This window comes from Carettochelys insculpta, chromosome 1, assembly GCF_033958435.1.
Source record: "Carettochelys insculpta isolate YL-2023 chromosome 1, ASM3395843v1, whole genome shotgun sequence".
Classification (NCBI taxonomy): domain Eukaryota; kingdom Metazoa; phylum Chordata; order Testudines; family Carettochelyidae; genus Carettochelys; species Carettochelys insculpta.
Window position 1 is genome coordinate 161,322,655 of NC_134137.1, and position 144,179 is coordinate 161,466,833.

Sequence of the window (144,179 nt, forward strand, 5' to 3'; positions counted from 1 at the left end):
ATCAGGCTAACACTGGCACCTTTTGAATATCCTGGGAAGAGAATTCCACTGCCTGGGAGCAAAGGCTGAGAAGGTCCTGCTCCGCATAGATGTTAATTTTATCTGTCTCACTGGGGGAACACTGAACAGAGCCTCCATAGCTGACCTCAATCTCTGAGCAGGTTCATATGGGAGAAGATGATCCTTCAGAAATCCTGCACCCAACCTGTTTAGTGCTTTTAAGATCATAACCAAGACTTCAGTCATGCCCGGAAACATACTGGAAGCCAGTGTCTTTTTCTTTCAGAAAACTAAATCTGAGTAGCAATAACATACAAAGTCTTCCTGACCTTGAAAATCCAGCACAGATATCAGTTTTAACATTCTGGTTGCACACCTGCCCACTATGCCTATGCAATGATATTTACACCAATTGCCATACTCACTAGCTACAATTAAATAACCTTGCCTCCACTCAGGTAATATGCTTACTTCAATAGGTCATAGCCAGCTTTAGGACTGGATGAGATTGGTATTCTCCATCAAATTCCAAGAGGCATCTTTACTTTACTTTGGAGGTAATCCTGTCAAGAGATAGCTGTAATCATATTTACCAGTATCTGGCTTTTTTCAGCTATATTCCATGGGCCGAATTCAGGCCTGGTGTTGCCCATCTGCCTGGGTTGAATTTGGCTCATTAGATAGAATAGGACATACCAGAGAGGTTCAAACAGTGAACAACGTTTTAAAGTATTATGTTGATTTCCAGGTAATTGTAAAGTTATGAATATATGCTAAAAGTTCCTTTGTTGGAAAAAGATTTCCAGAAACTAAGATAATGAAGGGAAATTCATATTTTAGATAATGCAGCATCCTTCTCTGCTCCATTAATGTGCTGCCATTTTTGGAGGCTTGGGAGAGAAGAGTCAAGCTTTTCCTGTATTCTAGAGAGCTCCCTATAGCTGGTAGCTCACTGAACATAAAAGTGGCAGAAAATGACTTTTTTGCTAATGCCAAAGCATCTGCATGAAGTGCTTAAGAGGGTCAGAAGATTTAAAACTAGATGCCCAGAGCCATCTATTGGCACCTGGATATCAGCGGCCTGATTTTCAAAAGGGACAAGCCCTTCTAAGTCAGTGGAAGCAGCAATTGTTCAGAGATATTGAAAATCTTGCTACTTTCATTCAGGTGCCTTAAGGGATTTGAAGATCTGACTTTAGGTATCCAGGCTTCAAAAAAATTGACTGGTGTTCACTAGCAAGCAGGAGACAAAAAACCATTTGTAAATTCCTGAAGAGCATTTTAGTGCTATAGGTTTTCACAGGACAAACAGAGCATTAAACACCTGGATATTTTGCAAGAGCTAGGATCAACATTTTTGATGAATAATCCTGGGTTTCCTAGTGCCCTTGTTCACCTTCATCTGAAGGGCTATCCTGAGGCAGGCACAATTATCACACAAATTGTTACCTTCTGATTTATACTCCGCTGTTTAACTCTGAATGTCAATTTGAAAGGTGAGTGAACTATAGGGACTCTAAGTTGGTGTAACACATCACTGCTTAGACCTTTCCTCCTGCATCTTGAGCTGGTATAATTTCCAGAACGAGAGCCTTGCGGGTTGTAATACTGCATTATAAACATGCAGGCTACGGTTACACTAGCGCTCTGTCAGAAGTTACTGTCAGAAGAGATTTCCAAACAAAGCTTCTGTTGGCAGAATGCAGCCACATGCTAAAAGGATCAAAAGAGTGTGCTGCTCTGTTAACTGAGTGAATTGACTCCCTGGCTGCTCTCTTGGCAAAACAGGCACCCAGAAGCACAGCAAACAGGGCTGCTCATTGTTCTGGACGCCCTGTCTGTCAAAGGAAGGCAGAGTACCCACAGAGACTTTTGTTGACAGAACCTGCTGACAGCAGCGTTATGCCTCATGACTGAGAAGCAGAATGCTGCTGGTAAAAGTGGCAAACCATTGACAACACACACGTGCACACTCCACAAGTTTTGCAGACAAAACGAGGGTTTTGTCAGCAAAACTCACTAGTGTAGCCATAGCCGAAGAGAAGGCTGGAGCTCCTTTACACAAACATCAGCACAGCAGACTTTACGGTTGAGAATCCATATCCAGAGAGGCTGAATATGGACAGGTGTTAACCCTGCCAAGACAGCTGCATTTCATAAGTGAGTGAAATGCTATTTGCCTTTGTAAAGTTTGTGAAGCGTTTTGAGTACCACTGAGAGGAAAGACACTATACGTTCCTGTTATGAACACAGTATTAAGGTAGGAAATATAGGTGTTGATTCTGTGGCTGTTCCAGGGCTGGAACACCCCTGGGGGAAAAACTGTGTTTTGAGCACCCCCCTGCAGTCTCTCTCTCAGCAGACACTGGGGTAAGAGGCGGCATCAGGGTGGGAAGAGAGGAGACAAGGGGGCGTGTAGCAGAACAGGAAGAGGTGAGCCAGTGAGGCTTTGGGGAGAGGTGGAGTGGGAGCAGGACTGGCAGCATAGCAGCCGTTGAGCACCCCCACAAAAGGGCAACGTTAGTGCATACGGGACAAAATAAATTCAGCCTGCTGATGTCCCTGGGTGGGAGTGTGTGCACATATATTCCAGCTATACAGAATGGAGGTGCATGCTGAAGTTTCTGCAGGCTGGCAGCCAAACCATTTTTAATTCTGTAACCACTTCCTGGTCATATATCATTAACTGAGGACTCTGGAACTGCAGAGGTTATAATTACATACCCCAGCTTTATGGTCTACTCTACTCATGATTTTATGCAGTATCACAAAGGGCTGCCATGAATCTTTTCCCTCTTAATAAATTAAGGCATTGAAACATTTGCCTGTCTTTTTTAAAATGTGGTACATTTTATGAATAATTCAAAGTGTGACCATGTTAGCAAAAAGTCAATATTTCAAGTTGTGTAATATCCCACTTTGCAGTCCAACACTACTTTTGCACATTGATAATTGCACACACGATTACTTAAATAAAACAATTTTTTCAGTGAAGGAATATTATTCTGGACAGTTCTTTTCTCCGCTTTCTTTGTAATTAATGGAAAGCAACTTAAGAGAGTCCTAAATAAAAGGGTCATTCAGTTAAGCATCTATTTACAGCTGATTCTTCTATTCCCATGCAAAAAGACTGCACCAGAGAAAACACAGGAGCAACTACCCCTTCATTACTGCTATGTGTGTTCCCATATTATGCATGCACATGTATCTCAGTAGCTGCTACCAGTGGGATTTTCCATTCCGAGGCCTCATTGAAAGCCCACTAAACTGAAAGAAAATACTCCCAGTGGCATTAAGCAGATTTTTGGATCAGACCATGGGCAGTAGGTATCAGAAGCAGAACCCTGTGCAGTCTACCCACACTCCACCCCCCCGCAGTGCCCTTCTGCTTCCAGCTCTGCAGGTGTCTGGCTCTTCAGTGGCTACCCAGTCTCCCTGCCCTCTGAAGCCGGGATAGCTGCAGCCATGCGGTCAACCTCACTGCCAAGAGCTCCAGGGTTGTGCTGCCTGTCAACCCAACACTCTGGGATTCAGGGGGGCTGGAACTGCAGTGTCCAGTCTCCCAGTCCTCCAAGACTGGAAGGCTGGGGTCATGCTGCCCAGCCTGTTGATGCTCCAGTGCTGGGGGGACACAGCCTGGAGCTCCAGGGCCAGGGGTGGGTCCAGGAGAGAGGAGGGTGCAGGACTGGATCTGGTAGTCAGAGTGGGGTCTGGGCTGCAGTGGGTAAAGAAGGGGTAGGGCCTCCAGTGGGAAGAGCAGGGCTGCGGCTAGCCAGTGGGTCACCCAGTGCACATGTATCAGACGCCAAGGAAATGAGAGTTCCCAACATACCTGATAACTGGATGCACCCTGTGTCATTCAACATTTACATGGCTGGGATGTGCACGATGGGTCAAGGAGTAAAAACCATGTACATAAAATTCAAACCTGCGCAGGTAGTTGACTATATATGTCCCAATTTTCACTGAAAATAAACTTTTGCAAGCACGACTACATGCATTAGAGAGCAGAGGAGGGGCACAGTATACATTCGCTAGATGAACAAAAGGATGTAGGAACCTAACTACCATGTCAGACACCTAAATCCCAGATTTGGGCCCCACTGGAATTTACAAAGCTCTTGCTCAGATGCTCTGAACACTGTACTCACCTAAAGTCACTGAGTACCTCAATTTCTGGAGCAAAGATTCCCAAGGCACCCTGTTCCTGCCCCTGGTCGCGCACACTGCATATCCACAGCAAGTGCGTACAGTAAGCCCTCGATTTTATGGGCTGATGAGGGGGAGGGGTGTCCTCTATTCCCAAGTCTGTTAACTGTGAGGGTTTACTGCCTATCTACCCCCGCCGGGCTCACCCAGCCCCCCAAAAACCTTCCAATCATCATTGCTGGACCCCAGGACACCTGGGCTGAGGTGTGGCCACCACATGCTCCTCCCACTAGGGGTGGGGTGCTTATGTGAGTGCCACTCTGCCCTCCTACATGGCCCACCCCCGTGGGAGGAGCACCTGGCAGCTCCAGCAGAGGGGGTGTTAGCTCCACCAGGCTGCAGCAGCAGGACTCAACTTTTTTTCTGAGGGACGGAGCGGGGGGTGATTTTATGGATCCCAGAGGACTTTGGGAACAATAGTGGGGACATCCGTTGTTCCTGAAGTCTGCAAAATTAGGGTCTGTAAAGCTGACTGTTTACTGTATGCTCAGAGCTACCAACCAGATCCAACTCCTGTAAGCAAGCTTGCACAGAGTGACCAGCAGGGGGAAAAGCAGCTCCCCAATAACTTTTATCCCAATAACTAGGGCAATCAGCAGGGATGCAGAAGATTCACTTTTAGTCCCCCACCCCACCCCAAACCCCTCCACCTGCGAAGGGATGGAAGTTGCTGCCCCTCAGGTCAGGCGCATACACCCAATTACTGAGCTACAGAGTATTCTGATGTGGGGCTCCTTCAGCCTCTAGATGAGGGGTCAGCAACCCCCAGCACAGGTGCCAAGAGTGGCCTGCAAGCCAATTTTCAACAGCACATGAGGCAGGAGCTCAGCCCCACTCCTCCCGCAAACCCCATGCAACCAGGAGTTTGCTCAAAGCCACCTGTGGATTAACAAAAGACCAGCTAAAGCTACCAACCACCACCTAAACTGTAAATCTTGGCATCTTTGTTCATTAATGAAGCTGTTGTAAGTAGGACTTTAAAAAGTATCACTGGCACTCAGACCCTACACAGAGGTCAAAAGGTCAAATTTAGGCACTCCTTCACAGAAAGGTTGCTGACCCCTGTTCTAGGTGAAGCTCTTTCCCCTTGAATAAATGGCACTTGCACCTAACCTCAAGACATTCCTAAGAAGGAGGAAAGCACTACTATGCAGCCTGACCAAGGCCCCGTCTACACTAGAAAATTAGTTGATTTAATTGTGTTGCTCAGGGATATGAAAAATCTGCATCCCAAGTTATGTATCTAATGGGACCTAACCCCCAGTGTAGCACACACTAGTCTCAATGAGACAAACTAGCTATGCCAATGGGCGCATCCTTCCCCTCAGCATGTGGCATTTCTATGCTGAAGCACTGCAGTGGTGTAGCTGTAGCTTATCAAGCGTAGGCACCCCTCACCACCACCAGTGCATATTTCTCTGCCACAGGGAAGGTCTTAAGACACATTCCTTAGCTTTGCATTGCCCACTGACTAACTTAAGTGAGTGGCCGCCTAGCGTGCTGGTTTTTGTGAATCCTTTTCTACATCTCTTCCCTGGGCATTTCATAGAGCACCAAGGTACCTCACTCAGGCTTTCTGACACCCAGTCATTTTCTAGCTGCCTCACAGGTAAGCAGCGGTCAGACCCAGCATCACCACATCTAACTTCCTTTGTGCAACCAGCTCTAGGTCTCCAGCTCGCAATTTGGGCTCGAGAGTAAGAGTGGATAGCTATAATTCACACCTGCCAGAGGACTATGCTTGGGCAAACAGGACACATTTTTCCCCTATTTTAATTCAAATCTCTCAAAAAAAGAAAAACCCAGACTAGCTTAGGTACACCAATGCATTCTGAGCTTTGGGGGCCATCTTAGCTCTCAATTTTTGCAGTGTGATGGAGCTCAGGTGCTTTGCTCAGGTGTGGGCTGCCCCTTTTTAATTATTCCATGAGTGATGCCAGTACTGACCCCATCAGAATAGAATCACCACATCCACAGTCCTCTGAAAAGGAGAGCTGGTGGGGACTTGAGGGCAATGGGTTGTCTCCAAACTGGAGTGGAGCCTTTGGTGTAGGTTAGTTCAGAATGTATTAGAGAGCTACTAACTTCCTGAGTTCATCCCCCTGTGCACTCAAGGGAAGAATGAATCTGCTTGTATTTTATCCGTTTGAAGTCCTCTTCCTTTAAGTACATAAACCATTCATTTGCTTATTCATCTACTAGGTTTGTTCACAGTTCCAAAGCATGGGCAGTGCATTCTTCCAACATTTACAGAGACTAGGCATGTGCCCCAGAAGCTCACTAGAAATGGGCAGGCCCTCTGCTGCCCAGACCATGGCCTTACCCCACTCTGAGGTCCACCCATGCTTGACCTTCTCCCCCAAAAGCAGCACCCATGCTCCACCCGAAGTCCAGCTTCTTCCCTCCCCCCGCAAGCCCTACCTCTCAGCCTTATTCACCCCCATCCTCAAGATCCCCTCACCCACAGCTTGCACCTTTCCTACCTGAACACCAAAACCCTCAATGGAAAAGGCAGAGTGAGGGCCAAACCTCAGGGTGAAGATGAGCAATGCAGACCAAGCCACAGGGAGAGAGTCTGAACTGGAAGATGGCCTCAGAGCACAGCACTGGGGGGCTACAGCTTGAATGTCCTTTTGCCAGTGACATTCCAAAGTGGCAGGCCAGTGTTCTGCCTGAGGGAGTTGCACCATATCCCTTTCAGGGAGTTTTAGCGTCCACTGGCCTCTCACACCTGCATCCCCTGTTCCAAAGTTTTAAAAGGAGGCAAAAAAAGAAAGGCCAGGCCAGGCCTTTGCCCTCAGAAACTTACAGGGGAAGTACCAGATCCTGCACACTTTCTCTGACAGCCTCCAGTGAAATTAATGGGAATTTTATTTGAACAAGGACTTGATGAAAAGACTTGGTTAGTTAAGCTATTCTGCATTATCTTCTCACTATTGATCAGCTCCTTCATCCAGTTACGTTCTTTCTTCTCCAACTCCTGCTATGCTAGCTTGTCCCCACATGTAACCTCCAACTGATGAAAGCCACACAAGTTGCAGTAAAGTGACCGCTTGGCATATTTACTGTTCCCCTAACTTATCTCTGTGGTCCCCATCACTAATATTTACCTCACATTTTGTAATGTTTTTAGTCTCCCACCTCCCTGCCCAGTAAAGATGGTCTATTATCCCAACCCTAGAGATAGGAAACTGAGCCCACCCACAGGCAAAGTGACTTGCACAAAGGCACAGAGGCAGCCTGTGGAAAACCAGGGACTTAAATGCAGGTGTGCAGCTAGTGCGCTACACACACAGTCATCCTTCGTATTTGGAAGCTATGTTGGTAGACTTGGATAAGTGGTCACATCTAATCATCCAAAGCCTTAGCAGCAGTCAGCAAGGGGCAAGAGTCTTGAAGAGGAGAATAAAAAAGGTCAAGACCAAGGGAAGGAGAGAAATGAAAGTCAACAAAGGGTTCAGACTGGTCACCTGCTGTAGGTGTGGAGGAAGGAAAACAAACAATTCTTCAGTTTCAAGAAAAAAGCCACAGCCCATTAACTCCGGTTTTGGAGTTGCTGCAGAAACACTTCTCTAACAATTCTGTGTACCTACTACTACAGCCCCCCACTGAGAAATATTGACAGAAGTTTGTATCCCTCCATTCCCCATCATGCTGTTCATTAACCTATTTTAATCCTTATTCCAGTGCATTACCTCACACACACACTTTCCCAGGTGCTAATGGAAGTGTATTTACTTAGTCAGACAACTGAGGGCTTCATTCTTCTGCAGGATTGCACAGTGCAGCTTTAGGCTCTTTAGTGTTGCTGGGGCTGGCCTCCTTCATGTTTTAATTATTGATTTGTTTGATTTCTGTGGGTCCCACACATATCCCTGCAACTACAGTTACTCTGTTAAAAAAATAGGAACAGGCAATCCGCTAAAATGTTTTGCTCCAACTTACTTCAATGTAATATAGCAGAGCTTTGGCTTTGCCTCTGGGGATTCTACTCTTCCAGGCCATTTAGCACCTGCTTCCAAGGCTCCCTATGGCCCTCAACATAGCCTCTTACTTTTTTCTGGAGACAAGAGTCAGTTTACAGAACAACCTTCATCATAAGACAGCCAGTAAGTTTGGCATGAAGCCACTCCTTAGTCCCAGTCCCTCCCTCTCAGGGGTTGTCATTGAGTGCTAGGGGGGAAGGATTTGGGAAACTCTAGATACTAGCCCATGAACCCTGATAGCAACAGCCATAGGTGATTCTTCTTCCCTTGACTATTTCCCCAAACAGTCCTATCCCTTACCTTCCTCCTGATACCTGAGCACACCCCACCAGCTCTTCCACCACACACTACCTCCTTCCCTTCAAGGAAAGGAGGATGCTAAGCAGTGGGAAGACAAACTACTTCCTGCAGGTCCTTAACAAGCTGCAGGTGTTCTGATTAGCCTCTCTCTCTCTCACCTCTGGCAAGCTCTTAATTGGCTCCAGGTGCCTGCCTGACTTAATTGGCTCTAGTACCTTCCTGATTGCTCTGAAGCAGCCCTGCCCTGGTCATGAGGGAATAGAGAACTATTCGTCCAGGTGCCAGGATGTTGATTTGCCACCAAGCTACTGCAGCTAGCTGATCTAGGTCTGTCACTGTAGGTATCGAATTCACAGTGCTCAGCGAGGCAACACATTTAGATGTCCTGTCCCTGCCTGTAAGTTACTCACTACTAGTTTTTAGCCCCAAATTTAACACACCCAGATACAGAGTGGGTATGTGTACAGAGTATTTTGGAGGAAGTCTTCCCTACTCTCAAAATACCTGTACAGACAGTACAGGAGGCCCTCATGATTCATGGAATTTTTACCTGCAATTGTGTGTTTGCGGATCTCTCCTGTCCCCAAGCCCCACCCCTTCCAGCCACTGCTTTGTCCCCTATCCCCCTCCCCCCGACATTGCACTCCATGATCTCAGGGGTCACTGGAAGGGCCTGTTAGAGGGTGGCAGCTGTGAGCTGTGGGGAACTCACCACAGTAGCCCACACCCTTTGTGCTTCGGGGGCGGGGGGGCGGGGGGGGGGGCCACGCACGGCAATTGGGAGCTACAAGGAAATGGAGCACTTGCTCCTCTTCCTTCCACCCCCTGTATTCGCAGATTTCACCATTTGCAGTGGGGTCAGGAATATATCCACTGTGAATGGCAAGGGTTTCCTGTACTGTAAAGTTACAGGTACTCAGGCTGCAACTCAGGCCCTAAAGCCTAGTGAAAGGAGCCACGTCAGACTCCAAGATACAGGCCAAATAGCAACTTCAAAGCAGTGAGTATGTAGCTATTTACAGAGTGCTAGCAGTTGCCCTGCTGACCTTCACCAAAGCCAGCTAATTGCCCACTTGGAAAAGAATGGTTTCTGTCCCAGCTGGGAGCAGCCAGGCAGTCCAGGGGCCTGCACCAGTTCTAGGAGCAGCCAGACAGCCTTAGGACCTGTCCCCATTGGAGCAGGCACAGAGATTCTGAGGGCATCCTGGGGTCCTACCCAACTGAAGACATGGGAGGGGAAGAAGGGCCAGTAGATGTCCCAGGGACCACTGGGACGTACTTGGTTAGCAGAGGATTGTCAAGGCCAGGCACCCTGTCACTGGGGTGGAGGCTAGAAGGGAGGAAAGCCCAGGACAAAGGAAAGCAGCTTTGAGGTCACTGACAATCATAGAGAAGCCCTTCCAGATGTGGCCATAGTGGGGACCTTCAGCAAGGTAACCTGGTCTGAGGAGAAATCTATTCTGGTGGAGATAGATTGAGTACTCTCCTGCTGAGAAAGTTAACTTCCACCCCCAACAGGAGGAGTTGTTTTGTCAGCAAAAGGGCCAACAGTGAATTTTAGCAATATGGCTGTAGCAGTACATCCATGTCATTAAAAGCTGTGGTGTGTAGACAAAGCCATAGAATGCAAGTCACAAACCAGCAGTGAGTGGGGAGCCAATTAAATGTTGTTGAGAGGGGCACAGGCAAAGCCCCACCCAAGTTTGGGAACTGCAACAGAAGAGATTGATGGGAGCCCACATTTTAGAGTCAAACAGTTTGAGCACACTTTTAAGAGGTGGCAGGACCAAGATCAAATCCCTTGCAGATGCGGGAGGGACTTGAGAGGGGGTTCTGACACAACCCAGATGAGTGCAATAGTGACTGGATTATGAGGGAGTGCCTTCTACTTAGCTACTTTGCATGAATTCTAATGTGGGGATCCAACTGGGTGGGCAGGCACTGTTAACACCTGCCTGACTGGGCCACACACAGCTTAGGCAGCTGAATGCTTATCTTCCCCGGTTTGTGAACTGTTGTGTGTGTCCATCTCCTGCCTCAGCCCCACAACAGCTAGGCAGCAGTGCACCAACTCAGAGGCAGAACTCTAGCTGGCTAGGGAGCTTTTATTGCAAAAAACTTAGGTACCTAAACTTACTCTGCACCTACAGGTTAGGCTGCAGATATGAGGAGTTTTGTGAGCACAGAGGGATTGAAGCTTCTAAGTAACTTGTGGGTCCCAAAAGTTGTCCCTAGCTATGAACCAGCTTATGTTTCACCTAACCCACTTACTACAAACAGCAACCTGTCATTTATCATCAGTGCCACCCATGGAACTGGGGTAATTGTCTCTTTATTGATAGTAGGGACCTGGAGTCATCCCAACCTCTACTCATTGGCATAACCCTTTGAAGGTTTGGGGAGCTCTATGGTATGCAAGGGACAAGATGATCACAGCACCACATAGAGAGAAAGCTGTCCTGGGGAATAACTGGTGTCAGAGAAGGGTGGGAAGGAACTCCAGTACTGTACCTGCAAGAGCCTAGGATGGGGGGTACTTGAAGTGCAGCATGAGAAAAGTCTTCCCTGTCTCCAGCCAATCAGGAGGAGCCCTGAGGTGGAAGGCAGTGCATATATATATATATATATGTGCTACCTCTTCCTTCATAACCAAGAGATGCTATCTGAATGAGGTGCTTGTGATTTTCCTCTTGATCTTTTCAAACCTGTGGTGAATTAACTGAGTAAGGAAAAGGGGGAGAAGCTGGGGAGAAGCTGGCTGAGGCCTACAGCTGGCCTGAATAACAGTTCCAGGGGAAGGGCTTGGAGCTGCTGATTTAAGGAATGAATAATTGTTTGAGTTACAGCCCAGCTCTTGGAGAAGGCTTGGGTACTTCTGGGTTGCAAAAGGAAGTCTATCTGAATCCTTCTACAAGCCCCAGCAGGGCTTGGATATGAAGGGCTAAAGAAGTGGTACTTTTCTTCTGTAAAAATAAATCAGCCATTCTCTTCCCTCTGAAAAAAAGAAAAAAAAAGTGTCTTATAAAGTACTGAGAAGAGTATAAGTGATTTAGAAAAAAAGAGGGAATTCAGAGCAATTCACTGGCAGGCCCACAAGATGGCATGCTTGAGGGCAAAGTCCTATCATAGTTTCATGTAACCTTATAGGTGTGCTGCCTGTTGCAATTTTTTTTATTATCCCTTTGTTTAGGTAGTTGTCCTGGAAAATCAGTGTTCTCTGGACATTAAACGCTCTAGCTCTTGTCACTCATGTCCTTGATGTCTCCCCCAGCCCACACTGGCTGAAGTGCGGGGAGATGTAGAGATTGGCACCTCAGTAGGGTGACCAGATGTCCCATTTTTCAAAGACTAGCCCAAATTTAAGCCCTCCTGTAGGAGTCTTGACTTTTTTCTTACAAACAGGCAAATTGTCCTGTATTTTCTTTCTTCACCCTATCCCTATGAGTACTGGTGGGTTCTGCTGCTGGTCAGATCTTTGCTTGCCAGTTGCTAGCCCACCAGGGGTGAGTGAGCAAGCCCGTGTCTGATGATGGCAGTGAGCATGCAAAGCTGGTGGCAGGGCAAAGATGCAGCATATGGGGTCAGCTGTTCCCACTGTGAGTAGCTGTGGCTGGTGAGTGTGAGCAAATGCCAGTCAGTGGCTGGAATCTTGTTACCTCTGCTGCTCACCCATCATTTTTATGTGCTCCCCTTCTTTCTGCCTCTCACTGCTATGTTCCTTTATGCCCCCCAGCCCCACTGCTCCTCTATAGCCCTCCCCAACCTGCCCCATAGAGTGAGTCTCTTTCCAGCGACCCTGCATCTCCCCCCACATGCTACAAAGGGAAGATGCAGCTCCATGTACCAGGAGAGGTGGGTGTCTCCTGGGGGCCCAGTCAGGCAAGTAAGGTAGAAAGTGCTGGCTCTCGAGGGCCAAGTTAATCGGTCATCCCATTGTGTGAGAGACGGGTATGGGAGTGTGCGTGTGTCCCTCTTGCCATGTGAACTCCAAGGCCTTAAAGATAAGAAGGTGAGTAAAAAGAATCCAGCTGTGCAATATTTATGGGTAGTAGGGGCTCAGACAACCTGATGTTAATCAGTACTGTACCGTTCTGTTTGTTTGCCAATTAACTCAACTGATTAAGGGTACTTTTACCAGGAGTCCCATATTCAACACAGAAAACTATGGTCACCCTACATCTCAAAAGCGGCATGCAGACATGGGGGTGCTCAGGTCAGATAGTGGCTGCTCACCACCACACAAATACTAAGTGCTGACTGTGGGGGTCTCTATCAGATCACAGAGGGATGCACCTGGCCAATGCCACACCTTCCTTGGTGAGGTTGGTGCCTGGGTTAGCCTGGTAGCAGGAGCCTGAGGGGATCTGATGTCCTCTTTTGGAGGTGGGAGGGGGAGATAGTACACTGAGAGGAAGTAGCAGTAATTTAGGAGCAGGGGAAATGTTGTAAGGTGAAGGGGCAGGCAGTCTCAGTTTTTTGTACCTGTTTTGGACTTCTGTGCTTCCAAGGTAGCAGGACTGCCTCCAACATAGGAAAGATACTTGTGATGCTACCTATTGAAGTGTCATTGAAAGGATACTTCAAGCTGGACAACTAAGAAGGTAAAGGCAAACAAGCTTCTGAGACTGTGATGGGGACATTCAGAACATGAGTGGGAAGCCTCCAGCCCTTGGACCACAACTAGTTTGTCCGGGTTAACCAGTGGCAAGCTGACAGATGCTTTGTTTACCTCAGCACCCGAAGGCACGGAGCCGCGCAGCTCCCAGTGGTCACAATTTGCAGTTTCCAGCCAACGGGAGCTACGGGAAGTTGCGCAAGGCTGGACCATCATTTCCCACAGCTCCCTTTGGCTGGGAATGGTGAACCATGGCCACTGAAAGCTGTGGGGCTACATGCCTGCAGACACTCACATCAACAAACGATCTGGCAACCTGCCAGTGCCCTCCCTGATGAACCACGTGCAGCTGGCACACCAGAAGTTCCCCATCGAAGTTTTAGAACTTGAACAGAAACCCTGTTCTAGTTATTTCTGTTCGATTTGATTCATTTTTGGCCGATCGGTTTAACTCAGACTGTCTTCTTTTTTGTTAACAATGTTCACTGTCCCCTTCCACATGCTCATTTCATTTTTTTTTTGGATGTGGGAGGTGGGGAATATTTTCAGCCGGACATGGCTTAACTGCAAGTATAAATGATGAGGAAGCATGTTCGATACCATTTCCCACTTCCACAATAACTCTGACTCTTTCCAGGCAATTCACTAGGACAAGGAAATGTTGGTGACTGTTCCTCTTCTCTGCATAGCCTGGGGTAATGTGGCATGCCTACCCACTTTGGACACAGGGCAGGGGTACTATATTGGATGCTTCACAAATATGGTGTACTAATGGCTCCAGTGCTGTTTCTGACAGTTTCCACGTTAAACAGCTCTAATACACATCAGCAAAGGAATCCTTACTGGGCCTATGATATGACAAACTGGAAGGAAGTTATTAAAGGGACGACATCTTGAAAACAGGTGAGGCTTTAATTTGTAGATTATTTCAGACATAGCAATTCTGAACTTGGAGGCTGCAGGACAGTGACCTGCATGCCTGAGTACATAAAGAGACAATGGTTGTGGACCTGCCTGTACTTCTTGGGGAGGGCAGGTAGAGAGAATTCCTTTCCTGAAGACACACATCTCCATGCAGCTCCATTAACCAGATGGTTGTTTTGGTTCCCTTGGCTAATCCATGATTTTCAAGCTAACTCTGAAAGTGAAACTACCTTAAAATACCCTGGAGCTTTCCGCTGACACTTTCCCTGAAAGTATAAAACAGCTGACTCCCTCCCCTGAGTTCCTGGAATAAGCAACACATTCTGACATGGAAGCTTTTACTCAGTCACATTGTGCAAAAGGAATCTTGCATCACACTTCTAATGTCCTTTTTGACTCACTGTGTGAGTTACTGCAGTTAAGATTTTCAGATTTTATGCAAAGGGCTTTTCAGTGCAAACGGGATTGTGAAATAGACCAGGGCATTCCCTCTTATTGTATCCTCAGTTCAGTGTAATGAAGTGTATACAACAAGGATTTTTAAAACAATGAGTGTTAAATACTAAAGCAGATTGGGACATATTCAGGCAGGACTGTTGTGCCATACCGGCTGGTTATTTCAGCTGTATTTAAAGATGTGTGCACTAGCTATTTGGAGCCATCTAGTGATACTTCAATAGCATGCAACTTAGCTGAAAAACTTGTTTTCCAAATATTGTAACTTACTGGGCTTTCTTTCTTTGTTTTATTCTTTTCTGCTTCTCTTTTCCCATCCCAGTGAAACCTATTTCTTTCAGCTGCCTAGAAAATAAACATTCAGACTGGGCCAAATTAATCCCAGGTGAAACTCCACTGAAATCAGTGTCTGAATTCAGGCAGTCTCTTTGGTCGGGTTACATTGGGGTGACTAAGGTCCATCATAAAGGAAATCTCAAAGCAGCAAGGTTAAGTGAGTAGAACTACTGAGCAATTAAAATGGGACAGGCAATGCTTTCCCCACACGGCCCCTGCAGCCCAGTTCAGTAGAAGCTGCTTACTAAAACTGATCTCCATGTTTCAATCTACAATGAAAAGGAAATAAACATTAGGAGGTGGGATAGCTGCAATGAAGAGGGTCAGTTCAAACTACAAGTACATGAACTAGGTAGATTACATTTAGGAGTGACATTCATAGATGCGACGGGGGAAGAGGTTATCATGGCCAAATTTCTGGAAGACTAGTGAAATACCAGTAAGGTGGAAAGTTCAGGAAGGAGTATTTGAAGAGACAGAATTTGAAGATTCAGACATCTAACTAAGCATGAAGATGTTGTTTCAGGTTGAAGGAATACCAAGGAAGAAGAAGGAGGAGAGAGAGGGATACAAGAAGTCAGAAAATTAGAATTTCTAGAGATAGGATAGAAAATAGGAGATAATACAGCCAAAGAGGGGTGAATCTCAAACAGACAAAGGGATGTAATATACACTAGGTCAGTGCTTAGCAACCTTTATTACCTCATGGCACACTTCAGCGCTCATTATAATTTCATGCCATGCCCAATATATATAACCCAACCCCCTCCCACTCCCCCAGAGCGAGGTACCCCCTCTCCCCTTGCTCTGACTCAACGTCCTCCTTCTCCCCTGAGCCAGGCATCCACAGTCCCCCACTCAAACGTTATGCCAGCAACTCACCAGCACTGCTGCTACTGCCACCACACACTTCTCCCACCAAGCACTGGGGCATGTGTGTGGAGCAGCTGATGGGACTCCCAGCACGCAGCTCTGAGGAGGAGCTGAATTCAATGGTTCAAAGAACCACGTGCAGCTCGAGAGCCGTGGATTGGCCACCCCTGATTTAATCAATTCATTTTAAATATTTTTTCTCGAAATCTGACAGCAGACTAAGCACCACCGTGGCACAATGGTTGGGAAGCACTGCACTAGATTCTGGAATGGACAGAGAGGCCTTGCAAATCTATACAGACAGAATATTGGTGCAGCTGGTTTTTGGTACTGCATGGGGGGAGGGGAGAGAAAGGGCGTCAAGCACTTAGTCTATATTCTCATGTGGCTGCTATGGAAGCTCCCACAAATGCCTGCAGAGAAATGAGATCGCAAGATTCAGAACATCAAGGCCCCAAAAGGTTAAAGGTGAAAAAGCATCATTGACCAGGAGTCGGGAATTTGGGTAGGACTATTGTTTTGGGTAACAGCTCGCCAGTCTGACCTAAGAACCTCTCGGTTTGCCCTCCACCCTGCATGGCAGCTTTAAGGAGCTATAAGAGCTCTTCTCTGGAGGCAAGTTGCAGGACCTGCAGCAATCACACAAACACTGCAAATGACATAATAGCATAGGATTTATTACACTTAATACTAGAGTTTACAATCACATATCTGCGGTGGTGATTACTTCCAGGTTAATACACATTGGTCAGTTACATAAAAAGACAGTATACAAATATAAGTAAAATAACATTATTCTCACATTCCCTCATGATGGACTCGAGGAGTTGAAGGACTAGCCTCACTCCATTGGGGCTGAGAGAGAAGATCATGTTAGAGAAGACGAAACTGTTAAGAGTTAGAGACAGACTTGTACTAGTAGAAAGGGCCAGGGGCTCAGCGGGAAAGAACTTCCAGAAATTTTAGAAGAACAGAACAAATCAGCCTCGAACCACTGTCAGACATGAGGTATTATAGGTCTTCTTATGTTATTTTAGCCTAACCTTTCATAGCCAAAACCAGACTTCCACACCCTAAGATTTTGAGGGTACGCCCACCTGATGGGGGAATGGAACTAAACCCCTCTTTTGAATATGCATAAGATATCATATTGCAGCCTCATTAACAACCTCCAAAAATGGGCATGTGGGGCAAGATGCCACCTAATAGCCCTTGGTGACCTTGGCCTTCACTTTGCAATAAACAAGATGGTTGTTCCAATGGGGCTATAACATCTTGGCATCAAATAAGATAAAAAATAGTGGCTAAGCTAAAGTCTGGTAATACAGATGCAACCCCTCTTATCTGTATCTGCCTGGAAACATCTATGTGCCCACACCTACCTAGCTCAAGTCATGTCTTACAGAGTATGATCTCTGTAGGCCTCTTGCATTACTGTTAAAATGGAATAAAACAGTAAAAGGTAGAAATAGCAAATAATATATATAATGAAGGTTTAGGCTACAAGAATTAGATATATAATATCGGCTAACACGCTCTTAAGGATCAGAGGGGTAGCCGTGTTAGTCTGGATCTGTAACAGCAACGAAGGGTCCTGTGGCACCTTATAGACTAACAGAAAAGTTTTAAGCATGAGCTTTCGTGAGCACAGACTCACTTCATCAGATGCTCTCTTAACATACACTCTTAAGGCTAGAGCATCTGGGAAAAGATCAGCATCATCATATTACCTATACACAAAGGAGAGAATTTTTTTTCTGTGAATATGTATTTCCAATACAGTGTAAGAAAAAGTTGCATAAGCACAATAATAAAATACGTATTAAATAGTATCAGTTTAGACAAAAGTCCTAAACAGATATAAGTAACAAGGCAGGGAAACAGCTGGCCAGGCAATAAAGAGACAGTTTCACCTTTAAAGCAGGGTCTGAAATAGATCCTCAGCTCTGTCTTAGGCTTCCTGTGAGACCTTGGATGAGTCATTTAACTACTACATGAATCAGCTCACCCTGCCATAAAAACTGTGTTTATAAATTGCTTGAAGGTCCATAGTTAAGTCACAGCAGAAGTCATTGCCTGTGCTCCAGATAGAACGTTCACGGGCAAAGTTCAGTAAGTGTACGTAGGTGCCTTCCATCGTGAGAAAAGTGTTCTTTGATGGGCCATTCAACTTGAATAGTTGCTTCACAAAGTACTGCCTCAATACCTTGTGGGTGCTACCCAAAATCAAACATTTGAAATCCAGATATTGAGCCAAAACCCATAATTCCAAATACAAAAATGATACATGTATATAAATAGCATAATCACATTGAGCACATCACAGCTTTTTATTGACATCTTACCTAACACTCTTTGTATAAAATTTGTTGTAATTATATAACAGTGGTAGCAACAATCATTTACATGGTCACATTTTAATCATATAACATCATGGTCATCAAGAATTCACAGCAGACAGATTCACATGGGCAAATGTAGTACACAGAGAAAAAGTGGGAAATGTAAATAGTCCAGGGGCCATGAAGAAGCACCGATCATGGTTCTTTTCAAGGAAGGGTAAAGAGAAACAAGACAGCTAAGTACAGAGTTGGCATAGGTGAGTCAGACCTTTTAGAAGTGAGTGAATTTAGCATTTTTCTGTAAATAAACCAGAAATGAAATGCAGAACAGCATAAGCAGTTGTTTTTGCTCCAGGTGGTTGTTTTCAGCCCTCAGACTTTTCTGCTTTAAATGCTGCTTAATTTTTTTTAAGGGATAGATGAGTCTTTAAATTCCAGAAATGGACAGCACCTTTGATGAGCTGGCAAATTGTTTGTTTGAGGAAGGAACCTTTGAAATCATGACAATTTAAAGGTGCAATTCTTTATATCTGCAGCAATTCAAACATTTTTGTTGCATAGTTTCATGCTTCAATGAAGTCTGGGTATGATTTACTAGGCTTAAGAATAGCGGAAATGTAGCACTTTAAAGATTAACAAAATGACTTACTGGTGATGAGCTTTCGTGAGACAGAGCCACTTCATCAGATCAGTCGCATTCCCAGTACAGAATGACATCTATAAATACAGAGGTCCAAAAAATTGCAATGGAAACTGAAAAATCAAGTACATAGGACTGAAGGAATGGGGTGAGGGGTATGGGATGTTAAGTGTCTTGCCTGAAATAATTACCAGCATCAAAGGAAGGGAAGCAGTCCTTGTAATGTGTGAGGTAATTGTTGTCTCTGTTCATACCAAGTGTTAGTGTGTCAAATTTGAATATGAACTCCAATTCACAACTGTCTCCACGTAATCTGTTTTTAACATCTCTTTGTTCTAAGACAAATTCTCAGGTCTTTAACAGAATGGCCCGCTCCACTGAAGTGTTCATTGACCGGCTTATGTGTATTGAGATCCCTGATGTCTGCTCTCTGTCCATTGATTCTTTGGTAAAGCATTTGCCCAGTCTTTCTGATGTACATTGTAGAAGGGAATTGTTTGCACATAATAGCATATAAAATATAGATTGAAGTACACCAGAATGTGTCCTCGATCTTGTAACTAACATGGTTAGGTCCCATTCTCTCGGGCAAGACACTTAACTTATCCCACCCCTTACCACCTTCCTTCAGTCCTATGTACTTGATTTGTCTGTTTTTATTGCCATTTTTTTGGACCTCTGTACTTACAGATGTCACTCTGTACTCAGAATATCAAGTATCGGAGAGGTAGCCATGTTAGTCTGGATCTGTAACAGCAACGAAGGGTCCTGTGGCACCTTATAGACTAACAGAAAAGTTTTGAGCATGAGCTTTCATGAGCACAGACTCACTTCATCTGAGTAAAGTGAGTCTGTGCTCACGAAAGCTCATGCTCAGAACTTTTCTGTTAGTCTATAAGGTGCCACAGGACCCTTCGTTGCTGTAGTCAGAATGTGATTCATCTGAAGAAGTGGGTCTGTCCCACGAAAGCTCATCACCAAATAAATCATTTTGTTAGTCTTTAAAGTGCTACATTTCTGCTGTTTAGTTTTGACCGAATATGAACTAACATGGCTACCTCTCTAAAGACTGACAATGTGAGCCAGTTTCAGCTCCAAAATGAGCAGCCATGTTGAGAAGACTTATTGAGCACTCAGGAACTCAAGACTTGTTGCCTCGACACTCTCTGAATGCTATTGTGCATCAAGGTAACAGTAATACGAAAATGTTTGGAACGTAATTGTTCACACCCAAATACCTTGGAAAGATAAGGAGTACGTGACATCAGGAGAGCGCTTAGCCTTCTGCTTTACATCTGCTGTTATAAGTATTGTTCAGACTCACCCACATGGGATGTATTGCACAATGCTCTATGCTATTTCATTAAGAGCAAAATGAAAGGCGCGTGTTGCAATGGTTTCAGCAATTTTTGTGAGTAATAATTCCCCTGTCTGTCTGAGGACACAGCAGACATGAAGTTAACTGTGTCTTTCCATGCAGGGTTCAGGATTCAGTACCTCCTCCAGGATACGCAGGGTTGCTTGCAGCCCGGACACAGGACACCTACCTAGCACCTACACTAAGTGTGGGGACTACTGAGTGGAGAAAGGGCTAATTTCTCATGTTGTTTTAGAGTAGTAACCATCCTGTGGCTCTAGAAGCCCAAAACCATGAGCAACAAGTGTCAAAGGCTCAGGAAGCCTGAGTCTCTCCAAACAGCCTTAAGTGGTCCTGCCCACGCTTCACTGCCAGGGCCCTTCCTGCTTCCCCTGCTTCTGTGGCTTTTCCCCATAGACTGGAGTCCTGCCATCCCAGAGTCCTGCCACGGTCCGCCAGCTGCCAGGGTTAATGGTTAACCTCTGGCTCATGAAAAGCCTAAAGTTTATCAGATAACTGTTTACTTCCCTCCATGGGAGCTCTGTCCTTTTGCTACGCCTCCTCCACTGCCCAGCCTCAGCACGTGTAGGTACTCTCCCTAGCCACCGGGCCAGAGCACAGAGAGGGATGGAACCGCCTCTCACATGGGCACCACTGGCAGCTCTGGGATGCTGCTTTGCACAGCACAGCAGCTGCCTGCAAGAGGGTCTGGCAGGGGTGGCGGCCCATCACCTCCCCTCTGCTTTCCCATCCGCAGCACCCAGCAAAGCTTCCGCACATCCGACCTCTACAAACCCCTCACCACAAAGAACTAGTTCAGAGCTTGCTTCCTGTATATCTCCTGCACAATTATGTAAGCCCCATATGTAATATTATAGGGTTCCTGCTTGGCTAGGTCTTCTAAAACCAGTAGTCTGTGCTACAAGCATTGCTTCTCTGGGGTAAGTATAAAAACACCTCCTTTGGTTGTCATACGTTCCTGAATGAGCATTTTGCATTAAGCCCGAGATCCAGCTTTCACTGTCCAGTCCTGAATACTATCGTGCTCTTCTGAAATCCTTCACTCCTGCCCCAGAGGGTGACTTGTGCAACACGACGCATGATCAGAGTTCACCGCTTATTGTACAGCCTACCTCATTATCAAATTGAGTGAAAGAAATACACATACATACACACAGAGAGAGCCTGACATAACCTGAAGCAGCAAAGGTCCTTTTTGATTACAGGAATCTTTCTGTTGTTATCAAAATTGACAAAGAAAAGACAACGAAACAGAAAAATAGAAGCAATTCATCCTGGAATGACTCTGAAAAGCATCCTCCTGTTTCAGTGCTATTCGTATCCCTCAGTTTAAGGAAAAGCATGGCTGCCTCACTACAATAAGGTTACCCTCTCCAAAAGCAGCTTTACAGGGATTTCACTGTTGCACCTTGATGGTGGATGTGAAGGTGCCCAAAGAGAATGAGATCAGAATTTCCAGAAACCATTCAAATGTTAGTCCCCAGACTGGAAACAAAGCTGAATATTTGCCTCTGTGCAAAGCCCTAATATGGATTTCATTAAATCTGTATCTAGAGTATTATAAAAGGAGAGCTGTCTTTCTGTCCATCCCACTGTAGTCACCCCCACTGTGGGAGTGTTAACCACCGCTCTGTGCACGTGCCCCACTGCTTGTTGGGAGAAGTGCGTGGTGGCTCTGGCCCCGGCAGCTCCAGCTGTGGCTCTGGCAACTCTGGTGACTCCACCAGGCCCAGTGACTCCAGCAGCGGTAGCACCAGAAACCCCGGCTGCTCCAGCAGCTCTGGGAGCCCCAGTGGCCTTAAGTGGCACTCGTGGCTTCGGCCACTCTGGTGGTTCTGGTGGTGGCAGCTCCAGCCACCCAGGGAGCCTAAGAGGCTCCGGCAGCCCCAGCCACTCTGGCAACCCTGGTGTTTCCAGCTTCAGTGACTCCAGCCACTCTGGTGGCCCTAGCGGCAGTGGCCCCAGTGGCTCTGGCTGCTCCAGCAGGCTCAGCGGCCCCAAGCGCCCCCAGCGGCTCCAGCGGTAATGGCTCTGATGAGTTGCTGGCATTGATTTAGGATGGGGTGGGGGCTGGAGGTGCCTGCGTCTGTGGGAGTGGGAGGGCTTTCATGTGGCAGGGGATGGGAGAGCCTGGGCCTGGGGGAGGGCATGGTACTTTAGCCGTAGCTGCCACAAAGGGGCGGGCCCTGCTCCTAAATATAATAGCATGTAATTCTGCTTGTTTCACAAACGTGGTCTATTGGGGTTTGTACTTTGGTCAGTTTATCTGGACCAGCTTCCAACCCACGTATGATTTTGTGTGCCATCTGACCAAGATTTCCTCTTCAATTTCAGCATTTGCATTGTGGTCTTCTAGCTTCTCTTCTCTTGGAGTTATATTATCCCATTGATCCAGGCATAGGTTTGAACTCGTACTAGCATTAAAAGCAGTTCCTCACATTTAGTTAAGTCAACCCAACATGCACTCCAATAACCTGGAGGATTCATGATCATTAGTTGTGTTTTTACCATTTACATGGTCTTCTTGTGCTACCCTAGTGCAAATACAAGCTTTTTTTAAATGCTGCTTAAGTTTTTATAAACATCAGTGTGGTTTTTGTTTGTTCTTTATGTAATCACTGTGATTGGGCATCTCTGCCAGAACGGTGCTCGGATGTCCAATCTGCTCCCTTTGGTATTACACTTTGGCTGCATGCATGTGCTGTCTTTGGACAACAGTGTAGACCCTGCAGTTAGCCGATATGGCAAACCTCCAAGAGCCCCCAAAAACCACAAATCAAGCAAGGTATGAAGGCACTGGAGCTAGGTTTATTGTCATTGAAGTATGGTCTCCAGCACTCTCATGAGTTTCCAACATGACTCAACAGTTTACATTGGTATATGCATACACCATGACTATGGACAAGACTCAGTTGATGGCAAGGGGGGGGTCTGCCATCCCCTAGGTCTCTCGACAGCCCGTTACACACACTTTTATACACAGGTGTAAAAAAGTTACATATCCAGGTACAACCCCCTCATTGTAATACTTTGACACCCCTTAATGTAAGTAGATCTACCCATTAACTTGGATGATAATGGTGGTACCACCAAAACAACACTATCCATCATGCTATCCTTCCGACCTGTTCCTGAACTTGAGCTGCAATGTACCTGGTGCTAAGCTGTTATCTGTGGGGAGGGTATGGGGAGTGCATGGTACTAAGTAGGATGTGTTTATGTGTATCACTAAATGCCTGGCTCTTGGTGCTTTTAGGTGTTTTTATGTGCTTTTAGGCCCTGTGACTCATCAGCTCTGTCTCTTGCTGCATGCCTGTGGGCAGAATCTACCTAGCACGGTTTTTGCTTTAACCCACCATTATTCAGGCTTGAGGCCTTTAGCTTTGCTGTATGTTAACAAAGAATTGACTGCTGTACTTGGCCTTTAGCCTTACACCAAGTCTCTCATTACAACAATCAGAAAGGATCAAATCCTGGAATATCCTCATTCATCTTTTTATTCATTCTTTCTTTATGCAAAAATCCCATAAACTTCATTATAACTCATGCATGAGAATGGATTAATGGCTTGTCTCTCTGATGGATTCCACATATTCTCGTTTTTCATTCACTTTGAGATTGTTCAACATCTTCTAAGACATGACCCTAAATAAGCACTGGGACCAAAGTGCTTTTCAAAGTAGGTAATGAAAACAAATAAGACTGAGCCCATGCAAACTGAATTATCATTGTATGCTATCTGGTTTGTGTATATAACATCTGAACTCTTTTGACTATGCTATGACAGAATTTCTGAGTAATTTTTGTACTTATTATTTAACAACATCCTCTATATAACCACAGACTGAACCTTCAAATATTGTTCTTAGTTTTCATCAAACAAAGCATTGTATCAAATAGATCACACTTCTGGGTCTGTTCTTGTTGACAATTCATGTATAGCAGTCTCCTGGTTCTCTGTCATCGCTCTGCTGAGGATTAGGTGGAGAGAAGTCCATAATGGATATTCTGTGTTTATGAATTTATTCACTACTGTATTAACAATAAATGCAACAAACATACAGAGATATGAATGAAGCTCTTTAAGCATTTGCTGTAGTAACTAGGCTGTAACTAAGCTAATTCTACAGTAAACATGGTAAAACAAAAGAGCACACAAATTTCAGTCAAACAGAAACACCAAACAGCACATAGGCTGGGCATAAATTAAAGCAGATGTCCCATTCTTGTTCTTTGTGAACTTAATGACAAAATTCCTATTAGCTTCCAGGGAAGCAAGGGCTGTCCTATAAATATTCCTGAAGTCAAGCAGTAGTGAACTTAGACTCAAGGCACCTGGTGGCTTGTGTTACTAGCTGGATAACAGCCCAGTTGCTATTGTGTAGAGCAGAAATAACAGAACTGCGTATATAGCACGTGAAACCAAACGTTGAGTACATGGTCCATGTTCAGTGTCAGCTGAAGCTGATTTCTTGCCTCACTAAGCATGAGAAGGATTGCAATTAAATGTTTCTTATACCAGTGTTATTTCATCATAAATATAATCTGTATTTGCCAAATGAACAACCACGTATGAATGCTTCTATAGGAGTCATGTCCCTGCATAGGCCATTTTCCTTGATTTGTGGTAAAATATGGGAGCCAGATCTTTATGTGGGTAAATCTGTGTAATTTCATTAGCTTCACTAGAGCTATACTGACTTACAGCAGCTGATGATTTGACCCTAAGAATTTATCTGACTCCAACCTCATGAAACATTAATTACCCCCAATAAAGGAATCTAAAGGCAAACGAGCATTTTATACTCTTTAAAATGTTATCATATGAGAGGGAGGTACTCAACTAAGAGAACTCTAACTTCTAAGTTTAAATGACTTACACTGGCTATTCTTATTCTTTCTTTGTCTACAATAGCTCTTTTGCTGGCAAAACTTCTGGTGGCTAGAGAGCATGGGTAGTGGGTAATGTAGGCAAGGGAAGGTGTTGCCTTCCCAAAACTGCCTTAACTACCTGGCCACTGGGGAAGGCCAGGGTCATGGCACGGCAGCCCATCTCCCCAGCACTCCAGATGGTGAAGGAGGATAAAGCTGGGGTCGGTGGTGCTTGAGTTCATGGGGGCAGGGCCCAGGGACAAGGTGGCTGAAGGGGTGGGGCCTCAGGGCTGAAGAGGCAGAGTTGGTGCTTGCCCTCCCACGCTGGGCCTTCACACGCCATCCATGCCAGGGATGTGAAAAAACCCATACTCCTGACTGACATCAGTTTCACCAACAAAAGCACCAGTGTGAACGGTGCTGTGTTAGCAGGAGACACTCTTTTGCCAGTGTAGCTACCACCGCTCTCTCTGTAGGGTGATTTAACTATGTCAGTGGGAGAAGCTACGTAAAATACCTTCCAGTGGCACAGCTCAACAGTACAATTGTGCTGCTGTAAGGTCCATAGCATGGCCATAGCTTTAGAATGGCAGCTCCAATATGTGATGTGTACAATGAAACATTTAAAATGACTCAAAGAGCAGAGAACAAGGCCACAATGTTGTACTATTGGTGAAACCTCATGTTTTCAGAGTGTGTGAAATGCACCCTGTGTATGAAGAGCCTGCATGGGTGTGCCACTTGAGGCACAGTCTGAATCTCACCCTTGAGGAATAACATTTTTTGTAAAAACATGGCCTGTGAAATTCAAATAGGGGTACATCAATTTCAGGCCCACCCACTGGACCCTTTTGAACTGCAACAGCAGTGCTGCTCTGCAGGGCTATGGAGGGGAGGATGCAAGAACCACGGTCTGGGAGGTGCCAAGGGCTGACTGCCTCAGCCCCCACTCCTTACACCCTTCATCACAACCCTTTTGGAGTGCAGAACCAGACCCCTCTCCCACCTAGCTCTGCAGTCTGTGGTGGCTGTTGGACTCACTGATTAATTTTGTATTGTATTGAAAAGAGAGAACATAATTTCATCTTGATTTTTGCTAATAACCTCTTGACCATGATCTAGCCATTTATGATTTCTCCAGAACTCCCTGCTAGCATATTTGTATACATAACATATATACAGTGTATTATTAGATGGGTCAGTCCTGCACAAACTGGGATAAATAGAAGTATTAAATATTTCCCAGGAAATGGGATTAGGTCAGCAGGAGAAGTTTAATGACACAAAACTGTAATCCTACAAATAGTGACCCACTGTAAAGGTTAGCTCCTGGGTGGTTGTGCACATCATCTCCCTTCAGTGTCAATAGGCGTTGAGGGTACTGTCCAGAAGTTAGAGCAGCAACCTTGAACTTGCAAGGCCTTGGTTCAGTTCCCCACTCCACCACTTTACGTTTCGTTAGCCAAGTCATGTAGGTCCAGCTCCTCAAAAGTCAGTGAGAGTGAAGCGCCAAAATACCTTTGAGGATCTGGGCCTTCATTTCTCAGAGGCTCAATGTCCTATTTGTGAAATACAGTATAATTATTGAAATGTTATTAAGGTAGAATTTCCTTACCTCACAGGGATAATCCATTAAATAGTGTGAGGCATTTAGATAGCGTGGGGATCCCATCAGCCACTAACAGAGATAGACTCCAATATCACATTCAGGTCTAAATTACCAACACCTGGGGTGAAGATCTCGCATTGCAGAATCCTCAACACAATACTATTCTGTAGTAGACTTGGGAGGGGATGTTCGTAATGTCTTTTGAAACATTTTTATAAATGAATAAGTTTCTAGAAATGATGCTATCAGGTGCTATAAATTAAGCTACCCTCTAATTCTGAACTCTCTTTCACTTTTGGAGCCTACTGTAGAAATATGATTGTTCTAGCCTGAAATCCTAGTAATTTATTCTGCTTTATTTAATTTGCTTTAGTTGTATGTGAATTTGGAACTCAGGCCAGAGAAAGATTAATAGCATTTGCTTGAGACAGAGTGATGGCCGCAGGGTTTTCATACAGCTGTTAATGCTTCTTGTTCCTGATGTGTTAATTCCTGCTCCTTTGAACCTGGATTTTATTTATTTATTTATTATATGCATTTTGGCTAGCGTTTAGGATGAAAACTGACAGACGTATTTTTAGGTCTGACCTGAGCCAGAGTTTATGACAGCTGACAGCTGCTGGTGTTTAATGAATTATTATTCATCCTTATTTTAACATTGCTATTAATCACAGTCTGTCTCTCAGTTTTATTTGCACATGATTTTGACAATATTCACCTGCCTGTTATAAAATAATGTATATGAAATGATGCTCTTTACAAACTCTCTCTGCCTTGCTTCAGTAGAGTTAAAATCAAAGAAAGTGCTAAGATCAGAGCCGTGGAAAACTAATTTTCTCATGTGTTTTTGTAATGTGAGTAAACTGAATTCAGTTGATTAAAACAGTAAGACAGAAAACAAAACATTGCTTCTGGGAAACCCATAAAAGTTTCAGTCTCATCTAGCTTTTATTTCCAGGATCCTGCTGTCTCTTGCAACAGTCAAATTCTTCTGAACTAAGCATCTTAATATGCCAGTTTGTATAATTCTCTCCATTTTTAACCATGAGGAAGCAGAGGTCATACCCTGCACAATACAAAAAAAAAAAAAACAGACCCAGAGTCCTCTTCAATAAACAAAGTACAGCTTATCAAAGAAAGTGCAAGCAGAAACAATCTCTGAAATGGATATCTGCAGTGGCCCTAACTGATCAGTGAAGGCATGAAATAGCCTTCCAAGGAAGTACAGGTCAGGTCAGGTTGGAATAATTATAATCTGAAGGTTTGTTGATCACAATGTTTTACCAACTTTTAGATAAGGTAGAATAGATATTATTATACCAGTTGGTGACTGTGGGGAGATGCAGGGAAACTCATTAGTACTTTAAGACTAAGCATTGTTGTTAGAAAAGGTGATGACCTCAGTTAATTTTGAAACTTCTGCAGCGCAGTACAGAGAAACTTTGATTATCATGGATGGAAAAAATTAAAACAGAAAAAAAACAGTTCTATGGCTTGATTTCTCTTAGCAGCAGCAAAAGAAAACAACTTAAGAATGAGAAAAAACGAGGAGTCCTGTGGCACCTTATGAACTAACATATTTTTTGGAGCATGTACCATCTGATGAAGTGGGTCTTTGCTCACGAAAGCTTATGCTCCAAAAAATATGTTTATCTATAAAGTGCCCCAGGACTTCTCATTGTTTTTGCGGATGCTGACTAATACGGCTACCCCTCTGATATGTGTATGAGAGGTGCTAATACATATTCCAGCTGTTCCTTGCTTGAGTCTTACTATTTTTCTATTCCTCTCTATTTAATGCCACCCTCACCATTTTGCCAGATACAGTAAACCCTCAAAATATGCAGCTTAGATTTGTGTGTAATTTGCTTTAGTGCAAGCTAAGCACAGCTTGAAGCACTCTGTGGCCCCTTCCCCCTGCCTTCCCCCAGCCATGTGGCTATCAGCCTGACAGCTGCGTGGCTGGAAGAAAGCAGGGTGAGGCTTTTAGTTTGCTTAGGTGCCCACAGGTGCGAGCAGCTAGGCACACTGAAATTCCCTTTCCCCTTTCATCCCCCAGCTGCATGGCTGCGCCATTGGGGAAAGGTAGGGAGAAGCAACCTGGTGAGCTGGTCAGTTTCCTGGTCCCACAAGTGGAGGTGAGCTAGGAACCAACCGGTAGCCTGGTGCCCTCTCTCCCCACAACTTGCGTGAAAATTCAAGTTATGCAGGGGTTGCAATAATGTAACCTCCACATAACTTGAGGGTTTACTGTATTAATTTTAAAAAGAACCCCAAACACCTATTTTCATTGAACAAAAAACAGATGGTGGAATTTCTAAGAAGAGAAAGAAATATGGTTGTCTGCCCCAAAAATGTGTAGTATAAACAACCAAGGTCTCTAAATGGATTTGTTCAAAGAAAGCATGGGGTCAAAGAAACTGACTTAATTTTCATGTATGCTACAGTGGAGGCATGGTATATTGGCAGTGTGCCTTCTCCTGCTGTAATAACACAGATTAAATGATTCAACCATATAAGATAATTTGCAAAAGCACATAAAACTAAGAACCAGGGAAAAGAAGGAAGAAGCATAACTTCTCTGAAGGCTCTGCCAAATCTACTCTGCAATGACTAATGTCTCTTTCTCTTCCTATTACACATGACACTTCCCGGAAGAATTAAAGGAGTTTCTCTACTTAATTCTTTCTCTCTTTGAACGTTAATGAGTGCAGAATTTAGAAGGCGTTAAAGGCTCTGTTTTCATTGACTTTCATTACTGTCAGAGCACTTGTGTCTATTTGCACTGCATTATTGAATTTACCTTAAGAATTTTACCGGATGTATCCTTTTCACTTTTTTAATTCTTTCCATCCATTCTCTTGGAAATGTTAAATAATCTAGCTTCACAACAACACTCTGGGGAATGTCTGATTATCCCCATTTCCCAGATGAGGAAGTTGAAGCATAGAGAATTTAAGTGACTTGCCCAAGATTACAGAGGATAGACCTGAACACATCATTCTTGGCTCAAAAACCCATGGCTCTATCACAAGACCATACTTCCTCTTTGGTTTATAGTTTTTCTTTTTTTCTTATGACGTTGGTCTCTCCTTCACAGCTAACAGATCTGCCATGAATACCAAGACTACATAAGTACAGCTCTAGAGTAGAATTCTCTAAGGTACAACCCCACCATGTAACAATTGCCAGGTAACTTGCATCTTCCAGAGCTACCCGCAAGCCCAACATTTTGCATCTGGGATTGCTTTGTGGTGTCCCACTGGTGTGGAATTAGGATGGAGTGAAGTAGGAATGAGCTGCATATGGGAAGGGTTTCTGCCCCCAAACCTAAAGAAAAAAAACAATGGAACTGAAATTTATACTCACTTGTGCTGCAGTCCCTCTGTGCTGTCTGTAAAACCTTCTTTTGGGGATGTGCTGTGGAGTACAGGCGAGTGCCCAATAGTGACATTTGTCAGGGGCCATGGGAGCCAAAAGGGTGATGCCTCAGTATAGGGGTAAAGGACATCTACAAAGATGCTCTCTGCCTCTTGCAGAGACTCTGAGTTATGAGAGTTCAGGAAACTGAACACCCAGATTGTTCCATGGAACACAAAAACTCCACATCCATATGGGCAATATATATGAAAATTCAAAACTGAGAGTTTTCCCCCCTATGCAGGTCTTCCCATAAAGGTGCAAACCTAAGGACCCTAAACCCATAGGTTACATCTACATGGGCAGCCTCTGTCAACAAAACTGGGCTTTAGTTGACAAAACTCACTGAGCGTCTACACGGTTAAAGTGCTGTGTCGAGAGTTTGTTGACAAAACTCAGCTGTTCAGCCAGCAGCATTACCCCTCTCCCCGATCAGGTATAGTGTCTCTGTCGACTGTGTTTTGTTCACAGAGTGCCTGTGTAGACAATTTTGTCGACAGAGAGAGCTTCCAGTTCCCCAGACAGCCCTGTTTGCAGAGCTTCTGGTCAGCGGCTCTGTCAATAGAGGGCAGGGAAGTGTGGATGCTCTTTGTCGATGGAGCGGCTTTCTCTTCCGAGCCGCTTTTATGTGGAGATGCATTCTGAGGACAGAGGTACTTCTGAGGTTTCTCTGTCGACAGTGACCTCTGTTGACAGAGGATGCCCATCTAGACGTAGTCATGAAGAAAAGCTTGCGGAAAGAGAAACATTTTCTTCACAATGAACATATGAATAATTTGAGATGCTAGAAAGGCCCAAAACTTCTTCTCATAAAACAAAAGCCACAGGAATGTAGCATCCCCTCCTCTACCTACTAAAAGCTTCCTGGCACCTTTACAGTTATTGCAGTCTTCTGTAGTAACTTTGATTAACAGTGCTTGCAGATGTTTTGGTTTTGCTCTGACTCCTCACACATTTCCAAAAATGGCACACCCCACTTCTTTTGGTTTTGCTCTGACTCCTCACACATTTCCAAAAATGGCACACCCCACTATTTTGCCGATAGTTTGAGGTTCTCCTCCACAGGACCATTATACTATTGTGAGCTGGATTGGTAGCAAAAGAGGTTTTAACTTGTACATTACATTTGGAAATGGATTTTATAGTGACTGGCAACAATTCTGGCATGCAAACTGTGGGATCAAATGTCTTCTAGCTATCAGTTGTGAGGCACAGAATACACAGAACCCTACACATAAGTATTTATTTCTCCAGTAATTATTTATTCTAGTTTTCTATAATGTTGAATTTCTAACCATAAGATTCTCTTAATATACATGTTAAACCACTCTTGTCCAACACCCTCGGGATCTGACCAGGGCTGTATGAGAGAATTTGCTGGACCACAGGAGGTCAATATTGTCTATTGGCATTACCAATACTTCCACTACTTACTGGGCTCTTAGAGGACAACCGCACAGAACACTGACAGACAGGACTGGTGACTGTAAACAAACTTCATGGGATCAAGGGAAACTTGGTCACACCCATGACAAATGGTCATCTAGCTAACTAAAATTCTGCTGGGTTATGGAGTTTGCCGGCCAAAAGTGTCCTGGATTAGAGAGATTCAACCCTGTACTATTTTTGCCTGATTTTCCTTTTTTTTTTCCACGGAGTTATATGACTGTTAATTACTTTGTTAACTGAATTAAGCAAAGATGCACTGAGGACAGTCCAGTGTATTTTATTTTGTAAATTTGAATTAATTTAAGGTTTGCTTTTGTCCACTGGCAGAGCCTTTGTGTAAAGGGTCATTCTGTCACAAACAATCCGTTAATACCAGTTCAAAAGTAAAGCTACAATGCAGCTAGAAATTTCACTATTGCAAATGTAGCTTCATGATTCAGTACTTCTGGCCAAATCCTGGAGGGGTGCTGCACATAGAAAAAGAACCCACTTTAGCCTTGACTTCTCTTACATCCATGGAGAAGCTCCCGCATATCCTTTATGACAGGAATAATAAATGGTCATTTTAAAGTGGGGGCTTACCATTTGGGGTATGATCTATTTGTGGGTGCCTCCTGACCCTAACATAACCTGTGTGACAACAAGTACACCCAGATGCGTATTATTCTTGCTTGAAGCAGATGCAGGAAGGCATGTGATGATTGATCCAGAATGTGCGTATGCATCAACATTATCATGTGCAGCTGTCTTGGAATAATGTGTTCACTGACTTGGAATATGGTCCTTCAGACCTGTCTTCAGAATCGGAACAGATTTGGATTCAAGTCGCTAGACTCTCACAAGTATTAAGAGTCAGTATGGAAGCATGTGTTTACAGCTGACATCCATGTGTTAATTTACACTGCTGTGTTTTGCTCTTTATTTGAACCAAGTGAGAAGAATCAGATAGGAGGAGCAGGATTTAACTAGCAGAATCCTTCTGTGTTGCTGAGATGAGAACAATCTGCTTTTCAATTTAGTAGATTATGGTTCTTTGCCCACTGATTTTTGAATGTGTGTTTAATTCCCCTTGTGACTCTAGCCTGAAACAAACATTTAGTCTGAAGCTATTCAGTGAATTTGTGTCACACGGAAACTGCTTTATTTTTTTGCCAAATAAAGGATCTGTCTAAAAAATTTTGTCATTCTCTACTCCTTGTGTCACTGATACCAATATATACCAGGGTCTTAGTCAGTATTCACTAACAATTTGTTCAGATGGCTCTTAATATTTACTTTCACAGTCAGCTTTGTCATTTTTGTTATGAAAGAATTATTTTGGTTCATTGGTTCCACCTTAAAGAATTATTTCACAACAAAGCCAGCAACACCCACAACTGTTATGTCCCCACTGACACTTAAGAAAAAAGAATAATCTGCCTGTATACCTATATAGCAGACAAAACCACACACTTCATCATTATCCTGGGTCCTTCAGGAAAAAATTTACTGTGAAATACTCAAAAACCATCATATCCACCATAGTCATTCCAGTCGCTGAAATTCATCAACCAGATAATGATCCTACCACCCAACAAAAGGAGCACCACTGTCATCCTTATCTCTGATGACTGCATCAATGAGGCCAACACTCCCACTCTAACTCAGGGAAGACCTCGTATTTCAGTTTACCCAGGAATTTAAGGCTACCAACAAAACCTTTCCTGAACAACTAAAGCTATACTACCTCAACCCACAAACCAATCTCAGGGAAATGCTACTAGCTTCCCAAGATGCACAGACAATGGAACCCAGAGATGGCCTTCATATCTGTCCACAACACTTCTACTGATTGAATATCATGATTCATATTAAGCATCCTCAAACCATTCACCATACTATAGTTTCCTCTGGGACACAATAGATCTTTACAACACTGCCACCCAAGCACCAACTTCCTGGATCATGGTCATCCTGAGCAATGGAATATGAAACACCAGACAACTATAGACAAGGGACCACTGGATAACCACACTTACCTTCACGGATTCCCATAACTGCCCTGAACACACCAAGAAATCTGTTATTTACAACTAGGCATTCATGCTGCACAAAATATGCTCCAAGGAGAAAGTCCAGCATACATACTTTACCATGCTTAAAACAGCTTCACCAAACAAGGATGCTCCACCAGATTGTAGATGGATATACAGAGCCAGCTTCAATACATTCAAAAATACCACTTCTGACATCCTGAGTTGTAACCTACCATTATACACTGGAACCCATAGGGGTAACCTTAAACAATTACAACCCCGACTTGATGAAAAACATACCCTGAAAGAAATCGTTCTTGAATCCCTTCTTCTGGCCTTGAAACAGCTCCCCTACCTTGTTACGTATCAGAGAGGTAGCCAAGTTAGTCTCTATCTTCAAAAACAACAAGAAGTCCTGTGGCACCTGATAGACTAACAGATATTTTGGAGCACAAGCTTTCATGGGCAAAGACCTGCTTTGTCAGATACCTACCTTGTTACATTCATCATCTGACGCAAGCTACCCAGAGACCAGAACTCGAAACAGTACCAAAGCCGGAAAAACAGACGAAAACCTGAAGACACATCTCCACTGCTACGATGATCAATACACGCTGCAACACACCTTTCATGAGCCATGGATTCTACATTTGCCAAGTATGACATATGCTGTACCTCATTCAGTGCACTAAATAGCAGCTATGTGGGTAAAACAAGATATTCACTATGTTCTTCAATGAAGTCACAGAGAAAATTAGTAGAAGACAAAAATACCCTATGACCTGTAGGAGACCATCCAACCACAAATCGTTCCATGTCTGACATCTCAGTTCTCATCCTCGGTGGAAACCCGCACAAAAAATAAAAGGTGAGCCTGAGATTCATAACTTTGTTAGATACTAAAGTCATGAACTTAATAAAAACATCAAATGTATGGCTCATTACAATAATTTATAACTCACTTACTGTAAGGTGATGAATCATCCGTTGAACTAGAGCCTGATTAAGCCACATGCGCTGAATTGTTATTCCAGTTCTAGGCTCCAGCCAAACCACAAACCGGGCAGTAGCCTGCTGACTGTCATAGAAAATGTGTAAGCCATTACCAGAAACTGTGGCAAGCAGGTGGAGCCTAGCAGTTGGGCTTAATGCTTTAAGCCAGGGGTCAGAGCTGGAACCAGGAGTGGACAGAAAGGCTGGAGCAAAACTAGGCACATGAGCAAAGCCATGGCTAGAGCAGGCAAAGGCTTGTGATTCTGTTACCACTATCACGCAGGGGAGAACTGCAAGCCATGAAGTGACATTGAGGCCAATGGAGGGGGGTGAGCAAAGAGATCAGCTGGGCTGGAGCCCAGAGATTTAAAAGGGCCTGAGACTTTTTGGCTACTGCTGCAAAGAAAAAAGTCTTCCAGAAGCGTGGGACTTTTTGGTTGCCAAAATTGGGAGTTGCTCTCAATAAAAGTCACATTGAAGTTTGAATGCATTCACTGTTTTGTCTCCAAAAGGCAGTTTTTGGCAACAAAACTTGGTAATGTAGACATACCCTCAGCTGTTTCCAGCAGTCATCTTTGGTGGGGTAGCTGGGTAAAACGGAAGACCATGATTACTTCACTCCCCATACTTAAATAGAATTTGCATAAGACAGGGGTCCTTTGTTTCAGTTTGACCCCTTCCCAACTTCACATGGAAAAGTACAGAATTTAAGATGGATTCCAGCTTCAGGTAACATGGTCACATGTCTCTGCAAGGCCCCTGCTCCATGGTTTATGGGCTGAGCCACATGTCTGCAGGAAGACTAATCTTCATTGTCTCTTGCTACTGGGCCACCAGAACAAGAATTGAAATGTAATCACTGGGAGTCAGCGAACATGCAGTTACACATACACAGTTCAGTAGTCTTAACTGGCTGCAGAAATGATGCATGCATACTAATGGAATAATCATATTCAGTAAATTACTTCTGTTGTGGAATAAACACGCTCTAATTTTAGGGTTCAGGTCAGATAGAAGCAGTCTTTATTCCCACAGCTGCGGGGGGAGGGGGGAGACACAGAGCAACAGAGAGTCTGCCCTGGCCAATACAAGCCCCCCACTCCTACTCAAATGTGAGGCCTTATGTACCTTTACAACAGCAGCTTCGTACAACGGACTTTTACAAAGATAGGGAGGAAGCAAAGCAATTTGCCCTTCTTAGGTCATCTGTTAGTTCCTGTTATCTCAGAGGGGCAAGCATTGCAAATTCTTGCTTAACTTGTTCAGGAGACTCGCTTCTGATGCAGCACGTAGCACGCATGGGCTTCAGCCTTGGCTGAGTTTCTGGGCCTAGTGAGGCCTACCTCCACACTGTCTTTCCTATAGTATGTTACATGAGGCAACTTGCATAGTCTCTCTGAGTTATAACATATTTGTGTGATAAACATACAAAACATATGGATGTATTTGTTTTTCATAAATAGTACAGTACTGTGTCTACTTTCTGTAGTGATGGGAGTGATACAAGCTAATAAACACAGAGGAGAACCTTAATGTCAAAGTAAACATGACACCCTTCCCTTCCACTTTTGAATCAGATGATTCAGTTTTTTCTGCACTTCCAAATGCCTGAATCAATTACTTTAAGGCAACATCTCTGCTGTGCACCTGCTTTTATAAGGCATCTTTTCTGTCAGGATGGATCTTTAGCTACTTAGTTTCTTTTTATTTCTGTTTTTCCCTTCTAGTTTTCTCCTGTTGTCTCTCTCTGCTCTTCCCTCTTGTTTTATTTTCCCTTCTCCCATTGTCTTGCCGTCCTCTTCTCATTATTCCTGTCATCCCGTTATTTTCTCTTTAGAATAATCTATAGTGTGCCCACTGGTCCATATGAGGTTGGTCAGGTGTATGTCCTTGTGCTCACCTGCTTCTGAGGATATACCACACTGGGAACCCTCACCCCATGTAGCGAAGTTCTGGCATAGCCTATTTTTGGGGAGGAGGAGGAGATGCCAAATAGCTGAAAGAACAGCAATAACTGGCCAATGCCCCCACTCCTCATGTGAGAGAAGGAAATCTGATCAGCCACTGGGATCTTTACACAAGCAGCCTTTTGCAGTGGACTTTGAGCTATATTGTAATGTATTTTTAGTCCTTCGACGGCACAGGTGCTAGACCAGTTTTTCAAGAGGTGAGGGGGACTTCATGCCAGACAAAACTATAAACCCTGTATATGAAGGAAACCACTTCAAACCAGTGGGTGAAGCCACATTCCCAGGACCTCTGTATCCCGCAGCTGTATGGAAGGGGTGTGTAAACCCTACATCAGCTAACAGAGGCTAACCAAGCACTGTGAACCCAGGAGGCCACATCCCTGCTGCACATGCTCCAGATAGCGGAGACAGAAAAAGGGAGACAGCCCAGATCACTTGAGGGTGGAATAGGAGGGGAAAGAATGCGTGCATCAGGCTCCTGGAGAGGAATTGTCAATGCTGCTGGCTGTTGAGCCCATCAGTCCAGACTGTGCTATGGATGGCCAGCCAGGGATGGGCCTTACGGTAAGAAGTGACCCAGGGAATGTGTTAGAAGCCAAGGTTTTTATCCTGAATAGGCAGTTATTGGCTCCATTGGGTCCTGGATCAGAACCTGGTGGAGTAGTTTGGGCCCAGGTTCCCCTACCAACCCACCTCACGTGCCAATAGGTATGGTGACTGGACGCCCTCGTAGAGACTATTTACTTTGCTCTGCCTGACGGGCTACAGACTGCCCAGCCCTGCCCAAGTGCTAGTATCTGCCCTATTCAGGAGGCTCACAGGTCACAGACTGAACGTTTTCTCTGCCTTGCCCTTGGGACCACACTGCGCTTGGTTCTGTCCTGCCAGTCTCACAATCATGATAGTTTGACTCAGCAGGGAATCAACAGGAGTATGACAGGGGATAACCACCCCACACTGGGCAAATGAGGGCAGCCCTGCTCAACAAGCTGATTCCCTATGACAAGCTCCTCTTGTACACCTCCTGTAAGAAGCTGGCAAAGGAGAAATTCATGCTGCCCATTTTACAGGTACAGAAATTGTCACCAAAGGATTTTTTCTTCTTTAACATTGAACAAGGAACTTTAATAGAAGAAGAAACACAAAGCTACAAATCTACTCCAGTGGAGAGCTCCTGCTGAGAGCATTCTTCTTGTTCTTGCTGCTTAACTTCCCGATTCAGGTTTAAAAAGTACAAATATCATTACCATCTTTTGTACACCTGCAGACTTCTAGACTGTTCACTGCTGTCTCATTACTCTCATCTCTACTCCCCACATTTAATTTTATCATTTTGAAACTGAATACACTTCTCACAATTTAGGTATCTGGTGATCTTTTTGTCCAGTGGTGGGATTGTTTGATTTGGTTGAGTGTTTTTTTCTTTTTTCTTTTGTTTTTTGCTTAGCTGTGGGGCCAGCACCTACATGTGAATTAATGCACTTTTAGCAAATTTAAGAAAAATAAGTGTTTTCCCTGAAATTTAAAGCAAAAGTATTTAAAATAATTATGTGAATATTGGGATTAGATGAGAGCATGTTTTCACAAAAAATATTAGGGTTATGCACATTTAGAAAACCTAAATGGTATCCACAGACTGATACTGCCTCTTTAATAAAAGTTAGTTAATCTTTTTAAAGTTCACTGAGTTACTTCAGTATAGCAGTAATATTTCAAGTGCCTGCTTTGCATAAATATCAGTAACTCAGCTGGAGTGATTGCAAATTATGTGATTGGCATCATTCCATATGGAGGGTGGAGCAGTAACAGGAAGCTTAGTAGCTTGCAAGATTTAACACATTCCAGTAGAAAAATATTCAGAAATATTTCAAATTACCGTTTCCACATCAGAAAACTGTGATGCATTTTTCTAATGGCTGCAAGCAAATATGAGCCACTCTTAGGCTTGGTCCACACTGGGAGATTAGGTCGCATTTCTCAGGAATCAGTCCACAATGCAGGGTCCACCCTGTCCATTTTAAGGGCTTCTAAGGTCGACTTTCGTACTCCTGCTTTTACGAGGCATAATGCCAAATTCAACCTCGCAATGGTGACCTTAGGGCAGTGCAGATGGAGTGTTGTGCAATTTGATATTCTTAGCCTCCTGAAGGCATCATACAGTGCTTCGGAGTGACTGCTCTGGCCACCACTTTTAGCACCGCTGCTCTCCAGGTCTGCTTTTACATGGCAGGTGCTATTTCAGGGTATGGTGGTATCCCAAAATACCTGCCCTACATCTAAGAAACATGTCCATTGTTTCAAAACAGTTTTTGAGCTAATGACCAAACTATTCTGGCATCCCTGTACTCCTCCTTGTAGGAAATAAGCTACACAATTTGCACTACACAAATTGCTTAGCTTATTTTGAATTGATTTTGAAGTAGCTATTTTGGCATGTGGGGCTGTCTAAATGGTAGGAGGAGTACACGGATGCCTTGAAATCATGGTTTATTTTGGCATGTAGCACCGTTTAGACAGCCCCACATGCCAAAATAGCTACTTCAAAATCAATTCAAAATAAGCTAAGCAATTTGTGTAGTGCAAATTGTGTAGCTTTTTTCGAGGTTAGGTTGCTGTGTAGACACAGCCCCGGTGTGCAGGGAACAGGCTAGGAAAATTTGAATTCATTTTCTGCTTGGCCACCACAGTGAGCAAAGAAGGGAGCTTACCTCAGCAGCACACCTCAGAAGCACATATGGCCATGAATTTCCAGGGTCGCAGAGGAGCTCCAGCATGTAGGAGACCCAGGACCTCACTGCTCAGGGGGCGGGAGTGAGTCTGTACTAAGCAGCAGCAAAAAACTAAGCAGCAGCAAAAAAACTAAGCAGCAGCAAAAAAAAAAAAAAAAAAGGGCAGACATATACACCAAGATTTCACAGAGCTTGGAGGGAAAAGGATACACCCAGGCTGCCCAGCGGTGCCATGTGAAAATAAAGGAGCTCAGGACAGCATACCATAACCCAAAGGAAGCAAATGGAAATCCTGGGTCATTGCCATAAACATGTTGCTTCTCTGAGCAGCAGCATGGGGACTCTAGGGAGTGATCTCATCGCTGTCTCCAAAGAGTCTGCGGATACCTCTGAAGAAATTCCTCAGATATCCTTTGGCAACAGCAAGGAGGACATGGTGGAGGGGGGCGGTGGTGGTTTATAGGCTTCACAGGTAAGTACACATCATTCAGGAAGCACCTCCTTAAAAGCAACAAACCTGACTGTTGTGTCACGGTCTAGTCAGTCATAAAGCTGTTTTTAAAGCCTCCCTAAGTATCTGTACACCTCACTGTGCTCTCCTTATTGCCTTGGTGTCTGGCTGCTCATTAATTACTGGCCATGTGATCTGCCTCTGCTCTCCAGCCTGACATGAAATTTTCCCCGTTCTCACCTAAATTACGAAGCACACAGCAGGAGGCTGCCATGAGAGGAATGTTGCCTTCCCTGAGGTCTAACTGAGTCAGGATGCCCTTGAATCTGGCTTTTAAATGGCCAAATTCACATTCTACTGCCATTCTGCACTTGCTCAGCCTGTAGTTGAACTGCTCCATTCTGCAGTCCAAGTTGCCCGTGTATAGCTTCATGAGCCAAGGAAGCAAGGGTCATCCAGAGTCACTATTGGTATCTCCACATCTCCACTGGTTATTTTCTGATGTGAGTAGACTGTCCCATTCTTCAGCTTTCTAAACAGAGCCAGAGTTCTTAACAATGAGTGCATCATTTACCTTTCCTGACCATCCACATTAATGTCAGTGAAACCACAGTTGTGATCCACCAATGCCTGCAATACCATGGAGAAATACCCTTTGCAGTTTATGTACTCTGGGGCAAGGTGGTCTGGTACCAAAATAGGGATGTGTGTGCCCTCAATTGCCCCGCCACAGTTAGGGAACCCTAACATGGCAAAACCATCCACTGTGTCCTGCACATTTCCCAGAGTCACTGTCTTTTGTAGCAAAAGGGTATTGACTGCCTCGGCTACCTTGAGCAAAACAGCCCCTAGTGCCCACACTGTAGATCTGTCCACTCCAAATTGATTACTCATTAACTGGTAGCTATCTGGCATAGCAAGCTACTACAGAGCTATTGCTACACACTTCTGAACTGTCAAAGCAGGTCTCATTTTGGTATTCCAGTGCTTCAGAGCAGGGGAAACCAATTCACTATGCCGCATGAAAGTGGCCTTACACATGTGGAAGTTTTAGAGCCACTGCTGATTGTCCCATGCCTGCAGAACAATGTGGTCCAACCAGTCTGAGCTTGTTTCACTGCACCAGAACTGGTGCTCCACTGTGTACAAAGCATTGACTGCAGCCAGCATCTTCCCATTCCTCCTCTCCAGTGTCTCTCTTTCGTACATGCTTATGTCTTCCTCAAAGTCTTTATTTCTCTCACAGCTGCTTAGGCTCTGCACATACTGAAGCAAAATGAGTGAGGTGCTCCTAATACTTGCCACAATAGGTTTAAGTTTTATGGCTTCTATGCTAGCTTTGCAAAGGTGTCTGCACAGATATGAAAAAGGGAACAAAAACACTTTTTTGTCATTGCTTTCCAAAGGAAGGAGTAAGAGAGATGTGCACTATGGGATGCTGATGACACACACCCACAACCACCTTCAGCACATTTTTGTCCCATCATTCACTGGAACACAAACTCACAATGCAACAGGGCAGCAGGAACTGTAAGATGGTTACCCACAATGCATTACTGACAATGTCAAAACTGGCAACGCTAATGGGGACACTCTCTCAACTTTAGCTGTGTCTACACGTGCACGCTACTTCGAAGTAGCGGCACTAACTTTGAAATAGCGCCCGTCGCGGCTACACGCGTCGGGCGCTATTTCGAAGTTAACTTCGACATTAGGCGGCAAGACGTCGAAGTCGCTAACCTCATGAGGGGATCGGAATAGCGCCCTACTTCGACGTTCAACGTCGAAGTAGGGACCGTGTAGACGATCCGCGTCCCGCAACGTCAAAATTGACGGGTCCTCCATGGCGGCCATCAGCTGGGGGGTTGAGAGATGCTCTCTCTCCAGCCCCTGAGAGGCTCTATGGTCACCATGGGCAGCAGCCCTTAGCCCAGGGCTTTTGGCTGCTGCTGTGGCAGCTGGGGATCCATGCTGCATGCACAGGGTCTGCAACCAGTTGTCGGCTCTGTGTATCTTGTGTTGTTTAGTGCAACCGTGTCTGGGAGGGGCCCTTTAAGGGAGCGGCTTGCTGTTGAGTCCGCCCTGTGACCCTGTCTGCAGCTGTGCCTGGCACCCTTATTTCGATGTGTGCTACTTTGGCGTGTAGACGTACCCTCGCAGCGCCTATTTCGATGTGGTGCCGCGCAACGTCGAAGTTGAACATCGACGTTGCCAGCCCTGGAGGACGTGTAGACGTTATTCATCGATGTTGCTACATCGAAAATAAGCTATTTCGATGTTGGCTTCACGTGTAGACGTAGCCTTTATGTGGCAGCATGGACATGCTCCCTCAACTTTGTAAAATTGGGTGATAGAAAGTCGACCTCAACAAATTCGACCTAATTTCATGCCCTTTAGTTATTCTCTTTAACATCTTTATTACCGCGCTGCCTTGTATTGCAGCTCTCCTCTATAAGGATCACTATACAGGACATTCTTTATTTTAGACTCAAATTCACTTCCATACCTCATTAAATCAAAACCAAACAAAAAGGAAAAAAAACGATTGTATTTCTTTTGTTATGGGAAGCGGCTCTTTTTTGTCTAAACAATGTCGGTGTGGGCAAAGTCGTGGGCCAAAGCAGGCCTCGCTGACCCCACACCAGTAGGCCACCCAGACCCTCAAGAGGCTCGAGACGAGGAGAAGGAGGGAGCGGCGGAGACCGGGTGACGAGTGAAGGTCGCCTCGCCCCTCCGCAGACCAACCCCACCCACCTCCGGCAGGGGGCCCCGGGGGACTGCGCACAGGCCCTGAGGGAAGAGGGTGAGACGAGAAGAGGAAGACGGCTGATGCTGGTGCAAACAACAACAGAGTTTATTAACAAGCTAACTGAACAAACAGTAAGGCAAACAACAAGTGTAATACAATAAACAATTTCTTACAAACTAGTAACTACTATTGCTATTATACTAAGATGCTGAAACAATATATTACTTAAACACTTACAACTATTATATTCAGGAACTCCATGGGTAAACCTGTACAGTATTTTCTATTCAGATGAGAAACAAAGAGGGCAGTTAAAGAAGAGGGAAAAGGAAAAAGGCTTAGGGAATTTAATTTGTCTCTTCAGTTTCGAGCAGGGACAGGTTAATATACCTTTCCTTCCCTTATTGCTCTGGGTGGTATGGTTGTCCACCCTAGTGGGGACCCAAGGGCTGCTTTGCCTGCTGGGGTCTCCTCCCAGGGAAGTGTTACCTTCCTGACTGGGGTTTGGAGGGTAATAGAAACACAAGGGTAGAAGGGTGCCGGGGAGGTTAAACCTCTACCAAATATTTAACTAATATCTTATATAGTAACTAACTAAGTTCAATTAAACAAACTTCAACTGTGAAAGTTATTAATACAAGTGTGTGCTGATGTTTTTGAGCCTGGGCATTAAGGTCCGGCCCTAAAAGCCAAGCCTTCGGGTACGTCCCTCCCTCGGCCCTGGAAGGACGTGATTTGGGTAGTGACCCCAAACCCCCCAATGCGGGGACCCGACACCCACAATAGTATTACAGTGTAATTTTTACAACCCGGGCGAGGACTCGGGCTTACAAGAAGTTTTTTGTGGCCTGGAGGAATCTTAGTGGCTTAGGCCAGACCTCAGGCCTGTAAAAGTCTATATAGCCCTTGGCAGACCGCAGGACCACGGGTTGGTGAAGCCTGAGGTGAGCTTCAGGCCTGCAGGGAATTTTATGTGTCTCGACGGGTGAAGTCCTCTCAGGTGAATGGGTTGGCGGCAAGATCGTAGGTGCCGCAGTGATGGCTGGCCCTAAGGCTTCTATAGGTGAGCGTGCAGTATGCAGTACCTCACCCTATGGGTGAGGCCAGTTCAGCACCCACCCGATCTACCTTAGGGCTGCGTGAAGGCAGCGGGATCGATGGTGCCGCTGTGGTAGCAAGTTCTGGGCTTCTAGTGGCAAGCGTGCAGTACCTCACCCTATGAGTAAGGCCAGTTCAACACTTGCCAGACCTGCCTCAGAACTGCTTGACGCTCTTTTAGTGATAGCAGCACTCTCTTGCCACAGCAGGCGGACCCTGCTGGGCGGTGCTGGTGTTGGAAGCTGTCACGAGCTCTTCAGAAAGGCTTCTGAGCCAGAGCTCTTCGAAAAGGCTTCTGGGCTGGAATTAAATGGAATCCTGGCGCCATGCTGTGCCGCTTTTTATCTGGTGTTCTTATGAATAATGTATGACATGAGTTGAATATGTATGAGCTTGTTTGTGGTTTTCAGTCAGGTCCTCCAGCCTGTGGAAGCTTCGAGAACTTTTCCCCAGGTACCCAATTAGAAGCCTGGGTTAAGGGCCCAATCAGAACATGACTGGAGCTGACCAATTGGAGGCCTGGATTTTGATCCGGGGTGTAAAGTGTTTGAGTTCGGGGTTACCAGGGAAACCAACTAACTCAAAATGGCCGTTACAAGGGCCGCAAATGGCAGCTTATATGTTTTTGGGTTTAACCTGTACCTGTAATGATATTAAATGGCCCAAGGCTTGTTACCCCTGACCCACGGGGGCGATAATGCCCAAGGGATGAAAAATCCCTGACAAACAAAAAACATGAACTGTCTTCCTGATTCTCCTAATGGATGTCAAGCAGTAAGTTCAAACTCAACAGGGCTAAAATAGAGCTCTGATGCAGGGAACTGAACTTCTATTTATGCCATGCCACAACAGTGCAGATCACAAGGGCTGCACTCACGAGGGCTGCGCTCACGAGGGCTGGGCTTGGGGTGAATTGCAGAGTGCACCAAAGTGATAATGTGCATTTCCTCGATGTATATGTTGTTGACCCAAACTAAAATTACTTAGTTTGCATAAACCCTGTCCTCTTTAAAAAGGTTTTAGTTCATGTTAACACTCTCCACACAGGGCAGTTACACCTCTGTAGTCCAAGCAACTACAGAGCCTTATAGACAAGAACTGAATCTCTCCCCACAAAACCCTTCCCACTACCTCCTTTCTCAATCATTGTAAACACCAATATCTTAATTTTTAGTAGACTAGACTTGACAGTTGTTTCAGATTAACTTTATTTTTGGGGGGATAAACTATTTTGCTTCCACACACAAAAGATTTTGTTTCAAATTAACTGATGTCTCAACCTCCTGTAACTAATCCACTTTGGAAGCAAGGTACCAACATTTGGGCTAAGTTTTCCCACAAGGTAGGTGTGGACACTTCCTCAGTACAATTAAACAGTTCTGCCTCTGGCTCCTATTGCTACTCCATGCAGCTTTACTTCATCCTTTACTTTACTGCCTGTTTACCTATGTACCCAGCTCATTTTGACCATATATCACCTTTTATTTAAGTGCTGGTGGAGACCCAGGTGGATCTCTTTGCTGTTCCAGCTTGCAGCAAGTCCACACTAGTGTTCCCTGTAAGCTGAGTGATTGGGTGGCCATGCAGGAGTCAAATGCCACCCAGCTGATTAGTGGAGTGCCCACAACTGGCTGAACATGTTTCTACTGGTGGTGTGCATAACAAAATTTATTCCATGCATGCATGGAAAAAATTAGAGGCAACATTGGTCAACCCCCAAATCACAGAACATACTTCCATGTGCCAATTATAACAGCCATCTGCAGTTCTTTGTGCACTCCTGTGCTCAGGTCCTGGACTTCATTGCCCTCTGGGGAAAAGAGACGTTCCAGTTCCGTCTTAACAGCTGTTACTAAAACACGAGGCTATGCTAAAGAACAACAAATTAAAGAGAGAGGACATTCCTGAAACTTAGTCCACTGCTACACCAATATAAAGGAGTTCCATTAAGTTACAAAGACATCAGGGGCAACAACAAGAGCTTGTATGTTCAGAACTCACAATGGCTGCATCTACACTAGCAAGTCCTTTCAAAAGATTTTCAAAAGAAGGGGGTTCTTTCGAAAGAGCCATGTACCATCGACACACAAAAAGTGTTCTTTCGAAAGTAAATCAAAAGAATGTGGTGCTCACTTCAAAATCACTCTTCCCTTCCTGTTTCAGGAAGATCACCCCCTTTCGAAAGCTTCTTTTGAAAGAAAACATGTAGACACTCTTCAGGGCCCTTCTTTAAAAGAACAGCCTTTATTTTCGATCCCTGGCCCATTCTTTCAAAAGAGTGGGGCTGTGTGGATGCTTTCTTTTGAAAGAGCATATCACTCTTTTGATCCGCTTTTGTGTGAGTGGACGCGCTCTTTTGAAAGCAGCTCTTTCACAAGAGGTTCTTTCAAAAGATCTGTGTAGTGCAGACATAGCCAATGAGAAGTTGGGCAATATTTTTGAAAGGAAGGCCACCATCAACCTCTAGCACATTGTGGACTCCACTGAAGGCACCCTCATGGACATGAACTAGATACCTAAGAGAAGGAGATTGTTTTACTTTTTAGGAGGTCAAAGAGATTGTGGATGTTTGGGTATGAGTCAGTACCAGTACCAAAGACTCAAGAGATCCCTGACTTAAAAATGGGGAGCCAAGCTGACTGTGCTTAATAGTGGACTTCTAATAAGTATGTGTTGTATTACCATATAAATGTCATGGAGGCTGACAGATTTACCTGGCCTCTGGATAAGGTGTGGGGGGGGGGCAGTTTCATGCTCCCAGAAGGGATAAGGCCTTCGGACAGAGGGAGCAGAGCTGAAAGCAGCCAGCCTTCAGTGCTGCCGGGAGTGAACTGTGTTAGCCTCACCTTCCCATCATGGTGTGCACCATGCCAGCAATGATTTAAAGGATCTGAGCTGCAACTGCCACTGATTCAGTGGTAGCAACAGCAACATCTGGGAACCTAGGGGCCTTTTGAATTGCTGGGCCCCGGGGCAACTACTTTCTCCCCTCTCACCACCCTCCCACCCCCAGCATCAGTGAGCCTGACAACTATGCAGGGTTATCTAAGTAACTTTTCCATGTGTTGTCAGGGCTCCACCATGTGCGGCTAAACTTTCTTCACCTCCTCAGGTTTTAGCTGTGTATTGAAAAATCTGTGCTAAAATTGCAAACTATCACTTTGGCTATGTCTACACTAGTACACTATGTCAAAGCAACCTATTTTGAATTAAGAACATTGAAATAAGCTACTTCACCGCATGTCATCTACACTTCCTGTGGGCCTGGTGCTGTCAACATTCAACGTCAAAGTAGCGATGGGGAATCTTGAAAGGATCTGCCCTGGAAGGAAATGCGGAGCGTCCACACACCCAAGCACTCCCCGTCGAAATAAGGGTCCAGCAAAGCCTGCGGATGGGGTCACAGGCTGGACTAGCCCTTCTGGAGCAACAGCAAGCCACTCCCTTAAAGGGCCGCTCCCAGATACACTTGGCCTGCACAGCATGAGTTCCACAGAACTGACAGCAGGTTGCAGATCCTGTGCACACAGCATGGACCCCCAGCTGCAGCAGCAGCAGCAGCCAGAAGCCCTGGGCTAAGGGCTGCTGCACGCAGTGACCAGAGTCACGCAGGGGCTGGACAGAGAGTCCCTCAACCCCTCAGCTGATGGCCGCCATGGAGGACCCCACTATTTCAATGTAGTGGGATGCGGACCATCTACACACGCCCTACTTCAACGTTGAAAGTCGAAGTAGGGCAATATTCCCATCTTAAGATAGGAATAGCAATTTCGACGTCTTGCCGCCTAATGTCGATTTCAACATCAAAATAGCGCACGGTGCGTGTAGATGCGACACATGCTATTTCAATGTTGTGCAAGCTACTTCGAAGTAGCCAGCTAGTGTAGACGCACCCTTTAAGTCATAAGGAATTTCCTGGTTGACTGCAACCTAAGGGACTCTGTAGGAAAGCATTTGTTCTGAATCAGTCTGGCTCAATGTGGCTTGAATTGTACCTTTCAGCCTGCTTTGGCTCTGGTTTTGCTTCTTAGGTGTTAGAGTTCTGGGTTCTAAGAAAGTGATGTTATGTTGTAACCTTCCAGAAAAACATAAAATACTTCTGACTTCTCCCTGTTTATGCTGGCAGTGTAGCATTAGTTTTCCCCTCTGACAGGCTCAATAGGCATCTGTGCTGGAAAATTTGAAAGCTCCACACCACCCAGTAGACTGGAATACCAAATGCTACAACCTGCAGGAGCCCCTTATGACAACCAGCAAATGGCACATCCAACTAACTATTTAGCCAAGCAGCATCCTACAAGGAGGGAGGAAGTATAGTTCAGTGGTTTGAGCATTGGCCTGCTAAACCTAGTGTTGTGAGCCCCATTCCTGGGGAGGTGATTTAGAGATCTGAGTCTACTAGATTAAAAAGAAGGAATGGTGCTGGTCACTACCAAGAGGACAGGGGACTACACTTGATGCCCTCCCGAGGTCCCTTCCAGGTCTACAACAGGTGTGATGTGATGTGTATAATGAAACCGGTGAGGCACTTATCATGTGATGTGATGTGATGTGCATACCACACCTGGCGTGAAGGTTGCAGATTAGCAGCTTTGTAAGACAAAAGAATGTGGGTTTTTGCCTTTTTTTCCAATGCAAACCAAGCAAGGCAGTGCCAGGGCCCAGGAGGACAGTCATTGGCATCAGAGTCTCCATGACAAACACCTTGACAGGGGAGCAAGGAAGCCGGGATGACAGCAGAGAAAAGGGAGAAAGGCTTTCAGCTGGGAACACACGGGTGTATGCGCCAGGCTGCGGGACGCTGCAGGCAGAAGGGAATGAACCTGTGAGCGTAGGCACAAAAGCCATGTGCTCTGCGGCTCGAGCTTAGCCATGGGCCGGGTAGCAGCGACTACGCTCTCCCTGGTCAGTGATCTCCGGGGTTACTCTGCAGAACCTTGTGCTGGATCCCAGCGCGGGCAGCGCAGCGCAGACCTGCCCATAGAGGGGCTGGTGCTGGGGCTGCTGCGCCAGGGTCGCGAGCACCCCTCTTGCTCACGGCAGAGAACCGCAGCGCTCCCCCGCCATCTGCCGGGCTCGGCCACCAGCAGCACGAGGACGCAACACGCCCGGTGACAGCTGGAGCACATAACCGCCTCCCCGGCACGCGCAGGCTCAGCTCTCGCTCTCTCCCCCCGCCCACACGAAGGCGGGCTCTCGCGGCTCGCCCCCGCCGCCCACCGCGCGCTGATTGGCCGCGGCGGTGCGGCGTGTCGGCCGGCGCCCTCTCCCAGCCCCCCTCCGCGCCGCGGGGGCGTAGACTCAAGCCGCGCGTGCCGGCTACGCAGGCAGAAGGAGCTGGAGGTGCGGGCGAGTGTTCCAGGGTAGTCCGGGAGACGCGTCTCGCGAGCGGCGCCCATGGCCGCCTCCGACCGGGCGGTGCTGGGGCCGTTGGTTGGCTCGATCGACCAGGGCACCAGCTCCACCCGCTTCCTGGTGAGTGCCCCGCCTTGTCCTGCCCCGCGGGGCGCCCCCTGCTGCTGGGGCGGCGCGCTGCGCTCGGGGGCGGGGGAAGGGCTGCGCCCTCTGCCGCCGCGTGCGGGGCAACGGCTCTCCCGGGCCGGCTCGGCTCGGCTCGGCTCAGACCCGACCCGCTGGCGTGTGGCGCCGGGAGCTGGCCAGCAGCGCCTCTGCTGCGCGGCTCGCCCGGGAGTCAGCCAGCCAGCCCGGAGCCCCGGCTCGCGCTGCGCTCCGTTCTCCCTCCGCACGGGCATCGGTCTGACCCAGCGGCCCGCGCCGGCCGGAGGCGGCTCCGAGGCAGAGCCCTTCTGGGCTCCCGCGCACGCTGGCTGCCTTAGCAGCGCGGGGAGAGCCGCAGGGCCGAGTAGTTGGGGAAGCCAGTCCCAGCGCTGGGGTGGGGGTGGGGACGGGGACCCTGGTGCCCCAGCACAGGTGGGAGAGAGGCGCAGAGCTGGGTGTTCTCATTTCACCTCGAGAGGGCCGGGTGTGTCAGCGCTGCTCTGGGATCAGCCCACTGGGCACCGATTTGACGCATCCCTGAACATGCATTAAGTCGATCTCTGAACACCCTCCTGTTGGCGCTGGCAGGCCAGTAAGGCCGGGTCTACACAAGGGAACAAAGTGGATCCCAGACACGCGATTGGCCATTAGAATAACTAGAATCGACGTATCACTATCCACTTTCTTCCCTTGGTGTAGATGGGGGCTCTTCTGGTTTGCGCCAACATCCCTTTTGTGTTAAGTACCTGGATCAGTGGCTGAGCCTTGAGGGATTGATGTTGCCGCATCTTCACTGATGCAGCGTAATGGAAGTCCCCATGATCAATTGTGGCACATTGAACATGTGGTAAGTATAGACATACCCAAAACTGCAAAGAGTTGCGGGAGTCGAGAGGAGAGCAGCCACAGTGGATTTTACCGGGAATGTTAATGCTTAACCCAAAGAGGCTGGAGCAGTCCCCCTGGCCACCATGAGCAGGGGGTTGCTTCAGACCCATGGGACTTCTTCAAGCAGGAGTACTTCAACACAGCCAGAGCAGCTCTGGTCCCTGATGCAATGTGGGGGCTGTGGGGGAGCTGTCCCCCTTTTAATTGGTTAACCAGTTAAACCTGTTGGGTAACCAGTGAAATGGGATTTTGCATCCCTAGATTTTACCACATGGAAGACACCGTGGCATGTCGATTTCAGCTATGTAAATTGCATAGCTGAAGGAGACCAATGGTAGAGGTAAAAGTGGACAAGGCCTCAGACTCGGGGGCTAAGAGTAGCATAGATATTCATGCTTTGTAGCATAGACGCTCATGCTTTGGGCTGGAGCCTGGGCTCTGAGACTCACCCCTTTTGAAGTGTTTCTGTGCCTGAACTCTAACATGAGACTATGTCTACACTAGCCTGGAAGATTAGCCTGCTCAGGGTCGATGTTCCAGGGTTTGATTTGACACATCTGGTTGGGATGTGCGAAATCAGCCTCTCAGGGGTTGCAGTCAACCCATGTATTTATGAGGAGATGTGAGGAGTAAGGGAGGGGTCAGGTTTTCCCTAGCCCTTGAGTATGAATGGCCAAGTAAGCCAAGCACAGATATGTCGATTCTAGCTATGCAATTGCCATAGCTAGAATTGCATATCTGCAGTCAACTTACTTTGTCTGTGTAGACATAACCAAAGCCTGAAGGCTGTACAGCAGTTTTTAACCCTATGGGGTAGTCTTATTGCTGTGTCCCAGGGACCTGAGCTTAGTGTGCAGCAGACAATCAAATCCAGTAGGTGATTCTCCGCTGCTGCTGTGTTGCATCTTATGTAGTTGATGACACATAGGAAATGTTACTTTTCCAGTCTGGGAGGGGCTTGCATTCACTGTGCACCCAATCAGCATGTGTGGGTGTGAAAAGAGTAATGCAGCCTGTTGCAGAATCCAGCCTCATAGTATGTCTTAAAGTTGCTGATGATGAAGACTAGTGTGAAATAGTGCAGCTGAGTCACTATTGTCATCATGAAGCCTGTTTCTGCCCATAGGAATAGCTCAAGGCCCCAGTTCTGCAGAGATTTGGCACACATTTTAACTTAATACACTGAGATGTTCTAGTGACTAACTAGACTCTTCACATTGCATACGGTTGTAAGCATAAGTTGTTCATCCAAGGCCTTTGATAAGTCTTCAAATTGTAAAGATCATTGAAGTCTCTGGTCTGCACCATAGCTTAACTAAAAATATTTTTTCTCTGCAACCTGGTGGAGGAAGCTTAATGTCAGAAATGGTTCTTATATTTATTTGAGGAACGAAACACTGTTCTGTTTTTGTTTTGTTTTGTTTTGTTTCTTATTATAGAAATGTTCCCAAGGCTCCCAGTAAAAGTTGGAGCTCCTGTTGTGCTAAGTGCTTAGTTTACAACCATGTTGAGAGAAATGGTTCCTGCTCTCACGGTTGTGTAAGCTAGTTAGAACTGTATAACATTACATGAGGCATAGCAGGGATGTGGGGATTCATGCTTATAGATCTAGTTGTGGGACTGAGGGTGGAGGGATAGGAGCTCATGTCCTGAAGCAGTGGGATCTGAAGCCTTCAGCTCCTGGCAGGTCTGGCTCTCAAACTTCTGAGGATTGTATGTATGGTAAATGTGGCCACCTGTGCCATAACTTGAAGTGGGCCCCAGGATTATTCAAGTTTTGCAAGCAACCTTTGTGGTCCCAGGATGTATTGTCACTGTTTATCACTGTTTGGATGGGTTTATTTGCCAATATACCGTAGAAGAGATGTATGACTCTGACTCTGAACCTGTTTCCTCATATTAAATTAATATGTGGTTCCATTCATCTTTTTCCATGTCTTCATTTAGTACCAACGGCAGCAAAGCAGTGTGTCAGGTACTAAACTCATAGGGTGTGTCTACACTTGCATTCCTCTTTCGAAAGAGGTATGCAAATGAGGTAAATCCAAAATGCAAATGAGGTATAAAAGTGCATATTCTGCACCTCATTTGCATATTCTAATTTCAGAAGAGTTTCTTTTGAAAGAAGAAAGCCAGTGTAGACACTGCTCTTTCGAAAGCAAACCCCATTTCCGAAAGAATCCTTCTTCCCATTAAATAAATAAAGAAGCTCTTTTGAAATTAGAATATGCAAATGAGGTGCAGAACATGCAAATTTATACCTCATTTGCACATTTGATTTACCTCCTTTGCATACCTCTCTCGAAAGAGGAATGCAAGTGTAGACACACCCATAGTCTCCGTAAGCAAAATGACAAATAGGCTATGTTTACACTAGCCTCCCTCTTTCAAAAGGGGGATGCTAATGAGACACTTCAGGATATGCTAATGAGGCGCTGCAATGAAAATGCAGCGCTTCATTAGCATAATGGAAACACAGCCCTTTGAAAGTGCCACTTTCAATCACGTGCACCTCGTCTACATGGAGTTCTTTTTGAAAGGACCCAGTGTAGATGAGCTGTGCATGATGGAAAGCAGCACTTTCAAAGTGCTGTGGCTGCCATTATGCTAATGAAGCATTGCATATTCATTGCAGTGCCTCATTAGCATATCCCAAAGTGTCTTATTAGCATTCCCCTTTCGAAACACGGGGGAGCTAGTGTAGACATAGCCACAGAATAATAGAACAACTGGCTATGTTATCTCACAGTTGTTACCTTCTACTTCTGAACAGAAGGATTTTGACTTATTCTTAGCGTGTTAGTTTCTGGTCCTTCTCCATTCTTATTCTTTTGCTGACACGCCAAATTCCATTTTAACATTTAATCACATAGGCCAGGAATTGAATGACCACATAAATCTGTATGTTTTAACATGACTGCAGAAGTCAAGTGGTGAGAATTTATATGCGGTTGCTACATGCATATTCAGGCCAAAGTGGACTTTGATTGCTCTTGTTTGAGGATAGGTGAGAGCATCTGTATCCTGAGAGAAAGGCAGCGTGTGTGGGAGAGAAAATCTATCTCAAAAACTTTGTTTTGGCATCCCTTTCCCGACCTCACTTGCCTGCATCAATGATACCAGAACAGCTTGTGTCACAGTGTGACTTGGGTTGTTTTGGTTTTTTTTTATTTTTTGTTTAGATATTAGTCTAGTGTCTAAACTCTAAAGCATGTTTTGCTTTGCTCCATATTTTAGGTTCGTATTGCTATACAGGTGTGGATTGTTTTCATTTGTGTTTGGCTTTATTTTTTTATCTTTCTTGCTTTGTGCTAGAGGCAGTGTCTGCTGCTTTGGTTGAGATGGTGCTGGAAGTACACTGAAGGCACTTACAAAGAACAGAGGGAATTACTTACCTGTGATGCTGTCAGCATTCTGGCAGATGGTCTCTGTATGTATGTAGGATTTCTACTGAGAATTTGTCTCAGTTGATAACAGCAGCCTGCTGGGAATAAATAGCTCATGTGGGAACCAACCCCAGTGGTGTCACAATTGGGATGAGTGCTCTGCCACCCTAGCACGTCAGTCCTCATTGGTTTAGGATTAAAAACTTGGCCTGGCTCAAATGTGCTGCCATAGAGCTGTCTGAGGCTACATCTGCACAACAGCCTTATTTCGAAATAATCAATTCCAGAACAGCTATTCTGAAATAGTTTATTTTTAAATGACACAGCTATGCACAAGAATGCTTTTTGCCATGGCACCCAGCTATTGCAAAGTAGCACGTCTGGATACATAGTGCCTATTTGAAATAGTGCCATTGGATGTCATTATGGCTTATTTTGAAATAGTGCTTTTCAGTGTCTTAACAGTGCCTATTTCAAAACAGGCACTATTCTTTCTGCAGTGAGGTTTACAAAATTCAAAATAACATGACTGCTATTTTGAGTTTTATCAAAATAGAGTGTAGATGCTCACAAATTTATTTCAAAATAAGGCTGTTATTTAACCTGAGTGACTTTACCCATTTGCACCAGCCTCCGTAGCTGAAAGACCAGAATATGCTGCCCTCCAGCTACAAGTGCGTATGAGATTATGAATGTTGCCAATATGCCAAAACATGTTTCTAAAAATAAATAAATAAATAACATTTGATCTTATTAAAAAAAAAAGATTCATATCAAGTGCATTGGTTACTAGGCTTTGGACTTTTTAAGAAACCTCGGTATCTCTTTCTTCTTGATGTGCATACATACAACCTTGCAAATTACAATCATTAACAAATGTTGGAGATGTGCTCTTGGGAAGAGATTATTTAAATTGTCATAGCACCTAGAACTTTTGATTCTAGGCATTGTACAGGACAGGCAGGGATTCTTAATGCTACATGGTTGAAGAGGTTAATCTGGCTTAATAGGATGAAACACAGATGCGTATCTAGAAAGAAGAGGAAGGATGACATAACCATAGTACCCTTTGTGTAATCTAGTTGTGTGTGCCACATAACTACCATACACATACAATGGGCAAGTTAATAACTGTCAGTGTTCTCTGGCATCATAGCAAAAGTGAGTCTCTGAGCTTAATTTTATCACTCTGGACAGTGTAGGAATGAAATTATTTTACTACCATCATGACTAGTTATTTAACTTGAAAACAGTCGTCTGTTCTTGTAAATGAAGGTGTAACAGTTCTGGACAACATGTAAGAAATTCATTTATATTAATGGAACCAGGAGGGTGGTTGGTTTGGTTTGGTTTTTTTTCAGCCTTAGCCTCCCCTTCACTTGAGCCCTGAAGCTGTTTTTCATCCCCTGCCTGTTTTGTGTGCTAGTGTGGTATCTGACAGAATTAAGATGATTTTGATTAAAACAATTCAAGTGCTGTTGTAAAGATTACACAGGAAGGAGAAATCCTCAGTCAACTGTATAGATTTTCCTTTAAGTCCTTAACCAATAGTTTTTGTTTTGTTTTTATAGACTTAGCTCTCTAATGACCAAATTGCCACCAAGTGAAAATTTCAAAATCTAAGGAAGTTTGTTATGTGTCAGAATTAGTCCTGAAAAGTTTCCTGCTTAGCTATCAACTTCATTACTACCCTGAGAGTGTGTGACAATTTCTTGGTACTGATCTCTGGAAGCTGAATCCTTCTAACAATTTATAGAAATAGGAACAGAACCAATTATGTGTGACTTTGGAATTGTGCCTCAACTATATCCTGGAAGACCAGTACCAAGAGAAGAGGGTAGTTCATACCTCCACATCCATTGTTTTTGTCCTTCTCTGCTGATTCTTCCAGTAAGGATAGCTTGTGGTCTCACTGCCAACTTTTGTGATTGTTCTTGTAAGAACTGTATTGTGGTATCTGATTCATTTTAGGTCACCAAACTGCCATCAGTTGGCAACCGTTTTCAGCTGGAAATAAGAGGCTATCTTTCATGCAAGCATCACTGGCCACTCAAATGCTTTAGCTTACCCATTATGTTGCTGAGGAGTTAGTTCTTTGCTTTTCTGAGCCAAACACTCATCTAAATAATCTAATTGGGCCAAGACCCCTGTTCCTCTGTGTCCTGTAGTGGGCAGCTGCATTGTTAGGATTCCTGTGTCTTCTTTCTCACATTGTCTCCACAGTGCCATTCTGTTGATCTGGATAGAGACCCTGGACCTACAGGTTGCTGTTTACCCTTTTTCCTACTCCCTATTAGTGTGTTTGATGATAGAGATGTTGCAGAAGATGCTCAGGGTGAATGGTCAGTGCTGATAGCATATCCTTCCTATACCCATCTGCTCCTTTGAGCCTTCCTCTGTTTGTCTCTTCTTCCTCTCCAACCCAGGGGCCTGTGACATGGGACATAGTCTCCAGCTTGTTCTGACCTTTCTGGGTCTGTTAATCATTAACTTCTCCTGCTGCTTCTTCCACTTTAATTAAGAGAGCATTGAGTGTCAGGTATTCACAGGCCATAGCAATTTCTCTTTTTCCTCCATTACACTGTGGTGTTCCAGTGAGTTTTTTTTTCTGGATTTTGTGAGCTCATAAAGGTGTTTTTCTTTCTCTGTTTTTTAAAGTGTGTAGATAAGGGGAATGACATAAACCTAGAGGTGCATCAGAGCTTCAAAGTAATCATTTCTTCCACAGAATCTGACTCTGCTTTGCATCAGTGAATCAGTTTTGGGGAATAAAGGCATTTCAAAGTAGCACCGGCACTTCAAAGTGCCCATGACTACACAGCATGTTGGCACTTCCAAGTTTGACAGTTTGAAGTTGCCATTGGGGAGAATTAGCCTAATGAAGTGCTGTATATGCATTGCAGCACTTCATTAGTAATCTCCCATCAGCCTGATTACCGGAGGACGGGAGCAAGTGTAGATGTAGCCTTAGTGTTTTATGCTATTTATCTTTAATTTATCCCTATGTGTCTTCTAATAGCTCAGTAAGCAATGCAAGTGTTCGTAATGCTGCTAGACAATATTGATCTCCCGCAGTCTTGCAAATTCTTTTATTCATCACCGGTCAGGTCCTGAGGATGCTGTACTAGACAGGTTCAACCTGTAGTTATTCCTGACAAGGAAGGAGGGCATGCTTGCTCTTCTCAAAAGGGGTCTTCTGAGCTAAGCATTCATCTAAATAATCTAATGGGGCCAAGACCCCTATTCTTCCATGTCCTGTCATGGGCAGCTGCATTGCCCGCTTAGATGTTATTAGGATTCCTGTTTCTTCTTTCTCACATTGTCTCCACAGTGCCATTCTGCTGATCCAGAATCCAGGGAGGTTCAACCTGTTATTTGTTACAAGGAGGAGGGAATGCGTCTTCTTCCTATAAGTGGTCTTCTGAATATCTGAGAAAATCCAAGGAAGGTCTATATCTCCTGGTCTCTGATTACTAATTACGGTATTGGGAGTGCTGTAGTTAGAACCTGAAGAGGTCCTCCAGTACCTGGGTATCTCGACTGCTGCAAAACTGAGTTCTTAAACTCCTTAAAAGATCACCATCCACACCACCTACCAGCAAAGCTAGTTCTAAGCTTGTGGTGCCCCTTTATCTATTTTGATGGAGAGGAGTTAAAGACTAAGGCAGATCTTGGCCAAAAAAAAAAAAATCCAAATTGGGTTAGGGATGTTTTTGCACGGGTGGTGTGACAAAGGAAAGCAGCTATAACATCTAACATTACTCTATTGCTGTAACTTTACACACAGGACACTCATTGCTCAGTGGAAATGTATGTAGCATATCTTTACTTTATTATTCTCTCCCCATATATAATTGTTTAGTCTTGTAGGCATAAATTAATTTAATCTGTATCATTTTATTTGCAGGTATTTAATGCAAAAACAGCAGAGCTCCTGAGTCACCATCAAGTAGAAATAAAACAGAAATTCCCTAAAGAAGGGTATGATTTCTATATATCTTTGATTCAGTTTCTGTCTAAATTTCAGCGTGACAAAAGCCTGTAGAATACATCTATGTATGCATAATTGTAGTTGAAGCCAGTGAGTAACCTGTTAAGAGTATGGAATCAGATACATTATTCTTTTTTACCACTTAAAATATTTGCAACAGAATCATTTTTAAAAAACAATAACAAAACCCTTCTTTATGTGGCCTAATGGAAGTAATGATTCTTTAAAATGTTTATTAAAGTTCAGTCCTCACAATAGTTGCTGACAAATTATTTTTTCAATGTCCAGTCTTGTTTAAAATGGTAAAACTGCTCATTTTCTTGGCTGACTTAATGGCATTCATATTTGCCAACTTCATCTATGAAGTCTGCAAAATTTACTTGCTGGCTCTATATTTACTGTATTGTTCACCTTGTGTTGCCCCCAGACTCCTTCCACCTCCATGCTGAGGCAACATATGTGTATCCATAGAAGATAGCAAAAAGGCTCTTCTGATTTTGAAATATCCACATTGATTTTTTTTCTTTACAAATGCTGACTGACTTACAAGTAACAAGCAGTCCTATAGCACTTCAGAGACTGAGCTAAGGTATTAGGTCATGAGCTGTGTTGAGTGAAACCTTGCTAATTTGTAAAGTGCTACAGGGCTGCTTGTTGTTTGTGAAGCTACAGACTAACATAGCCACCCTCTGAGACTATTGGGGATGTCAGCTGGTGAGCGTTAGGCTTATCGGTATGGTTTCCGGTAACCTAGCCCTTGCCAGGTTGTCTCCAGTGGGGACAGGGGTGGCAGGTATTGTAGGTGGGCAAAAGGCGATGCCATTCCAAACTGCCTCACCTGGTGTTGCCCATGCTCTGCTGAAGGAACCCAGACTCCATCCCCCAGCTTCTCTTGTGGGTGGCAGAGGCTGGTGAAAGCAGGCTGGGGGTTGCTTCCAGGCTCCCTAGAGTGCTGGGGCCAGCTGAAGCCATGTTACTTGCCAACTCCTTGGAGCTCTGTGGGCTGGGGGCCGGTGGCCCCATTGTGTGTGGAAGGGGAGAGGTTGGGGCTGCAGCCATAGTGGGGAATGGGGCTCATGCAGAAGGGGCATGGCTGGGGGTCTTGACTCCCTAAGCTGTGGGGTCACCTATCTCGCATGCGTGGCAGCCAAGCACACTGGGTCAGAGCAGCCTCCAGTCATGGGTGAGGCCACATGGCAGGACCTAATTTAAGAATGTTAATAAGTTAACCATTTTAACATCGTTACTGACAATTCAAACTGTCAGCATGTTTGACTAAACAAACACTTTCTTTATGGTGCAGCATAGTGTTGGTCATTCTTATGGGGCACAAAACAAGTTGACTTGAGGGAAAAGAACTAGTTGAGTTAATTTTTTGGATCCTCTTTTAGTAGTCTGAGCATGTGACCCTGTGGCATGCTCTTAAAATTCTTGTGCAGCTCTCCATAAATGTAGCAGCTACTTCATGTTTTGCTTCTGTTTTGATTGTTGTCTAATATTTATTAAAGGTGGGTGGAACAGAATCCAAAGGAAATCTTGCAGTCCGTTTATGAATGTGTGGAGAAAACATGTGAGAAATTAAACCAGCTAAACATAGACATCACCAACATAAAAGGTATTACTGCAGTTTCTTGCATTTAACTAACTACTTTTCAGATCATGCTTTGGAGATTGGAAAAGGTCACATAGGCCAGTAATAAAATCAATGATTAGAAAGGAAGCAGAATTTTTTTTTTTTTTTTTTTTGTATTAAGCTCTGCATTTTGGGAAAATAAGGTGTTGCTGACACTTACTAGCAGTGCATTGTTTGGCCAAATAGACCAAATGAATTCTCTTTCCGGGAATTGCTGAGAGGTTAGGTAGCTACTAACACTACTAGTGACAAAACACTAATCATGTTTTACTGTGTCAGCTATTACAAAACTTTAGTTTCTTCTATTCATGATGGGTTGTGAAGTCTAAATAGAAGAATAAGTGATGTAGTGTAGAGTTGGTTTTTAATTGACAGAGAAGTGATGTACCAAGAATGTAAAAAGCACAAGACAGAACATTTTTATTTTCCTTTCACTTTTTCTTCACTGCCAGCCCTCCAGAAATCTCTAAAGTATACTTGAGTTTTTCCCCCTTCTTTGTGTTCCAGCTATTGGAGTCAGCAATCAGAGAGAGACAACTGTGGTTTGGGACAAGACAACTGGAGAACCCCTTTACAATGCTATTGGTATGGATTGCAGTGCCTAACTGGTGTATATAAGTTTTAAGAAGATATTTACACTTCCTTCCAGGATAGTCTCACTACAGATGTGCTGACAGATTTTGAGAAATCTTGATTAAATCTTGTTAGAACCTATTAATAATAATGGATATTTTCAAAATCTGTGTGCTTGCAACCACTGATGCTACAATAACACAGAAAAATATCCTAATTAAATATTCTTTCAGACGAGCTATCACTTTACAACTTAGCTTAATAAATCTTTCAATAGAGTTCCAACAAAGCAAAAAGTTGAACACTTGTGTTTTATTCATAGTCTGAAGTCTGCTGCAGAACTGAAAGATCCTAAGAGCTTTCAGACTCCTGCAGCTGGCATTGCTTTGTGAGAGGTGATTTAAGTTCTTCCTTCCAAGTAGCTTTTCATGTTTAACGTTCAAGTGTGTGACACTTATGACTTTGTCTCTGGTAAAACTGAGCATCAGTAATTGTTCAATACCGTTTACTGCTGAACTTGAGTGTTCACACAGAAGTAGCAGATTATCAACCTGTTATGTGCTTTAAGCTTTCTAATTGAATGGCATTGGTCTTCTGGTAAACTGCTAAGTATTGTATCTCTCTTGTTTTACCTCTGTATAATTTACAAATAGATGGAGAAGCAAAATCGAATCTTCGTATTTTCTCTTTGTAGAAAGTCAAGTTATGACATTATGGACAAGTTAGTCTTACAGTAGAATGTCCCTTCTTTATTGTTACAGTGGTGCAGAAATATGCATATAAATATTTTTCTTGACAATTATTTCCCTATTAAAAATTTAGTGTTGGCTTACTTACACTAAGGAAGTCAGCAGTTTTTTATAAGAAGCTATATAGTTCTGCTGTTCCTTGACTATTACAAATAGCAAATAATGGTTGCATTGTTATAAATGTTTGGTGTGTGCTCTATTTTGATTTGTAGTGTGGCTTGACCTGAGAACACAGCCAACAGTTGAGAGGCTTCTTAAAATAATTCCAGGGCAGAATAAGTGCTTTTTTAAGGTAAGTGGTTTTTCTGGAGTATACAGTTAATATTGCATTAAATTAAGATTTCCAAATAGTCTTTGTGTGTGTTAATGATTCTTTATTTGAGTCCTGGGTATTGTGTACCAGACACCTGTCTTAAATCTACTAAACTCAAGAGTTAGTGCTTCTGCTGGAATAGAAGTTAACCTTCTCTTTAAATATTAATTATTAGAATAACTTAATTGATGTCGATTAAATTAGTAAGACTAATTTGAAAGTTGAGAGGCTGTTTTATGAGAGTCCATCTTTCTTTTACATTCAGCCTTAAGCCTTGTTGCTGTCTGCTTGCCAAGTCATGTTCTGCTGCTTTGTTCAATAGGCACACCTACCTGGTAGGAGCGGGTCAGTGAATGAGTATATGAACTTGTCTGGCAGTAATGCTTCAAATGTAGCTGAAAGTTCATCCTTTCAGTGTCAAATTGCTCTTTGCAACATCAGCGTTTGCTGTCTGATCAAAGGCAGCTATCATAAACAACAAATGACATCTGTATATGCCTGTATCTCATTGCCACGTGGAAGGCTTTTGAACTGTAAAGCGATCAGTGGTTGTGATCTTTATTCCTTGCCATGTTTACTCTTTGGTTTGGTTTGAGAGAGTTTATGGTTTTCAGAATGCTTGCTGCTTTCTGAAGAAAGAAAGAAAAAAAAAAAAAAAAAAGAGTTTTACATAAAGAATCTTCAATTTCCTTTCCCCTAACTGCATAGAAAAGTACAGTAGTCACTGGAGGAGAGTGACTCATGGGATGTTCTGTATTACTCTCACTCTTACAGACTAAAACTGGTCTTCCACTTAGCACATATTTCAGTGCAGTGAAACTTCGGTGGCTCCTAGATAACGTGGAAGAGATCAGGGAGGCAGTTCGTGATGGGCGAGCTATGTTTGGTACCATTGACTCATGGCTTATATGGGTATGTATGTGAGGGTTCATTTCTGAAAAACACTTTTGTCCATCATTTAAAAAAAAAATCAGCTATCTTAGGACATATAGATGGAGGAGAAATTAAAATTTAGAATGGTACCCTAAGTAATCCCTGTTTTGCGCAAACGTGCTATGTATTGTGTCCATACTGGATGTAATTGTCTAATTCTTTGTTCACTTATTGCAAAGATATCAAAATTCCGTCTTGTCTTGTCTTAAAAGTGCAAAAATACTATTTCTAGTTCTCAAAATATTTATTTCATTTCTTAATGGTTAAACTGACTGTTAAACTCTGTGGCTTTTCAAACCTTCACCTGGTAGTGGTTTACTAGTACTTGATTATTTTGTTTGAATTGTTGACTATTATTTCTTTATATTGATATTGTTGATTGCTTTTTTAGAGTTTGACAGGTGGGAAGAACGGAGGTGTTCATTGTACAGATGTAACCAATGCCAGTAGAACAATGTTGTTCAACATTCATTCCTTGGAGTGGGATACTGAACTCTGCCAGTAAGTCTAATTTTTCATTTTAAACTACTGAAATAGCTATATTAGTCATTAGCTAATGACATGTAAAGACGACCTCACTGTGCTTTTCAAAATAAGAATCTTCCATCCTTCTTCTTAGTCACAAATGTGACCAGACAAGAATTGATCAGTTATGTTTATTCTGAGTACAACAGTTAAGGTTCATTCTTTGTAAACATCTATATAACTATGGCTTGTATTAAAGAAGAGTCCAGATTGTAATGTCTTTCTATATGAGAAAATCTTGTGCACCAAAGTGATTAAATGTTAATAGAATAATTTCTGAATTATCTGACTAGTTCTTCAGCATATTAAACAAGTAGGCCGTGTCTACACTAGCCCAAATCTTCGAAATGGCCATGCAAATGATAATTTCGAAGATAACTAATGAGGCGCTGAAATGCATATTCAGCACTTCATTAGCATGCAGCAGCTCTTTGAAATTGCCACTTTTCACTGCCGAGTGGCTTGTCCAGACAGGGGTCCTTTTTGAAAGGATGCCCCCAACTTCAAAATCCCCTTATTCCATAGGAATCCCCTTTTCAAAAAGGACCCCTGTCTGGATGAGCTGTGCGGCAGCGTAAAGCAGCAATTTCGAAGAGTCGCAGCTGCTGGCATGCTAATGAGGCACTGAATATACATTTCAGCGCCTGATTAGTAATCTTCGAAATGATCATTTGCATGGCCATTTTGAAGATTTGGGCTAGCGTAGACGTAGTGTACAGAAATGTAGTCTTGTTGCTTTAAATTTAAACTTAAAAAAATTCTTTGGTACTCCAGCAGTCACTCTTCTTTAATTTCAAAGTAGGAGTGATTTTTTTTTCCAAATGTAAAAATGGAGTTGTGCACGTCTATAAAATGCCCAGAAAAGCATATACTGCTTCATAACTGAAACATTCAAATGGCCACTCACATGCTGCTAAGAAGGACGTTAGGGCATGATCTCTAAGATATAGTCCTCAAAGTTCCCTTTACATAATATTTAAGTTTGTCTCAAAGTAGAACATGTGTTAATCCAGCATAACTAAATGCAAAATATTTATCTTTATTTTCAGTTTTTTTGATGTTCCTATGGAAATACTTCCAAAAGTGCGGAGTTCTTCTGAGATTTATGGCTTGATGGTATGATTTTCTTTTTAAACTTATTCTTGCAGCTGTTGAGGGGTGGAGTGGATTGAAGGACTTCACACAGATTAAAAGCAGGATAATGGCTCACAAGTTTTTTTTTTTTTTTTTTAAAAGAACAAATGGGTTGCTTTATCAAACAGAATGAATCGGACATCAGCATCTGCTAGTCATTTTAGTAGTATGTCAGATTCAGATAATTGTAGATAAGGGCAGTATCTTGATGAGTGTCAAGATAGTAAAACTGAGCTGAAAGGTTTTCTTCTGAGATTTGCAAATATCAGATTCTTATTGTGAACTACTTACTGAATTTTGGTAAGTAGCGGGTGAACTAATCTATAAGCAGCATATTAAAAGTAATAAGCCAGATTCAAACAGTGCCCTTCCAGTGCTCCTAGAACAGCCAGAACTCCCAAGGGCAGCTTCCATATGAGCCTTACTGTTGGCAGGAATGCTGGGCAACTCCTATTCAGAGTTGCACCCCTGTGAGTTTGGATAAAGGATTTGAGTGGGTTCTGTGGGAACTGGAAAAAATGCAGCTACCATCTTGGATTGCCTCCTTTTGAGGAGTAAATGTCAGTAAAGTTTCTATTACAAAAACACATCAGAGGCGACATCTACACTATGAAATAAATTTGAATTTATTAAATCGATTTTGAAATGCTGGGCTTTTACAAATTCTAATTTGAGTGTCCTCATGTCCCCACAGGCTCCCCACAAAGTCGAGTTATTGCTGTCACCCCACTAGATTGGTAAACATCGACTGTTACAGCAGTGCGTTGTGGGAATCTATCCCACAGTTCCCTCATCCCTGTAGCATTCTGGGTATTTTTGCTGGTGCAGCATGGGGAAAAAAAAGCCCCAAAAGTGCTTGTGGGTATATGATGTCATCTTCCCACATTGCATTGCCCTTATTCCCCTCCCGGGGAAAGCAAATGGCCATTTTTCCAGGAGGAAGTAAGGAAGGAAAAGTAGGGCATCAACAAAGATCTCCAAATTAACTGAAATCCTTTTCTTCTGTAACAGAATTGCTTTTTATAACTGTATAGCTGTAATTGAATTATCAAAGATTTTACAAAAAAATAGCAGGTGTCTGAGTCTTCTCAGCTGGCCCTCCAGCCAGCGTTCTCCATCCCTTGATTACATATGGTCCCTGAAAATAATACAGGAACAATGCAAAGCTTGAAGAAAGAGTAGGCTAGTAAAGGTTTTGAAAAAAGAGAGATTTTGTGAGGCAGGGTTTTTTGGCTTTCCAATCCATTGCACAGCTTCTGTGCCCTTGGATCACCCAGCAGCCTGTGTGTTCTCAATTGGTCCTTGTGACAGGGCTAGGCCAGGGGGATGGGGGCGAGTACAAGAGGGAAGAGCAGGGCTGGCAAACAAGTAGAGTTGGAGCAGCTGGGGAGGAAGTTGCCTGGGGTCAGTTGGGGAGGAAGTTGCCTGGGGTCAGTTGGGGAGGAAGTTGCCTGGGGTCAGTTGGGGCCAGCTGGTCCCACTTAAGACTGCCTTTAAAAAAACCCTTTGCCCAGTGAGAGGGGAGGGCGATATAGGAGGCAAGTGCAGAGAGGCAAGGCGAGTTTTCCAGAAACAGCGGAGGAGAGGAGTACTCAGCAGCAAGGGGTTAATGCTCCTACCCTGGTGGCCCTGAGATTCAGCGTGAGGCCAGAACGGACTGATCACACAGAGGGAGCTGATCCAGGAGGGGGAATGTGCTGCTGCTGCTGTTGCCGCTACCTGGAGGTGGTGGGGGAGGAAATCGCTGTGTAAGTGGCCCAGGGAGAAAAGCTGTGGTGTCCATGGCAAGGGGAGCCCTTCCCCACCAGTAGCAGCTGCACAGGGTCCCTGTACCAGAACCTGGAATGAGTGAGTGGGGCCCAGGTTCTCCCCAGACCACCATTCCCCCTCTACCTATCTCAAGAGGGGCAACAGCATCCTGGCCATGGGGCTAGTGGACTCAACAGAGCCCAGAAATGAGGTTAGCCATACCACACCCTTCGCCCACTCGTCCATGTGTTAAGGGGGTCAAAGCTTGAAGAAAGAGGATAGAACAGATTTGGAAAAAAGCTTTTGGGCTTCCCACTACACTGCAGTTATCCAAAACGTGATGGGGCTGAAATCTCTTGCTTTTATAATGGAACTATCACATATTTTACAAAAAGCAGCAGATGTCTGCAGTGGGCTTACTTAATGGTGCAGTAAGGTGTCTGTCTTCTCAACTGGCCCACCACCCATTCTTCCCTGTGTTAAGGGGGCCAAAGCTTGAAGAAAGAGGATAGTAAAGATTAGGGAAAAGATTTTGGGCTTCCCACTTCACAGCATAGAGTTGTCCAATGGGGGAAATGGGGCTCACCAAATTTCAAAAAGCAGTGGTGCTCAGGTCGGCGGAGGCAGCCCTGATTGACTGTTAGGGTGCCAGACCCCTTCATCCCATGGGTGGGGATCGGGTGGATGGGAGGATGATGGGCCAGTTGACATGGTCCCTGAAAATGTTTTTGGGTGGAGGGGTAATGGAGTCCATGGCTCGAGGATCAGTTGACATGATCCCCTGGTGGCTGCAAACCCTTGAAAATCTTAGCCGCCAGGGGGAGACTTCCCCCGGGTGGCAGCAAGCACGCAAAAATATTTGGGGACGGGAAGGTCCATGGCTCGAGGGCCAGTTGAAGTGGTCCCCCTGGCATCTGCAAGCCCCTGCAAGCCTTAGTCTCTGGGAGAGACTTCCCCCGCACCTGTGGCACCAAGCCCCTGAAAATCTTAGCTGCTGGGAAAGACTTCCCCTGGGCATCAGCAAGCCTCCGAAAATCTTAACTGCCAGGGGAGACTTTCCCTGGGGGGCAGCGAGCACCCAAAAATCTTTCCTGCCCTGGTGCCCTCACTGTACACAAGCCGAGACATGCCTGGCAGCATGGACTGCACTGAATAGCAGGCATGTCCTTTTATTGGGTCAGGGTCTAGCTACATGATGTGGTTGAGAGCAGGAAAGACCCCAACTGCATGGCGCGGGTGGGGGTGGGCTGCACAAGTGTAAACTGCAGAAAAGAAGTTTCTCAGCCTCTCATACAAGCACAACCCCCTAAACAGCCTAGTTGCCACATGGTGCAGCGGGGCAGGGCTGGTGCCAGCACAGAAAAAGACCCACGTGCTCAGCTAGCAGAGGTAGAGACAGAGCCATGAGCTCCATGTTGGGGCTGTTTTGAACGGGTAGATGCACTCACAGCACTGATAGCAAAGAAAGAAGAAGTTTTTCAGTTTTTCATACAAGCATGGCCCCATAACCATGGGCTTCCTGGTGCCGAATTGAGATGCGCAGGCTTCGTGTTACCTAATTCCTGCTTCCCTGGTGAACAGTGGAGATGGAGCACTCTGGAGTGTTGTGGGATATGCACAGGACACCTTCATTTAAATTAGAACTTGACGCTACACCCAGCTGCTTTCAGCAATGTTATGATACTGAGATTAGTATTTCCTAAATCAAGCTAATGGTATTTACAGTGAAACAGTGACATTGTAATATCAAGCTAACTGCCTTAAATTCAAACTTCTCTCGTAGTATAGACGTAGCCAGAGGTGCAGTGCTGATGTGTTTGTCATCAACTGGTATTTTTAAAGCAGATGCAAAGACTTTCCCAGGAGTGATTGCTGAATGTGGGCATACAGTCAGAAGGAGTGCTAAATTGTAGAACTCAATAACATCGGATACCTTCGTGTCTGGATAAAGGTTTCAAAACGTGATCCTGTTTATCAACTGAGAGCTCATTTTGGTGAAGGGAAGGGTGTCCTCCAGAAGATGATTCTGGATGCTGTTAATTTAAAAAAAAATCTCAGATTTTATTTAAACAAGGCTATAAATATAAATGGTACTAGTACTCTTAGTTGGCTTCTATTAATTTGAAGGGGTTAGAGCAAAGTGAATTTTATTGTTATTTGAACCAATGGAGCAATTGGAAGAAGAGATGAACCTGTTCCTGGAAAATGAGACAGGATAGCTGATTATGAACCCTTTTTTGTCTTTTTCTCCTTTCTACCTATTTTTCTTCTTGCTGACTGTAGAAAATGTGCACTAGCCTGGTGAGTACACATCTTCATTAGGCTGTCTGCAAGTCATCTCTTCCATTCTGTTCAGATACAGTGCATTTCCACCTACTTAGAGGCATGAAGAATGACATTGGTAAAACTTACAAATCTAGCTAGTGTCTCCAGATTGAGATGTTACAATTAAGTGACCAGCTTTACTAGTACGTTTGCATAAATTTTGAAGGCATGACAATTTCATATCTTTAAATGGAATCAGGTGTGACGAGAACAACATGTGGTATTTCAGTGTAATAGAAAGACGATCTGTAATTTTAGTGTACTCTTATGTTTTTTTAAACAAACAAAAAGTCTGGTCAGTTAATATGGGAGTTTTGGAAGCTACTGAGACTTCCTAACTGGAAATGCACTGCCATGTCTCATGCATGGCTTCAGTGAAAATGTATAGTCACAGCTACAGAAAGAAACACTAATTAATTTAAAAAAAAAAAAGGAAAGAAAAAGGCGTATCTTCAGAAGAACACATACTGATACCTGTGGTCATTTACAGGAATACAGCTGAAGAACCTTTTGAGCACATGGTTGTTTTTTCCAAGTGCTGCTTACACTGAAAACACTGTGTGATCTTAAAGTAAGACCTCTGTCATTGTTTGCTTCTTAAACTAATCATAATCACTTATAATAGGAAAGTGCCTATCTTATTCTTGTAGTATCTCCATGGACCCTATTGTTACAGGCCACATGCTAGCATACCTCTAATCATGGTGTGTTTCTCATTTTAATAAGTTTTCTATATGTAGCTTAAATAAAAAGCCATCACTAACTCTAGATTCTGGATTTCTCTGTCTTAGGCTGTGGAGTAAACACATGAATCTTGCTATGTGTTGTTTTGGTTTTAGACTTGATTTTATGAATTAAGCAGAGATCCTATGTACGTAAGAATTCAAATTATGCTGCTGTTGTGATCCCAATTCTTCCTGTAAGCTCTATGACCTCTTGTATCCCTGAATTTGAAGGCTTCACTCCACCTCAGTGTTACTTTCCTATGTTCCACAGAGGGGAGGAAGCCACACAACCCTCCACTCATCCTGGGGAATGTTGCTTGGGAGGTGGATCATCTATACTGATGGCAAAATGCCTTCTGTTCATGTAGAAAACATCTCTCCGACAGAGGCACAGTAGCTTCTGTAAGGGTAGAGAGGACCTGAAAAGTCTATTTTCTGGTGAATAGAACCATTGTGAATCACCTGCGTTCACTACGATAGATGTAGCTGGCTGACTGGTGGAGGAATAAGTTGTATCTGAGGTGACGTTAATGGGAGCTACACCATGCTTTGTAGCTCTTGATAGCACTTGATGGGTAACTGTGAGTTGGAGAAAAATCTTTCTCAAAATTAGTTGAAGCTGACTATGTTGATCTATAAGTGCCAATTTTTGTAACAGTTATTTAGTCAAAGGGTATTGATGGTAAAATGAAGGAGTGTAAAAACACAAACGGGAACTAAGGGCTTATGCTGTTTATGGAGCACTTCTGAGTGAAAGAAAAAGCATTGTGGCAAGCTAGCTTCTTCAGCATAATATTTAGCTTGTGCCAAGAAGCAAGTTTTTAATATTGTTTAAACTCCATGGTTAAAGTGCAGTTTTTCATTTAAATGCTAACTTTTTATTTTTCAAGGCAGTCTTTTGAAATGGCAGTAACGGGCATTGCTTTTAAACTGCTACCAATTCTGATACGAGGGTTCTTTATTCCAACTCTTTCTGTCCACTCCTGAAGCATGCATATCTCCTTTAAAAAGTGGAGAGCGTCTACGCTTTGTTGCTTGAGATGTTGCAATAATAGATAAGCAAGCAGTGTGAAATAAGCTAAAGTTCCTTTTTTTGTACTTTTTGGCAGAAATCCGGAGCCTTGACAGGTGTGCCAATTTCTGGGGTGAGTTCTCTAATTTGAATTCTGACATGAGGACTTGGCTCTGCAAGAGGGACCTTGCTGGAGACAACTTAAACGTAAATTGTTCGTTTTAGAAATTTGACTTTGTATTTGCAGCAAAATTCATTGATTTTGAACAAATACAATATGCTGCCTAATTTGCACTAAATAAGACTATTGTGACTTACTGAATTAAGGCCTGTTAGTGTAAACAAGTACAGTATGTTAGCAATTTAATTCTCTCAAATAGTTCACTGGAAAACTAGGACCGTTTATACTAAGTAAACATTTTAAATGGACAGGTTATCAGAAAATGAAAGCTAGTCATATAACTACCAGATCTGCATGCACAGATGTTGACATAAGCTCAGAATTTGGCCAGTAATGTCAAATGCATGCAGATATTGCACTTTTTCACACTACATTAATTGCTACCATAGCTAGTGGTACTATTTGGCACCTTTTTGTTAGCAGTTTCAGTAGAGAGGAGAAGCAATGAATATACATGAAGACTTCACTTGTGTTCACTTTCTTCTCATTTACATCATACACACTTGACAAAAATTGGGATAACAGGCCTATAAGAAATTGGTTTAAGATTATTGTTACACCATCATTCATATGCACTTCTTTGGTAAGAACATGTCTGTCTTTTCAGTGTTTGGGTGACCAATCTGCTGCTCTGGTTGGACAAATGTGTTTCAAGGATGGACAAGCCAAAAATACGTAAGTTAGCGTAACAGTATTGAAAACAAATACTTGATCATATTTGTTCAGGCCTGAATGTGGCAGCGGGAAGGAAGCTGGGTATCTGAACACTAACCATTTGTGAACATAAGTGTTGGCAATTCCACATCCTTTCTTCTTTTTCCTTTTTAAAATGATAAATGGACCAAAAAAAAAAACACTTGGATAAGGTTGCCTGGCAATAATAGCTTGTGCCTTTCCAGAATGTCTGTATCAGCAAAACTCATACTTGTGTAAAACACCGCATCTGGAATTAAAGTATGTGCCCGTCCAACCTTTGCTCTACCCTCTTTAAACAACATGCTGGCAAGCCCTTGTTTTTCCATTCTGCTTTTGACATTTACTAACCAGGAGCTACCTACTCTTGCCTGACACTCCCACATTTAGCCTAATCCACAGAGAAACTCCCCCACCTACTGAGCGCCTTCAGCCTCATCATCCTTACAGACCTAATACCATCACATTCTCTACTTTCACTTACTCATCATGAGATTCTCAGCTAGTGACAGGGCCTACACAATGAAGTGAATAGTGAAATGAGGCATACTAAATCTCCCAAGATTACATGTTGTGATTCTTCCCCAAGTTATGAAGCACTTACCTACCCACCTGCCTTGATCAGTAAGAATCCTTGTGAGTGCCTGCTGTAGATCAACTCCCTGTCTCCACCAGCCATGTGAAACAAACACTCCCCATCAGCCTACACAGACTCCACTCTCCTTCTGTAGGCTAACGGGAGGTGCACCATTCTCAGAGCATCTCCCTCGATCAGCGATGGGCAACCTAGGCTGGTGAGTGGGCTGCATGAGTAGCCCTCCATCTCAGTGGGCCACAAAATTGTCGTAATCAAGATGGTCTCCTAAGATGATATGGTTTTGCTAACTGCACTTTCAGACCCAGAATTTGTGGAATTTGCCAATTGAACCGCAGCAGTGCTTTGACTAGATGCAGAAGGCATGCATGGTTCTCACACTCAAGCTGTGCAGTTAGCACGTCATATCATATGGCATTGGTTTATGTGTGTCACTGTAGTAATACTGACAGGAAAAAGATGATGTGGACCAAAACCTAGAGGAATCTGGAAACCCTGCCTGTGTGCCGTGGAACACAGGTTGCCCACCAGTGTCCTGGATGGTCCGTTGGCCAGTCTCGGTATTCACAGCTTCCAAAGAAGCAGTACACCCCAGCTTACCAGATACTGTGCGGATCACTTCTCCGCTTAACACTTGGCATTTGGATAACTCCATAAGGTAAAGAGGTAACAGTTTATTTAATGGCATTAAAGATTCAAGTAGTACCAACTAGAAATGTTGGAAATAAAAGATAACCATGTAACGGCCCCCCCCCCCAACACATGCACATATTCTAGAGCCAAGACTGACTTAACTAGTTACTGTCATGACTTATAGGGAAAAACTCAGCCAACTCTGCCCTGTGTATTACAGCCAAACTTAGCTGAAATTGTTCTTCAGTAGACAGGCCACATTGTTAACTCGCATCTTCATTGCAAAACAGGCATAGTATTTCCCTGTACCTCCAGTACTCAACCTCAAAAACCTCTTCTCCTTACCTGGAAACATTGTTCGTTCTTCTTGCTGTCTCTTCCTTTGTGTCCCTTTGTCAATTGCTCTGAAGGGTGATCCCCATTCTGACACTCTTGAGTGCAGAAGGTGGAGGCCCCCAAGCAACTTTAAAAATACTTTGCCTTTATAGGTTTCTGCTTTAAAGCTTCCCACAATCACAGATTCCTTGACCCTGGGAGGTAGCTGCCACCACCCAAATGAGAGAACCCCTCTTTAAAAACCAGGAAGACATACTTGGGGTGTGTCTCTGTGAGGTAATTCCAAGCTCTTAATGCTCCCTTAGGAGACAGCTTGAAAACAAAGAGATAAAAATTAAGCAGCAGTCTTTCAGTCTTAGGCATGCATTTACCCCAACCCTTCCCTAGGGCACAGGAATCAAATTGTTGCCTCAAAATAAAAGGTGATTTACTAACAAAACAAAAGATTTATTTGATAAAGCATATTTGGTAGCTAGGTGTTACAGATAAACTTAAAAAAAAAAAAAAAGTGGGTTAAAGCACAGAGAATCATTCCATAGGATCCAGTTTAAAAGTTAAAGTGTACAGGGTGGTACATAAGTCAGCCTAAAAAGTCCCGCACCAAACCCAAAATGAAAAATAACCTGATCACATCTGACTAAATGTTTCCTTTCTACTTACATATCTGTGTGCCCAGATCTCCTTGTGGCCTGGATATTTACTGATTGCCTTAAGCCTGCTCAGTTTTAGACATCTCTGTGTCCCTTTCCTCCAGCTGCACCCAAAAAAAAAAAAGACTTCTCAGCATGTAACTTCTTCAGTTCAGAAGATCCCCCCTCTCTCTTCTCATTGGCTCACCTAGCTGGTTGCCAATAGAGAATCCACTCTCTGTTGATTTAACCCCTTACAGGCATTCATTCATGACAGTTACTCAAGAGATTGCATTCAGCTCAAACTGTACATAGGCTTCTTTTATGAAAATGACAATATGCATACAACTAAACAAAAGTGTCTCTTTCCTCCTACGTTACAGGAATAGCTCCTTAAGAACTTAATTTTCAGTACAGACAGATAATTCCTTTAGATGTTATCCATAAATTTTGTAATGATTTTGACCACCAGGTGGCTGCTGGCCCTTCTTAGATGCCACACGTGCCACCTTCTGGAAAATATTATTGTACATAGATCTAGCTGATGGGGTCCTCTCTGCCAGTTAACCAGGAACCTTTGATATCATATATATTCCTATTTTTCCTTTGGCCCCTCACACAGAGAGGGGCTTCACAAGCACTTTCACACTTTCTGAGGCCAAAGCCCCCGATAATTCCCCTATCGCAATCACATTTCTTTGAAGGTACTCCAACTTATTCCTCAGTAGTTCAGTCAGCTACACCCAGCACAGTGAATGCAGATAATTCCTAGTGGCTATTGACAGCCCCATGGGGACAGAGTTAAAGTTACATGGACATTTACCTTAATTCATTATTTCCTCTTTTCCACAAGTTTCACTTCTGCTGACTTAGACACACTGGAGGAGCACAAGCTATATTTGGGCAACCTTAACACTAGGTTAATAAAGCTTTTTGCTGTTTGTTTTCCTTGCATGTGTTTGTGTTTAGAAAAAAAATATTGATAAGAAAGTAGTGGTCACATTGGCATTTGTAAGTATTTCATAGGTTTGCAGTTGAGATGCTCCTTTGGCTTTTCATCAGTAGATCTGGAAGAGGAAAAGTTATTTTTCAACTTGTATAGAAGAGGAAACTGAGTCACAGAGGTGACTTGACTTGGCCACATTCCCTCGACAGACCACTGACAGAGCCAAGAATAATCACAGTCCCAGCTACGTGGGCTCTGTTCACCTAGATGCAGCATAGGAGGCTCAGTAATGTGAAATTGCTCATTCATCTCAATGAAGTGTTCTTCGCTGAATGAGAACACCCCAGAGAGATGAATATGGCCAACAGCAATATACCTTGGAGACAAATGAACTTATGTGAGGGAGTGTTAACACCCTCTTCAGTAATGCAAGGGAACCTGTGATATGCATCAGCTCCTCACCCCAGGCTCAGCAGTGTCATATAATATAATGGAGCTACACATCTCCTAGAACTGGAAGGGACCTCAGGAGGTCATCTAGTCCAGTCCTCTGCCCTCTTGGCAGGACCAAACACCATCCCTGATATCTATTTGCCCCAATCCCTAAATGGCCTCCTTAGGGATTGAATGCACAACCCTGGGCTTAGCAGGCCAATGCTCAAACCACTGAGCTATCCCTCCCCCCAAGCATCTTGAGACATGCTTTAAATGTGCCTGTTCTAAGCTTATCCCACTCAGAGGCAGAGCTTCCCCTCGTCCTATGTGACATTGGTAGGCAGAGAGAATGTAGGAAGATTCCTTGATGGATAAGACTCTCACACATCCCTACTCCCATATGCTTGGAGGCACGCAGAAGGGCTTGGACAGCCTCAGAAGGGCTAGTCTGGTAGATCTCTTCTCACACAGGAGGGATGTGGAGAGGGGAAGATTCAGGAGATGGGCAGAGGCTTGTATGTATCCCAACTCGCAGAGGGGGTAAGACAGAGGAGATCAGCCATCCCCCTCAGAATGGCAGTGGACAGCCACTTGGGCTAGCTTCCTGGAGTACATAATTGGAGAGCTTTCCCCACCCACTGCCTTGTTGTGGAGCACCCACTGATGATTTTTGGGGCTAGCATAAGTACAGCTAGTATGGGAGTCACATCTCCCAGCCTAAATGTAGACACACTCCACAGAGTCGAGCTTTAAATAAAAAGCTAATTGAGTCCTTACTGTGGTGGATCTGGCCTGTTGTACTGAGTCATAGATAGGTAGCTCCTGTTGGTTTCGGCTTAGTTTAAAATACTAAATACATTCAAATTTAGTAGCTCCAAAAGTTTACTGCAAGGAACTAAATGGTGCAGAGAAATCACCATGCTGTAGCAGTGTCTTTTGCAAAAGCTGAAGCTTCTAAAATCTCCCTTCATAACTTGAGTAGACCAGGCACAACAAACAAGTGATGGAGGCTGGAAGGATTAAGTATAAGCATGAACGGCAAGAAACATGCTAAGCTGAAAGGAAGGATTCCTTTTTTAGGTGGAGCATTTAGCCTAGGGCCAGAAATGTTAGGACATTTTTAGCGCTCAGCCTTGTCTGTTGGTAAAGTAGGTGGTCAATTACATTTGAAAAGTACAGCTTCAAAACATGTGTGATGGGTATGTGGAGGTGTAATTAAACACTCAGCAGATGAATAATTCTTTGCTTAGTCCAGTTATTGTTCAGGTAAGTGTCCATTTCTCACACAATTGCGTGCTTTATTAAGCACACGAGTACATGCAAAATAGTCTTGAAACTTCACATGATATGATTAGAAGCGTCAGGGCCAGGTTGGGTGGGAAAACAACTGGAGCTGATTAGATCAGCATAGGGGCAACCGGTGCTGGGCACCGCCACTGTGCTGCACTCATACTCAAGGTTAAGTACGCCAAGGAGTTACAGTGTACACACACACACACAGAGCAATAGTGCACAGTGCAGGGCAGTGCAGTCTGGAGCACTGACACCATAGGTAGGAGAAGCAGAGGTGACCCTGGGGCAGAAGGTAACAGTGGGGCTATATCTGGTTTAGTGGTGAATGGTTGGGATTAGGTTGGAAAAATGATTTGGTTGCTAGCCTTAGGTAAGCTTGGGTCTGGGTCATGCCTAAAAATTAGGCCTGAGCCAACCTCTAATAGAAAATAGGTTTTTCACACAATATGTGTGTTTTATAGTTAAATGCATTTTGATCCATGTCCTCCACTTATTAACCTCCCCTTTTCCACCCTGTTTATATTCTGTATTACCATTTAACTGTCTTCTACTTCACGGGGGAAGAAGCCATCTACATCACTGACAAAAGAATTTTTTTTGATTTGCAGGAGCTTTTTCATATAAATACAAAGACTAATAAAGTAGATTTTATTTTCCCAGATGCATAGTTGTGCCTTATGCATATCAGTTGGTTTCTCACAATATACTTCTGAAATACTTCATGCATTAACATTTTAAGCTAACTTATTGCCTGCATGTTCCTTACACAGAAATTTCACCATAGCTGTGTCTACACTAGCCCCCTCCTTTCAGAAGGGGCATGTTAATGAGACAGTTCGGAAGGGGCTAATGAGGCCCTGACATGGCAGCTGTGTGCGATTCAAAAGTGCTGCTTTCAGAATTCATGCCGCCTGTGTAAACAGGGGGCCTTCCAAAAGGACCCCACAGACTTCAAAAGTCCCTTCTCCCTATTTAGACTAGCTCTTCCAGAGTAGCTTATTTTGAAATAAAGCTGCCTTGTAGACGTATCCTTAGAGAATTTGAAAATGTGTCCTTCCCATTGTGTGGTGCTTTTGAAACTGTTCTCTTTTTACTTAGTCTCTCCCTGTTCCAAGCTTTGCAGACTGCTGTTTTTACTTAATTGTTCACTTAAAAGCTGGGGATAGAATTAAATTTATATAAAGCTTATTTTACAAGTTAATTCAGTCTGGAGTAATGGTGGTGGTGGTGGTGGTGATGTTTTGCTATATTAAGTTACCTTTTCATGACATGCTCATAACTCAACTGTGATAAATGAATGTCAAAGGTGTTTATCTTCTATTCTTGTTTCTTCATTTTCTCTTTATAAATTACCTATTTGTGTCTTTTTTTTTTTTCCCTTACAGGTATGGAACAGGATGTTTCTTGCTCTGCAATACAGGCCAAAAGGTTGGTTGCCTGAAATGGAAATAGCTTGCTAGGAACATTCCCGCCCCCCACCCCACAGACAATTTACTTCTCCTGAAAATAAGCAGTTCTTGTTCCATAAGCCCTTTGGACATTTCCCTTTTGAATATCCCTTTAGTCACTTAACTGCTTCCCCATTTCCCCTAAGATTTTTTGGAATTTTTTTTTCCTTTTGGTGCAAGATCATGAAGTTTATAACATGCACAAGATTAAGCAATGTTCATTTTTATTTTATCCCATAGAACAAACGATAAAATCAGGCAAATATATGTAGGAGCTGAAAAGAAAATTTGCTTACTGGTGTGTGCTCATATGCTCTCTTGCAAAGCATCTCTCATTTAAAATTTCTCCAAAGCGTCACTTTAAAACTAGTTTTTCCCATTCCACTTAAATGTTGCAAATGTAGTTCCCACATATGGGCCATGTCTACACTGTCGCAAAACTTTGAAATGGCCATGATTTCGAAGATTGCTGAAATGCAGAGAAACCTGTAGGTAGAGACAGAAAAGTATATGCAAAAGAACAAGGATGAGATTATTAGAGTTGGTCTTTTCTCTTTTTAGCAAGTTAGGAAACAAGGAAATGGAGCCTTCCCACATCACATGTTTGATTAGATAGCGCTTTCTAGTACTGTAGATTACAAGATGCCCTTTTTCCTCATGGCTACATCTACACTTAGAGAAATCTTTGAAATAGCCATGCTAATGGCCATTTCAAAGATTACTAATGAGGCTCTGAAATGCATATTCAGCACCTCATTAGCATGCCACTGACTATGGCTCTTCAACATTGCCGCTTTTTGCTCCCGCACGGCTTGTCCAGATGGGGGTCCTTTTCGAAAGGACCCTGCCAACTTCAAAATATCCTTATTCCTCTCAGTAATTTCTAAGAGAAATTTATGCATAAGGTACTAGAAGGCTCAAACTAAGTTAAGTAGGTCGGAATAAGGGTATTTTGAAGTTGATGGGTTCCTTTCAAAAAGGACCTCTGTCTGGACGAGCCACGCGGGAGCAAAATGCGGTAATTTCGAAGTGCTGTGGCCAGTGGCATGCTTATGAGGTGCTGAATATGCATTTCAGCACCTCATTCGTAATCTTCGAAATCGCCATTAGCATGGCTATTTCAAAGATTTCTATAAGTGTAGACATAGCCATGAGGAAAAAGGGCATCTTGTAATCTACAGTACTAGGAAGCGCTATCTAATCAAACACGTGACATGGGAAGGCTCCATTTCCTTGTTTTGTAACTTGCTAAAAAGAGAAAAGACCAACTCTAATAGTCTCGTCCTGGTTCTTTTGCATATGCTTTTCTGTCTCTACCTACATGTGTCTCTGCCTGTTGGTTCCCTTTTCCCATATCCATCTACTCTCTTGGCAGTACTGCTTGACTACCTCCATTGTCTTCTTTCTGTGTTTTAGAAAATACATTTTTGCCTTGCACCTTCAATCTAAAGCAGCAGTTCCTAACCTTTTTGCTTGTGTGAATCCCCAATCACCCCTTTTTCTAAAGTCATAATAATTGCTGGTATCCTTGCAATTTACTTAACTTATTTTCTATGATCATTTTTATATTTTTTTCCCTCAAGCTACCTGCAATACCCTCGTAGACCCCAGCTTGGGAACCACTGGTCTAGAGGCAGCTAAGCTTGAGTTTACTTCAGCTGGTTCTGCAGGCCTCCGGGTTCTTCTTTGCTGTGAAGACCTTTGTGCAAATGAGCAGTAGCAACAGGTTCCCTTGGCTGGCAGTTTAGGAAGTGTGCTGGAACATTGGCTCATTTAATTTCTTACATTTATTTTCCTGTTACACTAAAGATTTTTTTCTCCTTTTTTTCCCTTTTATAGGTAAGGACCTTCTCATCTACTTTGAGCCTTCTAGTATTTTATGCATAAATTTCTCTTAGCAATGTGACTTGTGGCTCTACCAGTTCAATCAGCTGATGGCTTATCCATATTTTATTTTTAGCCTGTCTTGTCTGAACATGGCCTTCTGACCACTGTGGCTTACAAACTGGGCAGAGATAAACCTGTATGTTATGCACTAGAAGTAAGTATATGTGAGTGTTGGGGCCCCCTCCCATCCCTTTTGATGTTTGTTTGTTTGTTTATTTAGGAATCTTTTTATTCAGAAAAAACTTTTCCAGCGGATGGAAGAATAAATCTGTTTTTGTACGCAAAATAGATATTTAGGTCAAAATATTCCTAGCCTCATGACAGTTTTTTGTATGTGTAGATTGTCTAAAGGGAAAAAGTAAGAGGAAGTCCTAAATGTCTCTCCCATTCTTAAATATACACTGTTACCCTTAAAACTAATCATCTTCACTCAGGGCAAGCATGACTAGGTATCCCTTTGTTATCTAAAGCCTTGTGTTTTTAGGGCAGTCTCTAACCCTGAGTCTGCACGTGCCCCTTCCTTTCAAAAGGGGCATGTTAATGAGCGGATTTGAAAGATGCTAATGAGGCGCTGCCATGACTATGCAGCACCTCATTAGCATAATGGCGGCCGCAGCGATTCAAAGTGCGGCTTTTCGAATTGCGCGCCGCCCGTGGAGAAGGGAGCTTCTGAAAGGACCCCCATAGTTTTTGAAAGCCCTTCTTCGATCACCAGATAGAAGGGCTTTCGAAAACTGGGGTGTCCTTTCAGAAGGTCCCCTCTCCACGGGCGGCACGCAATTCGAAAAGCTGCGCTTTCAAATCGCCATGGCTGCCGTTATGCTAATGAGGCACTGCATATTCATTGCAGCGCCTCATTAACATATTTCAAACCCGCTCATTAACATGCCCCTTTCGAAAGGAAGGGGCATGTGTAGACCCAGCCTAAAAGATCAGGAGCATTTACCAAGTGTGTGGAAAGGGTCTGTATTCTGAGACATTTGATCCACCAGACATTAAGCACATGAGTTTTAACTCTGAAGCCAGTGAAACTATTCATGGTCCTGAAGTTTCATACACCTTTGTATCTTCAGGATTTGGAAGACTTATGTTGTCATATATGAGACATTCATTCGCCACAACTGTGTATATCAAAGTCCAAATGTGACAGCTCAGCGGACCAGGCTATTTCCACCAACATCCTGAAAATCCTTCTTCAGTAGGGGAAAAGTCTCCATGTGGTAGAGAAGTGGAGTCATACTGACTGCTCTGACAGTCCTGTAGCCACTGGATTTCCCACGACGCCAAAGAATTGTTCAACTACAATTTAGAGCAGTCCTGAGGCTGCTCTGAGATGGGGGCCTGGTCAGTTGCAGGGTCATGTACCTGCATAGATGATATGAAGGCATTTTTGTCACTCCTTTCTGGACTCTTGAATTTTGTGTTTAGAAATTAGTAAACTCTCACTGTTTTTATTTCCCTAGGGCTCTGTTGCCATAGCTGGTGCTGTTGTTCGTTGGCTGAGGGACAACCTTGGTATAGTAAAGACTTCAAGTGAAGTTGGTGAATATTCAGATCTTGTAAAGTTTTTTCAAACTGCATAGAGGGTGAATGCAATCTTGAAGTCTCTAATGTCGACCAAAAAGTCAAAAGATTAACGTAAAATAGAAGACAGGGACTATAGTAAAACTTTAATAAGTGCAGAACTCAGTTCTTTTTGCAATTACCAAAAATGATTACGTAAATTTACCTTTTTGAGTATAGGTTTGCTGCCAGTCTCACAAAACTCTGTTACTGCTGAAAGGTATAGAAATTGTGAAGAGCTGTTTTACATTGACACAATGGATTTATTGGTTTATTTAATATTGAGAACTTCAGGATAAACATTATACAGGTGTCACTGTGTAGTCCACTGAAAATTGTGTCACAACACCTACAGACTTGTTCCCAGGCTAAAAATCGGGGACTGAGAGCCTAGACCTGTAGCACGCTCTGTGCAAGTGTTTGTAGGCATGGAGTTCACTGAAAGAATATCTCAATTTGCAGGACTATACCAAAGGATATTTAACTTGGAATGTGAATATAATATCTGAGGATAATCCATCTTGCCCAAGAATGGACTTACCAGCATAAACCTATGTATCTAACACTTAGATTCTAGAAAATTAAATTAAAAATGCAAATATGTAATGCTTTGAGAATTTTGGACAGAATTAGCTTCTGAAAAATTACCCAGACGCAAGGGATAAAACTTTGAAAAATGGTCAATGACACAGAGGCTCTTAAATCATTTGGACAGTCTTGTAAATTTTATATCAAATCTGATCGATTTCATGCTTTGCATTACAATTAAAAGCAAGTAAGAGTTCAGTATTGAGCCTGTTTTTTAAAGTTAGACTTCCAAATTTGTATTTAGCACTTCAAGATACATATAGTTAGGTGTTTTGAGAATTCACTGTTCCCACTGACTTCAGTGAGATCTGGGGTTGCGTAATTTCTGTATAACTGCAACTGAACATCTGAAAACTTTGTTTAATCTTCAGTTTTTGTCAGCCTTTCTCAACATTTAAACACCCACTTTTATTACTCTGATCTCAGAGTGCTTCTTTAGAGGGAATATGTATTGTCTACACATGAATGTTTCTAAAGGGATATTGTTGGCATGAAATCTACTTAGATTCGTAAGAGTTGATAGAAGTTGTGGCGCTCCTGCCTGACCCTAATTTCTCCTGGCCAATATTTGTATTTTACAGTTACATATTCCTCTTCTTCATTTCACTGATTTCGTCCATTCTGACAGGGAAATTTTCTTCACTGTATGATGGAAAACTATGAAACAGACCGTACAGTGTTGTCAGATGCGTAAAGTAAATAAGTTGGAAGGGAGAGGATAGAAATCCATACTCTTTCCCTATCATTTTTCACTTAAAATTGGCACAGGTGCTATTTTTAATGATAGGTAAAATTTTTAAGAGTGCAACTTGTAAATCTACTTCTCGAAGAGCCAAATGAAACACTCAGAATTGCAAAGGGAGAAATAAAATGGCTCATCATACATTCATAATGGATATCTAAGTGTGTGTCTGCACAGGAGTTGGAGTAAATCCCAGCTGGGTAGACATACCTGTGTGAGATTTTTATTTGAACTAGTGGGCTAAAATAAAAAAAGCAAGGTAGCCAAACCTATGTCCACAGCCAGATAGGCTAGCCACCTTGAGATTGTACTCAAGGTAACTAGCCTGTCCTGCCGCTGCCCTTCTGTCTTTAATGTGCTTTCTCTGACCAAACTAGTATCTCTGTCCCTCAATTTATGAGCTTATTTCTTTCCATGAAAACTGCTTGTAAGGTGAAAATTCATAAATTGAAAATGAAATTCCCATTAGCATCCATGTAAAAAGTTCTGACTGGTTGGTAAGTCCCAAGAACATCATCCAATATGTTTCTCACATATGTTACAATACTATACAATCATAAAAATAAGAACAGTGCTATTTTATTGCTTTTTTATGACATTTATTGCCACTAGTCAGTTTATAGATAGGGGTGAAGAAAGTGGTGTTGACATGGGATCATGTGAATCGTCACTGGAAGCAGCTCCATAGTGACTTCAACCTCCTTAATTGGGGTTTTATCTTCGGCTTTTGAGGTTGAGGGTTGAGGATTAGCTGATGATGATGAGGGTTTAGGAGGAGGTGATGAAACTGAGGGTTGAAAAAATGATAGAACTGAAGTTTGAAGTCTCTTTCCTGTTGTGCAACTCCTGATAGCATCAAACAGATTCATGGATTTGTCACTTGTATGCTAAACTCTGTTGTAAGTTTGGGTCATTGTCATCGAGAATTTCTGTAGCTGCCTCCTATGCAGTGAAGAATTTTGAGAGTATTTTAGTGTCCAGCATTTTTTGTCGTTCATCCAATTCTTCCTCCTCCTTTTCTGATAACCTTTCTGCATCCAGTTGACTTAATTATTCATTAGTCACTCCTTCTTCACTTTGTAACAATAACAGGTCTTGAACATCATCTGTGTCTACCTCATTGAGTCCTGCTTGAGTTGCCAGTTGCACGATAGAATTTGAATGTCTTTCACCTCACCCTCAAAACCTCTGAAATCGTGAACATATTTCGGCAATAGCTTTTTCCAAACACAGTTCAGGATACTTGGAGTAATTTTATTCTGTGCAGCTGTGATATTTTCTACAGCCATCTTGCCATTTGTACTTCTTCCACAACTGCTTAACTGTTGGTTTGTCTTCTCCATCTGATGCATATATGAGATACCTCATCACCAGTTGCAGCTAGTAAACTTTAAATGTAGCAATGAAACATTGATCCGTTGGCTGAAGGATGGAAGTACTATTTGGGGTAAAAAAAATGCACTCGAATATTATTGCCATTGATAGGGTGACCAGGAGCATTATCCAGGATCAGCAGACGTTTATTATCTCGGTTTATTTTCAGCACAATATTTAGAGATAAATGATGGAACATAGCTTGGTGTGTAATCAGGAAAAACCTGCTTTGTCACCCATGCCTTTCTATTAGAACGCTAGATCACAGGTAATGACATCTTCTGTAAGTGCCCTCGGTTTATCCAAACGGTAAATTTCACATTTCCTTCCAAATTTCCACCAAGAAGCAATGTCAGTCTGTCTTTCAAGTCCTTGAAACCTGTTGCCTTTGTTTTATCACTTGAAATAAAGGTTTGAGAAGGCATTCTTTTCCAGAAAAGCCCTGTTTCATCAACATTAAAGATTTGTTTAGGAGAATATGTACCTTCATCAAATATTCATTGTAGTGCGGCTGGGAAAATGTTTACTGCCTGAATATCAGCAGATGCTGCGTGGCCTGTAACGTGCAGACTATGATAATGTTAATGCACTTCAAAGCACTCAAACCAACTGTGACTTGCTTTGAACATTACTTCAGTGGCCCCAACTTGCCTCTCTTTCTTGGCTTTCTTCTTCAGATCCTCAAGCAAAGACTGGGCTTTCTCCCTTATGATGAGGAAGCTCAAAGGCATGTTGCATTCATTATGGCTGTTGATTCAATGTATTAAAAGTCTTTCAACTTTTAGCTCCACCATTTTACACTTCTGCCATTTCTTTTTATCTTTCTGCATGAAGATGCCACCAAGTTAATTGCCAAACATATGTCTTTCAGTAGCTGGCTCTCTTCAGTTCTTTTAATGACTTCGTTTGGTAGCCACGGATATTGCTTTCCTTGGTTTCTTGGCCTTATTGACAGCTCCTGAAGAAACATTTTTACGTCTGGGACCCATGATGATCACAAATAACAAAGATATTTGAAGATTAATATCACTCACAGTCAAGGTGACAAGAATGCAACAAAGTGCATGAACCAGCTGAGAAGATCTGGGGAGCTGAGGGAAACGAGTCAGCCTCACACTGCATACTGCTGTGTTCCTATGTGTTCATTATTTATGAAGCCAATGCTCGAAGGATGGTTCTTCTTTTGTAGTGAAAATATCTTCGAAAAACAGATATAAATTTACATTGCTCGTTGCAGCAAAAATTCATAAATTGAAAGTTTGAAAATAAAGGGATAGGTGTACAGGTAAATCTGCCCAAGTGGAAAGTGATACCTTCCGGCTCCAGTATAGATATAACTTAATCAGGCATTGCTCAGGCACTGAAGACATCTCGGTTTTCAGATGCAAATAGATCCTATGATATCATTTTAGGCAAGTTCCTAGTACGAAACTTCAGTGTGATTTGTTTTCTTTCTGCTTCCCAAAGACCTTTGTGAAGATGAGGTGCCAAACTTCTACTGAATAACATTGTAACGCACCCATCTGGATATCAGAGGAGCCGTGTGTGTGTCTTCTAATTGCAATTGATTTTGTTAAGTGTTTTCATAGATGTGCTGCTTTTTGAGTACATTGTCTCTAAATCTGAAGCAGAGGGGGGTGGAAAAAAAAAAAGCTTTAGTTGTTTTATTTGTTCAAAACTAAAAGGCTTTTTTTTTTATGTATGTTAGAAAAACTTGCTGCAGAAGTGGGAACTTCTTACGGCTGCTACTTCGTCCCAGCCTTCTCAGGATTATATGCGCCATATTGGGAACCCAGTGCAAGAGGGTAAGTATAATTTATTCTATTTGTGGGAATGACTGATTATATTGTAAGCAATCCAGTTTGCTTGAAGGCATCCAGAATCATTAACCATTACGGACCCTGGTCGATACACAGATTTCCTTGAATTTATTTTTGGGTCCCCTGAGGACACTACCCACTGTTCTCTCATCAATAGGAGACTGACACAGGGGCTGCTTACATAACAGGAGTGGCAATGGCTGCTGCTGCTACTCAAAACAAACAGTAACCTAAAATACACCAGGGACCATGAGGGTCTTCATGCAGCATCTTTCCCAAAAACAAAAAATCCTCAGGGAAAAGAGGTTGAAACTACCCTGAGGAAATGTAGCTGGCTGTGGATTAAGGAAGAGGCTGAAGTTTCCACGTTACCCCAAGATCCTGGCAGTGTGTAGATAGGAAGGTTAGAGTAAAATATTGTGATGTTTGATTGTTTAGGGTAGGGCTGCAGAAGATCTCACCCTCCTTGTGGTTGCATTGTTTTCTTCTTTCCTTCCCATTTTGCCTGCTGGTTTCTGGCACTCTCTTTTAATCTGCCCTGGGAGAGTTGAGGAAGCAGAGCTTGTGTCTCTTTCCCCTCCTTGGACATGCCTCTGCACATACTGTATATGGTCTACTTGCTCTCTTGTAGAAGGAGCACTGGGGACCTGCAGGCAACAGCAGTAGGAAGTGGGCGGGGAAGCTGGTGCTGAGAACTATCTGAATTCAATTCTATCAGTGCTCTCCATGTGTCCCTCAAATAGATAAAAATATATCATGGTCAGTTCTCTATGTAGATTTCATCACTCCCATTCATTTAGGAAAGGACACACGCTCATGGCAGTTCTCTCTCTTTCCAGCCTTTTGGCTTCTGTCTAGTTTATTCATGTGCCCCATCCTTGTTTCAGATTTAACTAGTTGCTGTTTCAAGTAGTAGTCTCTTATGTTTGCTCTCTGTGGCTGAGCTTCCCCAGTTTCAATTCTTGGCACTGGGACTTGTGGGAACACCATGAACATTATTTAAATTTGAAATATTTTTCTTAAGAGGTCTCTTACCCTTCCTTTAAAAAAAGAGAGAGTGAGTAAGGGGAGGGGAAAGGGGGGATTAATGTAGTCTCATCATTAAAAATTTTTGAAATAAGTTCTAGTGTGACACGTGGGCAGTGCTGTTGAACCTCCTGTCCACCTCTTCATGATATTTTTAACAAAATATAAATATTGATGCTAATTTCCAAGGCTGTGGTGTTTGTTAGCTGTTGTCAGTGTCAAAGGCTATGGTGTTTAAATTATTGTTAGCCATGATCAATGTCAAAATCAGTTCCTAAGAAAACATGTAAAATCATATAAATGAGCTTATTCTCTCAAGTCAGACTGGGTTTCTCTATACTCTTAATGCATCATTCAAATGCAGAACTGTTTGAGAAATTAGGCTGACCTTGCTATGGTATTCAGAGTACCTTAACTGGATGTGTTTTGTCTAAGAGCAAATACTGCGTTATTATAGACTCCAAACTCCTGTCGTTAGAACTCTTAACTATTACTTGTTTTAAAGCAGCCTGTGTAACCATTTTAAATACCAAAAAAAGTAGGCTTGTACCCAGTGAGGCCCTTATTTTGGGAACTGAACGAACAGGTACTTAACATAAGGTGGAAATTGGAGATTCTTTTGAAACATGAGATGGTTTGCATAAGGTCACCCTGTTTTTACACTTCCTCTTTTTAAGAAAGTGAATCTAGTAGAATATAATATTGGTTGGTTTGGTTTTTGTCCTGTGGGGCAATGAAATGATGTGTCCATGTTATAAAGACAATCATGTTCTCATGTACAAGAAATTTTAATATTAGAATATATGTGGTAAATATTCAGTGGGATTTTAAAACATTACCATGGGAGATTTTTATTATATTCTTAAGTGCCCTAACTTCAAAACCACAGTGCAATACAGATGAGCCTGAAAATCTCAGGTGTAAAACTGAAAATATTATCTGATCAAGGTGAGTGACCCTGATCACTTATCTGTTTTTTCTCAACAGTATTATCTGTGGCCTTACTCAGTTTACAAATAAAAACCACATTGCTTATGCTGCATTAGAAGCTGTCTGCTTTCAAACACGAGAGGTAAAAGCAAACTTGTTCCTAACTTTTGGGGTTTGTTTTGGTGGTGTTTGTTTTTTTTTTTGTTTTGTTTTGTTTATTCATGGTTTGTTTGTTTTTTTGAGTTTGAGTGCAAACAATAATGACTTCAGGTATTTAAAAATTTTCCTTTTAGACTGAAGAGGCGATTCAGTTAAATTCAGTAGCCTCAGACTTTGTAAAGGTATTGAAGCATTGCCGTACTCAGCATTGCAACGCCTACCTGAGCCTAAATCTCATTTTCAAAAAGTGTTTTAGGCGTTAAAGAACGTATATCCCATAGATAGTGAGATTTAAGCTATTAAATGAGGTAGGTGTGGCAATGCTGAGCACAGCAATATGTCAATATCTTTGCATAACTGGGACATAGAACATATTCTCATATTTATTCCACCTCTAGAATTATTCTTCTCTGTGTGATATTAAACATTTGTTATGATAGTATCCAATACTAATTTGGGCCCCATTGTGCTGCTGAGCTCTATTTTAAAAAAAAAAAAAAAAAGACAATCCCTGCCCTGGTGAGTCAACAATCTAATATTGAACCATTTGTATATCTTTACACTGATTAAAAATCTGTGTGTATGTGCACCGTGGTTACAAAGGACTGCAATTTGCAACTTCTGCAGTTGCAGGCGTGGCTGTGGTGAGCAGTGGATAATACATGTTCCTGGGGAAAGGCAGTGAGAATTTTACTTCAGGATGCATGGAGCTTCAGTGATGCAGACTCCCAAAGAGATGGGAATCAGTTTATCTGCTGACTCCTTTTAAGTTTGGGTTAGCTGGCATTAAGCCCCCTAAGATAAGAAAGGGAGAGAAAGCCCTGCTAGTCTACATACTGTCAAAACAAAAAAGCAGTAAAGTAGCACTTTAAAGATTAACAAAATAATTTATTACTCTGATTTGCTCACCTTGATAATTTTTTTCTGATTTGTGAACCTTGATTACTGTTTTTGGTTCTCTGTGCTTTAAGCATTGGGTGTGTTCTTGTATGGCTATGGTCTGAAGAAGTGGGTCTGTCCCATGAAAGCTCACCTAGTAAATTATTTTATTAGTCTTTAAAGTGCTACCTTACTGCTTTTTTTGTTTTGGTAAGATAAGAAAACATGAGAAGAGTTGCAAGAAAGTTGTTGTCCCTGTTCTTGGCAGCAGTGTTGCTATGAGTAGTGAATCTGACCTATTGCCCTTGTGATTGTTTAAATAGCATTGTCTCTGGTGTTTACTTAGCTCTTATAACAACAATGTATTAGTCCCTCATTGGCCTGTCTGTGCTAAAGTAGTAAATTGAGTCTCCTCATTTTATTTTCTTTCTGGCACAAAATGCAGGGAAACTTACCAAGGAAATAGTTTCCCCCTATCCCTTTTTGCTTTTTCACAGAAAGAATCAGAACACTTTTCTGGGCTTTAATTCAAGTTGGAGTTGGAGGTATTTTACCCCTACATTACATCACAAGTTCATTCTTTTTATGAACATTCATTATTAGTGAATCCTTATGATCCTCTTTACCTCAGTTCTTCTTCCTTACCTAAAGAACTGTGGAATACCTCTAATCAGCCTGTCTAGGCAGTCTAAGGTCTCCATTCGATAGTCTGAGTCTCTGGGGTCAACTTTGTATGAAGATAAAGCCATCTTCTTGCCGCTAGAGATTAGATCTGTTTTTCTTCATGTCCGATATACACAGGCCTGTTCAACATGGCTTGTAGATTCTGTCACAGTCTGTTGCAGTGATGAGAATACAACACCTTCCCGTTACCTGTGTTTTTAAGGCCCTATCAAAATATGCTTGTGGAGGAATGTGTGAACAAACTGGTATCCTCACTACCTGCTTTCTGTTTTGTGGATGAACAGGATTTCAGAGGAGTGTTGTCAGTCTAGAACTCTCAAACAGTCTTTTTTTTTATTGAAAGAGGCTCTTACATTTACTGCATAGTGACAAGTACAACATGGAGTCCTCTACTTTCAGATTTTGGATGCTATGAACAAGGACTGTGGGATACCACTGCGTGAATTACAAGTAGATGGAGGAATGACCAATAACAAGATTCTTATGCAGCTCCAAGCAGACATTCTGTGTATTCCAGTAGGTAAGTGCAGACTAAATGTTCAGACAGCTTTAAAAACAAAACAATGGTTTTCTCTGCTTTTTAGAGACTCATCTGTAAAATTTTAGCCTTTTTGCTGCTGGCTCTCCCCTCACTGTTTTGCAAGTAGGGTGGAGAATTAAAACTCTGTGTAGTCCAGTTTGAGAGGCCAGGGGCAGGTAGTATTTGTGGCCCAGTAAGGATTGTAGTATTCTAGAGATGCTTGGCTCTTCCAGACTTCTGTGTTATTGGAAACAGTGGTAGTGAGGGAACAGACGCAAATTGAAAATCCTTAATACGCAATTTAACTGTGATGAAGAACGTGGCATAAAAACCTAGATAAGATATCTCTCTTGGAAGAGGCAGGCAGAAGGGAATAGAGAGCCCCTTCTTCAGCAAATGAAGTTTCAGAACTGGTACAACAGCAGCACAAGTTGCATAGCAATAATAGGCATCAAACTGTGCCTGTAAAGCCATTGTACGGGAAAAGGCTTTTCAGCCTTGTAAGCAGAGTGCCATTCCTCTCAGTGGGTTGCTGTTTAAAACATCTTACAGTTTTACACCAGAAAAAGTTTATACAATTGGAGAAATTCAGAAGCAGTGAGACCAGAACACTGTTCCCTAACACTGTTCTCAAACTCTTAGGCTGTGTCTAGACTCGCCCCCAACTTCGAAGGGGGTATGGTAATTAGGGTGTTGAGAGATTATTAACGAAGTGCTGTAGTGCATATGCCACACTTCATTAGGCTAAATCTCCCCCTCAGCAACTTCAAAGTGTGAAACGTTGAAGTGCCAGCTTGCGTGTCGCCGGGGGAGTAAAATTTTGAGGAGTAAAGGGACTTTGAAGGAGCACGGGCACTTTGACGTACCCATGGCTCACCTGCGGCTACACGCAAGCCAGCACTTCAAAGTTTCACACTTCGAAGTCGCCGTGGGGGAGATTTAGCCTAATGTGCTGCATATGCACCTCAGCGCTTCATTAGTAATCTCTCAACACCCTAATTACCATGCCCCCTTCAAAGTTCGGGGCTAGTCTAGACACAGCCATATTGTAATGCTGTTGTGGTAGAAGTGGAGCTATTGTGTATATCGATATGTAACTTATTAATATGGTACACGACCTGGCCAGTGTATCTTCTGTATAAATATATTGTTAATACCATTTTCTGCATCTGCATAATTGAGCTGATTTAATAATGGCTGCTGGGGAGGCGGGGTGGAGAAGAAGTAAGGCAGCACAATGGCTCCCGGTTAATAAGACAGTATGGGCAGGTAGTTGATAACTTTGAGGATCCTATATCCTGTCTCCAGTGAAGTTGTAAGCCTTGTTTTTTACCATTCCTGAGAGTGAACAGATCAAAGGCTGTAAACTATTAAGGTAATATGTTCTTTGAGAAAGGATGGTTGGAAAAAACAGAGCTCCTGACCCCAGATTTCTGTCAGGGTTCATACCATAACATGGCTAGCAGCAACCTTTTGGCACTGTGTGAGAGGGAAAGGATGGGAACTGGCTGTGTTTTTTTTCAGAGGTTTTTTTTCTCTTCCTTCTCATTCCCCTCCCACACTCCTCTATGGCTAGAAGCAGCTTGTCCCTTCCTGCCTTCACAGTGTAGAAAGGCAGCTAATGCCTCTAGACTGCTGCTGACCACCAGCCACTGCCTTGTCTCCTAGCTGGCAGCGCTACAGGTTATGCCCTAAAGATGCATTGAGCACCAGGTCCCAGGGAACTTGGTTGTAGGGGGTTCATGAACCTGGCCAGAGAAGTGGCACAGCAGGAGAATGTCCCTGGGGGACAAAACAGCCGCACACTTCCTGGGGACAGGATTCGGGGAGGAGAGGAATGTAAAGAATGCTAAGTCCCCCCCTGGCTGGGGACCTGTGGGTTTGGGACACAAACAGGCTGGAAATAGCTTCCTCCCCACTACTCCAGAGCTCAGCAGAGGGGCAGAGAAACCTCCTCCATGCCAGTGCCACGTGGGGCTTTGGCACATGCAGGGCTTGGCTCCTCCTGGTCAGCACCCTGGGTCAGAAGGTCTTAATCTCTCCTGGGGTGCCATCCCAGTCAGAGACAGTGGAGAAAAGAAGGAGCCTGACAGCCAGACTGTTGGTAAGCTAAATGATCCAGCCAGGGGCTGGTTCTTTTACAGTGCTGAGAGTGGGACACATCCTGTCCGTGCTGGGGAAGTGGAGTTGGGGGAGGGGTGAACAGTTGAGAGAGGACAATGAGAGGGGAACATGTGAAGGGCCGATAAGTGGACAGTGGAGGTAACGTAACCAGCCACTACCTGTCCACACTTGACAGGCACTGGGGTTGGGGGAGCAGGAGAGCCTACTGGCCAAGAGCTGACCAACAGCAAAGACTTCACTGAGGACCACTTCATGTTGCGGCTTTGCCCAACCACCAGCCTTGTACGCTCACCCCATCATCCACCACTGGAACCCCCCACCCCTCACCACTGGTGGGTGAGTGGCAAGCAAGGACCAATCAGAACTGATGGGAGGGAAGAGACAAAAAAAATGAGACCATTGCCCATTTTTTTTAGAAAAAGTTGAGACGGCTGCAATAGGGCTTAAATGTGGGATTGTCCCTTTAAAACTGGCAACCCCAAATTTGTCTATTGTTTTTAAGACTCTTTTTTGTTCTTAGCTTTAAGAAGGCTGTTTGGTCAGTGTGATAACTGTAGCTCGCTGACCAAGGAGAGCACAGAATTACAAGGTACTGAACATAAGTCAGATTTGTTGCGATAAATGTAGTTAGTACGTGGGGAACCACAGCCCAAGGCCAGGTCTGAGAGTCAGAGAACGCTAGAAGCTTTGGGGTAGGGAGGAGGAAGGAAAGAAGCTAACTGTGTTAGTTCATTAATTGTGACAATTGTGTTGAAGTGAGGTCTGCAGACTTCAAACCTGAGGGAGCTAGATATATAATGGCCCCGTTAGGCATCTCTGTCTAGACAAATTGACCCAGAAATAAAAATGGTTTTGTCTTCCTTTGTTTCACTATAGTAAAACCATCAATGCCTGAAACAACCGCACTAGGAGCTGCAATGGCAGCCGGAGCTGCAGAAGGGGTTGGAGTCTGGAGTCTGAACCCTGGGGATTTGACAGCAGTGACATGGGAACGATTTGAAGCACAGATCAATCCTGAGGGTAAAAAAGAAAATTTTGAAGTTTGAATTTAAAAAGTTATCTGAAAAACCGCCAAGCCCCTTCCTGTACGTTGAAACTGAATGATTTAGAGAGAAGCTTTTCATTTGGTATGACTGGGTTTGGTGGCTTTTGGTTTCAACCAGTTCAAAACTGATAACATTCCATTTTACCCCTCTGATTTTCCAGTTTTCAAAATTGTTGGCAGAGGAAGCTAGTGACACCAAAAGATTTCACAAGGCTTTTAGATTTCAGGGCTGCTGGAGAGGCCAACTTTCTATGATTTTAGAAGAAACTTTTTCTAGGTAGAGCAGGTCTTTATCTTTAAAAGTAACTCACTGGTCTGACTAGTGTGTTACCTCACATCTATTCTTAGGTATTTCTGTGGGCAGAAACTTGGAATTTGATAATTAATACCTATGAAAGACAATCATTTCTCCCTTTTTAGTTGAGGTTTTAATGTTCATGCAACCAGCCTCCTTCACTGACAGTTTTTAACAGCAGTAAATTTCTATCAATTCCTGCTACTGGTATCACGCCTTCAAAAGATTTGAAACTACCACTGCTTCACTTTGGATTATACTTACAAATCTGCCTGAATTTATAAGGAAGAAGTTTAGTTTTAAAGCCTTTTTTTGTTGTTGTTTTTTACTGCTTACCATATCCCAGCATTTAGTTTTACCTGTTGAGTCACAGTTGAATCAGAATGACAGCATCTTACATCCATTTCCCACTGATATAAATACCTTAATGACAGAGAGTACACTTACAAAGTTTGTGGACTATATGAAGCTGGAAGGGCTTGCAAGTGCTTTGGAGGACATTTGTAGATTTCATATTGACATTGACAAATTGGATTAATGGACTGAAATGAAAAGGATGAGATTCAGTGAGGACAATTGCAGCATACTGCATTTAGAAAGGAATAATAAATTGCACAAACACAAAATAGGAGATGACTACTCAGAAGTGAGTGCAGCCGAAGTGAATGGGGATTATAGTGGATCACAAACTGAATAGAAGTCTACAACAAAATACGGTCTCATAAAAAGTGACCATCCATTCTAGGATGTGTTAGCCAGAAGTGGTATAAGCAAGACACGAGAGGTTATTTGTCCACTCAACTTGGCACAAATAAGGCCTCTGCTAGAGTTATGTTCATTTTTGGGCACCACACTTGGGAAAGATGTGGACGAATTAGAGAAATTTGAGAGGAATGAGAGCAACAAATGATTAAAGGTCTAGAAAACATGACTTCTGATGACAGATTTGGGAAAAAGTGGATGTATTTGTAGAAGAGAAGCTGGTGAGGGGGCATGGTAAGTCTTAAGGTTGTTGTAAATTGTTAATAGTTCAGGAAAAGACAAGAAGCAAGGGGCTTAAATTGCTTTAAATGGGACATTAGGGAAAACTGTTCTACTGTCAGGTAGTTAAGCAGTGGAACAAAGTACTTAGGAAGGTTGTGGAATCTGTCCTGGGAGATTTTTAAGAGCAGGCTAGACAAGGAGGGCCTAGATCAGCAGTTTTCAGACTTCAGAAACCTGTGGACCCCCACTTCGATTTTTTTAAAAGCTTTCATAGAGCCACAAGTTGGATTCTAATTTTCCACGGCAATGCTCAATCCCTGCTCAGCCCCCAGCTATGTTCCCGCTCCACTCCTGTCCCTCTTCTTTTTGCCCCGCCACCCCCTCTGAGCATGTATTGTCCACACTCTTCCCTCTCCCTCCCCAGGCGCCTCCAACACACAGCTGTCAGCCGTTCTGTGATGCACAGGAGGCACTGGGTGGGCAGGGAGGAGTTGTTCAGCTGGACAAATAGCCCTGGATATGGCTTGTGGACCCCATGGAAGTACACTAATGGACCCCAGTTTCAGAACTGCTGGTCTAGAAAATACTTAGTTTTGCTTCAGTGCAGGGGACTAGAGTAGATGACCTCGTGAGGCCCTTCCAGTTCTACATTTCTGTGATTCTGAGTGAAGTGCAGTAGAGAATATAGTCTGTAATCCTTCCTCTTTAAGTGGTTAACGTTATGAAGAATTGATAAATAGCTAGTTGCTCATGCATTCAATTTTCTTAATAGGTTTTTAAATAAAAGCCTATTATTCCAGTTGTAGTGGGGATGAGTTCTTAAGTAACTGTGTATTCTTTGAGAAATCTTTGTAGGACATAGGTTTAAGGGTGAACTTAATGTGTGGAAAAATTGAAGTAAAAGTACATTAATTCCTCTTTGTGGTTCCAGAAAGTGAATATCGCTATGCCAGGTGGAAGAAAGCTGTAATGAAATCAATGGACTGGGAGACATCTGAACCTCATGCAAACGGTAAACCATTATATTTTATACTTCAGTGACTAGCACAATTTGAATGACCTTCAGAACATCAACAACCCTCTAGGATGGAAGATGCATTTTTCTCCTGTAAAAGAAACAATCCTCTTACAACTTGATGTTAAAAAAAAAAAAAAAAATTATTAAATGTTAGCACATGGTGATGCTGTACTGTATAGCTCTGCTTGTAAGCAAACAGCATTTAAACATTTAAAAATGCTTATCCCTGCAGCTCTGAAATCCACGTAAAAGCAAAGTATCTAATTTTAGGATTAGTTATTTCTTTCCTTGTTGGCATTATCAGATCCTTTAGTTTAAGTGAAAAAGATACTACTTGCAGTAAAAGAGTTATGGATGTAAAACAAACCGGAAGCACATGGAGTCTGCTGTGTAATTTTTAAGGAGATTTATTTGTAATGATTAATTCACCATAAAGATATTCATATTTTGGGTGTGTAAACCAAGGGCAAACATTAGCTGCCTCTGAATTCTATCAGTAAAGATCTCTGCAGTAGGAGGGAAAACACTGGATAAAGCTGGGCTAATAATGAGTTGATACAGTGATTCTCAAACCTTTCCATAATGTTATTCCATGCTACAAAAGGAACATTTCAGGACCCATGATGTCCCTACTTCATTTTAAAGGGTGAGGGAGGAAGGGTGGTCATAACTCCTTGAAACTGGGTTTTGATCCACCAGTAGCGAGGGATTCCATCTACTAGTTATTATGAAATAAAAGTAACATGTAACTAACTGTATGCCCCATACAGAGAGCACAACAAATGTTGCTGAACAGTTAAGTTGTAGCTAGATTATTACAGTAGCAGTTCATACTGTGGTATTTAGCAAGTCCAGTTAAAACAAAAGCTGTCCCACTGCTGCTTCCTGATTTAAAATGTAATCATTCACTTATTAAGAATAATCTCATTTGCCTAGATTCAGGCCTGTAAAATCAGGACGATATTGATTTTTGAGTGAAATGAACTATAAAAAAGGTCCAGTGCAGCAAACTATTTTCTCTCCAGTGAAAGCGTTGCCCTTCTTCAGAAAGAGAGAAGTTGCAACTCAAGCTCCATGTCAAAGATATTCTCAGTTCCTGTTAGTAAGGGCTAAGATCAGTGAAAGCGTTTCTGATGTTTGGGCTAAACTATTCACGCTAGGATTATAAAGCACACAATGCTGTATGTATTACTCTAGAAGATACAAAATTTTATTACATTGCAATGTTCTAAAAATTGATTTAAGAACCAAATTCAGAAGAAAATTAGGACGAATTGACGGGGAAGCATTTGGAAAGAGGGCAACTGCAGCAATTAGAAGGAAATACTTTGCTTTTTGTGCAACTTAAATGGGGATTAATTGAACATTTTAAGGCAAGGGACTTTTAAGCATTCAGTTCATTGTCGTCTTTTTAAAAGGATTGAACGAGGTGAACATACCTCATTTAATGTCACAAGCTCATAAAAACATATTTATCTGGAATCCCTAGAAAAGCAAATACAAAATCTTAAGCGACAAATGACAAATGTTCTTTTTTCACTAAATTTGTAGTTGTGACTGGGATGCCTTACATGGGACAAACTGTAGCATTGTGTACCCTAAATTCCAAGTAGCCAGAGAGTGAAGTGTATATACAGTGTGATTTCCCCACTGGCTGAATTGAAAGTTCTGTCTGCCCTAGAAAAATATACTTGAATTCCCTTTCCACCTGAACTGATCAGCAGAATGTAACTATTCTGGGAAGTTGTGGAATCTGTTGCATAGGTATTTGGAGATGTTTAAGGCCAGATTAGAGAGTCAGAGATGGTGCTTGGTCCTGTTATGAGTAAAAGGGACTAGACTTGATGACTGCAGGGTCCCTTTCAGTCCACTGATTCTGTTTGTTTACCAAAATCTGCTTACAGTGATCTCTGGTTATCCCTGGGATACTCTTTGGTATTTGCCTTCACTTTTGTTTTGGAAGTATTTTTCTTGCTTTCTGCTTATTGCTTTCTACTGAGTAATATTGGAGATGAGCCCTCCCTGATAACTTTGAAAGCTAGAAGATTCTGACCTGGGCTTATCTTTCATTATCTGAAGTGCATGTGGACTTTTAATAACATTTTTGCAGATGTTATTACTCTTTTTTGTAACTTTTGCTGTTCATATTCTTAACACAAAAATTGCAATTTATATATATTTCTCTTTTGATTTGCTTGACTGGAAACTCCTTCTACTGGATGGCATCAGGTGACTCTAGTATCTTCTGTAGTCTACCTTTGGGTTTTTATATAGTAAGTAGCATGATAATGTTAATCGGAGCAAAGTACATCTCAGGTTAGTTACTGTATTTGAACTAGATAATTCTCCAAAGTGTCTATATTAATTTAAATGTACTAAACTTCCATTTGTTTGTTCTCAACAAAGTTTTTAATGCTCTTTGTTGCTCATGCACACAGAGAAATTCTGAGTATGAATCAAACCTACAATTATTGAGAAAATTCAAGTGAATGCTTGTACTCATCCCTTTGTGATGTAAGCTTTTATGCAGAATTTTTATCTAAAGTAGGAGTTCTGTATTAATAACTTTGACTTGAAGCTTAACTCTTTTCACTTTTACATCTAGTATGCAAGGTATACCCTTTAGCACACACTGACAGAGGTTCATGTTCTCTGCACTAATGCAGCGTAACAAAAGTTAGGAGTTTTAGGTTGTGTCCTCTACTTCTTTTCATTTAAACTTTAAGATAGGCCCTCAGTGTAATTCTAAAAGGGCCAATGTACTTTCATTTCTCCTTGAAAGAGGTATAGAAGTGAGTTCAAACAATTTAAATATTTCTGTTTGAATCCACTTGGAGCTGTTGGTCTGTTTGAGCAGACTTAGCAAACTAAACAGCTTCATTATTTTGCTCATATACATTTTGCAGTCTTCTCTTTTTGCTGCAGTGCATCCTCCAATGTAACTAAATAGATTTATCCATTCTATAAAGAGGATTCAAAAGCCTAATAAGCTTATGCATTTAAAAAAAAACTGTTTGAAAGAGGGAAGATTTGTGTGCATGTGCAGTAAATATTTTTCAGCCACAGTTGCTATTTTGTTGAAAATGAAGTTGACTGTAAATTAAAAAGATATAAAAATAGTGTCTTTGAATATCAGAAGCACAAATATCTTATTAGTATAAATTATTTTGCTTTCTTACAATATAGAGGCCCGCGTGGCTTATTTTGAGGTTTTGCTTTTAAAGAATACAAATGTCAAGTTTTCAGTCTGAAGCAGATACTTAACAACACAGTAGCCATGAATTTTTGAAAGTGTTTATAAAAATCTGACCCAAGCCTTCAGCGACTCTGGAACACCGTTCTAATGATATGAAAATAATTTTTTCTATTCAGTCTATTAATCGTATTGTCCAATGCTATTTTTTTCTTGCATTGTCTTTAAAGACTCCATATAGCCTGCAATTGTTTTATGGTAAAAATCAAATTTAGGTTTACTAAATCTGGAAGTGAGTTTGCTGCATTATCCATGTAAGTGGTAGTTCATCACTCTAAAGAGGGTCCTGTCTGGGAAAACCCAGTTGTAGTTCACTGCTTTGTAAAAACACATTTGAACAAGTAGTTAATTTTTTTAACAAGCTAAATGGGAAAACTTTTTTGTTTTAATTATAGTACTGATTCCTGACCGCATCTGGGACACCTACAGTAATATAAAACTTGACATTAGTTTTGACTTTGCTCATTTCTGCTTCTTGTGTTTGTTTTGCAAAATACGGTTTTATTTGTTTAAAAATGCTTTCTCTGGTATACCTGACCACATATCTACACTCCTATACTTGGAACCGATATCAGTTAAATTCTTCCCCACCCACTAAAACTACATCTTGTTAACTATTATATGACTCCTGCAAAAAATAAAGGCCTAGGAGGACAGACTCTCTGAATCAGCCTGACCTTCAGATCATGTTCCTTCTCTTGATTTCAAGTTACCATGAGGTGAAGGTCCACTAAGTAAAGGCAACCTTAAAAAAAAAAAAACTAGCTGAGGTTTTGAAAATAAATTGAGACAGGCATGCATAGATGGCTTTTTAAAGTATTTACACAGTAGGCTTCAGGGGAAATATGTAAAATTTAAACTGGTTAACAAACTCAAAAGGAGAAGAATCCCATAATCAGAAGAGATTTGCCTCTTAAAACAGTCGCATTTTGCCATATTCTTTGATTTACATCGGTGGAACCACATTGACTTATTTATGTTTTGATGACTGCATTGGCACTGCACTGTCAATTAGAAGACATTTTACTTTATCTTAACTAAAGGTTAAAAATTCTGTATTGTAGACAGTGAATCTGCATCAGGCACCTGCTAGAAAGTAGTTACAGAGCGGTAGCCTTGTTAGTCTGTTTCTTCACAAAACAAAAAAGCAGTTCTGTGGCACTTTAGAAACTAACACAATGCTTTATTAGGTGATGAGCTTTCATGGAAAAGACCCACTGCTTCAGATCTGGAAATTCTGATATTTTGATGATGATGGGTGATTTATTATTTATTTATTTATTTATTTATTTATTTATTATTGATAGTCTGAAATTCTTTCATCAGAAGTGGGTCTGGCCCATGAAATCTCATCACCAAATAAATCATTTTGTTAGTCTTTAAAGTGCTACAGAACTGCTTTTTGTTTTGCTGGGGGAGAACAATCCTCTTTCCTTCTGAGTACAATATCTGGAGCACTAGTGCAAGGAAGGCTATTTTATACAGAGGGTGCCAAATTGTAAATTGTCTTTAATGCAATAGCTTCATTGCTGTGTTTCACCGTGCCACAGGTTGAACACGAACCCTTAATTAGTAACACATAAAGACCTCTGAATTTGATCCTTATTCCAGAGGAAAAAAGACTATTGATGCAACTATTAAATAATATTTTCATTGTAACTTACGCAGCATGCTGAGTTCTTGTGCTGTGATGTGATTAGATTTATTTTTAAGCTTACCTGTTAGACTTCTAAAAAAACAAAACACACTGAGTTCTCTTTGAGATTGCACAATTTTTTTTCTTGTAGTGATTTTGTTTCCAGTTTTGGTGAAAACTGTCATTCTTTCCTTACTGTTGAAACAGTGCCTCAGCATAGTGTATTGTATTGTCCAAATTGCTTCTTCTGAAAGTGAGCATGAAATAGAGAGGTTAGCTGCCTCTTGTTAAGATCTAACAAAGTACAGTGGCAGCCCTGCTGATGAAGTCAGAATCCAAAACAAGCCATATAATTCTGCCTACCTAAATTCCTTGCTATTGGACATGGGATGCTCTTCTCCCCACTTTTTGTCTCTTAAATTGTTGGATGTTATGGAGCCTACTGCAGTCAACTACAGAGCTGGCTGTGAAACTGCAAGCTAGTTATAGATGAATATAACAGCATGCACCACTGACATGCAGAAAAATATGTGAAAATTGGCTGTTAGAATTTTAACTGTGATCCCCATTTTTAAGAAAAAAACTAAGAACATTCCGTTTGAGCCTCTCCATGAGATGTCAAAAACATACCAATCTTGTGTGTCATCTCCTCTCTCCCACCACACACACCAAGGGATGTGGCCCAAGTGCTGGGGCATAGCCAGTTATAACAGTATGCGTTTCCCATGTGAAAAATCTGGTTACAGCCTTATTTTTGTGAATTGGCTAAAAGCCACTAAAAATTATGGCAAGTGTGCTTATAACATGGAATAATTTAATTATGCTATAAAAGATATATTTTATAACATTCTGTATTTCTGATGCATATTTTTTCTTTTAAGGAGTTGACAAATGATGCTGCTTAATGGCTTACCGGAATACTGTCCTCTTTGGTTTATATATGAAGAATCCAGTTGTCTCCCAATGTGATGTCACTATTTGTATGATTAATTTATAAGCCCAACTGTGCTCTTAACTAGAGAAACTTCTAAGGTAATGGATTCCCAACCTCCCCCCACTATCCACACTGATATGCCCTTTTCTCGTACCTGACTCTTCCCCCATGTAAGTATCTTTTCAAGATCCATAGGTCCTAATGTTGTTTGAGGGAGTGCCAAAAGAGCCAACGTAACCTTTCCAATTGTTGGTCTGTTGTTTTAATGTACTGCAGTAAGTCAGAAGAGTTAAATTATTTCCCAGCTGCTGCGAATTAATTTTATTTCTGTGGTTGCTGAAGGCATTTTTTTGTTCTGTGGCCATTGAATTGAAACAGCTCTATTGGTATAGGTTTTTTTTTTTTTAACACTAACTCAGTTATAATCCATAACAAACACTTTAATGTCCGCAGACTTTTTAAATATTGATCAAAACATTGAATGAGACTTGATTTGTCTCTTGTATACTTGAATGAGATGAGCATTAATAAGATCTACTTAAGACATTATATCCTGTAACTGTTGTTCTTAGAACGGGGTAGGGAGAATCAACCTTTTTTTTTTTTTTTTGTTTGTACGGGCCATTTTTCTACAGATTTTATGTAGGCACACTGTTCACAAGAGGGCCTCATAGTCCTTAGCTGACAGCCCTTACAGTTAAAGTGTGTATTGACACTTGTTGTCCATCACTGCATCTGATCTTTTCTCATCCCAGTTTAAGATACTTGGATAACATGTGATGCACAAAACTTTAGAAAGTTGCAGCTACTGCTGTTTACGTAAACAGGGCCTGTTCTAAAAGAGTTGTTCTCCCTTATCACCTTCCACGCTTCATTATATTTAGTGCATCGTAAGGGCCAGAAACTCTTTCTAAATTTGCATCACCATGTTTTTATTTAACAATTTATTTGTGTGTGTGTCCTGAAATGTGATGTTTGCAAGCTCAAATCCAAGCTTTGTGATACACAAACTTGGGTAACCAAAACTAGGCACTTAAGGTCTCTGCCACAAACTTAGTCATCAGTCCATTCAATGTTTAGACCCAGACAGGTTTTTCACTTGTCCTAGGATCATCTTAGATTACACCTTGCATAGTGACAATCTGACAGAAGCAATGTAAATTATTTAAAAGTTTATTTGGTAAGGCAGAGAAAATGTGTTTCTGCATAGACAAGGTGAAACTAATGATAGTGACACTGAGGAGAATGGTCATTGTGGGAACTTTCAAAATGAATGTCAGGAATGTTTTTAATAGGTGCACTGGGAGCTAAAGGGAGTGCATTTGTGTTCAAAAAATCTCTCCTGATCTGTTTATATATGTACACACAAAAGCAGTCATTCTTTCTCAAAGCTTTTTCTTCCATAAACTGTAAAGGAAGCCCTATTAGACACTATGAAGTATTGGAGCTGCACAGAAGTTCATGTCTGTACATGTATTTAATATAGAACTACCTTTTTATTATAAGTGCAATGAAACCTCAGAATATCTGCTTTTGAAATGGCCACTGAGGTATATATTTTCCCACTGGTGCTTGTATAGTTGATTATTAATGGAAGTCTTATGCATTGGTGGAAACATACAGAACCTCCCTTCATAACTAAAATCTATTCACTCAGTCCTTAAGTCACTTGAATGTACTTTGTTGATAGTAACTACTGAAAATACCTAGTATTTAGATCCGTGTAGCGGTGAAGGTTTCTGGTTTTCAGTATGTATTTGAATGCATCTGTAGATGTATACTGAAGGAAGAGTATCATCATTAAATAAGGGTAAAACAACAAAGCTCCAGCTGTCCACAACTGTCAGTCTTCATACCTTTTGTACCATACAGTCTCATCTCTGCACTACAGGGACCACACTGGCGTACCTATGTATGCCAGCTAGGTATGCCAGCTTTATTCTGTAATACGGATGACGCCTGCTCCAAGAGGAGTTTTTGCATTGGTACATGAACAGCATCTTGCCAGATGATAGTTTCTTGGTTGGTAGAAGTGTGCATCTGTTGACCTAGTTGCATCTACACAGGGGTTAACTCAGTGTGACTGCATCACTTTGGGGAGGTAAATTTTTCACATCCCTGAACTATGCAGCAATGTTGACCTAAATCCCAGTTTAGACCAGGCCAAACTCCAAGGAGCAAGGTAATGCTAGTAACCTCTATGTGACAACACGAATAAAGGGTGGTACATACCCTAGAAAATGGGGTCTGTGGATAGTCACTTGCCAAAATTACTTCTCAGGTGCTTATTTGCTCCAGAAAACCTGAATTAATGAACCTGAAATCATTAATTTCATTGTGTTGCCTTTTGATACTGGTATCTGCATTTTGCATATAGTATTGATTCTGCTGTTTTTTCTGACATACCAAGCCTGTTGTGAGATGCTGTTCCATATGCAGGTTCAGTGAGTTGATGACTAACTTATTTTTGTGAGATTCAGATTACCGTTGGAAATATTTTTAAAACATGTTATTTCAACACAATTGTTAGTTTTCTACCAAAATAGCTTAAATTAACTATATGTAACTTGAAAAGCTGTTCAAGGTAAATGGTATGAATAGCAGTTGTACTTTTCTCTCTTTTTCTGTTGCAAGATTTATAAGTTCTTACTTGACAAACACATTGACATTAAAATACCATGAATAAATTGGCTTAAAATTTGTCTGAGTTCTTGCTTGCAGATGTGTATTTGCAGAGAAAAATGTCAGTGACAATGTATGCAGTATATCTTACATGCTACAAGAGGTGTAAGACGCAGTGGCTTCCTATCTAAATCACAAATATCATTTATTCAGCTCTGAGTATAATCGTATTTTCCAAATAGTCTTGGAGGGGTAGCTGTGATAGTCTGTGGCTTCACAAAAAACGGGCAGTCCTGTGGTGCCTTAACGACTAACAGTTTTATTTATTAAGTAATGAGCTTTTGTGGATAATACGCACTTCATCAGATTTGGAGCAAAAAGAATCCAGGGTTTATATAGCAGGAAGGGGGGGGGGGAAATAACCCCCTTTTTTCAACCCACTTTTGCTAACCAGACCACTTGCTGGCTTCCTGTCCATTATTGTTAGTACAGAATTCTCTCTTGGTCTTCAAGCTCCATTTATTACAGTTTGCTGCAGTTTGACCGTGTGTGATTATTACCCAGAGAAGTAGGATTCAGTTCAGCTTTATTTCAATATCTGCATTTAAGCAGAAACCCCACTGCAGACAGTGCAAGTCTATACTAGCAAAACTTCAGGAATATGCCAGTGAGGCCGTGCAAGAGGCTCACAGCCATGCCAGTGCACTTCAGGAATTTCCTGTTGGAGAGAGAAGGAATTTGGATAGAGTGCTAGTGCTCCTGAGGAGTTGGAGTCTCCTTTCAAGACACATTTCATTAAGCGCTGTGCTGGTTGCCCCATGCCTATGGCATCCCAAACCATCTTCCCTGTCTTATCTTCAATAACTCTGAAAATCTCTCTACTAAAGAATGGATGAGTGGGATATGAGGTCCTCCAGGAACCTTAGAAGCCAAAACCAGGGACTCAAGTAGGTACAGAAGTACTGAAGAGCTAAAATCACCTACAAATCAGGAAACTGAGGCACAGAGTGTTGGATCCAAGCTTTCTCCACCTCATCATTTCCCAGGCTCAGGGTTGTCAGAAGAAAGTACAGAGCTGAAGTGCTGTGCCTGTCTCGTAGACAGGGTGTGCCCATTCTTGTCTCCTCTGTCCTACTCATATCACTCTGAGCCAATGCTTTGCACCACCTCCCTGCTGTTCTCAGTTCTCCATGGTCTTTATAATGCTGGGAGCCTGAGCCGTGGCCTAGGCATGCCTCTTGTCAGTTCCTAGCTTGCACCCTATCTAGTCTGAATGTATGCATTTCTGTCATTCACCAAGCCTTCCAGTTCTTAGTTCCTGACCCTCGTCTGTGTTGTTGTCGACTTACTACTGCCACACTCAACTGGCAAACATCAGCTGTTGCAGCAGTGCATTGTGGGAACCCATCCCACAGTTCTGTCATCCCTGTAGCATTCTGGGTATGCTTGCTAGTATTTGACATCATCATCTTCCCACATTGCATTGCCCTCATTCCCCTTCTGCGGTAAGCAAACGTCCATTTTTCCAGTCGGAAAGAAGGAAGAGTAGGGCATCAGCAAAGATGGTCAAGTTAATAGAAATCTCTTTCTTCTGTAACTGAATTATCAAGGATTTTATAAAAATCAACAGGTGGGTGTCTTCTCAACTGGCCATCCGCTGACTATCCCCGCGCCCTTGATTGCATCTGATCCCTGAAAATAACACAGGGCCAACAAAAAGCTTGAAGAAAGAGTTGATATGATATGGGGGAAGAAGAAGTTGCTGAAGGGACGGTTTTTGGGTTCCCAGTTCATTTTACAGCTTCTGTGCACAGTCTGTGGTCTCAACTAGTCCTCCACCCGCTTTTCCCTGCGTGAAGAGGTGCAAAGTTAGAAGATCAAGGGTAGAAGAGGCTAGGAAAAAAGACTTTTGTCTTTCCTGTTCCATATAGACATTGTCTCAAGGGTGATGGCAACAATGCCCTGAAAATTTTAGCTGCCAGCGGCCACTACCCACACCTCCATCCCAGTGGCAGCTAGCCCCCTGGGTCCTTGTTGGGGGGTGGGGGGTGTATGCAAAGTTTTAAATGGGGGGCCAGTTGAAGTAGTCCTGCCATGCAGCAGAGGACCCCCCCCCCCAAAATATTTTTGAAGTAGTCCCCCCCCATGAGGCAGAAAGCTCCTGAATATCTTAGCTGCCAGTGGAGACTTTCCCCCAGTGGCTGCAAGCCCCGGAAATTTTTTCCCGCCCTTGGAGCCCTAACCATGCGTAAGCCAGGACATGGTGCTGCCTTGGCAGCATGGTCAGCACCGAATGCCAAGCACGTTTTTATTGGGTTGGGGGGATACCCACATGATGTGGCTGAGCACAGGAAAGGCCCCGACTGCGTGGTGCCTGTGGGGGAGAGAGCGGGTTTCGCACAAATGTAAACCACCAAGAAGTTTCTTGGCCTCTTATGCAAGCACAAGCCCCACAACAGCCTTGCTGCCATGTGGTGTGGTGGGGCAGCGGCTGGCCATGGGCAGCATAGAAAAAAATACCAAGTGTAGAGACAGAACCACAAACTCCCGTCCCGGGACTATCTGTAAGGGATAGATGCGCTCACAGCGCTGATTGCAAAGAAAGACATATCTCAGGCTCTCATACAAACATGACGCCACCACCCACCCCCCTGCCCAGCCACGGGCTTCCTGGTCCTGATTTGAAATTCGTGGTCTTCCTGTTACCTAATTCCTGCACACCTGGAGAGCAGCGGCCAGAGTGGAACACTGCACGGCATTGTGAGTTACATATGGGACACTTCTAGAGGCTAATAAATTCAATTTTAAGACGGCATTTTCACACTGGCCTTTAATCAAACTTTCAGATTCAAACTTAACACTACACGCAGCAGATTCTGGTGATATTATGATCTTGATAATAGTGCTCACTAAATCAAGCTAATGGTATTTACAGTGAAGAGAGTCACATGGTAATATTGAACTAGCTGTCCTAAATTCCAGTTTATCTCAGCATAGACAAAGCCTCAGTGTCTCTTCAGCTCTCCTTTCTCTGCTCTGTTTAATTTGCCTGTACCATACACTGCACTGAACTGGTTTTAACAACACCTGTGCCCTGTGTGGTTTTTGGCATGCACTGACTGTGTTTCTTTTGAGAACCCTGCCCAGATAATAGCACCATGTGCCAAGGCCAAGGACAAAGCCAGCCAGTTCTCAGCAATACATTAAACCTGAGCACTGCATGGCTCTGGCATGGAGCAAAGGCACCTCAACTCCCAGCTCCATGTTCCTGGCACACAGCAGACCTGTGCATTCTTAGCTCCTGTTAACAGCCCTTAGCACTGTGTCCCTGTACTGTACCCCAAGTTGGCCTGCACTCAGCTCCCCGCAACCTGTGATCCCTCTACTGAGTGCCCGTCCTGTCCCCCTTTGCATATGTCTGTTTCTTAAATCACAACAGCTGCTTTTTGTGTCATGCACTCTTGTCTGCACCCCAGTCTGTTTACTGTGTGCTGGTGCCAGTCACTGCTCCAGTCTGCCCAGCATGCACTGCCCAAGTTTCCGAGGTCGCTCTGCCTGGTCTGCTCTCCTATACTGTGTGCATGTGTCATGTACCAATTCTTGCCTTGGCTGAGCGCTTGTCTCTTGCCTTGCACTGTGTGCTTATACCCAGGACCAGCCTGCCTCTTCACAGCACCACACCCTGGACGTAATGCTGTGTGTCTGTGGCGTGCATGTAATCTTCTGCTTTTTAGCACACAAACAACCATGCCCCGGCTCAACTCAGCTCTGTCTGCCTGCACCATGTGACTCTCGGTTCACCCACATGCTTGGCACTGTGTGCCTTTGGCATTTTCCTGGGTTGGATCCCTACCTCACACAGCTTTTCAGTTCGCTTCCCCCACTGTTAGTTGTCTCTGGCAGTCACGGGGCAGGTCTGGCCACAGTACCTCACCCGCTTGTCTCTAGGTCGGGGTACACAAAGTGGAGGGTGGGCCCCTTAGGGAGGGGTGTGAAATTTCATAAGGGGGACACAGCACCATCAGCTGCAGTTTATCTCATTAAAATGTTGAAATATGGTGCTGGGTTTGGGTGCGTGTAAAGTGCTTACATTGTACCTACTTTTCTTACACATGCCGAAAGTTCGGGGGGTTGTTTTTTGGGATTTTTTCATATGAACAAAACTGAAATTTCTGACAGTTTGGGTTACATTAGACAGGTTGTGGGGGCTGCTAATTCCAGGGGCAGAAAGTGGAGCCTGACAGTAAAAGTTTGCTCGCCCCTGCTCTAGGTCATGGATCTTCAGCATGCGTTTCATTACAGCTTTTAACTCTTTCCTTGCTCCCAGATGTGCACCATCTGTGTCAGCGCCCCAGTCGCAGAGGTGTGTCTTGGTATTCATCAACCCTGCACTGTTTCACTTCCCTCCCTGGTCCTCTGTTCTGTGTGCACGGGGCACACCAAGCATGTTGTTCTCCGTTTCCCCAACCTAGTTGTGGCTCTGGGTGCCTGGGCTATGTGCTGAATCTGCCTGTGCCCAACTTCCCACCTTGTGGCATGCTGTAAGTTCATCAACCAACAGCAGTCCCAGTGCAGTGAGCATGTAGCTTATGTTGTCCGGTTAGTTCTCAGCTCTCCAGGTCTATCACAGTATGGAGCATCGATGGCAGGGGTCTGCAGCCAAAATAGCGAGAAGAGCCATTTGTTCAAATTCAGTTAACAAAATCAACACGTCGCGAGCTGCAATGCACGCGAATAGGAGACTCCTTCATAAATAACGTCAAACTGTACTTTTTGTCACCTCTCTTGTAAGAACAGTGCACACACAATGTTTGTAGCAATTAGAAAGTTGTTACCCCCATCTCCAGGCTTTACCCACTTCAGGCCCCAAATCTGATCCCTATCTGCAAGCTTTACCCCTATCCGGCAAACCTGCCCCTTATCCCCAAGAATTTATCTACCCCTTCAGCCCCAAACCACCACCCCTATCGCCAGGATTTATCTGCCTCAGGTGCTCTGCTCACTGCCCACCTCCCCGGCTGCTGAGGTATGAGGAGGTGGCCTGGAGCCGGTGCCCACCCCACCCCTCTTGCAGCACAGGCGAATGGTGCAAGCCGGGCAGCAGTAGCACCAGTGCCGGCTGCTGCAAGTGGGCACTTCTGAGCTGGTGATGGCAGCAGCAGGGAAGTGGGGAGCAAAAAGCTGGTGGAAGAGCATCTGCCTCTCTTCCCCCTTTGGCTGCAGCTCCCTGCCATGGCTGGAGTGGATCTGCCCAATCTCTCCTTGGCTCCTGTCACTCTGCGCAGCACCCGAAGCGGGCTGCAGCAGCCAGGCAGTGCCAGCAGGGCAGCAGCTGGAGGAGGATGAGGCCCCACCAGTCTCAGAGTGGAAGAGGTAGTGTTGGTCATGGGGGTAAGCCAGCTACTTTCTTGTCTAGACTCCCTGGCATGGTCGAGGGGTGCCCACCCACAGCTCCTGGCGATGGCTGGTGGGCAGAGCACTGCTGGGAGAGCAGCGTTCCTGCTCTGCTCCTGCACTGCCACCTCCCTCCCCCAGCCTCCGGCTTATCATCATGGCTCCAGGAGCGGAGCCCTGCCAGCTTCCTCTTTGAGGGGTTCCTTTGCCCCTGCTGGCTTCCTTTTTCAGAGCTCCCTGCTACTCCTGACTCCACTTGCGGCTCTGGAGGCTGCTGCCACCTAAAGAGAATAAATAAATTTTGTTTTAACTGGGGACGTTTAAGCGGAGGCAGCCTCAGGAGCTGCAAGAGGAGTCAGTGGCAGCAACGCTCAGAGCCGAAGTGGCTCCTTGAAGAGCTGCATGTGGCTCTGGAGCTACAGGTTGCCAACCCTGGGTCTATGGCGTGAACTATGCCTGCCTGCCTGTCAGAACACATTTAACGATACTACAGTCCGGCCTAGCCCTATTCTGCCTCAAAATACAAAAAGAGCTGACTGAAAGTTGTTTTTAATATCCTTTTTGAACACAGATAAATATTTAAAGCCATACGCTTAAATTACTTTAACATAGTCATTTAAAATAGCCAACAGGTTGTCAGGGTCCCTCTAAAGTTGGTCAGTAAGATGTGACATGCTCACTTGCTTTCTTTTTGAGTCATCAACTTCTTATTGCTTTGATTTTCCTCTCCTAAACAAAGTTCATTACAACCTGTTCCCTGGAACCACACATGCATGGTTGAAGTTTTTTCCAAAAAACAGTGCAACAAAACAAATTTGCCTCTGCTGTCATCTTGCTCTCTGAACAGATGTCAAGGCAATGCGGTTCTGGATGTAAAAACAAGACTCCTGTTTGATCAGCTGGGTCGCTAGATACTGCTGGCTTAATTCATGGGGCTTGTTTTATTTGAGTAAAGAGTGCTTTGCACAAAGAAGCCATTGCTACAGATGTGATATTTATGCTCATTTTTAACAAATTCAATTTTGCTTTGCTGCATGATGACTTCTTTCACCACATACTAATACAGCCTGAATTAGCGTGAAGGAATTACAAGCAAATTGTAAATGATCGCATAGTTTATATGGCAGCCACCGGAGGAAATGTTCCTAGGTTGTTACGCACATTCTTCTTTTAATTTGGGGCTGTGATTAATTAAGGATAAAAAGCATAAATTATATTTTCTGAGCCAAACAGCAGAGTTGTTTTTGCATACTAAATAATTTTTGCCTCAGTTCAAAAATTACCAGCTGTTTTAAATTAGAAACAAGACATGTTGACATCACTCGTTTTTCATGAAAGTTAAGTTCCCTTATAATTAAAGGTGTTCAACTCCCAGCACTTCAGTGTTAAATCCTGTGTGTAGCCACATAAGTCATGAATGGACAGCAAACAGCCTAAGCTTCTCAATGCAGCCTCAGTGTACCTCCTCCCTCATACTCCACAGAGACCAGGAAGGCAGTCCGTCTGTGGAAATTTCAAATACTGGTGTAGCCAACTGGGCACTAGGAACTGAAAGAGCCCCCTTAACTCATTGCCCATAGCCATTGCCATTACTGGGAAATTGCCTTGTGCCACTGGGACCGGATTTGACTGACTAATCCAGCAATAGAAGGTGCCAGATCCCACTGCTAATCAAGTAAGAGCTGTCCATTCTTCTGTTTTTTTACGTCTTCAGGATCCTGAGCAGTTGCACACACATACATGTGTCCACACATATCAGGTTCAGGCTTTCTTTACACACCTAATGGGCATTTTGGTAACACAAGGAATACAGACCTGACTTAGTGAACGCATGTGTTTTTAGGATGAGTCAGCCTGTGCAGCAGGCCAGCAACATTCATATGCAGTATTGCTGTGACTGAGCATTCAGAAACATCAGTCAGGTTCCTCCAAAAATTGAGATTGGCTTAAAAACTGTAAGATTTAAAACTAAATTGGATTCTTTCTAGCACTTGCTGTCTGGTTGTGGTTTTTTGGTTGGGGGTTTGTTTGGGTTTTTTTGAGCTTTTAGGTTGTATATTTCTCCATTGTTGTCTGAAACTTCATGATATATACATTTTATAATTTTTTTTGAAGATGAGCTACTCATATAATCATATGACTCTAGGAGTTTTAAGGAAAAACACAAATATTGCAACACTCATAATAAATTCTCAAGCATCAGTAACACTAGCGGTGCACCAATTAAATCACACCTGTGACCCCAAATCAAGGCTTAAGTGGGGCATAAGAGATGGACAATCCTTGTGTTGCAGCTTTGTACGGAGTAAATGTAACCTTTAATTATTCTGAAATATTTATTTACATCACCTCTGAAAGGGATCCCACTAAGAAATGGAGCTAAGGGAAGGCAGTGGTTTATGACATGAGTTGTTAAGGGAACATGTCTGTGTTTGAATGATACTTGTCTGACCCCCATCAGCTAAGGATTTCAACACCTCACAATTAATGCATTTATCCTCACAGTGCCCCTGTGAGGTAGGGCAGTGTTGTTATCCCCATTATACAGATAGAAAACTGAGGCACAGAGAGGCTAAGGCCCAGATTCTTAGAGGTATTTAGGCTCTTAACTTCTATGGAAGTTAAATGCCTTTCAGGAGCTGGGCCTTAATGACTTGCTCAGGCTCATACAGGAACAGTGCAGTAATTTGAACCCAGATCTTGTCTCCTCAGCTAGAATGTCAGCAGGATATAGCGTTTAGCTGACAGAGCAGGTGCCAGGCTGTGGTCAGTTACTTTGAAAGACCATGCTTTTTGAGACCATGTCTCCACCAGGCATTGATGACCCTAGGTGTCACTTAAAATTCGTGAAAGCAAAATTAAATCAAAACAATTTTAAAAGCCAGAGTACTGTGTTTGCATTTATTTATGAGGTTTATGAAGTCATTAGTTAAAGCAACTCAACTTCAAGTACTGCACAAGTTTTAATTAAAATTCACTTATGTATAGAACAAGGAATTTGTACAGTCTTATAATTAAACCTTGACAGAAGGATTTTAATGGAAAATGCCAATGTTTAACTTTCATTAATCATGTAATGCTACTGAGTATGGTTTTCCCTGTGGTTTTACTGATGGAGTGAAAGTAAGAAAACCTGAGGGGAAAAAAGGTCACAGCAGAAATAACTCTGCATCGAAGAGGGGGTTAGTCCTAGCGGCTGAGGAAGCTCACCTAGAAAGCAGGGAGAGGTGATGCGTAGTGAAACTAAGTGCTGTACTGTACTAAGCACCTGGGGAGGGAAGCAAGGGCATGCCAGAAGCAGTCAGGGTGGGTGGTCTGCACAGAGGGTGGAGGGCAGTCGGAGTTGGAGGCTGGAGAGAAGGGATAGGAGAGTGGGTGGGAAGTGAGGGGAGATTAGAGGGAAAGGAGCAGCTGCTTTAGGCTGGGAAGTGAGGTGCTGGCAGTTCACATCTCTCACCAGGCTTGCTCCTCCCAGTCCTGGCCTGAGCACCCTCATTTCTACTTTGTACCTGGTCTAGGGTGACCATATCTCCTTATCCCTAATACAGGACAAGGAGATATCGGGGGGGAAGGGGAGCTCCTCCCAGCTTCCCCAACGCACAGGGAGCTGCGAAGTGGGCGACAGCCGCAGATGCTCCTTCTTGCTTCCCCAAAGTGCTGGGAGCCAGGAGCCAGTCTGGCTCCCAGATCCCACAAGCTGCCAGGAGGTAGGCACAGCCACACAGGTCTGGCTCCTGGCGGCCCCAAGCTTCAGGGAGCTGAGAACCAGGCAGGAGCCACTCCACTGTGTGGTGAAAACTGGGCAAAGATGTTCCCCCTGCAAATACCAGGCCATTAGCCCCATTTTGAAAATAATTCCGGCACCTGAAATATGTGGCTGTCCTGCCAGAAATGGGACAGATAGTCACCTTACCCTGGCCCAATCCCAGGATAACTCTGAATCCTGCTCTGGCCTCCACCCTCAGCAGTGGCAGAGCCCTGCTAGGCCTAAGCACATGAAATCAGAACAATGCACAGAGGCAGGATGAAAGTAGAGCAGCCTCCATAGTATTTCCACATGGGAGGGTGCTAACCCCCCTCAGTTCCCTGCATCTGCTGCCCCTGCTTTCTCAGTCACTTCAAAACATTTCCCTGATGAATGAAATGTATCGGCCAGGTCCTGATGCCTTCCTTTCCCTCCCTCCATGGTGTGGATAATCCTGACCAATATCCCCACTAATCTTTTTCAACCACGTGCAGGTTGTTTCTTTCTGTAAAACTAGATACTGTGACATACAGGATGCTGGTGATATGCAGAGGCTCAGGTTAGATTCCCTAATAGTCCTTTTTGGCCCCAGATTCTCCTAATAGGTGAAAACCTAAGTATAACATGAGGAGCAGCCTCTGATGTTTCATTGTGTAAGCCTCACAGATCCCTAGAATCAACAAACTCAGTGAGGTGCTCCATAGGGAGCATCTTAAACATCGTAAGAGGCTAGCCAGGGGTAGGACATTAGCATTACAGGGGCGTGTGACAGTGACATCACAAAGGCCTTTGGCAAGACTTCAGCCAGTTGGTCCGAGGTTGTGGGGAGGTGGTGACATCACAAAGAGGCTCTGACATCAGCCAGGCAGGATGGGGGCACTGGGCCAGGATAACCTCAGAGACCCCTGCGTCTTTGCTTCAGCAAGTCTCCTTCTCAAGGTGTCTCCCCGAGGACTGAGGGACATTCTGGTTCATGTGCGTGGGTTCCTAGCAGAACTTCTTTTGAGTTTTCTCTCCTTTGCCTGATATTCCTAGAAATCAGACAGCCCTGTTTAGACAGTAAGAGCCTCTGAGAGGTTTGGAATCTGTTCAATCATCTCATCTACCTTGTGCTGGCTGAATTACTGGCATGGAAAACACTAGGTGGAATTGGCAGAATTTTATTTTCCACTTAGGGCTTGGTCCCTTAAAATCACTGTGGCCATTGGGATTTCCCCTTTGGGGTTTCCCTTTTTCTCCATCCTTTCTCTTCTTTTGTTCTTTTTCCTTCCTGCCCACTGCCAGCAGTGCGCTCTCTCTCTTTCTCTCTCTGGGGGTGCTGGGGATTGGTCTCCAACTCTCATAATGAGAGACCCTCACAAAGAGATGAGGCTGTAATAATGCTCTGAGAGTGATCTTCTCCAATCACATGGGCCATTCTTGTGGCCATTTGATGAGAATACTCAGATTCCTGCCTCTCATAGTCTCAAGCCTGTTTGGCTGAGCAGAAAGTTATTGGCAGAAGGAGGGGACACCTGTCCTTCTAGTTCTTTTTTGTAATGCCAAGCAAACAAGTCAGCACCAATGAGCAGTTTGATGAATTTGGAGGCTTCTCTCCATTCATTGAGCAGTTCCCAGTTCCATCATTCCTGTTCTCCTACACTACTTGATGAACAGCTACCGTGAAGAGTTGTTGTCTGGAGCTCATGTGATGGCACTGTCTTCTGATCATTCCGTCTAGGAAATTCACGATATGATGGTTAGTCTGAAGGTAAGGACAGCTGGTTCCTGTTCTCTACTCTGCCACTGACTGGCTGTGGGACACAACACAAGACAATTTTTTTATCCTTGGTGTGTTCCTTCTGTCAAGTAGAGATAACAACAATCCTATCTACCTCATGGTGCATGCAGAATAAGAAGCCACTGAAGAGAGCAATGTATTAGTTGTTCCATCACATTGTTACATCCATTTATGACTTAATATAATTGCTGAAAGAGTTGGTTTTATTTTTGAAATTGTTAAGAGTGGCAACTACTTAGGCTAGCTCCAACTGAAGCATCTCACCTAATCTTTGAGATCCCACAATCTGGATGGGATTGTGGTGAGCGAGACAAGGTGCCTGGCAGCTGGAGGGACGAGGGAGACATGATGGGGTAGAGGCCTCCATGAGCCAATCGATGCGTGTAGGTGGTGCTGGAGGAGCAGCAGAGAGCTGGGACTGCTGAGACAGAGAACTGCGGAGAGGAGACAGGAGAACGTGTGGGGTTAGTCACTAGTAGTGTGAAATCGAGAGGCGGGGCAGCCGGAGCTGGGAGACAAGGAAAGACGTGGTCCCAGCTCTGGGATGGGGATGGCATTGTATGGGGTAGGTTTGACGAGGAGGAGGAAAGAAGGGAGGGAACTGGGCAGGACCTGTGGGAGGGGACTAAGTGTGATGGGTAGGAAGGTACTGGAGGAGTGGGAGGTGGGTGGGGGATCCTGGTGGCTGTGATTGGGGCTGGCTGTGTAATCTTCTCATGGGGAAGCATATGTGGGAACCACATCTCACATGCTCCTTGCCATCACACCTTCCTGTCGATAGCCTCGTGGGGGGGGGAGGGAGTTCTGAGCACAAAATAAGACTGAAAAGGGACACAAATATATATGTAGATATTCATCAACACAGACTGTATCTACCATAAACAGAGAAAAATAGAAAAACTGCTCTAAGGGGAAATCCCTTGGCAAAAAGCCCCTTCTTGTAGACTTCGTCTGCAGGTTTCTTTCAGTTACTGCTAAAATAGACAGAAATATAGGCCTCCCTTTTGACCTAAATTCACTAGACTACAATTTGTGCATAAACTTACAGGATTAATAGATACATAAAAGCATAAACCTTAATCAAACTAATATGCTCTATAAGCTGACAGACTACAGGGGGCAGGGCCTATAGCACAGGGGCATTTCTTGGATGACTAGGAGTTGGGGGGTGGGAGCGGAACCTGTCCATCCCTGGAAATGGCCCTGGCCTCACCTACCATGACCTTCCTACCAGCTCCCTAAACCTGGTGCTGCTGAGCCCCAGGGATGGGAGTCACTGCCCCTCTCACTTCCAGGTTCCCTTCCAAAGGCAGCTTCTCTGGTGGCGGGGAGCAGGGGATGGGAATGTTCTTTGTCTCCTGGCTGAGCTTGAGTAATGTTATGGGGACCGAGAGAAGAGGCCTCCCCACCCCACCCCAGGTCAGACACAGGAGGACAGTGCAGCAGGCACTATTCCCGCCCTGCCATGCTCTGCCTCGGAGGCTTTGTCATTCCCTGACTCGGGGCTTCAATTTCTGCTTTTTCCCCTGCCTGTTCCCTGTGGTTTCATGTCCAGGTTGGTGCCAGTTCCACCCACACACTGCACAGCCTAATGTCAGCTGCTCTCTCGCCACCACAATCAAACCTGCCCTGGAGCCGAAGCTGTAGATGCCCTTCTTGCGAGCTGCCCCGTGCACCATCTTCACCCTGAGCGAGGAGCAGGACACCACACAAGGCCAAGTGGATCCTCCTCCAACTCCTCCCTAGCAGGAACTGGAGCTGTCTCTGGTCCATATGCCTGTGATTGGCTGGCACTGCAGATAGGAATGGATGGGTGGGTAGAGGTGGAAGAAGCTTCAGGATGGCATCCTTCCCTCCAGGATGGATCATGTGACCCACCCATAGAAACCCTTCCTTCCTTGCACAGGCTGTAGTTTGCCCAGCAGCCCAGCTTCCGTCCAGATCAGACTGGCTTTTTCCTGTTCTGCTGCCTATGGGGCCCTGTGCAGAGAACTGATATGGTCATAGATTAAAGAGCCAGGTGACATCCTGCCCTGAACCTGGTTAATTGCCTGCAATTGGGTGTAAATGAGCAACGCCTGCCTATGTGTTTGGGGGGGTCTCAGCAGTGCTTCCCAGACACTCCAGAGAACCACATACTGTGGTAGGTGTAGCCTCAGTTTCCCTGACTCTGACCCATGGCTTTCCTTTGCTTTGCAGGCTCTGAACAAGAGCTTGCCAGAGACCCTGTATGCCATTCAGGGCAACCTTACCTTACCTCTTAGGAAGACTGGTAGAAGGACACTGGATGATCCATTTCCAAGTCTGTCCTCTGAGCTGGGCCCTCACAGGGCCATCCTTGATCAGGGCAGTTGGTATTATGAGGCCCGTCTTCCTTGAAGGCCAGAGGAAGCATCAGGGACTTTGCTCTGCCTGGTGCTGTTGATCAATAGCTACCTGGACTGGCTTGGGAGTGAGAGTCTGACATCCTCCCCACCAACACCCCGCCCCCATGAGATCCAGGAGATTGTCCTCAAAGAATAGACGGGCTCCTCCCAATCAGCCTTTTTCTCAGACAATGGGTGCTCACAGTTGCTCCCTTCACCCAACATGCTCGAGTCCTTGGACTTAAGAGCTGGGTGAGGGCTGGGGTGGGGGTCTGTCTCCTTTCCCAGGAGGTGCTCAAGAATTCTGAGTTCAAGGAGGATGGGATCAACCCTGACAGGGAACATTGTGCCAGTCTAGAGACACGTTGACAAATTGTGACCTGCAGACTACAAACATCATCCTGAGGGCAACAATCCCTTTCCAAAGCTCTGCCCTCCATGACACAGCTATTGCACCCTGGGCGCAATGGCTCAGCCCTCTGGGGATGCGGCGGGGCTCATTGCACAGCACAGGAAACTGCCCATTGATCCTGAACTGCCTCCTTGCCCCACAGCACCTCAACTTCTGGATGGTGTCCAGGGTCTCCCAGGAGAGAGCCAGGACCTGTTCATATTCACCATCATTCTCCCTGACTTGGACGTAAGTAATCTCTGAGCCCAGGTTCCTCGCTTGAGGTGGAGGCCAAGAAAATGAAGAGTCTAGCTTCTCTCCACAACAGCTCCTGCAGTAAGTCTGAGAGGGAGGAGACTCCTGACCTTGGAGGATGGGGAACTGAGAGGAAAATGCTGCTGGAGTTCTCTCTTCTCTTCCTTCCATTAGAACTCAGCAGAGTTCTTTAGAATAGGGTGGCACAGCTGCCTCTCTTTGCTGACCCAACCTAGGTGTTTACCAGCTCTACCAGCTGCTGCTGCACCATAGGGGTAAGGAACCCAGCTGGGAAATGGAGCCCAGTGGACTGAGTGTGACTGAGGGATGGGACCACAGTCAATTTCTCCCAGATAGACCCCGGCGGGGTGGGGATAAGTCCCTCTCTGTCTCTGTTCTTCACTTGAGACTGGCACCGGTATGGCAGGTTCCAGGGATACAGGAACAGAGCCAGGGTCGGGGGAGGTAAAGACACTCTGCCAGAGCATGACACAGCTCAGGTAGTGAGACTGGCTGGGTTCCCTGCAGTGACTGCCTCCTGAGGACCGGAGGAGCACCTGCTCCGTATTCCCAGCTGAGAGTTCCCTATCCCATACCCCATGGGAGAAGCTGGTACTAAGGGTCCTATGGTAGAACCTCACCAGTTGCTATGATTTGTGTGTTTGACAGACACCCATTGCCACACGGCATCAGGGGACGACCCAGGTGGGAAGTTGATGTAGGATGGTGGCTTGGAAGCCTCTCACTCCTTGTCTCCCTGGGTTATAGCCGAGTATCTGAGAGGAGAGCACTGAGCCTGTGAGCCTGGGTTCCCTGCTCCCTTCAGAAGCAGAGAAAGGAGGTGTGGTTTGTGCAGTTACATGGCTAGTGAGGAATCAGAATGCCCCAGGCTGGGAACTAGATTGGGAACACAGTGTCTCCAAAACCACTCGGACTACTTACGCCCACCTCACATCTCCAGAACCGGCCAGCAAATAGCAGCGCGTCCAGCCCTCAGCCATTCTCCCAAAGAAGCACGTCACTCATCCAAGTTGCGGTGACTTGCTGTACAAGTGGCAAATCAGTGGTTCCCCTTCGTGTAACTGTAGTGAGAACATCCAATGCCTCAGACATGCCATCACACAGAGCCCCAGAATTAACATCAACAGTGAAATGGGTGCTCGCCACACTGTTACAGAAAAAGTCTTGGAACGGCTTCTGGCTCTGCAAATGCACCTACAGAATATTGCTCTGCAGACACTACGAGTGAGACTGTGAGCTTGTACCATGCCCCCCCTCCACACACACACAAGCTGAATTGCTGCAGCAGAACAAAAGCTTCCTAGAAGTGTCCGTGTGGTGGGGACTGAGACCTGAGTCTCCGTGTCATTGTCATGTCATGCTTTGGAATCCCCTTGGAAGGAACCAAGCAGCTGCCAATGCCAGATGGAGCTACTGAACAAATCAGTAAGCTAGGGAGAACAGACCTTTGGCCTGTCAGCTCCATACCTCTAGCCACTGAGGTGCAGGAGATCTCTTGGGTAAAAGCCATACAGGGTACCCTGTCATTTCTGTGAGCAGCAGGTTAGAGTGTGCCTGCTGTCTGTCTCTCTCTCTCTCTCTCTCTCTCTCTCTCTCACACACACACACACACATACACACACACACACATTCCTGTGCTCCTGCTACAGCCCTTGGGTGGGGTGGAGAAGAGATTCCCTGAGAACATGAGCTGTATCCCGAGATGGGTTGGAGGCAGAAGAGCTGTCAAGGGTATTGAGGGGCAGGTGCCAGGAGTTCACCCTACAGTGAGTCAGCTGACACTGGAAGTGACTAGAAAGGAGAAAAAGCCTCCAACCTTGGGGTCAGAAGGGTGAATCCATCCCGCTGATGGGTGGAAATGCTGATGGTTTCAGGCGCCATCTGATTCTTGTGGGGGCATCTGAGTCTCTCGGAGGTCCTCATTCCCTTGCAATGGGAGGAAGTCATGGCCAACGTGATGCACTACCTCTGCCCAATCTGGCACTTGTGCTGCAGAAGCTTTGCCTCTGAGAACACCAACAACTCCTATGCCCTGCTGCAGATCTCCCTTAGCTCATTGGAAGGGGGGAGCTAGTGAAAGGGGAAATAGAGTCCCGTGATGCTGACAGAAACTCTCTTCCCTTTCTGTGGGGCAGGCTCCTTCCCTCTGCCCCCCACCCAATTCCTTCACCTGGAGTGGGAGCTCTTCCACTTGCTTGCTTTTCCCTCCCCACTTTCCTCAACCTAACCTTCATCCCTTTCTCCCTGATTCCACACAGAGCTCTCCCAGCCCCATATGCTGCCTTTGTGCAGGGATACAGCCTGCTTGCCCAGCAGGTGTTCCTAAATCTCCACTTTGTGAGGGGAAGAGGCAGAGGTTCAGGGCTAGCTTCACCTCCTGTCCTGTATTATCCCATCAGCCCTTCCATGGGGTCTTGGTGTGAGAAATTAAGAGAAGCCTCCTCTCCAGCTATCTTCCAGACCCAGGGATCTGTCACAGCCTCCCAGAGGACTGAAGCCAAGAGCTGAGCCCCATCATGGAACAGCAAGGCCAGGTTTCCTGAAATGGTGAGCAGGAGTCAAGACAAAGGCAGATAAACCCCAGGGCCCTCTTTTTATCCTTGCCCATACAGAGGGAATTCCCTCATTCACTTTGAGTGACAGTATGCCCACTTTCTACAAGAATTGGTGCAAACATATACCACACCTTACAATGACAAGAGTAACCTCCCTCCCACTCTGCTGATCCCCCTCTACAATGCCTCCACCAGGACCACTATGAGCAGGGACCAGGGCACAATGGGTTGTGCCAGATAGGTCATGCAGAAACTCATAGGAACTGCCCAGTCATCCATCAACAGAAGTTACTGTTGACAGGGAAATTGCGGCAGAACCTCTGTCAACAAATTGCGTCTACACACAACTTTCTCTGTCGACAGAGAACTGCCAGACTGCACTGCTCTCTGGTGCCAGAAAGTGGAATGGCAGCTCTGCAAACAGGGCTGCCAGGCAACTGGAAGCCCTCTCTGTCTACAGAAGTGTCTACACTGCATTGCTGTCAATAGTACTCTGTCAAGAAATTGTTATACCTCAAATTTTTGTGGGATAATACTGTCGATGAAAATGCAGAGTTCTGTCGAGACACTGTAGACTGAATGCTTTAAGTGTGTAGACACTCCCTGAGCTCTGTCAACAGGAGGTCCCTTCTGTCGACAAAACTCTGTAGTGTAGACCCAGCCTCAGCCTTTAGGGACTTAAAGTGATGAGCTCATAAGTGATTGAGACATTTATTTCTAGTAGGTGAATGCTTATTTCTAGTAGGTACAAGTTTAGAATGCTGGCTTACATTGGACAGTGGCTCCAACAATTCAACTGCCTCTAGTTCAAGAAAAATAACCCCTTCCCAATTTAAAATCACCCACCCTGCAGAGGTGTTTAGATTAATGTCTGCTATTATATTTGGCTCATGAGTGAGGGAGGATTTAGACTCACAACAGTATTTCTAATACCTGACTTTGCTGGGATTAAAACCAGCAAATGATCTTATGTTTATTTAGTTATACCTTTATTGGTCATCACATCTTTGTTTCTGAAAGATACTGAAGCACTTGACAGATAACTTACTTCCTCCTGTGTGGAAGTGCAGCTGCCCACTGATGTGCAAGAAGACAAGAATATAACAATATATGGCAACCCTACGTGCTAGTAAAGAATAAGATGTAAAGTTGAAATTTTGTGAGATAGGATATAATTACACAAACTGGAACGTGAGTAGACCACAATAGCTAACGCTCTTATAGAAAGACCTTTATTAGTAATAGCAGATGTAGCCCCAAAGATGGCTTTACATACACAATTATAGTCCCTGCACTGAAGGTATTACAGTCTTCACTGGAAGGGTATTATACAGATGTTTAAAGCACAAAGCACAACGAACTGGAGCTGACAGCTATGGGAAAGCTTTACTGACTGTGAACAGACAGTGCCTGGATTTGATATCTTATTTAGAAGAAACTATACAGACAAGGATAGTTTTCTAGCTTACTCAGCCTCTGTAGAACAGCAACAAATGGAATAGCTCCTGAATACTTTTCTTGTGCTTTAAACATAAATGAACTTAATGTCTACAAATTACAAGCTATTTTATCAATTTCTGATGACATCCATTGATCTGGTTACAATACACCGTATCACTGCTGGTGTTTTTTCCAACACGTTAAGCTGATGCTGACTGTTAATTTTTGTAAGGGACAGGCTGTGTCCCTAGCTTCTGGCCAAGTGTACCTTTCTTCTTTTAGGAGTGCAAACATTTTCATTTTGCTCATGAACTTCTGCAGAGAACAAACAATTCTGGTAATCTGCCACAAGAACAAGCTGTGAAATGATTTCCCAAAAATGATGCACCTATTGTGTCAAAGCAACTGCAATTCTTCTGCAATTATGCCTGTCTTTTCAACACAGATTAATTAAGAAAACTGAGGCTCAGTTCTTTAAGGAGCTGGATACTTGCTGTGATCCAGGAAATCTGAGAAAAGCATTTAACCATGTGCTTAACTTTAGTGACTTCTGTGGGAGATAAACATATTCTCAAGCCCTTTCTGGAGCAGAGCCCTATTTGGGACTGTTTGCTGCTTAAACTTAATTACAGGCTGAAATGTTCTGCAGGACTGAGGCCAGAACGTCCAGCACTTTGTAGCCTGAAGACACCAAATATGTTGATCTAATTTGGCAATTTATTTTATATTTTAATAGGGCTGTATATGAATATACTTTGTACTTGAAGACAATTCATTTCTCACTTACAAGTGCTCTTAATGCAATAGATGAGAGGAACATCAGATTTAGCCAGGAAAAATGTTAATATGTATATCACAACACAGAAAGAACTTATATTTTGGATAAAATTGCTACATTAATAAATGCAAAGACAGGCTTAAAAACTGGAGAAACATGTTATAGAAACAAGTTTGAAAAGCAATAAATATTTCAGAAGCTTAAAGGCTAAAAGGAGTTTCATCAATAATGGGAAAGGTACCAAAAAAACTATGTAACACTGTATTGATTTTTAAGTTTTCTGTGAAAGGGAACAGCATGTCATTAGTAGGCTAGATAGGAAAACCCTGGAAAAAGATAAGGGCTTTATGTTCTTACTAGAAATAGAGCCCCAAATATCCATTACTAAAGGTCAAACTCACCTATTGTATTTATTCTTAGAAAATGACAGTGTCACTCAGTATAACAGGAAGAGCTCTTTCAAATACTAAGCAACAAATTTCTAATTTCTCTGTTTCCATCTAACCATTATAGAAGTTACATCTGCAGTGTATTTTGTAGTTCCTGAAAAATAAAGATCCTTCCTGCATCCCAATATACAGATAGACGCAGTTAAATACATTCTATTTTAAAACTTTCATTCAGCTAATTAATAACGCAGATCCATTCATGTGTTCTCACATAAAGCTAAAAAAGGGGTTGCCAGCCATCGCTACTAAAAGTGAGACTCTAGTATCACTTCTATGCAGGATTCTGGCACAAAGTATTGTGGGTCCACCAAAAAAAACACCCATGGAGGCTGACCAAATCCAGGCTTTTTTTGGTTCGTTTTGTTTACCAAAAATCTGTGACTTGTTTTTCTGAGACTTTTTCAAACTAAACCTATGAATTCCAGACAGAATAATTTACCCCAACATGGTAGCCTGAGGAGCCAAATTAAAATATACTCCTAAGGCCTGGAATTGCAAAATGCCCTTATGTCAAAGAGAGGGATGGAAGAGTGAAAGATGGTGAGGTTGCTGGACATCGTGCCTTACCTTGAAGTCACAGAAAATCATACTGTCATGGGAAGTGACTTAAATCATTACCCTTCCAGAGCCTCATTTCACCCTTTCTTACTCATGGTTCCCAGCCAGAAGTCCCATCTTACCTAGAGAGCAAAAAGAACTGGATTTAAGGTATGGTCCAGAACGCCTAAACTGCGCCCCCCAATCCTCAATGTAATAAAGAAAACAAGCTAAACATACAGAAAATCTAAAATGTAATTATGCGTGAGAAAGATGTTTATAACTCTGTGCCTAGAGATCTGTAAAGAAAAAGGTGAATGCTTGTTCTTAACTAAAACGCTCAAGAAAGTTTTCATTGGTGAAGGTTGTAATCTAAACCCCGCTTTGCTTCCCAATGCCCTCTTCACTTGGGTTATGTCTAGATTACAGCAATTTGTTGGCAGACATTTTTGGTGGAAGATCTTCCATCAAAACTTCTGTTGACAGATGGCAGCCAAATTGCCAAGAGCAATCTGTTCTGTAGACAGAGGCCAGCCAGAAGCACAGGAGACAGGGCTGCCTGGTGTCCCAGAAGCCCTGCCTGTTGACAGAGAGGGCCCCCTCTACCACCCCCGAATGTCCAGATAGGCTTTCTGTTGACAGATGTCTGGGGGGAGTGGAGAGTGGGATAAATCTGTCAACAAAAGTGCTGCACTCTGTTGATTTACTGTCAACAGAACGCCTTGGGAATCTGGACACTTCCCAGGTTTTATGGACAAAATGCCAGTTTTGTTGACAAAACCCTGTAATGTGGACGTAGCCTTAGGGATGGAAGAAACAGCATTGGGTGTATGACCCAGAACTGGTGGTTCACACCTAGAAATGATAAAGGAAGAGATCTAAAAGAAGAAGAGTGCTAACATGTCACGGGGCAAGGGAGTTAGAAATGTGCAAAAAGTTTATCTAAATTAAAAAATGAGTATTTTAAAAAAAAAAATTAAGTCTGTTAGATTGTAAGTATTAACCAAAAAGTTCCCAGTAAGAGAGGGATCTGACTTCTGTAACTGCTCCCAGGCCCTCCACACCTACAGAGAGAAACAAAAAGATTTGGTGTGTGAACCAGACCCCTACCCCAACGACTGATAAATATTATCTTCCCTAGAAATTAAAATAAATTGTAACTAGAAGTGTGAGAAAAGCTAAAATAGGAAATGAAAGAGATGTTTTAAAAGACTTGCAAGAGACCTATTAAGGAAAAAGAGACGTTTGGAAATCCAAATATTTACTACAAACACTGTTAACAGATCTTGCCACATGCATCATTGGAAATATTTAAGAACAGGTTAGATCAATATCTAACAGGGATGATATAGATGTTGCTTGGGCCTGCCATAAGGGCAAAGGATGGGACTTGATGACCTCTTGAGGTCCTTTCCAGTTTCAGTCTTCTATATCTCTGTAACTGGAAAGAAATTGGAAAGTATAATTATACGTTAACATTTGTTATATGACTTGATATACATTTTGTATTTGTTATTAGAAACACAATGTCAGGCTTTAAATGAAAAGTTAGAACAGAATTGCCAATATCTCTTGTAAGCATGAAACGAGAGGGCGCAAATACAAAAGGCGAGGGACTAGAGAAGAGCAGCGGCCCAGGCGGTATTGCAGATGGTTTTTTGTGAAAATTTGGTTAACAGTGTTGAGTACTCAGTTAACCCATTTGTCCATCTCTCCTCAATTGTTAAATCCAATGCAAGCAGTAAGGCATTCCATTTCTCTTAATTATTTTATTTGGTTCTGTAGAGGGCTTATGCTTTTGCATTGAAAATGATAAAATACAAAGATTTTATTTCACTTTAGACTCATTAGTCTCTCTTCATATCATGATGGGCATGGGAACTTGAGGGCTTTGTCCCCTGACTTAGCTAACACATTGTTTTATTTGTATGCATTACTTTAAAATAAAAGAGAAAATGCTTGTACTATCTCTGTGTGTGTTCTCACATGTATATTATATAATTTACATAGCCATAATGCCCCTTGTAATAATAAATGGAGAAAACACCTGTGATGTGTGTCATGCTGTCTGGAGTGGTTCATGACCATAAGTGTGAATCTCAGGACAGCAACGAAGGGTCCTGTGGCACCTTATAGACTAACAGAAAAGTTTTGAGCATGAGCTTTCGTGAGCAGACTCACTTCATCAGATGCATCAGAGTCTGTGCTCACGAAAGCTCATGCTCAAAACTTTTCTGTTAGTCTATAAGGTGCCACAGGACCCTTCGTTGCTGTTACAGATCCAGACTAACATGGCTACACCTCCGATACTTAAATCTCAGGACAGACTATCAAGAAGCAAAGCAGAACCCCAAACTGGGTGCGTGTTCTATAATTAGATTGGACCAATGGGATATCAAATGTGACCTCCTAAAACACAGGCAGTAGTGCCATGGACTCACAGGCAATCCCCTTGAGCATTTCTATCTTACCATCCAGGCAAGCTGGATTTAATGATACTTGGTTGTGGTACACATAAAATCACAAACTATTCATGTTGTTCATAGTCCCAAGAGATCAGCCACCACCACTCAGCACCTTAGACCTCACACCAAAGACAAAGCTTATAGCCAGTCCTGTGGCACACTAAGGATTTAATGACTAGAAAAAAACCAAAAAACAAAAAATGTTATATACAGGTTAAATCAGGCAAATGTGTATACACAAATGTGCTACAGTCTGTGGTTCTAGAAGGTGACAGGATTGTAGCAATCGGTCAGCATGCTGAACAATTTTTAGGGCTAATCTATGCTGACCCTGGAGAACTTTGTTTTTGTTTCATAGATCCAACCCAATAACAGTCAAAAACCAATGTTTCTCAACCAGGGTCACATGTATCCTTGGGCGTACACCAAGGTTTTCCAGGGGGTACATCAACTCATCTAGATATTTACCCGGTTTTACAACCGGCTACATAGAAACACTAATAAAGTCAGTACTATCTAAAAGTTCATTCAGACAATGACTTGTTTCTAGTACTTCATATCCCTTATGCCGAAATGTAAATACACTATTTCTATTCCAAGTGATTTATTTGAGAATAAGATGGTAGAAAGTCAGCACGTCTTCAGCAGTAGTCTGCTGTGATATTTTTGCATGGTTTTTGTAAGTAATTTTTAGGTGATGTGTAACTTGGTGGTATTCAAAACAAATCTGACCCCTGAAAAGGGTACAGTAATCTGGAAAGACTGAATGGCACTTGGTTCAAGACCTCAGATTACCTTAGGGCCATGTTTTTCAACCAATGGTACGCACACCCTTAGGGGTAGGCAAGAGAAGTCTGGGGACACATTTTTGTTTTTGTTTTTGTTTTTGTTTTGTTTTTAAAAAGGGTTACTTTGTAAAAATAAATAAAAGGTTGAGAAACATTGCTCTAAACAGTTAAAGAGATCAAAAATTTTCTTGTCTTCTGTCATGATTTCTTTCTTCCAGAATTCAAACTGATGGGACAAGCCCTTTTTGCATGTAGCCTCTTCATGGGTTTGCAGGCACAATTAGCAAAGTCTTGATATTGTGATGTCCCACAATCGCCCATTTAATTTTAATTTTGATAGCCTTCCTGATGGGCAAGAAGCGATGCCTTTCACACCCAGGCAACTCCCCAGACATACATTTAAGTTTGCTTTTAATTTATTTTAGCAAAACATGTAACACAAAAACACACACCCAACACCATTCCTTGTCTTTTTGTTTTCAAAGTGGTTTGGGCTCATTTAAACAACTGACATCTTGACATGCTTTTTCCTCTGTTAGTTTGCAGTAAGTCACAACTGACAATTTATTTTGTATTTGCAGTATGCTTGTTTGTGACATTTATGAAATAGATGTATTTGAGATAAATGGGTGGTTATCTATACACGAGTATGCCAGAGGACTAAATCATGGGGTATTTTCTACTGTGCTTGTTTCTGCGTCTGTTTCTTGTCTCTCTCCTACCACCTCTTCCTATGTTTTACATTCTTTCCGTCCCTATATTGCGTTCTCCACATATTTCCCTTATCTTGTAATGTTATCATCCATAGCTGTTTACCTGCATGCTCGATATTTAGAAAGATACAAAGAAGAAAAAAAAACAGTAATTAAGGTTTCCTTCTAGTATTGCTTCACAACAGCTGTAGCTGATTCTCTTCAGTATTTTCTTTCAATAGCCCGCAGCATTGGTTAACTGTTTGTGATAAATAGCTCCAGATGCTTTTATTTAAAAGAGCATTTCAGTTAATGCTCTATTGGGAGCAGTAGACTTTATTTATTTGTCCAGACACTTTTGCTTCCAGATGGCCTCATGATCATCTGGTGAAATTGGGGCATTTCTTTTGAGTAAAGATTAAACAGCGTAGTGAATAAAAGGTCAGTCTCTGAAGAGTTCAAAATAAAAGCCCCCAGCATTTCTGGTAAATCTCATATGAAATGTGAAACAATGATTGAGATTATTCAGAATGTACAAAGAAAGCTGTATGTTGTATTAAGCTAAAATTGAAAAGTACATGAAAGTGACTTACTAGGTATTATAAAACCTCCCACTCATTTTGCTTTAAGGCAGTTGCTATGCAGGATTTGCAGTGCCTTTTTTTTGTAAACAAAGAGGTAACAGTACTCAGCCAGCTCCCCACGCCCCCAGCCAATCCTATGGCTGGAGCTGCCAAGGTGCTGGTACTCAGTACTGGCAAGTACTGGCAAAAAAAGCATTGTGGATTTGTGACTAAATTCTTTTCTTTCTATCTTGGGAGGTACGAGACTTGACCAAAAGCAAATCACTTGCAGGTAGTTTTCCACCCCTTAGTCCTCCTTTTGCTATTAAAATTACATTTTAAAAATAATAGACAATTGGATCACACAGGACAAAGATAGTTATAGAAAAGTATATGGGAAAATATTAATTTTATTTTGTTTTTACAGGTCATGGAATGGTAGTATAGCTACATCATTTTTAGTCTATTCAGCATGCACAAGAAGTTAGCTTGAAGTAAACACGCAGCCTTATAGGCCATTATAGACAAATAATAAGACAGAAAATAATGGCAACCATTGAGTGTTTCTGAACATAGTCAACATTAACCTATAGTTTCAAAAGTAAAATCCTAGTGCTTTCTAAAAATCAGAGCCTGTCAAGTTTGGTACACAAAAGGTGACACCCAAAGACCTTTGTCATTCTTGAAAATCTTGGCCCTATTTGCCAGCAAATTAATTTTAATAAGGAGAAAACATCTACAAAAACAGCTTATTAGCTCAATGGTATTCACAGGATTCAAAAGCGAAATGATGCAGCCCTGTCTACCCCTCGCCTAAGCCCTGCACCCCACATCCCACCCCATTTGTGCCATTTTTAATTTTAGACCTGTACGCTGGGTGTGTGTGAGGGACGTGGGGACCTGAGCAGAGCTGGGGGCAGTTGTGTCACAGCCAGATCAGTGGCGGGGGGGGGGCAGCAAGGGTCCTGGTGCACACTGGCATGGCTGCTGGCAAGAGAGGTGCTGTGGGAGAGGGTCAAGGCCAGGCTGGCTGGAGGAGGAAGGCGAGGGGGCAGGGCCAGCTGGAGAGCCAGGGGTAGGGGGAATGGTCCACATCTACAAACTCCCCTACATGCAGCCCTCCCCAGAAATTCCTGCCGATGGGCCTGTCTTTCCAACTTGATCAGCTGGCAGGAGCAAGAGAGCCAAAAGGCTGCTTTAGCCGGAAAAGGGCTGGGATGGCCTGGCCTGGTTTAAAACAGCCAAAACAGGACGTAGGATCACCCTACACCAGAGTCACATAAAGTAGAGGCTGGAAGACATCTGCTTGTTCATTGCTTTAGCACTGGTGAAACTGATGGACTTGGCTGGTCAGCAAATGGAATTGAATCTGCAACCTTAGGAGCTAAAACCGCAGGCCTCTACTGCATGGTCTAAAAGCCAGCTGGTTTGTGGCTAAGGCTGTAGAGCAGACTTTTCTCTCCCTACTCCATCATCTCAGTGCCTCCGGGTTACACGGCCCATCCATCGCTTCAGAGACCTCCCAGCAGCATTGTGAATGAGCCCCCCATTTATGAAGCCGATGGATCCTGATCGTCAGTGGATGGAATTGTCTCTTAGCTAAGATTATAGAGCAGACTTCACTCTCCCTTGTCAGTGGCCTCAGTGCCTCTGGGTTACTCACTTCTTAACCCCATGGGAACATGTGTTAGCACAATAAGGAAAGTGTTGACATTAAGTATCAGAGGGGTAACTGTGTTAGTCTGTATCCACAAAAACAACTAGAAGTCCTGTGGCACCTTATAGACTAACAGATTTGTTGGGGCATAAGCTTTCGTGGGCAAGCTGATGAAGTGGGCCTTTGGCCACAACAGTTTATGCTCCAATAAATTTGTTTGTCTATAAGGTGCTGCAGGACTTCTCTTTTTTCTTGGCACTAAGAAGCTTCATTAATGCTAGCATTGCTTTATCTCACATATTATTGTCATATTAAAACTTAGGGGTTTTTTTTGCAAAGTATTGTCTTTGTTCTCCATTATATAACGTTCATTAATTGCTTTAATTTACAGTGGGATTTCCAAACGCACATTCAAGCCAGGCTGAACAATTATTGCATGTGCATAAAATAGGCTCTTAAATTTCATGAAGCTGTAATTGCCGTAGACTCAAATTGGTACCAGTTAATTCCCAATAAATGTTGCAATAATCATACGGTATGCTAATTTGCACTAACTTTTCCAGCTGAAATAGTTACATTTTATGTGACAGCCAACATGTGCTCAGATGCCACCAGATTATGGAGAAAATGGAAAGAAAAGACCAAACTGAACGGCAATTGAACTACCCTGTTAAAAAGGGCAGTAGCTGCACAGTTTTGCTTCCTTAAAGGGATTTTCTTACTGTTGAAGGCCTAATCATACCAAGTGCTAAGGCCCAACTCCCATAGAAATCACTGGAGTTGAGGCGATTCTGTGCTTTCCCAGCCCAGGCTCAATGATTAAAAAAGAAAATATTTTTCTTTGAGATATAATGTGACAGTTGCACTCCACATGAATCACAAAGGTTTAATTCAAATTTAAAAATTCTATTTTTGCTAGGAAATAACTTTCCCAGGGCCAGATTCCAGAAGGCACGTAAGACGGTGGTTAGCTTTTAACATCTGACTAGTCCCACTGAAGGCAAAGTCACGCACTGCACATGTATCTTGCCAAACTGTAGCCCAAATGTCAACACTTAATGAGCTGGTGTAGTGGCAGTGCTCTCCTTGCTTGTGTGTCCCTGTGTATCACATGTTTTTTTCTGGACCCTCCTTATTCTTGGATTGCTAGACTGTGGTATCACAATATCACAAGACCAGAATGATGTTTTGTTTGTTTTGAGTACAGAACTTATTGAAATTGATGTTTGTTTTACTTTTGAAACCACTAGGCAGCACTATTTCATAAATGTATCAGTTCTACTTACATCACACATTTTCAGCTTGCTCATGCTTCACTCGCAATTTTCCAGAAGCTACGTTAATATCATCTCTGGCCTGTGCTTATTTCCTTCTGGAGAGTCCTGTACTGGGGTGTCACATCACAAAGGGTGCATTTGTTACCAGGCATAGTAATTCAGGGCCAGATTTGGACACCCTGGCCACTGGTGAATAGTACCTTACTCTGAGTACTCTCATTACTCTGAGTAGTCTCATTGAAATCAATGGGACTGTACTCATGGAGGAAGCACTGTGTCAGAACCTGGTCCTTAATATTTATGAGGAACCACCTGAATTCAGTTCTCAGGCCTGCCACATAACATCCTTCTCAAGCCACTTACTCTTCCCATGCCTCGCTTCCCTCTCTGTAAAATGATAATCCTTCTCTTTGAAGAATGTTGCAAGGACATATTTGTTACTGTTGTGAGATGCTCAGATGCCACAGTGGTGAGGGCCATGATAGTAACTACAGCAATAATACATTATCTGTGAGGGAAGTAAATATTTTCATATCCTGGCTCACGGCAGGCTGAAAAGAATTGGGTGATTAAGACTGTGACAACCTGATTCTGAGGAGAACGATCAACCTCATCCCTCTTCCCCAGCTGCTCCAAGAAGCTCAGTACTTTACAGCATGCAGCCCTCCATAGATTTGTGTTGATTTCAAAGGAAAAGATTTCTAAGGCAGGTAACATGTACATTTATTCTGTCAGAGGAACTTTGAGATCTATCATCCCTAAAAGTAAACACTGATTCATACTTCACTGTAGATTGGTAAATCTTGATACCCACCTCAAGACTAGTCAAGGACTAAATTCTCCAGTGTCAACTGAGCTGTCTCCTCCCTTACAATGGTGGGGGAATTTCCCATATGTACTGATTGCATCAATTTGACACATAAGAGAGACTGGAGCAGAGACACTTGCCCAGGGTCAAATAAGAGATCTGTGAGAAGACCAGGAACCAAATCTAAAATACCAGCTCCTTGTCTCTGTATCTAACTGCTAGAGCCATTGCCTTTCCCCACATTTGTATTATACTTGTTTAATGAAAATAGGATATGACTGAGATCCATCATGGCAGATACTAGCACTTTACCACAATTACCTTTGGTTTTTTGTCAGGATTCTAAACGGAAAGCTTTTGCTGACTGACCACCTTGATAGTGCAAGTTCATAATAAAACTCATGGGCTACGTCTACACTAGCCCCAAACTTCAAAATAGCCACGTAAATGGCCATTTCGAAATTTACTAATGAAGCGCTGAAATGCATATTCAGTGCTTCATTAGCATGCAGGCGGCCGCGGCACTTCGAAATTGACACGGCTCGCCGCCGCGCATCTCGTCCCCATGGGCTCCTTTTCGAAAGGACCCCGCCTACTTTGAAGTCCCCTTATTCCCATGAGCAGATGGGCGAGGTGCGTCAATTTCGAAGCGCCGCGGCCGCCCACATGCTAATGAAGCACTGAATATGCATTTCAGCGCTTCATTAGTAAACTTTGAAATGGCCATTTGCATGGCTATTTTGAAGTATGGGGCTAGTGTAGACACGGCCATGGAATCAAACAAGTATGAAGAGCACAATGTCCAATGCCGCATGGGTCATGACTGCAAGGAATACTGAAGGAGTTCACTTCAGGATGACCATATGATGACTTCTCCACATTGGAACAAAGATGCACACAAAGATGCTGCTGCTCTGAAAGCAAATAGAACAATCTGGGGCAGATCACTAGCTGGAGTTTGCAGACTTTGCTTGGTAAGGATGAGAATATAGACCAGGAGGGTCAGCTGACACTATATTGCCTCTTGCTTCCGCTGAGCTTTTCTACCCACTTGAAAGAAAAACCAGCACACGATACTGCTCAAGATATTGTGGATGATATGAAAGATATTGTCTTCTTGTTTGCAGATCAAAGTAGGGAATCAGGGGCTTCTGATCTGCCAAATGCTGCTGTTGCCTCATCATTTGCCAAATACTGAATCACCATCATCACTGGTGACACATATATTTTAACGTAATATTGCCAATATCAACCAGCTTAGTATGTCAACAAAAATTACCTTCAGCTTCACACTGGAAGAGGAAAGATTGTGTATTAAAGAAAAAGAGGCAACACTGGAAAAGCAATGCAGGGCTTGATTTTTTTTTTTCATTTATATCAAGATTCCTTTACTTTAATCTGGCAGCATAAAGGGGTCTTTAGATGTGTTTTATTTACATGGAAACTACCTCAAGTGTAAGTGAGAATCAGGCCCCTAAATGTCAAATTACTAAAATGATGTAGAGAAGGTAATGGCAAGCATTGTAATTGCCTGTATACTAGACATTCAAAAGAAAACCAGTGAAAAACATACAAAATAGACATACTGAGTGTTTATTGGTAGCACATGTTGCCTGTGATAGAGTAATGTTGAACCTTTCGTAATAGGCTGGGTTTGCTATCATCCCAAACAGAGTGGGCAAAAATTCTCCCTTGCCAGAGGCTGCCAGTCACCATGCCCAACGCCCTTTTAAATTGCTGCATATTACGCACGTTATATTTATAAATGTTAGAGCTGGCCACAGTTAAAAGTGGCTAAGTTTAATGAGTCCTGGTCTTTCTCTGTGTGTCAAAGTGACGCACTGAGCTGAGCTGATTTTGCGAGGAAGCAGCTGTTCAGACCAGATCCCCCGGTGCTGACTGACATTTCGTATGGCAGGTCACGATTACAGCTGCTTCAGCAGTCTTGTTCACTGAAGCCTCTTCTCTTGTGCTCTGTGTTGTTTAAAGCCCAGTACAAAAGGTAACAAGGACATAAATGAAAGGGAATGCCCTCACACAAGGAGCACTGGGGATGCTGAATTTGGATGCTTGAGCACAAAGTGACTAATATGACAATGAAGGTAAAATGAAAGAAACAGCTGTTGAGTTTGGATAGGGATTTCAAACCAACACTTCCCCTCTCCCGCTCCCCCACAATACAGCTTTTGTGAACAAAACAATGGAAGAAAGGGGCCTTCTTGATGGCAGCTTGTCTAAAATAAGCCTTGTGTGCTTAAAAACCAGATAAAGCATTCCAGTTGCTATTTAGAGTATGACATGGTATGATATTTGTGTGATTATATGCTGGTGCCAAGATGATGTTTTGCAGCAAACATTATTTAAATACCCTGAATACTGATTATCTGCCAGAACAATACATTTATAATTTGATCTGCTTAACAGTCATTACCTTCAAGGACATTTTTGATTCACCAAAACTGCAGAAATTTCATTTGACTGGTTTCTTTTCTCATTTTGAACGCACTGTGTTGCTCAAAGACTCCTTGCTAGTTACTGATTCTTTTATATTGTAATTATATTTAGTCTTTGATGAGATCTAATCTTAGTGGCTCTCTGCATAGGGAACTGTTTATGCAGCTTTAAAAAGATTGCCATATGCAGATGTAGGTGACTTAAAAACGAAAATGTAAGCTGTGTCACAGGACTATCAATATTCTAAAACTGTGCTTCTTTCAATTTTCATACAAATACAGAAACATCCACCAATTATTATGTATATTTTACATAGGTAACAAGCTAAGAAGTGTTTACCTGACATTGAAAATGCCGTATTTAAGTGGGATGAATGATAAATGGTTTTTCTATTTCAGCTATATGGTATATTCTTAATACATAATTTCATGCTTGAATTTATTCATTGTATCTGTGGTCTTAGCTACCTTACAGCTTTCACTTGGCTACCAACAGCAGACTGCTAATAACTAGAATACTCTTTATTATACTTTAAATACTAGGCAGAAACAGAATAAGCTCAGCCTATATCTGTGCATCTGCTGAAATCCCTGGTTGAGTGAGCAGAGGAATTTAATCAATTTATGAAGAAAGTACAGACTGAAAACCAGCAGCTGCTGGAGGAACAGTGCCTGCTTTCTGCAGATGATGAGATGGTTCAAAGAGGAGGTAAAATGGTTTTTTTTACTGTATCTCAGGTGTGTAATGTCTGGTTCTGGTAAAAATAACTGTGAAGCCCTAAAAGGAGAATGGTTTAGTTTAGAATCACAGAATTAGAGAAATTAGGGCTGGAAGAGACCAAAGAACCCATGGAGCATCTATGCACGAAATGCACACTTTCAATCTGAAATCGAAAGAACGCAGCACTTTTTCCTGTAGCCCTCTTCCTCTGCCAGATGAAGAACAGCGTCTTTTTCCTGAAAGATTCTTTCAGAAAAAGCACACGTAAACGCTCTGCGGGCCCTTTTTTCAGAAGAGCGGTCCTCACGGTGCTGAATATTTCAATCCCTGGCCCATTCTTTTGAAAGAGTGGGGTCTGTATGGATGCTCTCTATTGAAAGAGCGGCTCAATCCTTTGATCTGCTTTTTGTGTGTGGATGCGCTGTTTCAAAATAAGTTTTTTGGAAGATGTCTTCCAGAAGAACTTCATTCAAGAAATTGGTGTAGTGTCGACTTAGCTATTATCCATCTGAGGCCTTGTATGATGCATTCCAAAACAGTAAGGAAAATATTCTTCTTCAAGTGCTCGTTCATATCCATTCAAGGTAGGTGTGTGCCTGCAGCGTGCACAAATGCTGGAGAGTTTTAACCTAACTTCTACCCTTTGGGTCAGCTGTGGAGCCCCCTGAAGTGGCGCCGGTGTGGAGCTGTATCTATGACCCCACCCTCAGTTCCTTCTTGCCTGCTACTCTGACAGTGGGGAAGGAGGGTGGATTTCAAACAGAGCAACACATCTCCAAGAACAACGATTACAATGATGTGTAACCATTTTTTTCTCCTTTGAGTGCTTGCTCATATCATTCACGTTGGGTGATTCTCAAGCCCAACCCAGGAAGAGTGGTCCCAGTCAATGCATGGCTGACTCAAGGACAGCAGCCTCAAAGGCTGCATCCTGTCCAGAGTGCTGCACAAAAGCACGGTGTGACATAAAAGTGTATACAAAGGACCACACTGCAGCGCGACAGATCTTCTGGAGAGGCACGTGAACCAGGAAGGCAGTTGAAGAGGCCTGAGCAATGCTTTCCAACAGTGCTGCAAACAGCTCATACACACCTAACTTGGATATGACTAACACACCTCAAAGAACAACAGCTACAGCTGCGAGTAACTGGTTCTTCCATACCAGTCACTGAACCTAGTTTGATGGCTTTCTGTCAAGGATCTGCTCCCCATCTCTCTGTTGTTTATCTGGCTGAGTCTGCAATAGTTTCTGTCTCCTGAACAACTAATTTTGCTGTGTGTAAACCAACTAAGGTAGTGGGATATCATTGGTTAGAGAATCATGATGTGATATGTTAGGAGTGGTCAGTTTACTTTCAGTAGTGGATTAGTTAAGGTATACCTGAGAATATTACTATATACATTGGTGGCAAACCGGTGGAAAAAGTAGGTGAAAAAAAGACAAAGGGCGTAAAGGAAAGGAAGTGGGACTCATGCTTGCTGGAAGCTAACCTCAATAAACATGACATTGTTTGCTTCACTGTTCTCTGTTCACGTGAATAGGACCAGAGAAGTAGAATGGTGAAAGGATAAGCCCTCTAACAGACAGGAGTTTATCCAACCTTCTTTTTAAAAATCTCCAATGATGGGGATTCCACAATACCCCGTGGAAGTCTGTTCCAGATCTTAACTAACCTTACAGTTAGAAAGATTTTTCCCCCTATATCTAACCTAAATCTCCCTTTCTGCAGATTAAGACCATTACTCTTTCTGTCTTCAGGGGACATGGAAACAATTGATCACTGTCCTCTTTATAACAACCTTAACATATTTGAAGACTTATCAGATCCCCCTTTGGTCTTTTTTCTCATGTTTTCTAACCCCCTTCTCATTTTTGTTGCTCTCCTTTAAACTCTCTCATATTTGTCAACCTTTTTCTAAAGTGTGGCACCCAGAGTTACTCCACAGTACTCCAGCAGAGGTCTCACCAGTGCTGACGAGAACAGGATGATTACCTTTGGTGGTTTGCACGTGACTATCCTGTTAATACACCTCAGAATGACATTTGCCTCTTTTGCAAATGCATCATGTTGTAGCCCCTCATTCAGTCTGTGAACCACAATAACCCTCAGATCTTCTTCTGCAGTATTACCTCCTAACCAATTATTCTCCATTTCATAGTTGTAAGTTTGATTTTTCATTCTTAACTGAAGTAAAATAACACAGCGGTAGCCGTGTTAGTCTGTATTCTAACAAAACTGAAGTACATTATACTTTGTTGAATTTTGTCAAGTTGATTTCTCCATTCTTTAATTTGTCAAGTTGTTTTGAATTTTATTCTTTCCTTCCCAAGTGTTTGCAACCTCTCCCTGTGTGCTGTCATCAGTAAGTGTTATATACCTACCCTCCACCAAATACTAGCAGATGTTAGACTGACCCCCTGTAAGACCTCACGACATGCCCTCCCAGTTTGCAAGTCAACAGTAAGTACCATTGATAACACTGAGTATGATCTCCAAATTAGTTGTGTACAGTGATTTAGTCTAGAGTGAATTTCCCTAGTTTGCTTATGAGAACATCAGGGGGGATTGTGTCAACTGTTTTACTAAAAATCAAGATATATCACCTCCACTGTTTTTCACCATCTACTAGCCCAATAACCCCGTGGAAGAGGAAAACATAGGGTAGTTCAAATATATACATATTTTTAAATAAACAGCACGTTAAAAAGGAGAGACAGCTAAAACAGAGGGGACATTTGTTAGCTCGATGTCAGTAATTCCACTTAGTGCAGTGCCCTGATGTTGCTGTACTGCATATAGCTGCTGCTAAATGTCTGTGAAATCACAGTCATCGGCCAATAGTGTACAGAAGTGAAAGCTGTGAATACATGAAGATAATTATCTATGATAAGGACCCATTTCAACATGGAAAAGATACGAAAAACTTATTCATATAGCAAAGGGGTAGCCGTGTTAGTCTGGATCTGTAACAGCAACGAAGGGTCCTGTGGCACCTTACAGATGAACAGAAACGTTTTGAGCATAAGCTTTTGTGAGCACAGACTCACTGCATCAGATGCTGGTCTTGGAAACCTGCAGGGCCAGGTATAAATAAGCCAGAGCAAGGGTGGGGATAACAAGGTTAGCTCAGTCAGCAAGGGTGAGGCTTACTACCAGCAGTTGATCTGGAGGTGTGAACACAAAGGGAGGGGAAGCTGCTTTGGTATTTAGCCAGCCAGCAAATAGGATGTTAGGAATTATTAAAAAAGGGATAGATAGGAGGAAAGATCCTTTCATGGATCGGGAATTGCTGAAAAGACAGAAAACAAAGGGTTGGAATAAATGGTAAATTTTCACAGTGGAGGGGGGTAACTAGTGGTGTTCCCCAGGGGTCAGTCCTGGGACCGATCCTGTTCAACTTGTTCATCAGTGATCTAGAAAATGAGGTAAGCAGTGAGGTGGCAAAGTTTGCAGATGACACCAAGTCGTTCAGGACATTCAAAACCAAAAGGGATTGTGAAGAACTACAAAAAGATCTCAGCAAACTGAGTGATTGGGCAGCAAAATGGCAAATGAAATTTAATGTGGGTAAGTGTAAGGTAATGCACATTGGAAAAAATAACCCAAATTACACGTACAACATGATGGGGTCAAATTTAGCTACGACAGATCAGGAAAGGGATCTTGGAGTTATAGTGGATAGTTCTCTGAAGACATCCACGCAGTGTGCAGCGGCAGTTAGTAAAGCAAATAGGATGTTAGGAATTATTAAAAAAGGGATAGATAATAAGACAAAAGATAACATACTTCCCCTATATAAAACTATGGTACGCCCACATCTTGAGTACTGTGTGCAGATGTGGTCTCCTCACCTCAAAAAAGATATATTGGCATTAGAAAAGGTTCAGAAAAGGGCGACCAAGATGCTTAGCGGTTTGGAACGGGTCCCATATGGGGAGAGGCTAAAGAGACTGGGACTTTTCAGTCTGGAAAAGAGGCGATTGAGGGGCGATATGACAGAGGTATATAAAATCATGAATGGTGTGGAGAAAGTGAATATAGAAAAATTATTTACCTTTTCCCATAATACAAGAACTAGGGGACACCAAATGAAATTGATGGGTAGTAGGTTCAAAACTAATAAAAGGACATTTTTCTTCACACAGCGCACAGTCAACCTGTGGAACTCCTTGCCGGAGGAGGCTGTGAAGGCCAGGACTCTATTAGGGTTTAAAAAAGAGCTCGATAAATTTTTGCAGGTTAGGTCCATAAATGGCTATTAGCCAGGGGTAAAGTATGGTGCCCTAGCCTTCAGTACAAGGGCAGGAGATGGATGGCAGGAGATAAATCACTTGATCATTGTCTTCTGTTCTCCTTCTCTGGGGCACCCGGCATTGGCCACTGTCGGCAGACGGGATACTGGGCTGGATGGACCTTTGGTCTGACCCAGTATGGCCATTCTTATGTTCTTAGCCATTCACAGTCTTTGTTTAAGCCTGAGCTGAGGGTGTCGAATTTGCAGATGAATTGTAGCTCAGAAATTTCTCTTTGGAGTCTGCTCCTGAAATTTCTTTGCTGTAGGATAGCTACTTTTAAGTCTGCTACTGTGTGGCCTGGGAGATTGAAGTGCTCTCCTACGGGTTTTTGTATATTGTCATTTCTGATATCTGATTTGTGTGCATTTATTCTTTTACGTAGAGACTGTCCAGTTTGTCCGATGTATATAGCAGAGGGGCATTGCTGGCACATGATGGCATAAATTATATTGGTAGATGTGTAGCTGAATGAACCCACGATGGTGTGGCTGATCTGGTTAGGTCCTGTAATGGTATTGCTGGTGTAGATATGTGGGCAGAGCTGGCAACGAGGTTTGTTGCATGGATGGGTCCCTGAGTTAGAGTGACTGTGGTGCCGTGTATAGTTGCTGGTTAGGATTTGCTTCAGGTTGGCAGGTTGTCTGTGGGCAAGGACTGGTCTGCCTCCCAAGGCCTGTGAAAGTGCAGGATCATTGTCCAGGATGGGTTGTAAATCCCTGATGATACGCTGTAGAGGTTTTACCTGAGGACTGTAGGTGATAGCTAGTGGTGTTCTGTTGGTTTCTCTCTTGGGCTTGTCCTGTAGTAATGATGAAGTGAGTCTGTGCTCATGAAAGCTCATGCTCAAAACTTTTCTGTTAATCTATAAGGTGCCACAGGACCCTTCGTTGCTGTTATTCGTATAGCACATCTTTGCTAGCCACGTAATCCTTGGAGTCTCTTTTGTGTGCAATGTAACTGAACTGTATTTAATATTATGTCTGAGCAGAACCTGATCCTTGGAAATTTGAAGAGCTGGGAACAAATGTTCATCAACTGATGAATTCAAATATTTTTTCCCTTTTTCCAATTTTGAAGATGTCCAACATCAGTAAGGTAACTGGAGATTTATTCCTTTTTATTAGTCCTTTCTCTCCACTTTGCTACACCAGAATAGTCATACAAGTCAACAGAGGGCTGCAAAAAATCACGACTGTGTGCATGTGTGTGTCAGAGGGGGTCATATAGTGAAAATAAACCAGTTTTTGTATCTGTAGGAGGACAGTTAATTTTAGATGTGGTACTGTTGCAGTGTCTATACTTTGGTCTGATACTTTCTTCTGAGTACTACATGTTCAGTGAGCAAATTTGATTAGATATGATTTCTCTCTCTTAAGCAGGGCAACTGCTCTTACAAGTTTAACAATTGCCCATGTGAATGAAACACTGAACAGGCAGAGTTACTAGACTGGACTTTTTAAACCTTCGGTTACCTGATTCATTCAGGAGGAATGTTTCATGCTAACTCCTTTGAAGATCTAGTCATAATGCCCACAAATGAGAAGTGTGGCTATGTGTATGTAATGAGAAAATGAGAAGAAAATGTACTATGTGGGCACTTTCGGATCTGATCTTGTCACTGATCTTTGTGAGTTGTGCCTGTCTGTACCCAGACAGAGTCTCCCCCTTACAAGCCAGCTTGCTTGCTGCCTCCCCACCGAGGAGCACACAGGGCACGGAAATGGCTGCTGACAGCACAGTCTTTGATGCCCTCATTGAGGCCCAGATATGCTAGCTTATCGTGACCCTGAGAAGCAGAAAGTACAGATGGAAGGCTAACAGGCCAGACTGTCAACAAGGGTGGGGGGGGGGGGAACCTCAGAAATCACCCCAGCTGGCATTGATCGATGTGATGCACACACACAATCACCCCAGAAGGGGAAGTGCCCCGCCCACACAAAAGAATGTCCTGTACTCCTAAATTGCTTATCTCACCCTGTCTTACAAGTGCAAATTAAGTAAGAAATGCCCTTGTAACAAACTGGCGTCACAAAGACAGACCAGTATGATCTGGCACCATAGATAAGAAAGAGAATACGTAACCCAGAGGGGTATAAAAGATGGGCCCAGCAGAACTCTAACTTTGAGTGCATTCCACCAACTACCTGCTGGTCGGGTCAGGTGATTGCCTCCCAAGGTCCACTACTGGGGACGCCCAACCTCGTATTCGTCTTTCCGCGGAATTGAGTGACCGATCCAGCTTGGCTACGCTGGTATCGAGAGACGCAGAGAGGGTAAGATACACCCATGCTAGGTCTCCGACTTTTTTGTGCACAGCTAAAGAATTAGAGCTCTGTAACTAGATGTCGTTGTGTCAAGATATCATTGTGTTAGATGGTAACAGATATCTTTGTATTGTATTGTAATGTAACTTGTTAACACCTGTACTTTGCTAGCATATAAGAAGTAGACAATAGCCTTTTGTAACCACACGCTTATAACTGTAGCTTAAATAAACCTGTAACTAGTTAAGCTCTGAGCCTGACGTCTGTTAACCCTTTTGTCACTGCAACACAGCCGGCACAACAAAAAGAACTTTAACCGTTTGGTTACTACAGCCTGGCCGTGGGTGAGAGTGCTAGGAGCTGCCTGCTCTAACAGTAAAAAAATGCGTTGCTTAGGACCCAGGGGAGTACCTCACCGCACATTACCCGGCCACCAGCTAACACTGTCCTACAGATTTCAAGAGTGCTCCTGTTTTGGTAGGTGCGGGAGTAAATAAACTTGCAGTCCTCAGTTCAGAAAAAAGCTCAAGGATTACAGCATCCCTCGTAATCTTTGACCAGTGCCCACACACTAACATGGGAGCATTCAAGCAGCAACCCCCAGTTGTACCCCAGCTTGATCCACAGACACTGAACACTAAGCCCCCAAGTCATTACTCCAGGGGTCAGCAACCCACAGCACACGTGCCAAGAGTGGCACACGGGCCAATTTTCATCCGTGTATGAGGCGGGAGCTCGGCCCTGCCCCTCCTCCCCCATGCAGCTGGGAGCTTGCTACCCGTGGTTTAACAAAACACCAGACAGCACCGAAACCTAATCACTACCACCACCACCTAAACGTCAAAGCTCTGTATCTTAATTTATTTATTAATGAAGCTGCTGTAAGTAGGATTATTAGTGACTTTAAAAAGTGTCATTGGCACTTGGACTGTACGTAGAGGTCAAAAGGTCAAATGTTGGCACTCTGCTTCAGAAAGGCTGCTGACCCTTGTATTACTCTCTAGCTGGGTCCACACTGAGGAGTTCTGGCTACAGAAGAAGCCTTCTGTCAACAAAACTAGGGAGCATATGTAACCCACACGCCTATGTGTGGTTCACTGTCCCATGTAGTGGTACATAGGCCACTTCACAGAGAAACAATAGGTGTCCTCTACAGCCTAAACTGAGAGCCAGATAGCCTTTAGCTCAAGCTGTAGAGGCACCTGAGCTGACATCCAGGGTTCGAGTCTGCCTCAGGGCAGTTACACATCCACACTATAAATGTATTCTGTTGAGAATCTATTGACAGAACCCATCAGCGTTTGGTCTTGACCATATGAGGTGTAGTGCTTCTCTCAGCAAAAAAATAGTGTAGATGCTCCACAGGGTCCTCTGTCGACAGAGAGAGCTTCTAGTTCACCCGGATGCCTTGTTTGCAGAGCTTCCAGTTGGCTGTTCTGTCCACAGAAGTCTGGGCAGTCTGGCCACTTTCTGTCAACAGAGACCATTGACAGGAGGAGCCCCTGTTAGGTGTGGACATGTTCTGTAGACAGAGGTTCTTTTGGAAAATATCTGTTGACAGTGACTTCTGTCAACAGAACTCTGTAGTGTAGACCCAGCTACCGGCTGGAGAGGCAGATTGTCCAAATTCACATTTTCTTTGTCTGTTTGGGCACTTGGATGTGGTCCGCACCTTATTACACCAGTTCTAAGTTGTCTGCCAATAACATCACTCCACCACAAAGCCCTTTTTAAAACTCTTAGTTTACTAAGCGTATTGGGGGTAAGAAAAATCTTTCTCCCCATATGTCTTTCTACAGCTGTGCTCAAAACGTACCAGGGAGGGAGCTGAGGAGCAAAGCAGCATATGGGTGGGAGTGAAGAAAGGCTAGTGAGATACAGTTTAGTTTTGTTCACTGCAATAAGTTTACAGACAACATTATAAGCATTCAGAGGGGCCCTGTGTTAGAAGGAGAGCAGGAGAGGAGCAAATTAACAGCAATATCTTGTGGATGAGACTCAAGATGCTGATGGGCACCATGAAACATCTACTGTATGGAGATGCCTCTCTTGTAAAAGAGTTTCCTACTGGATTTCCCCCATCCCTGGGTTTCACAGTAAAGGATCTTTTTACCTCCTGTTAGCTTGGAAGTTGTGACTTTTCCTCTCAGAGGAGAACCTCCCTGCATTTATTCAAGCTGATGGTCTGTCATCCTCAGTGGTTCCCTGAACAGGGTTGTCCATTTCAGAAGCTGTCAGTGCCTGCTTACTTTAAAGTGTTTTCAGAAGGGTAGGTTTTATACAAGTCCTCTGTAGTCTTGTACTGGTATTAAATTAGTTTCCAGAAGCAATTCACAGTGTTAGTTTTGATCTACCAAAGCCCTCCATTTTGGGGGAGGCGGGGATGACGACCTCTCTCCTCATGCTCCACCACAATGACAGAAATAAACCTGTCTGAGGAACTAGAAATGGGGTGTTTCGAACCCATGAATTCAGTTCAGCCATTGGTTTGACAAAGCCACAAAGCGTGGCCCATCAGGGAATTCTGAAAGGCACACCATTACCATTAGAGCTGGGTATCTGCTTCAGGAGCTGACTTTAAGATTTTAGCTATTTTTTTTTTTTAAAACAATGGCTGTTGCACACAGCATGAGTTGGCATGAATGTCATCAGACTAAGTGCTTTTAACAGTGTTGTGACTTAGGAAAGCGGCCACACAAACAGTCCCTCAACCTCACATACTATTCTTTTGATACTTCAGGAAGTGGTGGAAGGGAAGGGAAACTAACCCAGTTAATATGACACACAATTCTAAAGCAGATGTACCCAGATTTCTTTAAACTGGACATCAGTGGAAGGAGATCTTAATTCTACCAGTACCTGAACAGTTGCAGTGTTTCTGGATGTTGTCATCGGCCTCTGTTTTTAATGGTTTTGTGCTGCAGGCCACCACCAGAGCTTTTGAGCCACTTCTGGGAAAGCAAACTAGCACTACCCAAGTCTGTAGTAGACATAGAATCATAAAGTCCTGGAAATGGAAGGGACCTCAAGAGGTCACCATGGAGCCTCTTCCTTTCCAAGTAATAGAAAGCTCTGCTTGGGATACGGTTTATTTTAAGAGGGTTTTTTAAATTAGAAAATTAAAATGTCCAGCAAAATGTTTTTGGTTTAAGTGCAGTAAAACTGTGATTGCTTATGTCTAAATTACCTGCTCATGTTACATTTACTGCAGGTATGCATTGCAGACAGACTGTCTCTTTCATCTGCAGCGTGCTGTAGAGAGTCCTGACGGTGTGTCCTATTGCACTAACTGCAGATAAATCATCAACACATGATTTTGAGATCTCCTCACATGCCCCATCTTGAAAACAGCAATAAGAGCAGCCTGGTTAGAAGGTGCACTGAAGATGTATCTAGTATATGGGTTTTCTAAACCAAAGGCTACAAAGAGATCTACAGAAATTTAACAAACTTGGTTACACAGGATGAGATAGTCTTGTCTGTCAGAAATAACAGCGAACAGAATGGCTTATAACGATAGATGAAACCCTTCGACAGAAGCCCCTGGTTCAACTCCACTTACGCTAGAGGTGGTTGTCAGCCGATCAACGTGAAATTTCTGTGGGCACAATCCAGTTTCTAATGATCATATGTTTGATTTGTATAATAAACTAAATAACCTATCATTACACATGGCAGTGTTATGAGTAGTATCAAAGGCTTGCTGGCCATGACATACAACTGTGTGCATACACCTACAGGGTAGTTAATCTCTAGCATGTTGCCCAAGGACTTTAAGGCAATGTGGGGAACTCTACTCCTGTCTACCAGTAGTAGGGTTTAAGAGAGAAGCAGAGGCTCAGCTCCACAACCAGAGGAAGTTGATTAAAAAAATAAAGTCAGTTTGGGGCTGTGCTACCAAAGAGCTGCCACAGCTGGTTCAGGGTTGCAAGACTTACCTACAGATAGATATGGCCTGCTGCACAATTCTCTCTGCAGAGCCCTGCAAATTGGTGGAGAGCCACTTTGTATCTGTGGGTATCCGTCGATATGGATATCAGCAGCTCATTTTTGCCAGTGAGGATACAAATGTATCTAGACTACTGCAGATTTGGAGATACTTGCGTGATATCTACAGATATCCACATCTGCAGCTGTCTATGTGGATATCCACAGCTCATTTTTGTGACTACGCATGCCAATCCGATTTTGATTCCAGGCAGGGCTCTACCTCAGTAAACTACCAGATTCCAAACTGAGGATGGTCTCTGTCCTCTTCTATGAATGTACAAATATGGATATGTATAAAGGGACACTCACAAAAACGTATGGCCCCCTTTGCAGGTTTTAATTTGGAAAAATAGAGCCAAGTAAATATAATAC

The 144,179-nt window shown here is 43.3% G+C and overlaps 1 protein-coding gene across 4 annotated transcripts; it reads left to right on the forward strand.

The window, feature by feature from the left end:
* The first annotated feature begins 48,750 nt into the window (after nt 1-48,750).
* GK (glycerol kinase) lies at nt 48,751-102,191 on the forward strand. Of its 4 annotated transcripts, XM_074983386.1 has the most exons (21): nt 48,751-48,889; nt 57,095-57,168; nt 58,687-58,793; nt 59,319-59,396; nt 60,346-60,425; nt 61,221-61,358; nt 61,771-61,880; nt 62,954-63,020; nt 67,071-67,088; nt 68,947-68,982; nt 69,638-69,705; nt 75,976-76,018; nt 77,999-78,079; nt 79,389-79,467; nt 83,901-83,997; nt 86,026-86,110; nt 88,090-88,210; nt 91,211-91,354; nt 93,590-93,670; nt 95,906-95,992; nt 99,447-102,191. In XM_074983386.1, the coding sequence occupies exons 1-21, from the start codon at nt 48,812-48,814 to the stop codon at nt 99,458-99,460; spliced, it is 1,686 nt and encodes a 561-aa protein (XP_074839487.1). In that variant the 5' UTR covers nt 48,751-48,811; the 3' UTR covers nt 99,461-102,191. The 4 variants fall into 4 exon arrangements, with proteins under 4 accessions (XP_074839487.1, XP_074839489.1, XP_074839488.1 ...); XM_074983388.1 differs by lacking the exon at nt 95,906-95,992; XM_074983387.1 differs by lacking the exon at nt 67,071-67,088.
* The last annotated feature ends 41,988 nt before the right edge of the window (nt 102,192-144,179 follow it).

Coding starts and splice junctions, on each gene's coding strand:
- GK (XM_074983386.1), top strand. CDS start 48,812: ATGGCCGCCTCCGACCGGGCGGTGCTGGGGCCGTTGGTTGGCTCGATC. Junction 59,397..60,345: donor ACCCCTTTACAATGCTATTG/GTATGGATTGCA, acceptor TTTGATTTGTAG/TGTGGCTTGACCTGAGAACA. Junction 79,468..83,900: donor AAAGACTTCAAGTGAAGTTG/GTGAATATTCAG, acceptor TATGTATGTTAG/AAAAACTTGCTGCAGAAGTG.